Source organism: Saccostrea cucullata, unplaced genomic scaffold (genome assembly GCF_032062105.1).
Source record: "Saccostrea cucullata isolate Sc308-1 unplaced genomic scaffold, CSIRO_AGI_Scuc_v1 ctg595, whole genome shotgun sequence".
Lineage (NCBI taxonomy): Eukaryota > Metazoa > Mollusca > Bivalvia > Ostreida > Ostreidae > Saccostrea > Saccostrea cuccullata.
This window is the reverse complement of record NW_026931109.1, coordinates 181,159-323,374: the sequence shown is the minus strand read 5'-3', so window position 1 is coordinate 323,374 and position 142,216 is coordinate 181,159. Positions and strand designations below refer to the sequence as shown.

The following is a 142,216-nucleotide window of genomic DNA, read 5'->3' as shown; positions in this document are numbered from 1 at the left end:
CCGCATTTGCAAAAATTGATCATTGTAAATTGAATTTAAACTGACAATTAAATTGTGAATAAAAAAATGACACGAATAATAGTTGATTTACTATTATTATTATTATTATTATGTTTATTCAGGCAAAGAGTCAAATTCATTACAAATCATAACACAAATTACATTCCAAAATTAATTAGGGATCGCTTAAAAGTTCTAGCACATACATGTAGCTATCACATTAAAACAATATCACTCCAGGTATTATCACAGTTATCATTATCACAGGATTATACAGATCTCAGAACCAGATCTTATCACATACAACACAAATAAACATATTTTTAATCAATCTTTGCCTAGGATAATCCATGAAAGCAATATATAAAACCTGCTTATTTCCAATGGGGTCCTAAGATGGTACAAGTTGATTATAATTTAATTGACTAAGACAGCATAGACAAAAAATTAAAAATAAATTGAGGATTTAATAATTTTCCTAGCCTGAATAAAATAATTTGACATATATATACATAATCACAGTTTCAGGTTAATACAAATTATTTTAAAAAGTTTCATTCCCTTGTAAAAATATTATATATAAATACTTTCTTCCATCCTTCGAGCTTCTTGTGTAAGATGCAACTTGACAGCAGATTTAAAACTAGCTCTATTGGCTATAGTTTTTACTTCCAATGGAAGAGAATTCCAGTTTAAAATGGCTTGATAATAAAAATTTGAATCACTGTATGCTCCAACCCTGGGTACATGATAATTAAAATTGGACGCTCCCCTAGTAGCATTATTATTCCTATTAAAATTCTCATTTAGATAATTTGGTGCTAGGCTATGATTGATGTTAAAAACATGATTTAGTCTTAACTGTTTTACACGATCAGATACACGTAGTGTATTTATTGAATCTAAAATATCGCAATTGATCCTGGCTCTAGGATTCAGATTTAAAATAAATCTTACTGTTTTGTTTTGATGAACTTGTAACTTATTTTTCAAAGATTTGGACAGACTTTCGTACCATGCTGATGAACAGTAATCAAAATAGCACTGAATTAGTGCAGATGCTAATGTTAATCTGGATCTTTTATTTAACCATTTTCCATTCCTGTATAAGAACTTCAGTCTAGAATTGACCTTGGCCGCGATCTCATCTACTATTAAGTTACATTTTAGAAATTTATCAATTGTGATTCCTAGATACTTAACAGAGTCACTGGATTTGATAATATGATCGTGACATTTAACCTCAAATTGACCTTCATTTTTTAATTTGCGACTTGGGCCAAAAAGGATAGACTCTGTTTTTCCAAGATGGAGAGATAACTTATTATCTATTAGCCACTTGGAACACTTCTCTAGCACCTTCCCAAGTTTGTTAGAGATAACATTAGGGTCTCTATGTGAGTATAAAATAGCGCTATCATCAGCATAAAGAATGAGTTTACAATCTGTATCTATACTGATGGACATATCATTAACATAGCATAAAAACAATAAAGGGCCTAAAATGCTCCCTTGGGGAACCCCACAAGTAATTTTCTTTGATTTAGATACAACACCTCTACAACCCACCACCTGAGACCTGTCAGTTAGATATGACTTAAACCATTGATTATCAAATCCCATAATGTCTAATTTGTTACATAATATTTCATGGTCCACTGTATCAAACGCTTTTTGTAGGTCTAACATTATCATTCCTGTAAATAATCCCTTAGAGTTATTGTCCCTAATATGGTCCAACAAATGTATAAGGCATGTATCAGTAGAATATTTACTCCGAAACCTAGATTGAAACTCATACAACATGTTATTGTTATGTAAAAATTCCTTAAGTTGACAATAGACACTTTTCTCTAAAATCTTTGATACTACACTTAAAATACTCACTGGCCTGTAATTCCCTACTTGGAGTGGGCTACCCTTTTTAAATAAAGGCTTGACCCTAGCCTGTTTCATACTCTCTGGTACACATCCAGAACTTATTGATTGATTAATGATTGAAGTTATAGGTGATTTAAGAACCCTTGCTCCTATTTTTAAAAATTTTGCTGATACCTCATCAAGACCAGTACTTTTTGTTGTACTAAGACCACATAGTTCTTCATACACAAAAGTCTCCGACACAGGACTTAAAATAAGAGAATTGTTGTACAAATTTCTGTTTGAATAAAAACCTCTAAAATGATTTGACAAAACATTGTAATTGTGCCCTTTGCAGTGGGTAGAGCTTCCACCAATTTTGATGCAACTGTAGTAAAAAAGTTATTAAAATGATTAGCAATATCCATGTCATCATGACTAATATCATCATTAATATTTAAAACAATTTTTTTCTCTTCTTTCTTTTGATTTCTATAACCTAAATCTTTCAAATGTTCCCAAAGTTTTTTAGGATTATCCTTATTTTCTTCAAGTTTTTCTGTTACATACTCTGACCTAGCCTTTTTAATCTTTCTTTGAACCAAATTTCTAACCCTTGAAAAATTTTTCTGATCTTCATCTTTTTTGCTTTTTCTAGAAATGTTCAAAAGCCTATCTCTCTCATTTATAAGTTCTAAGATTTCATGATTCATCCAAGGTTCTGTTCTCTGTTTTAATCTCACTTGTTTTACAGGTGCAAATCTATTAACAATATTCAAAAATACTTCCTTGAATGCATTCCAGTTTGAATCAACACAATCAGATGATATACAAGATGTCCAGTCTACCTTTTCTAGTTCTTCAACAAACATAGCAGAATCAAAATGTTTCATTGATCTAATCTTCACCGTGTTATGTTCTTTAATTTGACCTTTAGAAATTTTTCTTGTGCAAAAAATTAGATCATGATCACTGAGACCTATTGTGATAGTGCCTGCCTGAACATATTTTTCATCATTGTTTACCAAAATATGATCTATTAGTGAAGAGCCCATTTCAGTGATTCTAGTTGGAATTGTAATCAATTGGCTAAGCCCAAACAAATTTAGAACATGCTTATATCCTTCATATAATGGATTTTTCTTATTTTGCATACAAATATTAAAATCGCCAAGAATAATATTATCTAAGTCAGATCTTAGACACCCTAGGCACTCCTCAAAATGTCCAAGAAACTATTGATCCTGGAGTGGTCTGTAAACTGTACCCACTATAAAAGGTTTTGTTTTTGGTAGGTAGATTTCCGCCCAGACAGATTCTGTGTCATCTGAATTGATTTGTTGTTGAGAAAAAGCAAACTTATTGTTGATGAACATACACACACCTCCACCATTTCTATTTCTATCTTTGCGAATTACAGAGAAGCCCTCAATATGAATTTCTGAGTCGTTAACTGAAGAGTCTAGCCATGTTTCACATATCCCAATTACTGCTGCTTTCGTTTTTTGTGCTATGATTCTGATTTCAGACATCTTTGGTAGTAATGATCTTATATTTAAGTGTATAAAGTGCATGCCTCTACGCTTAAAGCATTGGAATTTTTCATCATCCATATCTTCAATGCCGTTTGCTAAATCGTTCCTAATAGGTGTATTACTTAAGTGATCATTTTCGGATGGAGAAGGTGATGGAATTTCGAAAGATTGATTTCTCTCTGTCGTAAGCTTCATGCTACCCGTACAATTATCACAATTAAAAAGATATTGCCTTTTTTCACAGATGTTTAAACTCTGACGAATTTCTGTTTTTAAACATTTGACGTGAGTTTTTTGATGACAACTGGTACACTCGGCAGCTTTGCTGTTAGCTATAACACCTCGAGAACAGATAGGGCACGGATGTTTTGGTGTGCGTGTCTTTGGGCCTGGATTTATATGGACATCCCCACTTCTCAAAAGTGTAAGGCAAGCAAAACATGTTAACGATGGTTTTAGTACAATTGGGATATTTGATACAGAGTGTTCGATTAGGTAGTCTTTCCCAAATTTCCTCTGACTGTTTTTGTTTTTAGTTAATGGTTGACATAAAATTGATGATATAAGTTCATGTTACAGTATCTGATTGAAAACTTTTTCTATTGATTTCTAATTTTTCTGTCAATTTCATCTTTAATACATGATTTTGTTCCAACTTTGTCATTTCAGACCAAAATTCATGTAAGTGTTCGAATCACAATGTCATATTTTGAAGGAAAAAGTTTATCTAAGAAAATTATTTATTTATTACATGTAATTTATGGATATACATGTATTATGTATTGAATATATAGAAATGTATTGGATTGAAGAGTTTATGCAAAATCTATCCTTTCTTTCCACACCTTTCAAGAATATCTGTTGAAAACTGAGCTTCGCGATCAGGGCAGTATTCACACCTTATAGAATTTGTTTTCTCATTGTGACCCTGATTATGAATTCTAGTACTCGATCAGCTTCACACTCTATGACACGTGCCATTTTCTGTATTTTATTCTCCTATATATGGATACATCAATGTACATGTAGCCAGTTTTTACTTAATATGGTAAATAATTTTTAAATAAGTGAGATAAAATTCAATAATAAGAATGTGCTGAAAAAGACCAAACGTATTGCACAACTAAGATATAAGCAACAGACATACATGTATATGAATGTGAATTAATCTTTCATGTAAAATTTTTTTAAATCCTAATTTGTGGCTTAGTTAACATGGTTAAGGCCACATTACTCATTAGAGGAGTCTGAATTACACATTTTTATGTAAGCAGTGCAGCCTGTATATATGTGCCTCAAGAAGATCTTCAAGTTTTCTTTTTTTATTACCATTTTAGGCAATTATATTTTTCTTTTTTATTTTCAAAATGAGCTTTTCACTTTTTTTTATCTCTTGGGAAAACAAAAACTTCAAGCAATGATGTCCTTGGTGACTTCTATTCCAGTTTCAGATCACAGCTAAATGGCTTCTTCTAATTGGTTTTTCCTCCGAGTCATATAAAACAAGAAAAAGATTGTGTGAACATATCAAAATTGTCACCTTCTTCAACACTGACATTCCGAGCATAAAAGAGACAAAATTCATAAAACAGATACCTTGCCTTTGTTGATGAAAAAAAAAAAAGAATGCTTCAGGCAAAATTCAGATTTTGGGTTCATTTTTTTGTAAATGAAAAATTAAAAGAGTCATCAATAGATTGATAGATCCTTTTTTGGTCGCCATGACGGTTTAGATATCTAACGTTTAACAGTGACTGATCTGGCTTATGTGGGGTAATACGATATCGAAGGCTAGAGGATGAAATACAATCACATGTTGATATTTATGAGTGTCAGTAATATTTCTGATGTACCAGTATATTAGAAAGAGTACTCTAGTGTTTTTTTTATTTTTCAGATTGCTTTTGGTGAGTCGCATTGAATATCTTAACAGAGGAACATAAAGGATTGACTTTGTACAAATGTTGGAAGGGGTTTCACAGATGTAAAGGAACATTTTTAAACAGTGAAAGCTTCAAATGGGTGCTGAAAGAACACAACCTTGATGTTAGAGGGAAGAAACAGTGAAATTATAGAAATATCATAGACTGCAAAAAAAAAAAAAAAAACTGAATGGAATCGGCAAAATATTGACCATGTTGACTGGGGAATACATGATGAAATGAGGTAAAAAATTGTTAAGTAACAAAGCAAACAATTAAATATTGACATTATAAAAATAATTTTCATTAAAGAAACTGATTGACATTTAAGACAATTTCTTCCTTGCAAAGATCATTGACTATATATAAAACTACTTCGTAGAGAATACGTGTGTATTAGAACTAAAAGATATACTGTATTAAGCTGAAATTAATTGTTTACTTAAAACAAAATCTAAGTAAGATGTTATAAAGTTGTTATTGTAATGTGGAAAGGTTAAATTGAATGTCTATCCTTATTTTCTTACCCCCACTTAATAGACTTGTGTCAGTCTTCTATACATTACATTGTACCTGATACGTAAGGAAGATATTGCTGTCAAAGCCATAAAATTTAGGGGCATCTCATGTTTTTTAACAAGGAAATTTCTGGAGAGCTATCGAGGAAGCTACCTTAATCACAAAACACAATTTTTCCACAATTTCAGATTTATACAAAGTTGTGTATGAAGAGCAGAAATCTTTCCCCAATGTCTAGTGGTGCCTTCGGAGGGCGATATTTCATCCACAATGTCACAGAACAGGAATCAGATGATGCGTATTTTAGTTGTACATCCGGCGATGATTGCAATCGATTGAACAGTTGCGACGGAACTTCTCATCGTCAAAGTAGTGAAATGACAAAAGAAACTTGTTCCACACAAGAGGACGGTGGATGCTCCGTAGAACAAGTGACATGCATGAACGGTGCTTCGCCTGATCGAGTGAAAAGAAGGTCGTGCACGCGACAAAATTCGTCAATTCCGGGTGAAAAATATTTGTGTCAGAAGGACTCTAAAGGACTGGTATCCAGGTATGATGTTCGGAATCTGGAGTTCATGTCGGCGGATTGTTACCGTAACGATGTTCCCTACAGACAAGAGGAAATGGACGACGAAGGAAGTAGAGACTCGAGAAAAAATCACAAGTGCTCAAATTTAGAAACCGAGACCCCTTACCAGCCTTCGTGTGTTGTAAATTCTTGGGGACATTTTTCTCAGTGTGTCAAAAACCGGTACAAATATCGGCGTAGTGACTACTCCAGTGAGAGTGACGAAGAACAAAGTGTTCCCCAGTGGCCAAACAAATCGGAGATCATGCAGCCTCAAAAAAGCCACCTCCCGACCTGTGATCTCAGCACACTGACACCAGTGTTAAAGTCTAAGGATGCTGGGAAAAACGAAGTCATCAAAAGCATCACGTCCCGTACGAAAGATGGAATAAAACCTACAGTATTCAAAGAGAAATTGGCAGTAAGTGCACACAGTGGTGTCATGTGGGTGTGATTGTTTTTATCCCCTTTTGTATGTTTCAATACTCTTTTCAGTTTACTTTAGACATGTTCGTTAAGTCCCGTTGACATGGTTGAGTTGCTCATGTTGTTTGACCATATTGCCTCACATTTAAACAGGACGTAAAACAACATACAGTCTTACATCCTTTAGTTGTCATAACTTTTAGGTAAAAAGTAATTTCATCAAATGTTAGCTCTTATGAACCATGTGAGTTAATTGTGTGGTGTGCATCAACCTTTAGTAATAGGGGCCATATCTCAGGAACTCCATGGCCAATGTTGTAAGATATATTCACAGGGTATCCTTTGTCAATAAAACTTTTTAGTAAAATTTAAAACTGGGGGGTGAAACTTAAACAAGGGGAGATAATGAGGAATATATAAAATACAACTTTAGTGGGTAAAAAAAGCTTTTTTATAATCAACAAGGTCAAGGGTGCCTCTTCCAAAATTGTAGAGTCCATGACCCTTGGGTCAGTGATTCTAGTGTAAGGGTGGGTCTTCATTTATTATTTGGTGAAAATTTTGTATTTTATGAAAATCTTGTTCTTGGGTACATTATGTAATATTGATCCCTGGGGTATGAAGAGGCCAGTCAATTTGTGACCTCAGTGTATTGTACTAGGAAGCCTTAGTAAAAAATCTTTGAAAATCTTCTCCTGAATAGCAAAGCCATGAGTTGTCATATTTATATGGAAGCTTATGGTGAACAAATAGAAAAAAATAGGAAAGTAGAATGCTTCAGGGATTGTTCTTTGTCTATTTTTTCTCAAATTTAAGAATATATATATTTTTAAATTTATAGGGTCTTTAAAATGAGACAATTTGCTGATATTTTCAGTGCACGATAAGTTGAACAGGTGGAATAGCTTCAAATGATTCATAATGAATTTAAGAATATATCAAAGCAGGCTTTGAGATCAAAACTATTAAATAGATGTTACAAATAAGAATATAACTTTTATGGAGAAGCATTTGAATAACTATAAAGAAATAGGTACCATTTTACATTTGCAGCTACCATGATTATACCCCTAAAATTTGACTCCTATGATTTTTTCAATTTCTCATTTTGTTGTCATAAAGTGAACATGATGAATGCAAGTGCACTAAGTGTAAAGAATATGTATGATAAAGAAATCTACTTCATGTTCATTGTGTGAATATGATAAAATTTTTTTTTAAAAAATGTGTATTTCTTTGTAGACCATTCTTCGCTGGTTTAATGAGTTCAATGACATCCAGAAAAACACACTGATAAGTCGACTATTGGTGAGTATCATTAAGACTGTGCTTGTCTCCTGTGTTGTATGCCTGATTTGTTTAATTGACATAATTAATAAACTCAAATCTCTACATTTAGTTTGTATGTTTATCTTATTTTGTAAACATCTATCTTTACATTTTGCTTAATATTAAGTAAGCTTAAATCTTTATGTTTACAGATTGAAGGACTGTGATTTAGAAAAGTGTGATTTTTTGGTTACAGAAGGACTGTGATTTAGTTAATCTTTACATTTACAGAAGGACTATGATTTAGTTAATTTTATTCTTTAGGTTTACAGAAGGACTGCGATTTAGTTAACTTTATTCTTTACGTTTACAGAAGGGCTGTGATTTAGTTAACTGTATTCTGTATGTTTACAGAAGGACTGTGTCTTTAACACACTTTAATCTTTACATTTACAGAAGGACTGTGTCTTTAGCACACTTTAATCTTTACATTTACAGAAGGACTGCGATTTAGTTAACTTTAATCTTTATGTTTACAGAAGGACTCGTCTGTGATTTAGCTAACTTTAATCTTTATTTACAGAAGGACTGCAATTTAGTACACTTTAATCTTTACATTTACAGAAGGACTGTGATTTAGTTAACTTTAATCTTTATTTACAGAAGGACTGCGATCTACCCCAAAATCACCTCCTCTCTGTGAGGGTCTCCTCACAGCTACACAAAGGCTGCCCCCCAAACTGTCAAGACATCATCACCTGGCTACCAGCTACCATAGCAACCAAAATCATGTCTTACCTTGACCCTGGTGAGTAGCATGGCAACAGTTATTGCAGTATTTAAGAGAGTATTTCTCACATGTATGCAAATGGAGGAGGACATTTAATATATGGTTTTATTGTACAGCTGAAGTTGATCAGAGTTGAAATACTGTAAGCATATTACATTTGACTGTGTATTCTTTTTAGTACCTTTGGCAGAAAGAAACTTCTATTAAATCAAGTACAATGCTAAATGTCTTGCACATAAATATGCAAGTAAGAAATTAAAGAAACGGACTAAATGAAATCTATGCTAAACTTATTAAAAAATCTTTATCCGCCTAACTGCTACACTCTAAATATAATACATTAATGTCTCTATATTGCCATGTATTTGTTGACCTCAATTAATGCATCTGAATCATAGTACATGTACATTTGTTGGCTGATACAAGTAGTACTAAGAGTATATTTGCCATCATTCTCTGTAAATTGACTCCTCTTGCCTGCTTTATTTTCATGTTGTGATATAGCTGTCTAGTAGTGGGTAGATATTGTCACACATTGGAGACATTAATTTATTATGAAAATTGATACTGTTCATTTTGTTTGCAGTTTTCAAATATTACAGTTAATTAAATAGTTATACCCTTTGTACACTAATGAAAAATGTTTCTCGGGCATTGAGAAAGACATAATTTGAACATAGGGATACAGCTTTGTATAGCACCAGCCTTTTACCCTCAGAAAAAAATGTTAAAAAAACACAGCACCAATTATGTTCAGTGTAAAATGTACATGTATTTTGACTCACCCAGACATTAATGAAGAAGAAAAAAATGTTGCACAATGTGTAATATTACCATCAGCTGATTTCTGTATAAAAGAATTTATAGGAATTAACTTGATCCTATTTAATATTACAATTGGCACTGGAAGGATGCATTTATTGCTGATATACAAGTCTGAACCTATAGTCTCTAGAATTCACATTTATTATTATTTTAATTTTATAAGAAACACAAGATTTAACGATTTACTCCACTTGACGTTACTTTTAAAATTTAATCAATATGAAGCCTTATTCTGGGGGGAAAATTGTCTCATTGTCTGCACTGAAATTAAATTATAAGGAATGAAGCTTATTTCAACTTATATTATACGATATAACAAAACTTGGGGTAGTTTATGATTTTTTATAATCCGCTTTGCGGTCTATAAAGCGTTAACTGCCCCAAGTTATGTTATATCATATAATATAAGTTGAAGTAAGCTTCATTCCTTAAATATTTCATAAATTGAAAAAAAAAAATGACCTTGCAAGTAAATTCTCATATATTGTATATTTGCTACTAAAATATCAGAAATAAAGGCAAAAATTTACTTTGGTTAGTTTTGTGAACTTCAAGGTTAGATTCACTTTCAAATTGTTACAGTAAGCTTGTGTCGAGCTGCCCAGGTTTGTCGGGTGTGGCGATATATTACGGAGGACCCGTCGCTGTGGAGAAAATTCTGTTGTCAACAGACGTGGCGGCTCTCTAAGGCAGCAGAACACAAACAAGTCATCAGTCACATGACCGGAGGCAGCATCATGGTTAGTCAAATGTTTGAACGTTGCAACAGATTCACTGCCTCAAATAAAACATTTCTTTGATGTTTGTTTGAGGCTCTGATTTTCTCTTGTGCTTTCTATTTATATTTATAAAAAAAACTGTTTTATGAGTGTACATACTTTCTTCAATGGCTAATTAATGTTTGTATTGAATAGTTAATTTTACTGGTTTTTCACCATGTTGACAGGATATTATACACGGTATCACTTTCAGATTTTTTATTCAGAATATAAGTCCTTTGTTGTATTTTACTTTAATCCTCACTGATTGAAGTGAAAGAACTTTCATGAGTCAGATAGAATTACTCACATGTACGCTTGTCAGTGTCTGATCAGTTAATATACAGTGAAACTAGTTTAATCTAATTTATGTGTTCTGAAAATATTTACTAATACAAAGTCAACTTTAAGGGCTTTTATGTTAGAATTAACGTTGTTTAATCTGAAATTAAAGGTGCATCTCGTCCTGGCCAATTTCTTTGGAAACAGCGATGTCCAGATTTAAACTATTTTTTTTCTGTATAATTACATTTGAAATTTTTTTCAATATCAACTATTAATAAATTCTGTTCAATCCACATGTAGAAAAAAATTACACAGATATATCAATATATGGTTTTTTGGATTATGTATATGTTTGTCTTGAAAGCGCTTTGAGTAAGCTTCTGTGAGAGACAGTGTCTCTGAGACACAGAAAAAGTGTAAATAAAAAAGTGTAATAACTATAAATTAATCCCAAGCAGAGAACATGTACTTGTACAGAAAATTACTGTGCATTAATGGAGTCATTTTAATTTGGGAGGAGAGGGGGGGGGGGGAGTTACGTGTTGGTGGGCAAGCAAAATTTACTTGTCAGTGATCGTGGGGACCTAATTTTATGGGTTATTTGTTTTTACAATAGATTTAATGAATCAGTATGCTCACAAGATGAACACAAATGATCATAGGGGATTTAAGTTTATGGGCAAGGGTGACACATAAAATCCACATACATTGGTCCCTCACAAACAATGATGAATCAATTTATCCAATTTTTGCTCACTTTGTGTGTCTGTTGAATAAGTTGAGTGCATGAAACTCTTGTAGAAATGACCAAATGGTAGTTCTTTTCATCACAACTCAATATTTAACACGGGCACTAGAACTCAACAGAGGCAACACTAATACATGTATCATGTTAGGTCAAGGTCAGGAATCTAAAACCCTTTTTTTGTTTGTTATTTTAGTTTCAAATAACAGTTTACAATGAAGAAGTCTTCTATGAAAGTCATGATTCTATACTTTGAAAAGCTGTGTATTTAAGAATGGGTAAAAATGAGAATCATTTGAGAACACAAAACATGTATAGCCTTCACATTAAATTTCCCATTAGCTTTTAATTAACCACTTTGCCATTCTGCAAGTAGATTGTGATATAGAATTTATCAGCCTTAGGGTATTTACTATAAAATTCCTAGTACAGTAACAGTGATTGGTAATTATATAATCTGACAATATCAGAGAGTTTCTGGACAAAGTTTCTCTTTGTATTTCTTTTCAGTGGAAGAAGGTTTTTGCCGAGCGATTCAGACTTCGAAACAACTGGCTAAGTGGACGGTGTACTGTAAGGACATTTGAAGGTCATTCACAAGGTATGAAAAGATTGTTAGTAGGTTGTTTAGTTCTTGTTCATAATTGATGTGTTTTGTAGAATTTATGGTATTAGTCACAAAACTAGGAGTTGAAGTATTTGATAAAATTATTTCTGTGAACAAATCATGGCCTATTAACAATTTATATTGATGTCAATAAATTCATCATATGACATTTTCTCTTGCTTTGAAGCAGTCATGAGCTAGGTTTTATTCAATTATTATTTTTAACATGTTTATTAATTCTTAACAATGCTGGGAGACAAATTTGAAATATGTGATTTATTGTTAGAAAAGGTAGATAATAGGTATAATTAGCAGCTGAGAAGTGCGTAAAACCCAAGTTATCCTCAAACAGTATTATTCTGATCAATTTAAAAAGTGGGCAAAAAATATGTTCACTGGAAAAAATGAAGAAAGAAATAACAGATTTTGCTATGCACAGGGTCAAATACACCTCCATCTTCACAGAAAAATTTAAAATTATTACGGCCGGGGGAAATGCAAGTCAGGTTACTATAAATATACACAAAATACTCTCATAAAAAAATTGTAACGAGCAAGAAATTGCCAAACACCAAGAAAAATTTTAATATCTTTGTCTCATTTCCCCCAGAAGAACATTAATGGCCTCATTTTCCCAGCAGATATTTGATATTTTATGAGAATTAGTATTTGTGAAAATCAATTATCATGGCAGTTGCAAGGACTTTGAAATCAAGCCTACAGGTCAGATGTTGTAACATGGAGAGAACATTCCCTCCATGCTGTATTGATTTTTTTAATTTTGTTGACACCTTCTTGCCTTTGGGGATATTTGACGATTTTCTTTGAAGTTAGTATCAAGTAGACTAGGAGTCTGCAAATATTGGTTTACAAAGCAAAGACAAGAATGTTACATTCCTTTTTTCACCCCAAATTGACAAACTTTTTGGTAAAGTTAATTGTTTTAGCTCACCATGAGAACAAAAGACAAGATCATTCAGATTCATAAAAAGCATCCTCACATGTCATCTAGATTCAAGTTTATTCAAATCATGATCCCAAAGAATCGGGGGAGGCCACAACTGGTGATCAAGTTTTACAATGGGAATTTAAAATATCTAGAAAATAAATAATCTATTGATAAAGATCAAGAAGGGCCATAGTAATTCAGGTGAGCATTGTGGCATATGGGCCTCTTGTTTGGTTTGTACTCGGGTACTTGGTACTCTAGGTTGCTGTGTACTTGCTGGCTATTTACTGTAAGGGAAACAACCTTTAAATTAAAATGTTATCCTTTCTGGTTGATGAACTACAGATACCTGAATTACACAAGAAGTTAATTATTTTTTCCTGAGATAGAAGGATTCACATTATATATAATTACATAGGCAAAGGTGATTGCCTTCTTCTATTTCACACATCTGAACTGTAATCATGGTAATGATATTGCTAATATTTCAAATGCTGACATGTGATGAAAGAAGACCACATATTGTATGACTGTACATGACATTGTGTTGAATCTCTCATGCTGCATTATATTTCTGATATTTCAAATTCTGTCATGTGATGAAATAAGACCCATACTGTATTTATACAAGGGTTATCTGGTATAATGATGGACAATGCCTTTAGCTTGAGTAATAATGGGTGCACTAAAGTGAAATTTTCAACAAATGTTTATTTCTCATATCTTATTTTTTGGTTAAAATGTGGACAAAAATGAAGATTTTATTATGCTTGAATGTGCACAGGGTTCGGTCCAAGGGGGCACAATAAAAAAACCAAGATATATATTTATGGAGAAGGATGACTCTTGAAATCCACAAACATTTCATGGTACCCATATACTTTGATGACTAAAAGGTATACTCAAGTGTACAGTTATTATATTTTTATAGGTATTTCCTGTGTACAGTTATTATATTTTTTATAGACTGGTATTTCCTGTGTACAGTTATTTTATTTTTATAGGTATTTCCTGTGTACAGTTTGATGATACCAGAATTGTCAGTGGATCTTCAGATAAAACCATTAAGGTCAGTATAAAAATCACTAAGGATTAAATCGAGGTAAGCTGGGAAAATTTAATGCCCTAGATTAAAAATTGGTTGTTTTTATTAATTTTCATATATTTGCCAAGCTCTTTAGCTGAAATTTGATATTTATGAGATTGAAGCTTCTTATCCCTGTCACAAATATTGATGAAACTAGAGCCAAGCTCGTTGCAAAGCAACGAGTAGGTCTTCCGTTGGAGCTGTGGACAGGAAGTACAGACCTTAGGTCAAGGTCACAGCACTTTCTTATCAACAACCTTTCTTCCCAGCATGAGCCTCCAGTAAATTTTAATTATAAAGTTATGCTTGAACATTTTTTTCTTTGTCAGTGACCTTGATTTGCCAGAAAGACATTTGATCAAAGTCATGACAAAACCTCCAATCATAAGTAATGTATGTTTCAAGTAAGAGCCTCAAATGATTTTCATTTTCTAATTCATAGCGTAGTAAAGAAAATATTTCTTCTGTCAGTGACCTTGATCTTAACAGAATAACCTTGGCTCTGTGTCAAGACAAACAACTTTTAGTGATTAGAAGTTCATAACCCTGACAGGAATTTTACAACTTTTCTGTCATTGGCCGATGAAGTTGTTTCAAATTTGCATTATCTCGCACCATTTTGTCACAGGTCAGAAAAAAAAAACATTGAGGTATTTTAAAACATCACCGGATATTAATATTCAAACAACATGGAGTTTCTATTTATGAAAGATAGACAGGGTTGAAAGTCCTTTCCATAATACGTATTTTAGGGTAATAGCTTTACTTTCAATAAAATTAAACTCAGAAGTCCACAAATAAAATATCTTTCCTCATTTATTTCAATTTGAAGTTTGGGTAAAGAGGGTGAGGAGCATTGGGATGTCATGATGTATACGTAATACATTCGAGGTTATTATTCTGTTAGACAGGAAGACCCGAGGAGTTGTGATTTGCTGATCATGATCTAAAACACGTTGACAAACCAAAACCACGTGGTTTTATACACATTATTCAATCAATTCATTCATAATTATTCTCCTTGAAGGAGGAATGCATGGATAAAGGATTAAAGAAAATTCCCGATGTACAATAGCATCTGTGCATGGACTTCATTTTAGTACTACATAATGATATTGTGCTTGAAGTTGAATAAAATCATCAAATAAATTAAATTTAAATAGGAAAGGGAGATTATGTTTAATAGAATAAAAATTAGACAATACTTGATACAGGGACTCGCTGGTAAAAACTTGAATGTACTTGAATAAAATGCCTCTCACTCGTTTTCTCTCGTACGCGTATTTTTTAAACCAAGGAAAGTAATTTGCGCTAGATATAGGTTCATCATTTTAAAGAAAATACTGAGATATATACGGTAAACGATACAAATGGTTTGACTTTGGTGTCGGTTATGATTTTAACAGTTTAATTTAGGTTGTAAAAGCGTTTAATTACATGATAAGTCTGTAATATTCAGATAACATTGTTACCCCGGTATATAAGTTCTTAAATTTTCGATTCTGGACATATGCGGGTTTACTACCAGTTGAATGTACATTGTATAACCTGCTACTGATATTTAATCACGGAACAAATTACAATGTGAGCACAGTATACTAATCATTTATACGAGTTTTGAATAAATTATAAAACAAATTAAGTTCATTGCTTTAAAATCATTATTTCTTGATCTTTACTATAAAACCTGTAATAAATAAATAGATAGACAGTGTACAACACAGAAGTCACTTATGAAGTTTACACGTGCCGGTGTTACTTATCGATGTTTAGTCCATTTCATTGAGTATAATTCTATCCTTACGATTCGGAAGATTCTCTTTAAAAGTTTAAAATTGGTATAGCAATGGTTAATATCTGTGATAAAAAAATATGTTTCGGAAATCTTGTGTTGAAAACGGATTTATTTGTGTGTGAAAAGAGCAAAGCTTGTGCATTTTAATAAATATTGGTTGAAGTAAAGTAACTGCAGATCGCCAGTCCTTGCACTATGAATCGTCAAATTACACATGGATCTAACGAATATTTATGAATTGAAGACTGATTAATGTACATGTAAAATAAATGCCCCAGCGTTTACTAAAGTCCAACCTAAAACATTTTAAGATATTTTTGAAAGATATAATTTACTTAGAGAAAATAATATTTTCTTACTGTTGTAGAATGGTTTGTATATACCAATTATTTGCCTATGACTGCGGGGTCAATGGTTCACCGTGGTGTGTCGCTTTAGAATTTCTCGGCAGCGTCTAATCGAAAGATAGATTACGTAATGGTAAACACACTTTAAAAAAAGAATTCTGGTTCCAGGTGAATATGAGAATCGCACAGTAAATAATTGTGTATTATTTGACTCTTAAAAGTTTTTTTTAATGAAATCCGGGCGTATATTGTTTCCGTTCATATTGTTTATGTTCATATTCAAACGAATAAAAGATGCTCGTACTTTTTTTCTATAACTCTTTCTCTTGGAAAGATCTTTATTAATAAAAGGAAAAACATACCACCGAATACTCTGAACGGGAAACAAAGAACACGTTTAAAACCTAATTCAAAAAAGAGATATGATACAGCGTGGTAAAATATTTATTACTTACGGCAAGTTTATTTCAATTATAGGCATAAAGAGTTCTTCAATATCAAAATGAGAACAGAGCCTTGTTTACGGTGAATACGGATCTAGCTTTCTTTCCTACCATACGTAAGACTCGAACAAAATAATATTTTCATGGGACAGAGATAGTATAAGAATGAACAATTTTATCAAGAATTAATTTAACCATTCTGTGATGGTTTTTTGTGTATGACTGTGGGTCGCTGGATCACACGCCGATTGATTCCCGGTGACCGACTTTAATTGCCCCGCCGCTATCGAGGGAGGCGCGTTATATAATTGTAAACAAACAAGGTGAATGTTGAAGCCGTGCACTTAATGGCTGTGAATAGTATTTGTGCATTTAGTTATGTTTTATTTTCTCACTATATTGTTTGCTTTTATGTGATACGAAGAAAAGATGATATTTTATTTTCTTCCCTTTTTAGTAGACTTGGTTTATACAATTTTTAAAAAATGAAATAAAAGGGAAAGTTGTCAGTGAATAAAGATGATAATTTGTAGGAAAAAAAGCACAAACACTTCGAGAACTTTATTCTGAAGAATATTAGCATCCAATGTAGCCATGTGTATTATTTATAGTAACTTGCTTTGGTTATTAGCATGAGAAGCTCTCGTTTACGTGTTGAGTGAAAAGAATTACCTGTGCTTATATAAGTCATGTGCCAGCTCATTTAAAACAAGACTCGAACACAATTACAATTTCATGAGATCAGTAAGATGTTGAAGCACAACTTTATAATCGATAGTCATTTCGAAATATTTACCGTTTTTGAGTTATAAAGCAAAAACTTTCAAGGTCCCTTGATCCCTATTTATAGGGGCCAGCCCCTTTTGTATATTATTATATGAAAGCCCTTGCAATTATGCACAACTTTTGTTCATTATGTCTTAACAAAATATTTTTAGTTTTCAAGATAAAAAGGAAAATATGTGTAAATTTTCGCTCTTTTAGGCGTTCTAATTTTTGACCCCTATATAGCGCCATTGTAAATACAGAAATCGAAAAACAAAAACCGATGTGCACAACTTCAATCCTTCTGTTACCTAAAATCAGTAAAAATTCTGCTTCAGCTTTTGTGGTCTCTGAGCCTTTATCCGGAAACGAAAGCCTATAAATTTTCGTTTAAAGGGAAATAACTCAAAACCGGAAGTGACTTTTTGAAATTTTAGTCAGCATTCTGGTAGAGTTTATAAACGTCTATAACCTCTGAAATTTTGAGCGAAATCCGTTGAGAAATGAGTGAGATATGAGGCCTCAAAGTTGCGGTTTAGGAAGTAGAAGAAAAAAAAAGAATAATAATCTTTACCATCAGAATCAGTAGAAGGTCTTCCGTTGGAAACGGAAGACCTTAATGATTCAGTACTTTTAAATGCAGTTAGCAAGCTGCCATCCCAAGGGGATGGTATTTAACAAGATAATATAATATTTTCTAATTCATAATTGAAAAATTAAGAGTTTAATTTTGGATGGACAGATTCATTTAATATCGATTTGCAAAAATCTTGAAGTAAAAAAAAATGATTTGCAAAAAATAATTGGGGTAATTCAGACACATAATGAATTGTAAGTTGTATTAATTCACACATAAGAAAACAATGGGTGAGCTGTTGAACATATTTATTTTTCTCTGTTTTTCAGGACCTGGTGTGGAACATCCGAACTAATGCCCAGTATTTCTCTGTTTACAGGTGTGGAACATCCGAACTAATGCTCAGTGGTCAGTCCAGACATTGGTGGGACATAGTGGAACAGTACGCTGTCTCCATCTGGAAGGAAAACGATTGGTCAGCGGATCTACAGACAAATCCATCAAGGTACAAATCATACTTACCATTTGTCTTTTTTTAGCTCTACTGGTCAGAGACCAGAAGAGCTTATGCGATAGTAATGCGTCCGTTGTCCGTCCGTCTGTCTAGCTGTCTGTCCGTCTGTCTGTCTGTAAACAATTTTTCAAAATGCTACTCCTCCTACAGTTTTGGTCTGATTTCAGTATAACTTGGCACACAAGTAGACTACACTAAGATACATAATTCTATATATCGGTTTTTGATTTCGATGAACGATGTTGCCGTGGTTACTAAAAATAGAAATTTCTGTGAAATTCTTTCAAAATGCTACTCCTCCTACAGTTTTGGTCTAATTTCAATATAACTTGGCACACAAGTAGACTACACTAAGATACATAATTCTGTGTATCGGTTTTTGATTTCGATGAACGGTGTTGACATGGTTACTAAAAATAGAAATTTCTGTGAAATTCTTTCAAAAGTCTACTCCTCCTACAGTTTGTGTCTAATTTCAATATAATTTGGCACACAAGTAGAATACACTAAGATACATAATTCTGTGTATCGGTTTTTGATTTCAATGAACGGTGTTGACGTGGTTACTAAAAATAGAAATTTCTGTGAAATTCTTTCAAAATGCTACTCCTCCTACAGTTTTGGTCTAATTTGAATATAACTTGGCACACAAGTAGACTACACTAAGGTACATAATTCTTTATATCGGTTTTTGATTTCGATGAACGGTGTTGACATGGTTACTAAAAATAGAAATTTCTGTGAAATTCTTTCAAAATGCTACTTCTCCTACAGTTTTGGTCTGATTTGAATATAACTTGGCACACTAGTAGACTACACTAAAATACATAATTCTGTATATCGGTTTTTGATTTCGATGAATGGTGTTGCTGTTGGTACTAAAAATCATACATGTTAACCTCTTGTGATGAAAAATAGGGAGATTGAGACCTCAAAAGCGGTAGCATTGCGCGCGTTATTTTACGCTTGGATTTTCAATATTTTTCATGTAATATACATGTATGTAGCCTTAAAAGAAACCTACAGTAATTAATCTTTAATATCAACTGCAAAGAAGAAGACAGAAACACCTTAAGTTTGACATAAATTGTACAAATTCAAATATTTTTCATGCTCATCAGTTTGCTTGGATTGGCTGTTTAATTTAGCCTTTTGAAGTGTGATCTTTGCTGATATAGCCTAGAAGCAATAATTCTGAATGTTCATTCAATTGTTAAACAAAACAAATGATGACATGGTTTAAACTAGATCTAAAACAAGTTCCTGTCTTTCGTTATATAAATCAGATTTCCCGCGATGATCGAAAACGAAAGTAGAGATGTGCCACATGGCTTGGTCAATCAAGTGATTTCTATTGATTTTATTGATAAAATTATGAGCTCCTGTGCTTTTATAGACGATATCAAACGTTTTCATCCAATTCTTAAAAGCGTTATCTCCTTTTTCATGGCAGTGATGTTGACTAAATTTATCGTAACCAATGTAATCACTGGTAATCTTGTGCTGTTGTCGTTGTCAAATTCATGCTTGAAATCTATGTACACATCGATACTAAAAAAGCGTTTGTATGCTTCCGAGTCAAATCACGCGATATCTAACGAGATTTTATGAGATTGGCTTCTAAAATGGATACCCAAGCGAACCAAAAATACTTTAGACGCAACTTTTGTAGAAAAGCGGTAGATTTCTGAATTAAATCGGTAGGCGGGAGATTGAGTGAAAAAGCGGTAGACTCCCGCCTAAATTGGTAGAGTTAACATGTATGTAAAAATAGAAATTTCTGTGAAATTCTTTCAAAATGCTACTTCTCCTACAGTTTTGGTCTGATTTCAATATAACCTGGCACACAAGTAGACTACTACACTAAGGTACATAATTCCGTATATCGGTTTTTGATTTCGATGAACGGTGTTGCTGTTGTTACTAAAAATAGAAATTTCTGTGAAATTCTTTCAAAATGCTACACCTCCAACAGTTTTGGTCTCATATCAATATAACTTGGCACACAAGTAGACTACACTAAGGTACATAATTCTGTATATCAGTTTTCACTTCAATGAATGGTGTTGCCATGGTTACTAAAAATAGTAATTTCTGTTAAATAGTCTCAAAATGCTACCCCAAATACAGTTTTAGGCTAATTAAAATATGATGTGGCATGCAAGTAGACTACACTAAGAACATAAAGAGACTTAATCAAGATCATTATTCTATTTATTGCTGTTGAAAAGTTTCAATTTCCAATTGCTTAAGTGCTTTTCTCTTCCTTGGCTATAAGTACAAACCAGTAGAGCTTCAGTCTCGACAGAGACTTCTGGTTTTTATTTGACATTATTTTCAAGATTTTGTTACTCATGTGGAGACGTCACCATTTGCCAATGGAGAGCTGCAAATTCTGTACTATACTTGGGCATTTAAAGCCATTGAAAACCGAGGGATCTTTTTTGTGGCAACACCTACTGTGACAAGGGACCTCAATTTTTACAGTCTCATCCTAAGGATCGGTCCCCACGTCCCACAGTAGTACACACCTATTTGAACAAAAAAGTATAGATGAAAATTCCAGTGTATCACAACTTGACACTTCTACTATGCAATCGAAACCCTACAACAATAAATTTCTTCAAAACATGAAAAATTAACCTTCATGTAATTTTATGGGACATGGATATATGCTTAACATGTGCCTAATATTGATCTTTATCATGGACAGTGTATATGGCTCTTATTTCATAAATATGATATCTGTTTCTAATTTCATTAAAATTAATGTGTAAACAAGATATTTGATATAAGTTTTCCAATTAAAGAAGTATGAAGTATATTTTAATGATTTAACAAAATCACTATCACAAAAGTTTGTGCTGCTTAATTAGGGCTGTATCTATATATCAATACATATCGATATTCAAGTCTAGAATAATATCGTATCAAAAAATAACTTACAATACCTATCAAACAGACAGTTTTTCTTCTAATTCTGTTTAAAAGATGGGAATTTCAATCATCAAAGATTATATTTCATTTTTTTGAATTAAAACTGTTTAACAATTATATAATTTGTAAGGAAATAACACAGTTTTTATAATTGTTACAAAATACAAAGAGAATTTTATTTGAACATGTTGATTTTACTGTCATTAAAAGTTTTAATTTGAAGTGTTATTTGTAATGACAATGAGACAAGAACTTTAAAATGGGTAATAAAACACTTAACTGTTATGAAATTCGTGCATTAAAATAATTTAAAAGCCTTTTCTGATGGACTTGTTTCAGAATCCAATATATCACATATCGCTTTAAAAAATATTGTATCCTATTGTATCAAAATTTTTGGCTCAATACACAGCCTTATGCTTAATGCAAATTCCCATACCTACAAATGACTTATTTAAGTAAATGTTTTTGCTGAATACACTATGATGAAACAGAATTCCCTGGTATTGACCTCAAGAGATTTGATTAAAGGAATCAAAGTACTGTAAAAAATAAATTGATATATAGTATAAAAAGGGGGGGGGGGTTAGTTTAATATTTCTCTTTCTAAAGGTGAGTGCTTCTAGATGAAAAAAATTATTGGTTACTGTCACCATACTTAGATATAGACAAAGAAAGCTCAGTAGTCATAGCATCTAAGCAAAGTTCTATGGTGCTTGTGTTTAGACATAAAAACTGCTTAATCTTATTTAATGTGAGAAAATCTAAGTAAGCTTAGTATATAGGTGATGGTATTTAGACAAACAAGAAAAAAAGTTCCTTGATAACAAGTCTTGACAAAAAAAAATATATGGAGAATGAGTCTAGACAAAGAAATTCATTTGTCACTTAGTTTTTGAGAAAAAAAAATTAATCTGTGACACATACAGTGTCTAAATTAATTTTTAAGTTCCTTGAGCTTAAATTGTGTTTTGCTTTTGTACTTTTGTGCAATAGGAATTGCTGCCTAATTATTGGATACAGTAGTTGATGAGCATTTTGTCTACTTATTGATCTCTGTTGATTTTTGTTTTATTTATTTATTTTTTTGGGGGTGGGGGGGTGGTGGGGGGTGGAGAGGTACAGTATGTTAATAGATTCAGTTATAAATGTGTGTGTGTTATCCAGTTAACACATTGTCTGTACTCATTGTTCTTTATCCTCTGTAGGTGTGGGACTTGTCCACTCAGGAGAGCTGGTCCAGTATAGCCTGTAAGGTGACCATGATAGGACACACAGAGACAGTCAGGTGTCTACAGGTAAATACAGAGACAGACAGGTGTCTACAGGTAAATACAGAGACAGTCAGGTGTCTACAGGTAAATACAGTATATAAGACACACAGAGACAGTCAGATGTCTACAGGTAAATACAGAGACAGTCAGGTGTCCACCGGTAAATACAGAAACAGTCAGGTATCTAGTATCTACAGGTAATTACAGAAACAGTCAGGTGTCTACAGGTAAATACAGAGACAGACAGGTGTCTACAGGTAAATACAGAGACAGACAGGTGTCTACAGGTAAATACAGAGACAGTCAGGTATCTGCAGGTAAATACAGAGACAGTCAGGTGTCTACAAGTAAATACAGAGACAGTCAGGTGTCTACAGGTAAATACAGAGACAGTCAGGTGTCTACAGGTAAATACAGAGACAGACAGGTGTCTACAGGTAAATACAGAGACAGACAGGTGTCTACAGGTAAATACAGAGACAGTAAGGTATCTGCAGGTAAATACAGAGACAGTCAGGTGTCTACAAGTAAATACAGAGACAGTCAGGTGTCCACAGGTAAATACAGAGACAGTCAGGTGTCTACAGGTAAATACAGAGACAGACAGGTGTCTACAGGTAGATATAGAGATAGTCAGGTGTCTACAGATAAATACAGAGACAGTCAGGTATCTGCAGGTAAATACAGAGACAGTCGGGTGTCTACAGGTAAATACAGAGACAGTCAGGTGTCCACAGGTAAATACAGAGACAGTCAGGTATCTGCAGGTAAATAAAGAGACAGTCAGGTGTCTACAGGTAAATGCAGAGACAGTCAGGTGTCTACAGGTAAATACAGAGACAGTCAGGTGTCTGCAGGTAAATACAGAGACAGTCAGGTGTCTACAGGTAAATGCAGAGACAGTCAGGTGTCCACAGGTAAATACAGAGACAGTCAGGTATCTGCAGGTAAATACAGAGACAGTCAGGTGTCTACAGGTAAATACAGAGACAGTCAGGTGTCTACAGGTAAATACAGAGACAGTCAGGTGTCTTCAGGTACATCCTTCAATTTTATTGTTTTACTGTTAATTTTACTGTTGTTTAAGAGGCATTCCTCTGTATTCCTTTCTTATTCTGTTATTTCAGTTATTCTCCTGCATGTGGTCTTTAGTCTTCCTCATCTTGCTGCCATCCCAAGGCTACTTTACCTTTATAATCATCTTCACCTTCTAAGCTTAGTTTGAAACATTACTTGACATAATAATTCTTACTCAAAAGACTAAGCTTTTATGATCTGAAAACAGTTTTTTTTTGTTGACAGGTTGATGATGATAAAGTGGTCAGTGGATCATATGACAAAACACTCAAAGTGTGGGATATCAGGAGTGGAGAGTGTAGGATTACACTCAGGTGAGTTATAAGGTAGCTCAGACACTCAGGTGAGTTATAAAGTAGCTCAGACACTCAGAGTGTGGGACCTCAGTAGCTCAGACACTCAAAGTGTGGAAAATCAGGAGTGGGGAGTGTAGGATAACACTCAGGTGAGTTACAAGGTAGCTCAGACACTCAGCTGAGTTATAAGGTAGCTCAGACACTCAAAGTATGGGATATCAGGAGTGGGGAGTGTATGATAACATTCAGGTGAGTTATAAGGTAGCTCAGACACTCAGGTGAGTTATAAGGTAGCTCAGACACTCAGGTGAGTTATAAGGTAGCTCAGACACTCAGGTGAGTTATAAGGTAGCTCAGACACTCAGGTGAGTTATAAGGTAGCTCAGACACTCAAAGTGTTGGACATCAGGAGTGGGGAGTTTAGGATTACACTCAGGTGAGTTATAAGGTAGCTCAGACACTCAAGTGAGTTATAAGGTAGCTCAGACACTCAAGTGAGTTATAAGGTAGCTCAGACACTCAGGTGAGTTATAAGGTAGTTCAGACACTCAAAGTGTGGGACCTCGGTAGCTCAGACACTCAAAGTGTTGGATATCAGGAGTGGGGAGTGTAGGATTACACTCAGGTGAGTTATAAGGTAGCTCAGACACTCAAGTGAGTTATAAGGTAGCTCAGACACTCAGGTGAGTTATAAGGTAGTTCAGACACTCAAAGTGTGGGATATAAGCAGTGGGGAGTGTAAGAAAACAGGTAAATTATAAGGTAGCTTGGACTTGAGCTTGAAACTAAGCAGACTAGTTTTTCTTATGTTCAGGTGAATTGCAGGGTAGCTCATAAGTGAGCTCCAGGTTAGATGGGGGTCTAAAGCTATGGGGAGTGGAAAGGGAGCTCCCTACCTCACAGTAGCAAAACATGGACTTTGCCTATATGTGAGGGGAGTTTTCATTTTGTGAGCTCAGTGCTCTTAGTACGCCTAATCTCTGTATTATTTTATGGGTACTTGTGATGCCTTAACTAGTACTTTCTTCAGTATCATGATCATGTTTGTATTTTTGTGATTTTAGGGGCCATCAGGCAGCTGTATTGTGTGTTCATTTCAATGACACCAAATTAGTTTCTGGTTCTTGTGACAAGACCATCAAGGTAAATACATGTCTATTTATAATTATATAGGAATCTTGTCCATCTGCCCATCAAACGTGAATCTTTCTTATGAAGGGACATTAGAATTACTTACAAAGATTGCCCATGACCTAAGGGTGTGTCATGACCTTGACCCAAGGTCACTGGAAGAAAAAGTTCATAATTCGTGTCCGGTCCATATCTTTCTTATGGATAAACTTGGTAGGTTCTCATTTCACCAAAGATTGCCCATGACCCAAGGGTGTGTCATGACCTTGACCCAAGGTCATTTGGGGAATTTCAAGGTCACTGGACACCTTGTCATAATTTTTTGGATAAACATGGTAGGTTCTCATTTCACTCAAAGATTGCCCATGACCCAAGAGTGTGTCATGACCTTGACCCAAGGTCATTTGGGGAAGTTCAAGGTCAATGGAAGAAAAAGTTCATTGTTTATATATTTCACACAAAGATTGCCCATGACCCAGTGGTGTGTCAAAATATTCACGGCACAATATGATTCATGTGTGATACATATCTTTATTATGGAAAAACTTGCTTATGAAAAAACCCAGGGGTGGGTAGTTTGTCCCGTTTGGACAGTTCTAGTTATCTTTTTCTTTGTTATCTGTATTAAAAAGCATGAATGAAACTTTGCTGTTGAATTTTATATGGGGGGATGTTTGTCTAGGATTTTCAATGCAATAATAAAAGTGTAATAGGATTTCATTTAGAAAAATTCTCAAGAAAAGAAAAGATTTCAGAAATTAGATATTGGGGTTGAGATAGAACATTATTCATGGATATTAACCAGAGATGCTCTTTAATATTTTTGTCATTGCTACATGTATTACAGTAAACTAAAAATTTTAAAAGGAGGAAAAGCCTATTTAATATTGCCATAGCTTTGCTGAACCAAAAGCCCTATTTATAGAACATTTTTCCTTTTTCTGTGTTGTAAAGGTGTGGAATTATGAGGGTGAGTGTCTGAGGACACTGATGGGACACCAGGACGCGGTCACGTGTCTGCAGTTTGACTCGACTCGGATCGTGAGTGGCTCCCTGGACTGTACCCTGAAGTTCTGGGATATCCATAGCGGGACCTGTGTTAACACCATAGACTGGAAGGATGCAGAGGGGCACACAGGGGTTGTCAGGTAGAGATTTAAAAGGATGGTAGAGGATGTAGGGAGAAGTACATGGGGGTTGTTAGGTAGAGTTAAAAGTCAGGTACCTAATCTGGAGAAGAGCCCAGAGGGATTGTCAGGGGGAGATTTATAAGGAGGAAGGGGATTTTTATAAAGGAATTGTAAACTGAATTGTTAAATTTACTTGCCCAAAGGACAAGTGAATATAAAAGTTAATGTCCATCCCTGGAATTGTTAAAACTACTGGACAGTTAATTTGTAGGATGTCATGTTTTGTTCTACAGAAGATTCTTTTTAAGTGTATAGATCTTGAATTATCTTTCTTTGTCACATGAATATATACAGACACAATGTTTTTAATCTTCATTGGAGGTTGGTGAGTGCGGCAGATGATAAAACTATCAAGGTAATTATATCCTTAAAGATATTCATCTTACAGTTATTTAACAATTTGCTTTTAAAAATAAAAAAAATTACAGGACATACTAAAAATTTGCCAGACCAAAGGTAGAAACAAAATGTAAAAATTGAATTTGATATGTGATTGGTGGAACTCTTTCGCGGTGGAGGTAGAAAATGTCTGTTGGATGGGGACAATGTGCTAGTGATTACAGTGCAAAATGGATCATTTTGGAGTATATAAAGACAGTTAAAAAATAAATCCTGTTGAAATTCCTTGCTAAACATTCGCTGAATCACCGTAATAAATTTTGTAAATGAGCTAGTCCTCAGATGATACAATTTTAACAATTATTTTTCACGAAGCTCATTAATTTTTACTGAAAATCATTACTTTTGAAACCTAATTATTATTTGGCATCCTTAAAGATATTGTTTGAATCATTTGATTGTCCTACAATCATTATTTTGATTTACATATGAGTAACACTCTTACAGATTCAATTTCACAAAGTTTTGAAAAATAATGCATTATTTCATTAAATGCTTTAATTATATTTTACCATGTGTTTACTATTGATTATTTTGAAATATCTACTGGACACGGTGTCCGGCGTGGTTCTAGATACTATCGGACTCGGACGAAATTTACCGAGATAACTCTGTATTTACATATGGTAACACTCACTAAAAATAATTACACTTGTGAGGTACCGGTTTGATATTACTGATACAAATGAACTGTAAATAATTGATAATTTTTTATCATTCTTGTTCATTGTCTATATTGTTCTATCAAAAAAATTAATTTTTCAGATCATGCTACCACCGCTATAACTTTTTTGTAATGATACAATTTGATAAAAATGCCTGTCAGAAAGTAAAAATTAAATGTTTCATGATATTTAATGGTTTGACCTTGACCTTGTTAGGTGTGGAACCTGGAGACGGGGGAGAGGCTGGTTACCCTGAGGAACCACACAGACGGGGTGACATGTATGCAGTTTAACGACTTCATCATCGTGTCGGGATCCTACGACAAGACGGTCAAACTGTGGGATTTCAGCTGCTGCTAGCTACTGCTAGCTGTCAGGGATCTTATGACAAGGCGGTCAAACTGTGGGATTTCAGCTGCTGCTTGCTGTCAGGGATCTTATGACAAGATGGTCAAACTGTGGGATTTCAGCTGCTGCTAGCTGTCAGGGATCTTATGACAAGATGGTCAAACTGTGGGATTTCAGCTGCTGCTAGCAGTGGGATCAGATGAAAAAAATCTGCCAAATTGTGGGATTTCAACTGCTGCTACGTGTTGGGATCATACAGGCATTTAAAAACTGTGTCAGCCATAAAGAATTGGTAAAGGACAATTTATTTTAAGGTTCTACAGCTATTGTCATTAAACTTGGGAGGCAGCTGAAAGTAGAAGTGCTCTAATTGATAAATGTAAAGGGACTGTTGTGATTTGAAGATTCAATCTTTTAGTTAGAAGTGACAATGTGGATGAAAGTGTCCTGCGAAAAATTTTGATTTTGTCTTCAAAGGATACAAGAACAGAGAAGAAAATGGTTTGATTGAGAATTTTAAATTGTGAAAACAGTTTTATTATTATTATAAGAGAAGACTTTTTAATTTAAGAGAAGATGTGTTGAATTGAAGTTGGTTTGATTTTTATAAGTTTAGCATATGAGTTGTCTTTCCTTAGTAGATAGTTTTCATATATTTTGATGATTGGTTGTGAAGTACATGAATTTGCATAGAAATAGATCTGTATAAGAGAGAGAGAGAACAAATGACAACACAGAAACAGAAATCTCCATCATTTTTTGGAGAATTTTTTTTTGTTTAAGAACTAAAGCAGAAAATCCAAATCTGCAGGGATTGCTGTATTTGTATATTGGCAGATTTGTAATCTGATTTATTTTGATTGATCTCAAAGATTTCATGTGTTACCATTTTGTTTCTTTGTTAGATAGGTTATATTTTTCCCCTATTTTAGCTAGCATTGTCAATTGATATGTCCATGGATTTCAAGGATCTCCTAGAAATGTTTTGATTATTTTATGTACAAATTTGTGATGTTGAAAGTATTTAAAAATCTACTGCCTAAAAATGGTATATCAGATGCAGAACCGATTTTTCCCTCAAGTAATGCCAGGGATACAGTCATGTGTATCATGATGCAAAAAATAATTTAAAAAAAAAATTACAATGTCAACAAACCAGACAAAAATCAAACAAAACAAACAAAATAAGTTAAAAAACCATCTCTTTATCCAGAGTATAAGGTTATAAATGGCTTACAATTAGGGAAAATAAATATTTTTTTGTACATCACATAAAATAGAGTCATCCTTGACTTAATACAGACATCATCCTTGAACTTCAAATCTTCATCTTTGTGATTAGTTTTGATGGTTTTCGGGAAGGAAGAAAAATTGAAAAATGATAAATCTGTATGCTTGAAAATAACTAGGGTGTACTTTTTTTAAATATGTATTTTTTATATAACTTTAGGTTGTAGCTATTATGAAGGAAATGTTGTGAACCCCACGTGTTGTGTTTGTATTTTATTTTTTTGCTCATTAATATAGAACACAATTCTCAGTACATTTTCTGTGATAATGACATTATTTTACAGAATTCTGGTTGTGAACTTGTGCTGTACTGTAGTTCATAGAATATTTCCCATAGGTTGTTAATTGAAAATGGTTTAGTCATGTAGTCTAAGTACACACTTTATTGAAATTGTAAAAATAATTCCCCAATTTCTTTCTTTTTGAAGTGACGTCAATAGTGTGAACATTTAACTGTTCAGTTCTGTTATGAACAAAAACATAACATTGGTAAAATTCAAGTTTTTTTTTCTTAAGAAAGGCCATCTTTGCTTATGTTGCTAGATAAGTTTCTAACTCCCTCAAATCCCCTTGGCAGATTTAGTAGGTACATTACTGATATCTATTGAATTATTAAGTTTTCACTTTCAGCCAGTCAGATCAATGGATTGTATAACTCTTTTTTTCAAAATGATTGGATGCCTTGGAACATCAAATTAACCAATGAGGAGCTGAGGGGATACTCACTGGACAGTTGGCTAGCAAAAATGTAGAAGGCTTTAGATAAGATTTTATACTTATAACTTAAGTAATTCAGGTATTATTCTTTTGACTCTTTTTTTTCTTTTGAATTATATTGTATGTATTTGCATTTTCTTTATATTTTAGCATTTTAATGATTAAAATACAAGTAATCAGAAATATTATTGTAAATCACTTTTTATTCGCGAGAACTTTAATTTCGTGTAATTACGCGAGACAGGATGCTCGCAAAAATTTCATTCTCGCGTATAATAGAATTCCTTAAGATTATATAGAACAATGACCACAATTCATGAAAATTTTGTTTCACTAATAAAGAGTCAATGATTATATCGCGAAAATAAGGTGTCGCGAAAATTAAGTGATCTACAGTATAATGTTTGGTTTACATGCACTAGGACTGTTGATTTCCATAGAATACATTTAAATATAAAAGCTGCATTTAAAAGAAAAGCATTTCAGTAAATTATACTCATGCCTTATTGATTGGCATTAGAATGCATTGTCAAGTGTTTGTGAAAGTGCATTAGCCTCAAAATTTATGGATTTGTTCGCCAGTTGTACGATCTCAATTCTTGGAAAAATCAAATATTATACAGTTAATAAATGTACAATAGTATTAAAATTTAAATGAAAAAAAATAATTCATTCTTCAATCATATGATAAAAACATACAACATTGTGAAAAGTTCAGTATGAAAATACTGCTACTGCTTTTTAGTGCATAATACATGTATACATTTAATATATTATGTATAACTAAATACATGTTTCATTTGATTTTAATGCATCTAAAGGGAACAAAAATTCCTTGCATTTTATTGAGCATAATCAAAAGAGACACAATCTGTATATTATAGGTTTGATTATGTAATTAGAAGAGTGTAGGTAATTAATTACTAAATAGTGTCAGTGTCAATGGAAATGTCATTTCATGAATTTCGTTTACAATGTGAAACACTGATCAGTAGAAATTTCTAGCCTTGCCCGAATAAACACCATTTTGATGTCAGTTAAATATGGGAATGAAGTTTATGAACAACTATAATTGGTTTCAACATTACCTTAAAAGATGTGTTTAAAATAAGAGTTTCATTGAAAGGTATTTAGGTAATCAAGGGGAAATGCATTAATCTACATGTATAATTATGCATTTCTACTTCATGTACTTTATATGTGCACATGAATCATGATTTTTAAGGCAAGTATTTTTTTTTCTTTATCATTTTATGGTACAATCTGTAGAGCTGTAATTTATTCACATACATACATGTATGTACAATCATTTTTTATTTATTTTTTTTATGTACTACATTGATTGCATTTATTTCGATAACTTCTACATTGTATTTATTTTCTTTTTAAAAATTGATTTAAGTTAAAATATTTAACAAAGGGGAACCATTCTTCATTTTGGCATAAGTTAAATGAGAATTCTATCAGAATGTTCATGCACATGTAGTGTATGGGAATTCAGCGTCTTACATTTGTATCTCTTCTTTATTTTTAGATGATTGTAAAGACAGACATGCTCTTTTGTTGTTTTCTTATTATATAATGTCTCTCTGTCCTCACTATTATACATGTAATATTCTTGTTCTCCCACTTCTGTACTGATGTTCACCATACACATGAATGACTCAAATAAATTCAAGTCAACAGATTGGCTACATTATTTTCAATTCATTATTAGAGACAGGTACAGTACAAGTGTAAGAGACAAAGCACAGGTGATTGTACTGGAAAACTGCGGTGCAGCATCTTTCAGCACCAAATTTTATTAATGCAATACTAAATTACCCTTATTTGGCTTTACTGTAACAAAATAAACATTTAGTTATTTGTCGGAAACTCCACCCCTGACCCCCTGTTGCTACGTGCCTGCAGTTCAAAGACGGAGTCAATATTCAACAGGGTTAATTTTCAATGTGTCGATCACAGATTCGGAAAAAAAGAAACTATTGAAAAATGACCCTGGTTATAGATTTGACGACTTTTGATCGCAATTGTCAACGGAGAAAAAACACCCTCGGTTCAATATTCACGTTAAAAATGAACCCGGGTCAATTTTTAATCAACATTCTACATTACAACTGCAATGGACATGACTATATTTAAGGTCTTCCGTTTCCAACGGAAGACCTTCTACTGATTCTGATGATTAAGATTATTCTTATTATTCTTTTTTTTTCCTTTTCCTAGACGCCAACTTTGAGGCCTCATATTTCATTCATTTCTCAATGGATTTTGCTCAAATTTTAAGAGTTTATAGACGTTACTAAACTCTATCAGAATTTTGTCTAGCATTCCAAAAATTCACTTCCGGTTTTGAGTTATTTCCCTTTAAGCGAAAATTTATAGGATTTCATTTCCAGACAAAGGCTCGGAGATGGCAAAAGCTGGAGCAGAAATTTTACTGATTTTACACAATAGAAGGATTGAAGTTGTGCATAGCGGTTTTTGTTTTTCGATTCCTCTATTCAAAACGGTGCTATATAGGGGTCAAAAATTAGAACGCCTAAAAGAGCGAAAATTTACACATATTTAGCTTTTTATCTTCTAAACCAAAAATATTTTGTTAAAACATATAGAATAAAATTTGTGCAGAATTATAAGATCTTTCAAATGATATCTCGAAAAAAGGGCTGACCCCTAAATTAAGGGATCTAGAGGGGCCAAAAATTTTTTCCAGATATCTCAAAAAGTATTGAGAATTTGTAATACGTCCAAGAAGCAATGTTGTTCAAAATGTCAAGCTTAATCTATTACAGTCGTCAAAATGCGTCCGGTGACGTCACTTCCGGTCAAACAGGAAGTCGTCAGAAAATGCATATTTTTGCCATTCTTGACAAGTTTTTGGGTAACATATGTCACTGGAAGCATAAAACTTAATTTTCCGTCCGTCGACATCACTTCCGGTCAAACCGGAAATAGCCAAAAATAGCTTATTTTTTAAGGCTTTGATGCAAAATTGAAATTATAAAGTGACTGGAGACGACTTAGCTCATTGTTTTCTTTTGTTGACGTCACTTCCGGTCAAAACAGGACGGAAGACCTACTCGTTGCTTTGCAACGAGCTTTGCTCTAGTTTTATTTCAAATTTTGTAATGAAGTTTAACAAGCAAATTCAAAGAATTGTGGTCCCCAACTTTCGGTGTCTTTGTGAGTGATATGTCATTTTTTATGACATATTGTGTGAAATATAACCGCCCTATCATATATTATTTGGAAATTGGTCCCCCGCTTTCGGTGTCTTTGTGGGTGAGATGTCATTTTTTATGACATATTGTGTCAAATATGAAAGCCCTATCATATGTAATTTAGAAATAATCACCGAAGTTGAATTTTTTAAAGATAAGATTAATCGTGAAGGTCAAGGCCAAAAGTTATGTCCAAAGATAAGTTTTTGAAAGGCATATGTAGGTCAAACTCGAAGGTCAAAGGGTGAAAATTGTTGGTTTCTTGCATGTAAGAAAGGTCATGTCACAAGTATCACATAGGTGAAGTATGAAAGCTCTAGCCCTTACCGTTCAAAAGTTATAACCAAGGTTAAAGTTTTTAAAAAGTAGGTCAAACTCCAAGGTCAAAATCAGATGGTTAAAGTTTTTATATCCAATCAAAGGTCTTGTCACAAGGATTAAATATCTGAAGTATGAAAACCCTAGCCCTAACCTTTCAAAAGTTATGGTCAAGGTTTGTATTTTAAAAAGTAAGTCAAACTCCAAGGTCAAGGTCAGAAGGTCAAATTTCTTGGTATCAAATAAAAGGTCTTTTAACAAGAATAACATATGTGAAGTTTGAAATCCCCAGCCCTTACCGTTGAACATTAATGGCCAAATTTACAAAAATTATCATAAATACGGAAATCTCCAAGGTCAAAACGTCGAAGTTTTTGGTATCCAATGAAAGGTGTTCCCAAAGAATACGTATGTGAAATATCTAGTCCTAGTATCTAAGGTTCAAAAGTTATGGCCAAAGTAAAAGTTTTAAAAAATTGTGTAAAAGTGGGTCAACCTCCAAGGTCAAGGTCAAATTTGGTGGCACCCAAAGAAAGGCCTTGTCACAAGGAATACACATGTGAAATATGAAAGTCGTAGCTCCACTGAATCAAAAGTTATGGGTAAGGTTAAAGTTTTTTGACGGATGGACAGCTCGACAGACTGGCGGAGAGACGGACAGACGAATGAGATTTAATGTCCCCTCGCTTTCGCGAAAGCGGGGGACAAAAAAGCAGTATTTGTAGGGTAGGTTGAACTCATCTTAATTGACTGTAATATTAAAAGTATTACACGCTGAACTGTAATTTTAAATTTAATCATAAGAAAGAGAACTGAGAGTTTAAGTAAAGTGTGGGTTACATATAATAGATAATTTTATTTTCCAATTTTGGGCCCAGAAGGCATAAAGGTTTTCTTTACAATGACAAGATAGAAAGATCTGAAAGAAAGGTTAGTAAACATACACAAACATAAACACACACAGATGTATATATCTGATATAACCCACACTTTACTTAAACTCTCAATTCTCTTTCTTATGATTAAACAGATGTATATATCTGATAATAATATATACAAGTAACTGTACATGTAGATGCAGCAGTTGGGGTTATCAAATCGCTAATTAACATGCGATCAAAATCAATACTATCAATATACATACATACCATTATACAGATAAATATGTGTATATAACATCATTTATGAAGACTAATGGCATTATGCCTTATTTTGAAGGCTTTGACAAGATATTCACTTAGCTTTGTAATAATTAAATTGTCTTCATTAGACATTAACTAGAGAAATTTGTCTCCTTTTGATAATAATATGAAATTTTTGTTAAGTAATGTGATATCACGAAAAAAATTATCTCTCTCTTCAGTATATAATGGGCATAGTTACATGATCTATGAGTTTAAGTGAACTGTGAGTTTCAGTGAACTGTGAGTTAAAGTTAGGTTATAGGACGAAGCAGTACCGTGCTTGTTCTGCTCCTGATCTGTGTCGCCTGAATACTGTTTGTTATCTCCATATAATTCACTTTATTAGACAAAAAGCTCTGAATTTCATTACAGAGCAATTTTTTCATTTGTTTAGAAATCTACGATATTTGAAATGAAGTTTGTTCGTAGATTGTATCAAATAATGAAATCTGTGATTTGGTTTGTATGGCTCCGTGTAAAAATCATGCAGATAGCACAGAAAAGGCGCTACATCGATGATCTTCAAATTCATCAAAATTGAATTTATTGTATTCATTTGGGTCTAAAATGAATAATAACGTACGATTTTGTTCTTCTGTTTCATATAGCCAGGGATAAAGTACTCTAGGTGTAATTTTATGTATATAGTGTGCAAATAATGCCTAATTCAGAAAACAATATCTTTAAAACCTAAGAAGATGTTTTAAAATTATAATTAACTTACATTTGTTTAATTATTAATGATCAAGATCTTTTATAAAAAAATCATATACAGTATAAAACACTCATATTGAATCATGTGAATCTATATTACATCTTTTCTTTTGAACGGGAAATCACAGTGCTGGCTCAACTCTTTACAATATGACGGAAAATCGATTAAGACATCAGGTCACATCGATCTTGCACAAGTGATGTCGATTGGTATTCCTCTTACAAAGATTAGTATCAAACAGTTACAGTACAACATTTATTAAGATTCAGTACTCAATATGACGAAAACAGATTTTTAAACTATTTATGGAGTTTGTCATCACGATATGTTACAGTTATGCAATATAGAAAGTTAGAAGTGTATTTTTCAAGTGTTTATCGAGTATTTAAAATGTTTTTTTTTTTATCTTGCGACCAGAAAGCTTTAAATATTTTAGTCGACAAAATACTTGTAATGTTTTATCTTTTTTGACGAAAGAGCTTGTAGCTAAAAAGACGGAGATGAAAATGATAATAAATTCTATTTTCATTTATGAATTATATTGGAAACAAAATAAAAACAGAAGAGTTATCAAACGTATTGTTTTAACTTTATTTCACGTATGATTGGCAAACAGGTTTAAAGAAATCTCTCCGTATCTAAATTTACTTACACACAAGTTTATCAAAGTACAAATCATTCACGTACGATCAATCACACGGATGAACTTCTTGTATTTTTGGATAAAAGCAAAAAAGAATACATTTTTTAAAATAGATTACCTAGGGTAAAAAACAAATAAACAAACAAACAAAAATTATTACCAAGTCAAAAAAACAACAACAATGAAATGTGGGGATAACGCTTAGTATTCAAGCTCAAAAGTCTGTTCAACAATACAAAATATGAGTAGAGCAATCACGGATCTCAAAAACATCAGAGGTGGGATTAGGTGCTGTGGATGAGTAAATGTCCCCTGGGTGATCCTTGTGTCATGATCTTAATTTTGAAATAACTCGATTGGAATAAAGTTAAAATTTAGAACATGACAACTCAACAAGATAAATTCAAATTTTAGAGCATGACATTGGTCGTGATCAAGGGAAAGACGGAAAAATTCGTAGACAACTCAGTGTGTACACAATAACCTTACAATTACCGGGTAGTATGAAAGACATCCGTCAAATTTGCCAAATAGATTGTATTTGCTCTCAAGGTTATTGTATCGACCATAAAACTTGCGAAATGATTCCTGTTACATAGCTGTTCATATTTTTGTTGCATCAACTTGTTTATCAATAATTTACCTCGTTTAAGAAATTGTTCATACGTAGAGCATGCTGTTGCGTATCAAATCAACTGAGAGATATAAACACCATACATAGATGATAAGGGTATAGCTAAATAAGTAAGGGAATTTAAGTTGACAATAGAAAAATTAAACTCATCAAGTTTATCATAATGATTTTTTTGTTAGGTTGCCATTAACGCTTCCGAATGGTAAAATTTTAAACATGAAACACATCCCAGGATCCGTTGTATCCTTTTCCAATATACACTGGAATTAATGGAGTTCTCAGATGAATGGAAGTAGCTATTGTTAATTGATTATGCATGTCGTCGTTACATCTATGACCTATGTTTGTTGTCAGCTGACAACGATCTTTGTGTGAAATCTTCATTTCTGTACAATGTTTGTTATCTTGATGTTTGTGTTGAACTTTCAAAAAAATCTACAAAAGTTAAAAAAAAGCTAATCATAAATGAAAATAGTTTGAAGGGGAAAAAGCTTTCAAAAGTATTATTTACATTTACCGCCTCTTGAAGCAAAACGATGCTGGAAGTGTCGACAGCAAAACATGCATATACGAGGGGCATTTCAAAAATTCTGGCAACTGTTAAATAAAAAATTAACCGCTTTACGGAAATTATTGAGTTTGATATCATTGGAAAGATCAGAAAAATATACACAGATTGTGACGTCACTTTATAATTTTTATGACGTCATAACTCCGAAAATGACGTCAGAATATAGAATGTTTATCATACTGAAAAGTCGCGTTTTTCTCCACATGAGACGATCTTAAAAGTGCTGCCAAAGGCTTATTTGAAAAAAATTATTTCAAAGAAAATTTTAATTTGCAAAGAGGTAGATTTGGACTATGATACAGTTTATCAGCAATTCCATTATTCATTGTATAGTTTGTTTACGAGCACAGTTTATGTCCGGTTATGCTATCATCGACATTCTTTTAAGATTTTTATTTACGTGATACGGCTGGATTTTCAGTCTTTTCTTTAGCTCTCCATTGCATGAAATAAAACATGTCCTGTATTAAACTGAAGTGTATTAATGCAGTTTTCATCAAATATATTTTGAGTAACAGGAATCTTACCGTTTACGAACAAAATGTACGAAATCTTGTCCCTGGCTTGATTCTGTGCGTATTTTTTCATATTGATTCAACTTCGGCGCCCTAAAACTCATTACTGCTTTTGACTTTTGAATCAAAAAAATGAATATAAGTTACACAGACATGTAAAATCTAATTTATTTTCCATGCATTAAAATTTGCGAATATGTGGAGGTACGGTGGGGTTACAACTGCGCTGCCGCCATTTTGGATTTTATGAGAAAATATGGGACACACTAAACTTAACTTCTCTTGAGCCTTCATCGATCCCACAAATCTGGTTAAAACACCTGACGAATTTATGCCATCAAACTTTGTAACGCGATCGCCTATTTTTCTTTGATTGTCAACTTTGTCTTTTTTTCACAGTTAGGTCTCTTTTACGCTGTAGTTTGAGCGAGATTCGATAAAAACATGCTAAGTTTGACACCAGCTAAAACCATTTCAGAACAGGAAGATCTCCGAAATAGAACACCATATGATAGATTGTAGTCTATGTAAACATTCCACCAACTGGCATCTGCGTCCGTTAGCTTGCGTCCGAGTAATGAGCAAAAGTTGTCTTGAAAATTTTAACTTGATCAAATTGAGTCTTTTGTTACGTCATTTTTATGGTCAGTGTGCTAAACATTCTATATTCTGACGTCATTTTCGGAGTTATTCCGTCATAAAAATTATAATGTGACGTCACAATATTTATATAATTTTCTGATCTTTCCAATGATATCAAACTCAATAATTTCCGTGAAACAGTTAATTTTTTATCAAACAGTTGCCAGAACTTTTGAAATGCCCCTCGTACTCTAAATCATTTTAAGAACTTTAAATTGGCTTAAAAATGCGAGACCATCTGCTCTTAAATACTTTTATTCTCTAGTTTATATTTACTAGTATACGATTAAAGACTTAATAGCAGTTTTAGACATTCTTACAAATTTGGTGTCACTAATGAATAACAAATAATTATCTTGCGAAAACAGGTATCGAAAAATAATTGGTGATTTTAATCTACAGTAATTAATCTAAAGCCATTTGATCCTTTTGTTTAGCTTATTTTCATTAAAAAAATGTTTCGTTTGGTTTTCGAAATATCAATATTTGCTTCTAATTAAATTTTACAGAAAATATGTACATTACACGTGTTTTCTACATATAACATGTGTAAAGTTAATGGAAATATATTGCATTCAAAACACCATAACACGGACAGGGTGACAGAATGTTTAAGCATGCGTTTTAGTTTGACGTCACAATAATTGAACGCCGAGAAGTGCAACGTCGTAAGCGAAAATAAAAAAATCACACTCACATTAATTGACTAAAAGCCGTTACGTTGGCTCTTCCATTAACTGTAGCTTACACGAAGGATAATACATGGGTTTTTAAATATAAATCACATTAATTTTGCATTTAAGGTAGAGAGTTGAAAAATGTAAATACACATGTATAAGCAATGAATCATTATTTTTTGAAAGATATAGTCTCATAACTGCGCAACGATGTGTGCAAACAAATTTTCATAACGCGCTAACGCTCGTTACTCAATTTGAGGCTATATATTTAAAAAAATAATGATTCATTGCTTAATTGTCTACGTACCATATAAGTAACTATTGAAAGCAACTATACTTAAAACAGATTTGTTTAAAGTCAATATTTTACAAATCTAATGGTCTTTACAAAGACGGCATGTTTGCAATAACAGTGCAGTGTATCGTTAAGTCGAAATTTAACGGACGTCTTTTGTCCGAATAGTTAGACCTTTTTTTCACATCTAATTATGTTCAAATTGTTCGAATGAAAAGAAGCGCAGGACAGGTGTGACTGATCGAAAGGGATACTTACTCCTACATGTCACCTGATCCCACCATCTGCTCATATCTGTTATTGTTTGACTGGAGTTTTTAAGTTCTGTACACATTTTACTGTTAATAAATTTACTAGTATGTGATTTCTGTAATAAACAAAGTACCCAGAAGTACAGAGAGCCGGGCTCATTTTTACAGAGTAGAATGGATTTCTTACATGAATCATATGCATGTTTATATTCTGATGAAAAAATTATTTTAAAACTATCAATATAAATGATAAGACACTGACAGTTAGTTTTTCAATCCTAATACCACAGTCCGATTTTTTCAGAATCAGAATTAATTTGGTACCGCAGCTGAATGTAAACAAACAGGCCAGTCTGGTTCCCTCTCCTGCTTTACCTCGTATGTGTAGAGAACTAAACACTATTATCAAAAATCCTTACGCTAATGAACTATATATGAAGTTTTCAAAGTCATTACTACTAATGTTTATTTTATATAATAAAACTTCGTTTTATTTTTGTTGCTTTATTTAGCGTTTGTATTATCTCAAATGCGGTTGAATATAAACTATATGTTTGCACGTAACTTTAAAATGGCGACTATGGGGTCAACATCCTGCCTTGAACAGGATCACATAAACCGGCAATTGCTCTTTGAGCAATAAGCCCGGCTAAAAATTAATTCTTCTGTGGCATTTTTAGGTAAGATTGGGAGTAGGAACTGATTTGTTTTTGTCCAGAAATACCTGAAAGTTTTTGGTTAAAAAAAAAAACAAAAAAACAAAAAGCAAACAAACAAATCTGTACTTTAACGTGAACTTTTTTTCAAAGCAATTTTAGACGTATTCATATAGATGCTGTCTTGAAATTGTTTTTATAGTTATATAACTTCCAAAAATTATCTTTTATTTTTCAGGAACATTTACATGAAATTTAAATGAGGAGCAGTGAAAGCAAAGGAAATGGACTTGATAAGTAATGCGATAAGTAACGCGTTCATGATCACATGGCACAACCCAGTCACTTATAAAAAGACATTGGTTTTTTTTACAACACACATCTTTCCAAAACGACATGTTGCATAAGGTTTCATATTCGTATTTCCTTGTCTTTTTCATTATTATAACAATACCCAGCTCAGGAAATCAGCCTTTGTACAAGCTTCAAGAAGAAAACTGTGCTTTTGAGAAAAGTGAAATATTGAGATTACAAAGAGAAAGGGTTCGTCTAACCAATAAAAATAAATGTGAGTATTCTACACATAACACGAATTGTTATACCCTTATAAATATCATTCTATATATTTATTACTTATAAAAAGTCCAACAAAAGAACTGTTTATTACCTCGGTCTAACAATTTCACTATTGACCGGTCTTACATAAGAATTGTTAGACCGCAACGTCACTCTCTGTTACGTCACAAGTAATTAATCATCGTTCAATATCAGCGACGCGAAATATGAAGTTAAGAGCTACGAGAGTTGTTGCTAACAGCAAGGTGAGAAAGAAGGGAAGAGTATTATTTCTGATAAATAATTTTTGTGATACAATAGATATATAATTGATTTTGTTCTTTCTCAGCTTGATGTTTTATATTTACTGCAGAAGCCATAATTTTCCATATAAAATAATTGATAATATAGCGTGTATTAATTAAATTGATAAATCTTAAGTGAGCAGTGAAGGGTATAACAAAACAGTTATAGACTGAGATTCGTGCAACATATGATTTGTTGGACCTGACTGTGAAAATGTTGACCTTGGCCTGCGGCCTCGGGCAACATTTTCACCTTTAGGTCAGACAAATCATATGTTGCCCTCATACCCAGTCAATAACTGTATAATATTTCTTGAAATTGTATCATCTTTATTAACATAAAATACTAGAGTAAATAAAAAAATGCCAAGCCTAATGAAACACTAACTAAACAAGCCACAAGAGTACAGAGAGTAAAAGGAAATTGTTTTAAAAAAATTTAATTCTCGGGTATATAGATTTATACTGAATACCAAGAGAGAAAATTAGCCGCCCTACAGAAGCCCCACTGACAGCAACATTTTAATTTAGTCAAATGTCTACGCAAGAAAAGTGCGCAATGGAGACATATTAGTGTTTTGGAAACATCAAAGACGAATAAAGTGGAATCAGGAGCCACGTAGGGGTAGTGATCTCTTTCGATGTCCTCCTACATAGCGAACTCGCCGCGAGAACTCTGCATTGATCAGAATATTGAAACATTTCATATAGTCAATAAAGACCAACTCAAAATGTTCAAATTTCAAATTCTGGATTAAGTGTAACATATGGAGATAACGAACAGTATTCAAGATCAAAAGTCCATAAAACAATAAAATGGGAGTAGAGCAAACACGGACCTCCAAAACATCAGAGGTAGGATCAGGTGCCATGGAGGAGTGAGCATTCCCTGCCGACCTATCACACCCGCCCTGTGCTCCTTGTCATGATCGGGAAATAATGGAAAAATCAATTCAGTGTATAAATAATGGACTAACAATTAGTATGAAAAAACGCCAGTTAGTATTTCACTCATTGATAAATTGTATTAGCTCACAAGGTCATTGTATCGACTATAGAACTTACTAAATGATGACTTTCAACGAGACTGATGATATTCTTGTTTAATCAAATTGTGCTGATATTCTTGCTTAAGGTAGGATTCTTCTCTGGTTTCTGATTAGATGAAACATTCAAAGTATATTTGCTTATATGTCTTATATATTGAGGTGTAAGGAATTTAAAAGACCATATTTTTCTTTCCTCATCACAATTGTACAACTTTAAATAGAAATGGTAAACTACGTTTGAAAACTAGCAGGGACTATATTTCTGGCGGAATGGTGGCGTATGAAAATATCTTCTTTTCTGCCTCTCAAAATTATTATAGAACAATGAATTTAGTTAGAATTTTTACACAATCGAAGACTTGGAGAAATTTTCAAATGTAAGTTAAATTAATAATGAGGGACTAGACTTTCAAAATATATCAAATAAATATGATTTTTCAAACAAACTAGAACTTTGTTAGCTTTTAAACACTTCCTATCAAAGTGCAGATTTGAGCCAAAAATCCATAAAAAGTATTTTTTCTCTCGTAGTAAACGATCAAAACTTTTTGTTTTTGTATCATTTTGTACATTTATAAGACTACTTTATTATATGTGAAAAGAAGAAAAAGTTAAATATAGGAAGCATATGAAAATGACTAACATATCCTAAAAAATTAAGAAAAACAGAGAAAATTCGGATTAGCAAATATCCAGTTAAATTATTTATGTAAATTTATTAATATCATGCTATAGACCCGATATAGTAATATTTTTTTAAGCAAAAAGAACAATCTTTAAACTTTTGAAATAGAAGTAGGTATCACATGATTTTCATATTCTTAATGTCAAGGGAAAAGATAATGACCTTGACCTGATCTTGCCACTAATATAAAACGGTCAAATTTAATTTCACTGATACTATCACTTACTGATATTGTCTTCTTGATTCTGTAAAAATTTCATTTATTTTTAAATATTAGAAATATGAGAAGAATCCTACCTTAATCAAACTGTGTTTGTCATAATTTACCTCATTTTAGAAATTGTTTATTCGTATCGAATTAACTGTGATATATAAACTCCGTATGCAGGTGATGAAGGTATATTGCTGCATATATAGTAAGGGAAGTTGACGATTGAAATGTTAAAGTTATCACTTTTATCAAATAGCTTGGTTGTTAGATTACCATTAAAGCCTTTTTCAAGTAAAATATCCAAATATGAAACAAATGTGTCAGGCTGTGAGGTTTCTTTTATCTCAGGCTCACCAGGGTATATCGTATCGACATGTGAAAGGAAATAACCATAGACTGTTAATTGACAATACGTTGTCGATGTATCCAAATGTCGAGTTGAAGACCACAGCAAGTGTTTTCTTTTTTTCACGCATAAGATTTTGCACAAATTCTGCTTCATATGAATACAAAATAGGTCTGCTAATAACGGGACGCAATTGGTACCATTGGGAATTCCAAAAGATTGTTAGAAGACCTGGTCTTCAAAAACCACATAGATATTGTCAATCAGAAACTCAAAAATCTTTTTGATGTCAACTTCAGAGTACCTGTGTGTACAATCAGAATGTTTTTTAACAAAGTAATTTTGCAAATGACAAATAACAAGGTATTAGTAAATAAATTTACTAAGTCTGTTCTCATTTTATCCCCTCGAGGCCTGGATCCGCTTCTAGGGTCCATATCATATGCCTTTTTACATTTTGTATGCATCTGAAGTTTTTTGTTTAAATATATATGCAGATAACTGTTCGTAACAAGAATGTAAACCTTTTTCATTAAAGGGTTTTTATCACGCATCTAAATTTTTTAAAAATTAAAAACTTAAAAACTATTATACTTGTATTCTAGAAACACATAATTATCGTTTAATTATTGAATAATTGTTTAAAACTGCCGTATTTAGGCCACAAAACGTCCGTAATGTAGGGTCCTTGGATTGAAAATCTCCACTAGGGTTCACGTGGTACTGAAACGTCATAAGTCTCAATGAGCAGGTAAAACTCGTAAAGCGTATCGTTAGGACTTCACAACACCTAGTGCATGATGTGTGTGCGACTTTTAAAATGCATGTAGAATTTTTTTTTTAAAGTATTATTTCCATTTCATAGATATTTTATAGTACAGAAAAGTTAATCGTAATCGTACATAAACGCTTGCTCTGAATGGAGACAAATCCTCGCACCGACCTAGGACCTTTATGATAATAGTGTCAAGTCCCTGGCATGTAAAAAAAATTCCTATTTTTTTTCATCCAAACGCCACAAATTATATCTAACTATCTTCAATTTACCAATTATCATTTATTTAATTTTTAGCAGGGTATATAAACGAAGCTATTGAGCCGTTTTGTACAAACAATTAAGTACTTCGCTTGATCAGGATTGACACATATGACGTCAGAGCAAAGGCGCGCCTAATCGGCGATCAAAATATGCATATTGATAAATTCACTCTGAATCGCTGAAACACCCAAAATATTAATTTTCTAGCAAATTTTGGTGGGTTATTTTAAAAGCATATAAACTTCGTTATATCAAAAAATTATGATTCATGATAAAAACCCTTTAAGAATCATAGAATGACCTTTTATCGTTTAAAGTTGTATAATGTGTTTTACGTGCTTAATAAAAATTATTCAATGTTTTTTACAAAGCATCAAGCATCAACGATATTTTTTCAGGGAATCAAGAACGGATAGCTTTTTCTGCTTTTCGTCAAAAAGGAACAACACAAATAATCAAGAATGCAGTAGAGACCATTATATACAACGATGTCCAACTTAACATTGGAGGGGGCTACAACGAAAGCTCTGGAGTTTTTACAGTACCAGTGGGAGGGGTTTAAGCATTTTTCTTTGGTATACAAGTAGAACCCGGAAAACGTATGTCTGTTCATTTCACGTGGAATGGAATTCCGTACGTGGAAGCCACAGCGGGTATGATATCGGATTACAGCACTGGGAGTAATATGATGATGATAAATGCCAGAAAAGGTGATTCTATGTGGATTCAAACACACCCTGGCTGGTACAGCTATGAGCAAATACATATCAAATACGATCCCAACTATTTTTCTGGTTTCCTTTTGTATGAAACATAATTTTCTTTTCTAAGGACTCTTTTAGCCACATGCATCAGCTTACTGAATTGTATTTCTTTTTTATGCCCCGTAAACGAAGTATATATTTGCTCTGTCAGTCCGTCCGTCTGTCTGTCTACCTGTCTGTCTGTCTGTCTGTTTTTCCGCAAAAACTTTAAACTTGTCCATAACATTTGACTGAGTGGACATAAGGCTTTCATATTTCACAGCTAGGTGGATTCCTAACTTTTGAACTGTTGGTGCTAGGACATTCAAAATTCACATATGTTATCTTTTTTGACAAGACCATCCATTGGCTACCGACAACATTGACCTTTTGACCATGACCTTACTTTTAAAAACTTTTATCTTGGTCATAACTTTTGAACAGAAAGGGCTAGGGCTTTCATACTTCATATATGTAATCCATGTGACAAGAGATTAGATTACAATTAGATACAAACAACTTTGAACCTTTGACCTTGGAGATTGACCTACTTTTAAAAAACTTTAATCTTGGCCATGACTTTTGAACAGAAAGGGCTAGGGCTTCCATACTTGTGACAAGACTTGTGACAAGACTTGTGACAAGACCTTTCATTAGATACAAATAACCTTGACCCTTTGACCTTGACTTTGGAGTTTGACCTACTTTTTAAAAACTCTAACTCTGGCAATAACTTTTGAATGGCTAGGGTTAGGGCTTTCATATTTCCCATCTTTGTGATAAGGCCTTTCTTTAGAAAACAAGAACCTTTACTCTTTGACCATGATCCTGGAATTTGACCTACCCTTAAACATCCCTGACCATAACTTTTGACCAGGTGATGTTAGGGTTTTTACATTTGTATTTCTTGTGAGAAGGCGTTACTTTGGGTATCATAACCTTTGATCCGCATTTTAGAAAATTTAACCTTTGCTATGTTACCATACGGGGACATCAATGTTTCACAAACACATCTTATTACTATTTCAAACAATAACAATTTTCTCCACCCTTTCTTTTCCAAACTGGCCCCAGGATCATGAAGCAGATTTAGACTGAAGTCAAATTTTCAATTACGTGTAAAATGTTTCTTGATAATCAACCAAATCTCTACATATATGAAGATAACAACATATCAAATAATATTTTAATTCTGAACTGGACAAAATTTAAGCAACAGATAAGATTTTGACTTATGCTTCAGATCTTTCATGATCCCCGGACCAGTATAATTGAAAGAATAAAATTCCAAAGCTGATATTTACAATGCAGAAAAAGGCACATTTATTTCTTTTTAAAGGGATAGTTGTTTAAAAATCAAACAAATATAAGGAAAACGCGTTTCTTTTTAAAATTCGATTTGCCTTTAAAAGTTTTGGAGATATGATTTAACATTAATTGCAACTAAAATTTTCGAGGCTGTATAAATTTAACAATATATGGCTTTTTAATTTTATGAAGAAAAAAATATCTAAAATCATCTTCTACAATCATGTAACATTACAGAACTATTTATCATAAACAATACATCATACAATTCAATCACATAGTAATTACATTTGTAGTTGTATTTTCATTTGCGAACATTTGATAACTATTTTTAATTATAAATATATAATAGTAGCATCGTCCTTTAAGTTCTTCATATACATACTTATTTCTTTAAAAAGAGTGTAACAGCTGGATTTGTGCATGTACAACAAACACAATAAAAAAATTAGAAGGGTAACTCTTACTGATATAAACATTTTTTCAACATAGAACAATGTTAAAGTCAGACTAAAACAAACAACATCGCTTTAGCAGTTGTCTTAATATATTTCCATTTCCAATTGTTTTCCCTATGATAAACACTACAAAAGTGAATCTTGTTTATTTCTCCATGATTCCTAACCCTGGCATGTAAATTTTCTCTATTGAAATACTACTGAAAGGTCAAATGTCAAACTTGCATGTACATGTATATGAGTGACATATAAATACACTGAAGAAAAAAGATGTTTTGTTTAATTGTTTACCAAGTAATTATACATGATATATCTTTTTACAAACAAAATAAATAATGAATTATCTTCGGATCAAAAGCAAGTCACTAGTGCAACGCTGTCCATTATCACCGAGGCCTCGCGAGACCGAAATCTTCACTTCCGTAATCATGGTAAACAGCCCATCTGAACCACGTGGAGAAATCGGCCTTGCCTCATAGGTCAACCGATACAGACATCGTCCTTCAGTCATTACCATCCAACTTCTTACGCAATTCAACGTCCTCTGTTGTTTTAACACACATAATTCTGTTTCCTGACCATGCAGACCAACTCCCATTTCATCAACTGCACCATTGCAATCAATATGGACGCGGAGAAGTGACCTAGTGCCTATACACGTGTTCGTGCTTCCGACAACCTAAATCTAGGTCACATATATAATTAAAGTTAGCAATATTGCTTTGATCGTAATATGAAATTCTTTTTTTTTTGTTTATATTATAAATGTTGATATTTGACTGCAGTATAATTAAATAAACATTAAGTTTGTTTCTCGTTTGCATGGCACTATTTTTTTTATAGTAAAATTTGACGTCATGGGGCGGGGCAATAAAAAATAACATGGAATGCCTCGTGCATTTTAAATCTACTAAATTAGACGGTTTTTCGATTGATTTTAAGATTTTTATTTTAAGTAAAAATGGAAATATAAGGAATCACTGTCTAGTTAGGAGAGTATGCCAGGGACATCAACAATAGTGGGAAACAAGGGATAATTTTAGCATAACGGGCTTTGCCCATTATGCAAATTATCCCATGTTTCCAACCATTGTTGATGCCCTGGCATACTCTCCTAACTAGACAGTGATTCCTTAAATAAATTAATCACGTTCGATACTAAATAAACTGAGATGTAATATTATATAAATTTTTTCATTTATGTTTGATAACATATTATTTATCTTTTTTGCCTGTAACACATTTTCTTCATATCATGTCTGGACACACTGAAAATAAATTTCAGTGAAAGTTAACCTCGCTATATGTTATGAATTCTTCCCATTTGAATATTAAGCTTTTGTTGTTAATGAAAATAAATGTTATTGGGTTAATTTATGAAATATGAATTAGAGTGCAATAAGGCCGTTCAAGAACTAAGAAAGATGAAAAATTAAGATATCATAAAAAAATTTCTATGTAATAAAATCATGTTCACATTTCCTTATAACGATACCAATGCAAGGGATTGTGAATTATTATTATGATTAATGATATGAATATGATTATGAATTGTGAAATGTGAGTTTTTTCTATTGTGTATTTGAAAGAAGTAGTACTTTTGTATGAAGAATATTTAGAACAATACATATATATATATGGAAAGTAAATCAAATACGGACCTCTAAAACATCAGAGATGGAATCAGGTATACGTACCATAAAGGAGAAATCGTCCCTGTTCAACGGTCACATCCGACATTTGCTCGTTGTGATGTGAAAAAAGCGGTCAAATATCCATAACCAATTCAATATATAATGACCTAACAATTACCAGGTTGTATGAAAAACAGTAGTCGGCTTGCGACTAAATATAAGATTGTTCTTGCTGACACGGTCAATGTACTGACCATAAAACTTGGAAAATGTTGTCGATAAAAAGGCTGTTGATATATGTGTGTTAGGATGTGTTGTTCTGTCCTTGTTTTGTTTTATATTATGCTCTTTGCAAGTGGATGCCTCCGCTTTGGGGGCATCCTGGCTTAATCGACTTTTCTCAATAGTTTACCTCGTTAGAGAAACTGTTCGTACAAAGAGCATGCTCTTGCGTATCGAATCAGCTGGGGCATTTATAAATACGAAGACGAAGTTCGCCCGAGTGGTGCACCTGTTGGAGTGTCTGCTGTACAGTTGCAAAGTAAGGCGCCGGTCCTTATTTCTTGAGTTCGAAACTAATGCGGGACCAGTCCTTCGGATGATACCATTTCATTTGAGATCTCGTGTCACAGCAGGTGTTAGCAAGAAAAAGATCCCTCTTTACGAAATTTTCAATCTTCATTATCCAAGAGTTTCCAATCCGAAATCTTCTCTATAACACGCAGAGATTTTGGATCGGAAACCCTTGGCTAGCGAAGATTGATTGATTGTATGTTGTTTAACGTCCCTCTCGAGAATTTTCACTCACATGGAGACGCCACCACGTATCGGTATAGATCAACAAATTTTGCCTTATACGCAGCACTCAGGGCCATTGAGCCGAGAGGTATCTTTTTTGGTGCCAGCACCTACTACGACACGGGACCTCGGTTTATACGGTCTCATCCGAAGGACCGGTCGCCATGTCCCGCAGTGTGATTCGAACCCGCGACGGAAGGTTCAAGTCTTAACTTCGCGACTCTAGGGCAGACGCTCTAACCAATGCGCCGAGCGGGCGGCTATCGAAGATGTAAAAATGTTTGTAAGAGAATAAAAGTAGGAAAAGATTTATGGGTGTCTTCTAGTTATATTCCTTTACAACAGAGTTGGAGTGGAAATATATGTGTGTTAGGATGTGTTGTTCTGTCCTTGTTTTGTTTTATATTATGCTCTTTGCAAGTGGATGCTCCGCTTTGGAGTGGCCCTGTGATTAGTTTGTTATTCTGTCCACCCACATTTTTTCATGATTGTTTTATAAATGATTAGCTGCAATAAATGGTCACTTTGTCACATATAACATCTTCATTTCAGTTGCTTAAAATCATCATTTAGTTATTGATAAAAAAAATTCAAAAATAAAAAAAAGGCTGAACCAGGATTTGATCTGGGGGGTGGGGGGGGGGGGGCTCTCAAATGCTAAGCGAGAATCGTTTCCTTCGACCATCGACTAACCTGCCTTAAGGAGGAAGTAAATGCAAACAATAGATTAAAATATATCATATACATGTTTACATCGCGTTCTATATTATCAAAATTTTACAAAAGAACAAGTGTGTCTACTTTAGCCTCTCCAAAGCCTTTTGTCTTCAAAATCAATAAGCGCCTTTTGAAGGGCCTAGGGAGCTGTCATGTAGATTTTAATTGCAAATAATCAAAGGCCTCTCGAGATATTGCTTGGAAACTAAAGTGTTACAGACAGACAGAAATATAGCCTTACGAAAGGACAGACAGAAGTATATGAGGGAGTTATGATATAAAATGTAATTGCAAATACTCTTAAGCTTCTTGAGATATAGAGCTTGCTTGACCTCTGACCTCAAAATTAATAAGGGTCTTTTTTAAGCCATAGGGAGTTTTGGTATGAAATATTATTGCAAAAGCTCAAAGGTTTCTCAAAATAACGAAACAGAACTGTTAAAACAGAAAGAATTTTTGAATTGATGACCTTGACTTTTGATCTCGAAATCAATACGGATCTTCCTAAGGCCATAGAGCTATTATGTAAAACTAAAGCAGGAAAACCAAATCTGCAGGTATTGCTGTATTTGTTTATCGGCAGATTTGTATCCTGATTTATTTTGTTTGATCTCAAAGGTTTCATGTGTTTTCCCCCCTAGTTTAGCTAGCATTGTGAATTGATATGTTCATGGATTTCAAGGATCTCCTAGAAATGTTTTTATTATTTTATATACAAATTTGTGATGTTGAACATGTTGAAAGTATCTAAAAAATAGTATATCAGATGCAGAAGTTATTTTTCCCTCAAGCAATGCCAGGGATACAGTTATGTGTATCATGATGCAAAAAATAATTAAAAAAAAAATTACAATGTCAACAAACCAGAAAAAAATCAAACAAAACAAACAAAATAAGTAAAAAAAAGCATCTCTTTATCAAGAGTACAAGGTTATAAATGGCTTACAATTAGGGAAAATAAATATTTTTTTACATCACATTAAATAGAGTTATCTTTGACTTAATACAGACATCATCCTTAAACTCCAAATCTTCATCTTTGTGATTATTTTTGATGGTTTTCGGGAACAAATAAGTTATAACAAATAATTCATAACAGGTAAGTCAATATCCCTCGAGATCTTCCGTGCAAATCTTTCTGGTTGCAAGATAAAATAAAAAAAAATACATTTCCATAGATTTTAATATTTTAGGCGACAAAATACTTGTAATGTTATATTTTTTTTGACGAAAAGGTTTATAGCTTAAAGATGGAGATGAAAATGATACTAAATTCTATTTTGATGCATGATATTGGGAACAAACTTTTGTGGTATGAGCCCAGAATATATCCAGGATTTTTTTATTTTTCACAGTTCCGATTCCTACTCATTGCGTTCAGAATTGAATTATAATCTTCGATTACCAAAGCATCGAACAATCCTATTTACAAACTCTTTTCAATATTCAGGTGTACATTTATGGAATAATCTACCATTACATGTTAAATTATCATCATCTTTGCCTGTTTTTAGAAAGAATTTGGAAAAAGTTATAATCAGCCAACGTCTGTAATTTTCATTATTATAGATGTCCTTGTTATTGTTATTACTACGTCTTTTAAACTTTGTATATTGACTTATTTATTGTCCTATATTTCCATTAGTTTAATTTGTACATTACATCCGATTATGAAGATATAAAATGAGCTTATCATTGTTCATGTATTGTGTATATATGTTTGATTGTACAATTTTATGTATATCGTTTGAATTGTAGAAGGCCCCGGGGAAGAATAGTACTTTGTACTAATCGGGTTACCTTCTTTAAATAAAGCATTATTATTATTATTATTATTATTATTAAACAAAAAACAACAACAAAAACACCAAGAAAAGTTATCGAACGCATTGTTTTAACATTTCACGTATGATTTGCAAACAGGTTTAAAGAAATCTCTATGCATCCGAAATTTACTTATAGACAAACATTGTACCTCAATACAAGACATAAACGTAAGATCAAACACACAGATGAACTGGTTGTATTTGTGGATAAAAATAAACAAAGACTCCCCCCCCCCCCAAAAAAAAAAACAACAAACAACAAACAAACAAAAACAAAACTAAATAAAAATGATTACTACGTCAAAAATAAACCTATGAAATATGGATATAATGAACAGTATTCAAGCTCAAAAGTCTTTTCAACATGACAAATCAGCAGCAGAGTAAACAAGGATCTCTAAAACATCAGAGGTGGGATCAGGTGCTATGGATAAGTAAGCATTCCCTGGGTGATCCTTGTGTCATGATCATAATTTTGAATTAACCTGTTTGGAATAAAGTTATAATTTAGAACATGACAACTCAACACGATAATTCAAATTTTAGAATATGACATTTATAGTGATCGGGAGAATGACGGAAAAATTCGTAGACAATTCAGTGTGTACACAATGGCCTAACAATTGTATGAAAAACGTCCGACAAAATTTGACTTAATGATAGATTGTATTTGCTGTCAAGGTTATTGTATCGACCAAAAACTTGCTAAATGGTGCCTTTTACTAGGGGTTATCAAAAAATTCGTGGACTGAGGCTATAAAATTAATAATGCTATGTAGTCTCATCTTACAAAATTTTCAAGGAACATAAAATAATAAAAAATAAAGAAATGTTGAAAATTTTAGCTTGATACGATCATTATTTCCCAAATTATTATAAAATAAAAACGACATTATATCATCACCCGGCGCCGTCGCCGTTTAGTTTTATGCTGTCCGACAACGTCATTGTTTTTCAATGTCTGCTTTTTCCACCTCATACACTTATTTTGATGAGATTCCTTGGAGCTGCGTAAGGACTAACAATCCGTCTCGTTCATATGACTTTACAATGTCATGAACATCGGCTTTCAATACATATAATATTGCAAATGGATTTAAACAATAGGAGAGATGCTCGCTTGATTGTGCCAGCATATTTTGCTTTTTCGAGTTCAATATCTACAACACATGATCAACGTCATTTTTTCACGTGATTGATTTTTCACACCTTGACTACAAATCGACATTAACTGTGTATTCCTTTCTCTCTGACTCTATTCTGGCATTTAATAACAAGCACCATGATGCATATAATTTCTCCGTAGACAGTTTAAACATTTCCTAGATCTATACCAATTTTTTTCAGGGGCAAAACTTTATAGAAAGTTGGAAAAGGAAACCCCTCCCCCTTTTTGACGTCATTTTCAAGCAATATTTGTTTGGATACTACATGTAAAATTTCCGATAAAATTTCATGTAACTTCCAGAATGAGGTAAAATGTCCACATTTTATGGAACAATAGTGTCCCAACACAGACCTGAATTAACGGGATTTCTTGATGCCAAATGTTCATATCAAAATAGTTTTTCTCAGTTACACTTAGGTCGAAAAGACGTCGTTTTCGAGGTTGCACCGCCTGGACATACTATTGCTTACAAAAACATTACTAATTTATTGAAAAATAAAATTTATAATTTGCGGTTTAGTCTATAAATAGAATGGATGATGCTAAGTAGATATTTTATTGATGTACATAAAGCGGTTCAAATTTTATGGCGCTAGTCCACGAACTTTTTGATACCTCCTCGTACTTAGCTGTTCAGATTCTTGTTTCATCAACTTCTTTGTTAATGGCTTATCTCATTTTAAGAAGTGTTCTTACTAAGTACATGCCCTTGGGTATGAAATCTAGTGAGAAATAGTAACACCGTAGACAGATGATAAGTGTACAGCTAAATAAATAAGGGAAGTTGACGATATGAAAGTTTAACTCTTCACGTTTTTCTTAAGGTTTTGTTGTTAGGTTACCATTAGGGGTAAAAATGTAAATATGAAACATATGTGCCAGGGTCTCTTTTAGCTTTTTATACGCCTAGATCGATATATCCGGAGCGTATATTGTTTTTGTCCTGTCTGTCTGCTTTTTGTTTGTTCGTTTGTTTGTCTGCAAACTTTCACCTTCGCCATAACTTTTGAACCGTGAAAGATAGAGACTTCGTATTTGGTATGTATACTCCACAAATAAACCTCTTTCAAATGACACCAAGGTCAATGACCTTGTGACCTTGAGTGCAACCTATATAGCAAAAATAGCTTTTTTCTGCAAACTTTAACCTTCGCCGTAACTTCTGAACTATGAAAGGTAGAGATTTCATAAATTGTATGCATTCACTTCTAATTAAGCTCTTTCAAATGATACCAAGGTCAATGACCTTGCGACTTTGACTGTGACTTTTATGCTAAAAATATCTTATTTGATCTTTCACTATAACTTTTGAACCAAAGGAGATAGAGACTTCATAATTCACAATGACCTTGTGACCTTAACTGTGACTTTTATGCTAAAAATAGCTTTTTTGAACCTTAACCAGAACTTTTGAACCAAGAGAGATTGAAACATTATATTTGGTTATTATTTGATTATTATATTATACATACTCCACTAATCAAGTTCTTTCAAATTATACCAAGGTCAATGACCTTGTGACCTCCTTACATGCTAAAAAAAGTTTTTTCGGTAACTTCGTTGCCGCCGGGCGCATAGTGTTTCACAAACACATCTTGTTTCAATATAAACTTGGATTAATGGAGTTGTCATATGAATGGAATTGGCTATTGTTAATATTGATATGTCGTCGATATATCTATGACCTATGTTTGTTGTCGGGTGACAACGATTTTTCTATCTTTGTGAAATCTTCATTTTTGTGCAATGTTTGTTTTCTCGAGGTTTGTATCGAACTAAATAAATTATCTTACAAAATTGAAAAAAATTATCATTTATTATATACCTACTGTGTATCATTCAATTTTACTGTTGATTTTACGCTATCACGTGACGTCGCAGAAACATGACGTTATTTTTCTTGCGCGTAAAAAAGTCTTGTAATTACTCTTTGTTGTATCACCACATTTAGCTAGTTATGAGAGGGTATATAATAAATTTATCATTATAACAGAATCCATATCACCACTCTCTGAAACTGATGATCCGCGCCTGTACGCAGAAACTTGACGTTATTTTTAATACATACATATAAGCACGTAAAAAGTCCCCATATACTCCCTCTTGTAATTACGCTTTATTTTCATTTTAAGAACTTTAATTTTTATATTATACAATTGATCTCAATAACAGTCATATTAAAGCTTCACTTTTTCTTATTGAATCTTTAATGAATTGATAACAGAGGGTTTATAATAAATTTATCATTAAAAATAATGGTCAAGCATCAGTAAACTAGAGTAAAATTGAACGCGTCATTAAAGCTGCTGTAAAACTTGTTAATTTCCCACTGAAATATGTGAAATTTACAGCAACTTATGTCTGTTTCAAAAACACATGAACAGGTGGATTTCAAGTAACAAAAATTATATAATGGGCATCAAAAATGGGTACCGTCCTTGTCAACAAGGATAGACAACAACCAATGTATATTAGCGAAAATACAACAAATTATAACTGATTCTTTTTTATTGAGTTTAAGACACATAGCACATTTAATGGACATCATTTTGGGGGTAGTTCACACTGTTTTAAAGAAACATTTTATAGTTAAAAAGTTTAATACTCAAAGGTCACCCTATTTTTTTAAAAATGAGTGAAAACGACAGCATGTAGAAAATCTGAACAATTATGTTTAAAAAATCAAAAATTGTAGTTATCCATAATTTACAAACATGAAACTAATCCATTTTGCTTTAAACCCTAAAACAAATTTTCAATAAGTGCACTTGACAAAACTGCAAAGGCCTAAGAAGAGAAAAGATTTGCAAGAACACAAAAACATTTTTATACCCTATTTTCTTAAATATTAGCGGTCTTGTTGTTCAAATTCATATTTAGGAAGGCAGTTCAATTTCTGGAATTTCAAAATATTTGCAAAAAAAATGAAAGGTTTATGAGAGAAAGGAAACAGAATCACCTTTAAATTTCTTCATGACAGCAAAAACAGGCCATGAAGAGTTTTGGAAGTGTTTTGTCACATCAACAATATTCGCCAGATCTTTCAACCCTTGACTTGTTTTAATTCCCAAACTTAGGAAATCACCTTTCAGAAAGAAAAAAACTAGTACAGCAATTCATAGGATATGCCATATTCCAGTATACAAAGGGTCATACTCAAAAATGTGTTCTGAAAACAATTTGAAATTGAATAAAAATGTTACGGACATGTATCTTAATTAAAAGTGAATGTTTTAGTTAAATCATTAAGACAAAATCATTGAAAAGTGTTTTTGTTTCTTTCCGAGCCCCGATGACATTATTTATTGAACGTCCCTCGTATTATACTAGTTAAAATTATTAGTAGCAGTTTAGAAAATCTTAGAATGTTAGTGTCACTAATGAATAAGAAAAAACTATCTTTCGAAAAAGATATCGCAAAAATAAATGGTGATCTACAGTAATTAATCAGAAGCCATTCGATCCTTTTGTTGAAGTTTTTTCCATTGTTTTAATTAGTTTTGTTTGGTTTTCGAAATACACGTACCGGTTTTAATATCTGCTTCTGATAACATTTTATAATAAAATGTTTACCATATTAGTAACTATTGAAAGCAATTACAAATGCATACTTAAAACAGTTTCATTTAAAGTCAACATTTTGAAAATTTAATGGACTTTATAACGACCGTATTTGCAATTACAATGTACTTTGGTGTATCGTTAAATCAAAGATTGACTTGGAGTCTTTCATCCAAATAGGTAGGCCTTTACTTTCACACTCAGGATTTCTGTATGAAATATAATTCTTTTGTGAAGGATATGGAGTTAACTAACATGATTCAATATGACAGACCGTAAAACAATACAAAATAGGAGTATAAACACGGACCTCAAAAATATTAGAGGTGGGATCATGTGTGACGGAGGAATGAACATCTCCTGCTGACCGGTCATACCTGTCATTTGCTCCTTAAATGATCGGGAAATAACGGAAATATCCGTCGTCAATTCAGTGTATGAATAATGGACTAACAATAAGTATGAAAACGTCAGTCAGCATTTGACTCAATGATAAATTCAATTTGCTGACAAGGTCATTGTATCGACCATAGAACCTACGAAATAATAGCTTTAAACGGGACAGCCGATAATCTTTTTTCTTCAATTTGTTTTTCAATAATTCACTTCGTTTTAGAAATTGTTCATACGTAGAGCATGCGCATGATCTTGCGTATTGAATCAACTGAGATATATAAACACCTTATTCAGGTGATGAAGGTATGTTACTGCATAAGTAAGGGAAATTGTCGATAGAAAAGTTAAAGTCATTACTTCTATCATAGAGCTTAGTTGTTAGATTTTCAAGTAAAATATCCAAGTATGAAACAGATGTGTCAGACTATGTACAATCTTTCATTTTAAGCTCATCAGGACATATCATATGGAATGGAAATTACAATTGTTAATTGACAATACGTCGTCGATATATTTAAATGTCGAGTTGAAGGCCACAGCAAATGTTTTCTTCTTTCCAAGCATAAGGTTTTGCACAAATTTTGCTTCATATGAATACAAAAATATGTATGACATTTTCAGGTAAGGTTAGGAAGAGAAACTCATCATGATCATAAAAAATGTCTGAATTTCTTTTAAACCCTCTTGGTTCTTAAATGCAGTGTCTTGTCTTATGAATATAAATGCACTATTATGGCCCTGCTTATAACAAACAAATGCAAATCTGTATTTTAAAAACTGTTTTAATACACAGAAAGCAATTTTAGAAGACTAGTACTCTGTATTCAGAGGCTGTGTTAAAATTGTTTTATTAGTTTAATAACTATTAAGAATCATCTTTTTTTAGAATCATTTACATGAAATTTTAAAGAGGAACAGTATAGAATTAAAGAAAAGTAATGCGATAAGTAATACTTTATGACCACATGACACAAGATACTTATAAAAAGAGGTTCATTTCTGACACCACACATCTTTCAAATAAACAGATATGTTGCATAAAGTTTTGTATTTGAGTTTCCTTGTCTACTTCGATATTATGGCTATTCCTAATACAAAAAGTCAGATTTTGTACAAGTTTGAAGAGGAAAATAGGGGTTTTGTGAGAAAGATGAAGAACCTAGAAAGAGAAATATTGAGACTACAAGAGGAAATGGTTCTTCTCACCAAAGAGAATCAAAGTGAGTACTCTACATATAACATGAAATATTTCTTCATTTTTTTCAACTTAATTTACATAGAAAAAATAGAACAAATTGCTAAGCTAATTGAAAGGCAAAAACCAGGGAGTAAATTAGCCGACTCAAAAGTCGCACTGACGGCCACTGTATAATTAATTCAAACCACTATACACAAGAAAAGTGCATAATGACCAAGGGCGATTGAAAATAGTTCAAAACCTAAAACAGGGACAAATTGGAAACACCAAAAGCGAATAAGGTGGGATCAGGTGCAAAGTAGGTGTAGACATCTCTTTTGACATTTCCTACTCGTTACCAGCCATCTGTATTGATCAGACTATAGAAATATTTTATATAGTCAATAAAGACCAGGTTTTATCATGCACGTGTCCTTATATTTTGAAATGTAAGAAAAATAAGAATTAATGACAGATGATACAAACAAAAAATGGATGCCTAGATTGATATACATTTTTTGGCCTAATTTCATTGCAAATGATGCACATAATAAATTTCTAGAATATAAAGAAATTGTAAACCTTCTGTGATGTCAAAAGTCTGCCCTTCTGAAACCATCCTTATAAATCTATACAAATATAGCTTTTGAGTTGATTACATTAAAAACATAGATTTAATATGTTTTTCAAGCATTTTCAAACATACCATCCAGCCCACCCCACCCCCGAAATTTCAAATTTGTGTACGAAAATGCATTTTATTTCTGTTGGATAATATGATCTATATTATCCAGAACTACCAAAGTAAGCAATTAATAATGAAATTAGGTACTTCAGATTCACAAATACAAGTTGCAAATAAAAGATGTTTTTTTATTTAACAAAAACAAAAAAAAGACAAAGTAGCTGTGTAATTCCGTAGAATTCATAGAAAAAATAAGATAAAAATTAATTTATAATAATAATAATTAAATATAAATAGTCTTTTCTTCGTTGAAAAATACTGATCAGTAAAATATACATAGAGTAGCTTCCTCTCTGTTTCTATTTTATGAATTTTGTTTGCTGGTAACTCCATTGCTTCTATAACAAAATTAAAAATTGGTCTAAATAAGATATTTTTAGAACAATAATGATACTTTATATTCTAGAAATGATGAAGGTGAAACTTAAAACTCCACCTTAAGAAAATTAAAAAATAACAAACTTTTTTTCTAGAGCCAATAACATTAAAATGTACTTTTTTATACTTTATACAGCACTAAAAATCTAGGCATTTAATATCACAGAAACTACAATTTAATTATAAATGGCAATTAATGGGGATTTTCATATCTTGGTATTTATTTTTGTCTAGTGAATGGGAAAGCTGTGACCTTTTCAGCAACTGCTGCAGACGGCAAGGTTACTCAAAGAATCACAAAAGGAGGGGAGATCATTATTTTAAAGAGGGTATTAAATAACGTAGGAGGCGGATACGATTCTGAAACAGGAATATTCACGGCACCAGTGGCTGGAAATTATGCCTTTTACTTCTCTGTCGAAGTACCACGTCAAAAAATACTGAATATATTTCTATATGTGAATGATAACTATGTAGCTGAAGCTGTAGCGGTAGGGAATGTAGAATTCGTCGACATCGGAAGCAATATGGCGATTCTCTTATTGCAGAAAAATGACCGAGTATGCATTAAGTCCAATCCCGGTAATGCACAGATACTTGATATTCAGTATTACGGAAACAGCTTTTCTGGGTTTTTACTTTCTCCGAAGTAAATTTATGTATTAACTAGGAATAACTTTGTTTCTTTGGAATCGAAATATTATGTCAATATGTGTTATTCTTTTTCTTCTTCGGTGTTGCAAAATATCGTGTAATTAAGATATGTCTTGCTTGAATAAATTGTGTACGTTTAAAAAAGTGCATCTCGTTTTTACTGTAGATAACATCTTACTCATTATTACTATAAAAGCACAAATATTCGTGGGGGATTAAATTTCGTTTATTTCGTTGTTTACAATTATGAGCGAAATTAAATCCCACACGAAATTTTATATGACTATTAATTGAATAGAGTAACTTTCAAAACAATGAAATAAAATGACCACGAAACATTTTTAATGGCAAATCAATGAAATTTTATCCCCACAAAAATTTGTTCTTTTACGTATTTGTAAGTAGTAACTGAAATATAAAATTTAATCTCTTACTAGTATTTTGTAAAGAAAAAGATTTTTTAGAAAACCACTTAACATTATCTTTTGAATGAAATCGACTGCCATTTTTGGGTATTGAAAAAAAATACCTGAGTAGGCGGAGGTATATCACTCTCTGCATCAGGTATCCATATTGGAGTTCTTTGTCAATATATGATACAATAAAAACTCTCTCATCCGACATGCACTGGGAGACAAATTTTGTGTTGGAATAGACAGGGCGTTTGATTGCTAATATGTTGAAAACAAGGAAAATACTAAAATGGGAAAGAAAATTAACGTCGTAAATCACCGTGTGTTGGATTAATCAGTTGTCGGATTAGACAGTTTTCACTGTATATTTATTTAACATTTGTTTGGACAGGAACATTTTCCTTCCGAAGTATTTCTTTACAAAACCGTAAACAAAACAATTGATTCAGGTAAAAGTGAAATACATGCATTACTCTAGACTACTATATAGATAAGTGAAGCTAATGATGGAGAGTAATTAAGTAGATAATCACATCGGTCTTATATAGTTTTTAGTTTGGAACTAATGTTTGATAGGTAGCATTTTATCTAAAATAGAAATGGAAGACTATGGGAATCTCTAGATCTATTTTAGGTGCCGAAAGGCTGTCGAAACGGGATATTTGGGGTGCAATTGCAACTTTGACAAGAGGCTCAGGAGCCCATTGCTCACCCGAGTAACTGGCTAGGTAATTAAAAAGCAGAAATCAGTTCAGCATTGAAATATTAAATAGGGAAGGGGGTTGAACAAACGTATATCTATACTATCTACAGATGACTTTAAAAATATGATATATAATGACTTTGCTGCTTATCAGATGCATTTTTTTTATTGATATAGCCTTTATAGTCTTTTGTATAACTATGATCACTTTAAATGCTCCTCTATCTCATGGATCTACATTGCCTTTTTGATGCTTTTATATTGATGATCAATCGTGGCTGTGTTGTTCTTGAAAAGAATTTAAACGGTTTTAACTATGTATTCCTACGTAAAACCTTGATCACCCATTGTGGCCCCACTCTACCCCAAGGATTATGATTTGAACAAACTTGAATCTACACTATACTAGGATGCTTTCATATAAACATGAACAATGCTCACTTCTTCGCTTTTCTCGGGAAGAATGTTAAAGATTTTTTCTATGTAATCCTTCTTAAAACTTTGATCACCCATTATGTCCCACTCCTACCCCCCAGGAGTAATGAATTGAACATACTTGAATCTATATTATGTCAAAAACCTTTCATATGAATTTTATGTTTCCTATCTCAGTGATTTCAGAGAAGATTTTTAAATATACTACCCATTTTCACTATTTCATAGTTACCTCTATTAAAGAGAGTGTGGCCCTTTATTTTTACGAACTTGAATTTTCTTTACCCAGTACAGCAGTTAATGGGAAGAAGATGCAATGTAAAACGTTTATGACAGCGCCAACGACGACAGACAACAGACAAAGAGCTAAAGCCACGAACCATCGAAATGTGCCTTAACTAAAAAAACAAATTATGATGATTTCAATTTTGATAGTGTAGGCTTTAAGATTTTCATAACAGTTACTGTTTTTTTTTCCTTAGATATCTTTAACACTTTTTCAAGAAGAGATTTACAATATACCGGAAAATCGATTAAGGTATGAGGTCCCATCCATCTTGCACAAGTGATGTCGAATGGTATTCCTCTTACAAAGATTAGTATCAAACATTTACAGTACAAACATTTTATATAGATTCAGTACTCAAAATGACGCAAACAGATTTTTGAACTATTTGTGGATTTTGTAATCAAAATTTCGATCTTTCAATATGTTACAGTTATGCAGTAAAAAAAAGTTGGAAGTGTATTTTTAAGTGTTTATCGAGTATGAATATTTCCTTTCGGGGACGAAAAATGTATTTTTTATCTTGCAACTAGAAAGTTTTGAATATTTTAGGCGACAAAATACTTGTAATGTTTTATCTTTTTGACAAGGCTTTTATATCTAAACATGGAGATGAAAATGATAATAAGTTCTATTTTGATGCATGATATTGGAAACAGAATAGTTATCGAACGTATTGTTTTTACTTTATTTCACGTTTATAATTTGCAAACAGGATAAACGAAATCTCTCCGCATCCTAAATTTACTTTTACACAAGTTACATAAACGTAAGATCAATCACACGAATGAACTGGTTGTATTTTTGGATAAAAACAAAAAGAATACAATTTTTGAAATAGATATATTAAAAACATAAACAAAGACAGAAAAAATAATTACAAAGTCAAAAATAAACTTATGAACGATAGGGATAACGAACTGTATTCAAGCTCAATAGTTCAATAGTCTATTCAACAACAAAAACCAGCAGCAGAGCAAACATGGACCTCCAAAAAATCAGAGTGGGATCAGGTGCTGTGGATGAGTTAGTATCTCTTTATTGATCCTTGTGTAGTGTTCCTAATTTTCAATTTACCCGACTGAAGGAAATTTAAAACATGACAATCCAGACCGTAAAGGATCACTTCATTATAAATAGGGATCTGACCTATGGGCCGGGCTTGGTTTTTTTTCTCTACAAAAAGCTTGTCGATTACGGTTCCGATTAATGACATTAGGCTGATATACATATATATACATATATTAATTTGCTTTTCCTAAATCTTTATTTCGGTGAGTAGAGGTAGGAGGAACTCTTTCGTTGATTTTCCGAGTTCGTTAACTCCAAATGTAATAACTGATCTTTGTCTTTACTTCTTATTGTGCATAATGGTAATATTAGTATCTACTGTCTCTGAAATTATACTCTTTAGATCTACGCTACAGTATTTATCCATGTATATAATAAAATATGTCATTTACTGTATACGAGGATTGTCGAAAAAGTTCGTGGACAATGCCGATTTTGTGATCTCTTAAGACCCCGACCTCTACAAAAACATTAAGTTTCATCAATAAAAAATAAATCATTCGGACTTGTTTTTTCAAAAGAAATATTTTGATATACAATAGATGCATATAGAACCATTTATTTTAACAAAAACGTCATTGTCCACGAACTTTTTGGACAACCCTCGTATGTGCGAATTTTATAGGCCTAAATGAAATCCAAGGGAGTATTGTTACTGATATATGTCGCCAAAATCAATGCGATTAAATTCTACGGAATATATTCATTTGAAATTCATTGCAGCTCAGTGCTGCCAAGAATATCTGTGTTGTGTAGCACAGAATTAGTTATTCTTGTCCTCGGAGAAAGTGTGCTTATACTGAGGTTTGTTCCGCCTGACTGACAACTGTACATTGGATTGTAACGATTTGATATCTCTTTAGTGTTTCTAATATCAAGAATGAGCATGCATAAAGGAAAGATAATTGATGAAAAATACACAAGTCTATCAAAAAATTATAATAGTCCTTGAAAAGGCGAAATTTTCAAACTTTAAAAGTGTGGTACTAGGTGGTTTCGAACCCCTGACTTTAAAAAGAAAGCACCCATGGTGTAATATCAACTGAGCTAGTCTGACTGTGATCATTTGTTGTATAAATTTGAACCAAATTATTAAAATCAGATTTCCTTATTTTTTGTAGTTTTTTTCTGAAATTGACCCCAGGGCTGGGATGCTCCTAAAAATCCTATCTTAAATTATTCCTTAAAACCAAACCTATCAAAATAGCACAATTTCTTTAGGGGCAGGCCTGCCCTGAAGGACTTCCAAGCCAAAATACATGCAAAAATCAACGCTTTAACGGACAGAATGGTGTTTTGGCCAACTTTGGAGGTTTATTGTAAAGTTGTAAATAATAAATATTAGGTATAAAATATACATTTGAAAAATTTAGACAATATATACGGTAGAAAACAACAAATGAAGATTAATTTTTGAATGTCCCCTTTTCCGGAAAATTGTTCTCTCTTTTAGGTAAATTCTTTTGTCATAGTGAATACATCCTTTAAAATTTAGAACATGACATGTGTGGTGATCGGGGGAAAGACTTAAAAAATCGTTGACAATTCAGTGTGTACACAGTGGACTTACAATTAGTATGAAAAACGTCCATCAACATTTAACTTAATGATAAATTGTATATGGTGTCAAGGTTATTGTATTGACCATAAAATTTGCAAAATGATGCCTTTTACTTAGCTGTTCATATTCTTGTTTCATCAACTTGTTTGTCAATAGCTTGTCTCATTTTAGAAATTGTTCTTACTTAGAGCATGTTCTTGCGTATCAAATTAACTGAGAGATATAATATGAATATTAATGCTACAATATGTCCTTGTCTATGACAACCAAATGCAAACCTGTATTTTTGAAACATTGTTTTTAATACACTGAAAGCAATTTTTAGGAGGCTAGGGGGTCCACAGATTTTTATTTTTTTATTAACCCCCAGATATAACTAATTTTTAGATGATATCTTGAGCTGTCCACTATCATTTGGCAAAGAAAAATTTCAGAAACTTTAGTTTTAAAATTTGATCATTTTATTAGGAGATCAAAATAGTCTAAAATGGCCACGACCACTCAGCCTCTTTAAAAGTACTCTGTACCCAGAGGCTGTGTTGAAATTATTTTATTAGTTGTTTTATTTTTAGAATCATTCACATTAAATGTTAACGAGGAACACTAAAAGTAAGGAAATGTGCTTGCATGCATACATGTAAGTAATGCGATAAGTACATGTAATACTTTAATGATCACATGACACAAGTTACTATAAAAAGAGGCTGATTTCTGACAACTGAAAAAAGAGACATGTTGCATAAGGTTTTGTATTTGAGTTTCTACTTCATTATTATAGCAATTCCCAATACAAAAAATCAGATTTTGTACAAGTTTAAAGAAGAAAATAGTGGTTTTGAGAGAAAGATGAGGAAGCTAGAAAGAGATATATTGAGACTACAAGAGAAAATGGTTCTTCTCACCGAAGAGAGTCAATGTGAGTACTCTTCACATAACATGAGATATTTCTTCAATTTTTTTTTCAACTTAATTGACATACAAAAAATAGAATAATTGCTAAGCTTAATGAAAAACTTACAAAACAAGCCTCTAGAGTACAGTGAAATTGTTATGACCAAGGTAGATTGAAAAGAGTCAAAACCTAAAACACAGACAAATTGGAAACATCATAGACAAATTAGGTGGGATCTGGTGCAAAGTAGGTGTAGAAATCTCTTAAATGTAGAAATTTCCTACTCGTTACGAGCCATCTGTATTGATCAGACTATAGAAACATTTTATATATAGTCAATAAATGTTTTATCATGCACCCGTCCTACTGTCTTTAAATGTAAGAGAATTGGAAATAAGAATGTCAACATGTAGAACTAAATACTAATTAATTAACTACTTAAATAGATATTATATTGTTATATATGTGTTTGATTTTATTACTTTAAAAATATAGATTTAATATGTTTTTAAAGCATTCTGATAACATAAATACCACCCTCATCCATCCCCAACCCCCCGATATGTCAATTTAGTGTATGGAAATGTATTTTATTTCTGTTAGATAATACAATCTATATAATCCAGAACTTACTGATAAGTAAAATTTACGTAGAGTAGCTTCTTCTCTGTTTATATTTTTATTTATGAATTTCGTTTGTAAGTAACTCTATTGATTATATTACAAAATTAAAAAGTGGTCTAAATAAGATATTTTGGAACAACAATGCTACAATATATTTTAAAAATGATGATATTTATATGTGGATTCTGAAACTTAAAAAAAGACTCTGCTTTTAGAAAATTTAGAATCAACAAACTTTTTTCTAGAGACAATAACATTAAAATGTGCGACGTTTCTACACTTTATACAGCAATTAAAATATAGGATTTTGATATTACAGACGGCGTTTTAATTATAAATGGAACCTGGGGATTTTCATATTTCATATTTATCATTTTCTAGTGAATGAGAAAGCTGTGACCTTTTCAGCAACTGCAGACGATAATGTTAGTCAAACAATCACTAGAGGAGGGGAGGTAATTATCTTAAAAAGGGTACTGAATAACGTAGGAGGCGGATACGATTCTGAAACAGGAGTATTCACGGCGCCAGTGGCTGGAAATTACGCCTTTTTCTTCTCTGTCGAAGTGACACGTAAAAAAAGACTGAAGATATTTCTATATGTCAATAATAATCATGTGGCTGAAGCAATAGCGGGAGTAAATGAAGAATATTTCGATACGGGAAGCAATATGGTGACTCTCTCATTGCAGAAAAATGACCGAGTGTGCATTAAGTCACATCCAAATAATGCCGAGATGGTCGATATTCAGTACTGTGGAAACAGCTTTACTGGATTTTTACTTTCTCCGAAATAGAATTATGTATTAACTATGGATAGCTTGGTTTCTTAGGAATCAAGACTTTCAAAACGTTTTTTTCTTCAGTGTTACAATATATCGTGTAATTAAGAAATGTCTTTCATGAATAAATAGTGTACATTTAAAATTAGTGCATTTTGTTTCACTGCAGCTAAAATCTTATTCATTATGATAAGTATATTTGTAAGTAGTAATTGAAATACAAAATTTAATCACTCACGAATATCTTGTTAAGGAGAAGAATCTTTTAGAAAACCACTTAACATTGCATGTATCTTTTGATTGAAATCTTTAACCTGTTTTGGATATTGAAGAAAATACCTGAGCCTGAGGTATACCATTATCGTCATCAGGTATTGATACTGGAGTTCTTTGTCAATCAAAATATATTTATTTAACATTTGCTTGACAGGAAGTTTGTCAGTGTCTTTCTTAGGTATTTCTTCACAAAAACCATAAACAAAAAAAATTGATGCAGGTAAAGTGAAATGCATAGATAAGTGAAGTAATGATGGAGAGTAATTAAGGTCATCACATCGGTCTCACGTAGTATTTAGTTTGCAAATTAGGTTTGAACAAGCTTGAATCTACATTATGTCAAAAAGATTTCACATAAATTTCATCTTTTCTAGCTCAGTAGTTCTTTGGAAGATTTTTAAATATACCATCCATTTTACACTATTTCACAGTTATCTCTGTAAGAAGAGAATGTAGCACTTAATTTGAATAAACTTTTCCTTTACCTAAGAACACTGTGTTTAGTCGAATTTGGTACAGTGGTTTATGGGAAGAAGATGAAATGTGAAAAGTTTACGACAGCGCAAACGACGACAGACAACAGTCAAAGAGCTATACATGTAGCCATCGAAATGTGCCTATGCTTATATAACTGTTTTTCTTTTTTAGATTTCTATAATACTTTTTCGAGAAGAGATTTTACAGTATGGCCCTGTTTTGATTGAAATTAGTCTGAGAAACACCAGAGGAGAGTATTTGTAAATGTGAAGGTTCATAAATGCATTTTGACAATGAACAAAAACTTTCTAGCCCTAAATATGATTTTATTTTCTAGAGTACCGTTAATATTGTATTATAATTCACTATCGTCTCTCTCAAGAATTTTTCACTCAAATGGAGGGGCCATCACTTGATGGTTAGGGCTACAAATTCTGACCTATACTGCCGTTTAGCATTGAGGGGTCTTTTTCGTGCCAGCACTTACTGCGACACGGGACCTCGGTTTATACGGTCTCTTCCGAAGGATCGGACTCCATGTCCCACAGTCAGATTCGAACGGACGACGTTAGAATCAGCTTCTTATTCCGCAACACTAGAGCAGAAGCTCTAACCACTGCGCCAGTCGAAATTGAAGAACATTTCACCCACTGTATTTCTACAAGGAAATATTTGTATTGAAAACTTTGTTGAATTCTCTGCTGCAATAATGTGCAAAACATCATTTTGCATCAAGTGATTGAAAGAAGAAAAAAGATAGACAGAGGAGAGGTTCAAATTTAATGTATAAGGGAGTTCAAACCAAAATTATGTAACCATAGAAATCCAAGAATGTTGCGAAAGCACATCTGATCGACTAGACATACATGTATGATATATGACACGCAATATCTTTTATGCACCAATTCAAAAAAAGTCCTGATATACTGTATTTGTCACAATATGCCTAATTATAATATTGTCAAGGCAATCGTGTTCCTAAGCTAATGTGAGTACTCGTAACCCTGTCCAAAAAGAAAAAAAATAACGAATTTAATAAAGATCTTTCCTATTCTAACATTAAGCAGATAAATATATGGGTATTTTTAAATATGAAAATATGTATCCCAGTATCGTCATTACATTTGTTATGCTCCTAGATCGAAAGATCCGAGGCGTATATTGTTTTTGTCCTGTCTGTCTGTCTGTTTATCTGTTTGTCTGTTTGTCTGCAAAGTTTAACCTTCGTCATAACGTTTGAACCATGAATGAAAGAAACTTCGTGTTTGGTAAACATACTTTACTGATTAAGCTCTTTCAAATGACACCAAGGTCAGTGAACTTGTGACCTTGACTGTGACCTATATGCTAAAAATATTTTTTGTCGGCAAACTTTAACCTTCCCCATAACTTTTGAACCATAAAAGATAGAGACTTCATATTTTGTATGCATACACCACTTATTAAGCCCTTTTACGTGATACCAAGGTCAATGACCTTGTGATCTTGACTGTGACCTCTCAGCTAAATATAGCTTTTTGTCGGCTAACTTTAACCTTCGCCATAACTTTTGAACAAGGAAAGATAGAGACTTCATATTTTGCATACATACTCCACTAATTAAGCCCTTTCAAATGACACCAAGGTCAATGATCTTGTGATCTTGACTGTAACCTATATGCTAACAATAGCTTTTTTGAACCTTCACCATAACTTTTGAACCATGAGAGATAGAGACTTCATAATTGGTATGCATTCTTCACTAATCAGCTTCTTTCAAATGACACCAAGATCAATGACGTTGTGAGCTTGACTGTGACCTATATGCTTAAAATAATGTTTTTTAACTTTGTTGCCGCCGGGCGCATAGTCTTTCACAAACAACTCTTGTTTTTCTTGTAATGTAACTTATAAAAAAATACAATGTCTTAAATTCAGAATCACTTCAAGCGACATGCAGAATTACTCAGAAATTACTAAAGTTTACATTTTTCTCAACCTTGTACAGGAACTATGGAATAGATTTCAAGACAACACTTATACTTACTTTAACTTTTAGTGCCCCGGGGAACGCACAAGATTGATCAACAAAAGACGCCATTGTCGCAGTCAATAAAAAAACTGCGCTTCCCTACAAATGTCCCAACCCACTTCTCTTTTCCTCTCTACTGCACGTATGCCTTGCTCACTTTAAGTTTTCTGCAAGAGCATATTGTTCACACTGATGTCTGTTTTGAAAATAAGGCAATTCAATTTCAGTTTGTTTTCTTTTGTTTTGTTTAATATCAAATTGTTGATTTGATATCGTATCTGAGAAATATAGCTTCTTTATTTATTTTAAAACTCCAATAAATAATCTTGAACTGTTTTTTGAAGTATGGATTAGTCTAAACAGAAGTAATCTTTCTGAAATTTGACAATTCTTGATCTTATAACAAATATTAGATTGACAAATTTACAAAAATCAGTGTTGTTTTAGCTTAAACATCTCACATCATGGTGCACAACAAGTAAAACGCATTATTAAGGTTAATTTCCTTGTATATTCAGGTGTTTTAGTCTGTTTTTATATTCAAAATAATACTTTTGTCATTATTCTATATGCATGAGACCCTATGTATATTGAAATAAATAAATTTTGGTCAAATAAAATTGCACAACCGGAACTGTATAACCACCTTCACAGCAGGTAATGTTTAAATGAAAAGTATATACAGGAAGTATTTATGATAATGAATTTTTTTTGTTTCGTTTACTACGGATTGAGAGGCAGTATTTCCACGATTATATGGTGTGTTTAAAAGTAAGGTAAAGGCGTTTTATTTTTTGTTTTGTTTTCACATATGAGTTTCTGAAACTAAAATTTTAGAACTCGTGAAAGATCTTTCTATGGGAAATGAAGCAACTTGAACTATCTGTGATTTTAAATTAACTTTCATCATTTTACATTTTTGAATCGTTTTACGATTATAAGTGTGTTGTTCTCCGTTAATAACACAAATATTACAGTTAATACAGACAGGTTATCATCAGACTGGCATGTTTAAAATCAAATCCAGGAAGTGATAAATGTACGGATATGAAACTGATACATTTTGCACTTGCCTGTCAAGTATATATTCTTCTAATGGGCGAAGGTAAGTTTTATCTAAATCAATAAATTTAGAATACATAGACGTCATATTTTTGAAAGTAAAATACTAATACTAATTAAATTATTGATGATCACCATAATAAATTTTCAGTATTTATAAATAATTATAATGTTTTGGATAAAATATACACAAAAATATAGATTTTAGAATGCTTGAATGTGCACAGGGTAAGGCCTTACGGCGCAAGGTCAAAAAAACGAAGGTTTTGTAAGAGAATACAGGAATATTGCTTTGAAATTAAAGATTTAAATAGATAAGATTAGGGTAAGAATTATCTTTATTTAATTCCACAATTTATTTTGTTGTCTTCTTAAAATGTTCAATGCATTTGGTCAATTTTTGATCCTGTGAAGGCACAACACACGAAAAATGGCCTTCTCAGTTCGCTATGAGTTAGATAGAGTAATAACGCCGTATAAAACTTTAAATGAATACAGAAGAAAAAAAAATCCCCAAAAATTGCCAAATGTTTTGTATATAAATGAAATGGAAGTTTTCATACTTCAATGCCATGTAATAGAAAGACGCTCTTTGAAACTTGTTAATAATTACTTATCAGAAGATCGTACATTTGTGCCAGATTGATTTCTCAATTGTTTATGGAGACTTACATATACCAATTCCATGCATTACCCTTTTTTGCATACAATACTTCATTTCCTTCATATTACTTTACTTTAGTAAACAGTGTGGGGGCAACAGCCTTTCAATGAACATTTTCAATAGTATAAGTAGTGTTGGGAAAAAAAGTGGGGGGGGGGGGAGGTTCAGGCCCCCGCCCGTTATGCAAATGCCCGTTATCCCATGTTCCCACTATTGTTGATGCCCCGGCATACTATACTACCTGGACTACCTATACTACCTAGACAGTGATTCCTTAAATAATTCAAGTTTTACGTCACTCGCCCAGTTTATACTTGTTCCCAACATATTCTCTGTATGTCGCAGGTATTCGTATGAAGATTTTAAAATGCAGTTTTCTGTTTTTTATAATTTACACGAGGACTTCATGATTTTTAGTTTAGTTTTTAGTTTTATAAGTGGATATCGCCCCAATTCTGTATAAATCATATAAAGGCATGTATTGCGCCTAACACCAACGGTAATTTTACAACAGGATAAATGCAGTCTTTCAATAATGTTACGTATTGGACTATGACCTGTGAAAAACTTCATGCAGATATGAATATATTTACTCTCTGCGTGTTCATATAATAGAGATATACCACTAATGCATATATATAAAGATGTATGGTCTCGCTTATATAAGAAAAATAATACTCCAGTAAATATGGTAAACTACTGCATGGCTTGACATATTGAACGATAATTTTGTGTATGAGATACTTTATTATGTTGATAAACCAAGAAATTGGTACAAGTAAAAGTGGTACTTTGAAAAAAGTATTAAACTTTTTAAATACTTAAAACAAGTTTCTTAAAAAATCACTTCCTTGCAATTGTTATGATTCCGTTAACGTATTACATGTAGCTTTGTATTTTAGTGCCTTTAATAGAACGCAACGTCTGCATATTTAAGTCAATGGCTTAACGTTTCCGAAATATACATACATTATTTTTAAAAAGAACATGCTAAGATGCTGTAATGAAGCTACGCTTATATGTTCAAAAATCAATTTTTGCCACATACTAGTATAATGTATCATGCACCCTAAAACTAATATGTTTTTTTTATTTATTCAATTTATAATATAAGTTACATGTACACATCCTGCCTTCTTGAATCAATATTGACGATTGAAAACTAAAAAATGAAATCTAGAAACTGAAATTAATCCAATGATACAAAATAACATCATCAAAAAACTTAATTTATTTCCCAAATTAAAATAACAGTTTACAATAGATTGTTAAAACATAAACTATAATGGCTTATTTTATAGTATTTTTTTGTTTCTTTTTATTATTAATTTTTTTTTTTATAATTTTTCCCCAATGATTCTACATACTGGTTTTACTAGTCATCCTATGGTTTCTTTAATTCTTCCAAAAAATGTATTTATATCAAGATAATAATTTTACTATTAAACATCAATACAGGAATGCAAAATCCACGGAGTTGGTTTGACGCACAAGCAAAATGTATATCAGAAAATGGTAGCTTGCCAGAAGATTTTCCAAAGCAAGTCAATTACTCCGGACAAGTTGCCATTTGGAGGGGGGTTTATAGGCGAGTTTCAGCTTGGATCAAAATCCTTGGTGAGTTAAACTCTTTAAATAAAGAGCAAATCTGTAAGAGGTAACAGAAATCATTTCTCTTATTGACGTTTTTCTTTAAATTTCTGATGATGTTTACATGTTTCACACCATTTTACGTTACATTCGACATCAATAGTCTTTCTGCATTTCTAAACAAGTCATGTCCCCCGCTTGAAAAGTGGGAGATATTAATTTGGGTCTGTCCGTCCGTCATTCTGTCTGTCTGTAACGCTTTCGTTTCCACACGATATCTCGAGAACCCCTTGAGCTTTTGCAATGAAATTTTGCATAGCAACTCCCTATGGACTAAAGAAGAATCCTGTCGATTTTGAGGTCAAAAGGTCAAAGGTCAAGGTCATAAATTTGCAAATTCTGTCTGTTATAACACTTTCGTTTCCGCGCGATATCTCGAGAACCCTTTGAGCTTTTGCAATGAAATATTCCTTAACAACTCCCTGTGGCCTAAGGAAAAACCCTATTCATTTTGAGGTCAAAAGGTCAAAGGTCAAGGTCATAAATTTGCAAATTATGTCTGTTATAACACTTTCGTTTCCGCGCGATATCTCGAGAACCCTTTTAGCTTTTGCAATGAAATTTTCCGTAACAACTCCCTGTGGCCTAAGGAAGACCCCTTTTAATTTTGAGGTCAAAAGGTAAAAATTTCAAGGTTGTAAATTTATACATTCCGTCTGTGTGTAACACTATCCTTTCCGGGCGATATTTTTCAAGAAGATTTTAAGCTCTTGCAATGTAATTTTATACCAAAACTCCTTAGGACGTCTCTCACCCCTCTCAAAGTGTCCCGCTCCGTTTGTTTTATTGGTATTTATTGTATTAACAGTCGCTATTTTTAGCACAGGGACATGAGAAAAGTTATTACGTATAAAACAGGTTCTCGGCGGACTTTATATTCTTATTACATGTATTAGAACTGTTTAATAAAGGTTAAATAAGACATCATGCATTTAAGGTACTTGGACACAGATTTGAAGTAATGGTTTTCTCTATAATATTACGACCTATATATTTTAATAGCATTTCACACAAAAATTAATTAAAAATGTTATTTCAGAAAAAAGTTATTAAAATTTCAAATTTTTTTGGCGGGTTTGATTAACACATCCTTGCACATTCACAAATTAATTTTATTCTTAATCCTTAGGAAAAGTGGCCATCTCGTTGTGTATATATGAAAAATATTAAATTATTAATACTATAATCTAGAAAATTCAGAGTAGACATGTTCGAAAGCAAAACAAACACACGATATATTGTCAGTCCGTGCAGTTGTGGTAAGCAGACTGTGACGATTGAACGCACCCGGTGAATTCTAAATATAAACAATAACAGAACTCGAGCCCTGTTTACAAAAACTGTTTACATACCACGAGTGTGCTCGATTTGCTAAACTCTGTAAGCAACCCTTAGTTAGGAATGTGAGAGAGTTTTGCTTTCTAACATTTGTACTCGGAATAAAACTATTTCTCTGGATAGAAGTTTTAATATTTCTCATTAATACACCACAAGATTGCCACTTTTCCTAAGGATTAAGAATAAGGTTAAAATTTGTATAAGTGCAAGGATGTGTCAATCAAGCCCTCCAAAAAATTTCAAGTTTTAATAACTTTCAAATGAAATAAGATTTTTAATTAATTTTTGTGTGAAATGCTATTAAAATATATATGTCGTAATATTATAGAAAAAATATTGACTTCAAATCTGTGTCCAAGTACCTTTAAGTAAAAATTGACAATATCGAACGTGAATATACAGTGTATACATGTATGTGACTTCATTTTTGCATATAGTTTTTAGCAATGAACAGAAGTTCCGTGGTGTAGTGGTATGTCTCTCGCTTCGCATGTGAGAGGTCCCGGCTTGGATTCCCGGACGATCCATTTTCTTTTTTTTCCGAAATACATTTTTTTACTAAATGATAGTATTCAGCATGTAAAATGAAAAAAAAAATTATGAGGTCTAGCTTGTTCAAACTCATAAAATCATCATTACATTGTGATAAATATTCCATTTAAAAAGAACCTTCTATACACATAATTAAGAATGAGCAATCAAATCTTTATATCCATATAGACATATTTTATTTGCTTCAGTATACATGAATACATTTAATAATTCTACAAATTCAGTCAGGGGGATCCGACTCCCCCCCCCTCCCCCGAACTGCGCATGGTTTACTTTTTCCCTAAGCGAGAGACACAAATTCTCTGAATTAGCTTGTTTTTAAATGGCATACATAATTTTATTAATCTTTGAAATGTTCCATTAGTTTTTCATAACTTTGGATTGGTTATAAACAAATATACTTTGCTGAAGTACTTTGACTCTACACACAAACGTAGGAGAATACTGGAGTTTGTCATTGACAACCCATACTAAGTGTGTAAAGATTGGAGACCAGCTCTGCAACCAAACCGATGGAATTTCGAGAGTGTTATTAGTATACTTCTTTACTAGCAAACCTGTTGATATATTTCTATGTAGGAAGTTTTTTTTGTGTCCTTCACAGGGTGTAATGGACGATAATTATGATGAAGCAGAAGTAATACAAGAACTAAAAACTTCTACATTAGATCGAAAAACACTTAAAATGGCTTTCAAATCAACATTCTGTTAAGTATACTGACGACGGTTAATCAATTAACAATAATTATTTCCATTAATATGCCGACTCGATATCATCCTGTTAACTCGAAGCGAAAGACATGACAGATTCTGTCACATTTGTTTATATTATACTGAGTATAGGCGATAAGGGCCGCCTAAAAACAAATTGTATGTTAAATGATATTCAGCTTTCTATTGACAAGTTACTTATTTATCAGTACGTACGAGGGACGTTCAACAAGTAATGTCATCGGTGCTCGGGAAGAAGCAAAAGATGTTTTTAAATGATTTAGTTTTACTTATTTAACTTAAACATTCTCTTTTATTTAAAAAAAAACATGTCCGTAACAATTTTATTCAATTCCGGATTGATTTTAGAACACATATTTGAGTATGACCCTTTGTATACTGGAATATGGCAGATCCTATGATTTCATGTACTTGTTTTATCTTTTTGAAAGGTGTTTTTTAAAGTTTGGGAAATGAAACAAGTCAAAGGTTGAAAGTGCTGGCCAATGTTGTTGGTGTGACCAAACATTAACTTAATTTTGATCCCCAGAACTTCTTTACGCTTCATGGCCTGTGGGTTTGGACGCTGTCATGAAGAAATTTAATGTAGTAAATTCCTCATTCTGGTTCCTTCCTCTCGTAAACCTATCATTTTTTGCAAAAGAATTTGTTTTCTTGACTCTTCTAGAAATTGAAATTACTCCCCATATAAGAATTTGAACAACAAGACCACTTATATTTAGGAAAATAGCATATAAAACTGTTTTTGTGCTCCTACAATTCTTTGCTCGTTTCAGACCTTGCTGATTTGTCAAGTGTATCTCATTGTTTTGAGGGTTCAAAGCAAAATGGATTCAAGTTTCATTATCTGTTTGAATTTAAGACAAACATGGATAAGTACATTTTTTTTAATTTTTTACAATAACTATTTAGACATTTCTACAAGTTGTCATTTTCACACATTTTTCAAAATATTGGTGACCCTTGAGTATTAAACTTTTTTTTACTATCAAATGTTTCCTAAAAACAGGGTGACTTCCCCCAAAAAGATGTTTCTTTGAGTCAATCAAACACACAGTGAATAATTTGTTGAATTTTTGCAAATATACATTGGTTGTTGTATGTCCTTGTCGACAAGGATGGTACCCATTTTGGAGGCCCATAATATCATTTTTGCTCAGCAAAATCCAGCTGCTCATGTGTGTATAAAACAGACATCGGTTGCTGTAAATTTCGCATATTTCAATTAATATATCTTTGGGATTCTTAAAAAGTTTTACAGCAGCTTTAATGGAGCATTCAATTTCACTCTAGTTTACTGATTCTTGACTATTCATTATAAATGCAGTGTCTCGAATAGCCCTTGTTTTCCAGCTTCTCGCCATGAAACTATGTGATAAAAAGTGGAAAAAATAAAATGTTATCAACTCATTAAAGATTCAATAATTAGAGAAAGTCAATCCTAATGGCATATGATTTCTATGTTGTATGTTATTGAGCTGAAGACATGATTTATTGAACGTCTATCCTAAATATTCCATGGAGGCATCAATAGGGACTACCGTCTCCTAACATATCCGATACTCAAGAGCATGCTAAAAGTATGATCGGTTTTATTTTTAGTCGTAGCAGGCAATTAATCAAAAAGTTGGCGACATATGTGTTTCAAAAGCGTCATTAAAATATATGAAATTTAATAAATCTAAACTATTTAATCGTATTAAACTACATAAAAAATGTCTTGTATTTTTGTTGCTATTCTAGTTGCACACAGCAAGCCTAAGATATAATTATATAAGTCAGTGATCGCAATACATTTGTCGATATGACGTCATAATGGTAACATGTTTGCATTTAATTTGTAGTGAGTGTTTAAGGTAGATCGCGGGTTTACTGTCTGTCTGAAAACATACTCTGAAAATTTTTCAACTGGATCCTCTCGTTTCAAATTTTACTCTCTGAAATTTTTGTGAAATTCGTCTGCGTGGTTATATTGTTATCGTATTTCAAAGGCTCTAATGTTGATGAGAACTAGTGACGCTTTTACAATGAAATATATAGAAAATGCGCCTTTCTCATCGGTAAACGCATTTCAAAACCATGCTTATGATATGAAAACGGTGCAGACGAATCTGATATTACTCAAAACAATGGATGTGAGATGTATTTAAAATCGATCTATTAAAAAAATTAATATGTGTTCTCGCTCATTTTCTTGCAAAAAAACTTTAAAGTTTTACAAATTTGTAACAAATGTATAAAATTTCATTAAAACGTTATATAACGTTAGGGCGACGTCATTATTTGTGTACGTCTCAGAATCACAATGTAATTAACAATTCAATGAAAATAAAACATGTTTTATCTGCATTTTCAATTTTGAATTGATTGACAATAAATAAACATTGTTATAATTTACCTAAATTGTCACACTTTTTTCAATGAAACACAGTCATGTTATTTGAATCAATTTTGACCTTCCATATTTTAACTTTATGTTATCTCTTAATCAAATTTAGTATTGATTAAGCATTGATTAATCCTTTATTTTTTATTATTTATAAATATTTTGACAGACAAAACATACTTTAATGTATGTTTTATTTAATGATGCATATACATTTTGTTTGTTAGTAGTTTGATACTGTAAACGTAGTAAGCTTTTTACGTCGAATCCTATTGTGACGTCAGCAAACCCGCGATCTATCTTAATGAAGTGAATTTTTACAATGAGAAATTCATATACATATTTTTTAAAGAGAACATCATTTTCAGATGTTAAATTCGATATTTAGTTTCCATGTGTAACATCATAAAATGCCTTTATTAAATTCTCCAGAAATGTGCCTAATTTATGTAAATGATGTTGATTCCTTAAAATAATTATTTACATTTACTACTAAAAGTAACAGTATGCTCTGTTTTCCTTCACTAGCTTGATTAATATAACATTTTGCTGTATTATACTCATATGCCATTTACATGGTTTTGAGTGGATAAGTTGAATGAATTGTAAATATGTAGTTTTATCATCCTATCGTGCATCACAGAAGCACCAAAATATTTTAATCTGTATGGGTTCTGTTTAGGTTGTTACACAGACAATGAGACTGAGGCAGTATCCTCTACCACTTACATAATGCAAAACTTGTCTAAATCAGCAGGGTTTTGTCAAGAAATATGCCTGTCTTCTAATAAGACCACTTTTGCAATCAAGGTAAGTATCTGAGTTTATTTGAAATATTTCAAGATTAAAAGATCATCTCGAAAGGAACGTGCTTTCATTTCAAGTGATTAAATTGTGTTGCCATTAATGGCGTTTTTCTTAATTTGTACATATGTAATTTAAATAATGCAAGTAGTTTAAAAAATAAGGATAAGATATGCAGATGCTTAAAAGACCGTCCTCGGGAAAATGAAACTTCTCCAACCTTGTGTAATGCATTTTGCTACAAGCCTGAAGATCGGGGTGAAAAACCTTATTTTGAGGAGTGCGGAGGCAAAGAATTTTACTCTGTTTACATATCAGGTACTTGAACCTTGAACCTTTTTTTTTTTACAACAGATTCATATATATATATAGTATATATGTGAGATTTTTGTTCAAGTAAACGCTTTTCTTATTACATGTACATTAATCAACGTTGTAGTTTACTAATTTTCAATTTACATGTATCTGTTTCTGAACAAAATTTATTCCTAGCAACAAAAGATGAAGGAAAACCAATGGTAGATGGTGTCTATTGTGTTGCTATTCAGTGTTCTGAAAAAACAAATACATTTCTATTCGATAGATACTGTTCTAGCAGTAAACATCCTGTGTGTAAATTGACGGACAGTAAGTTTTCTGAATAAATAATTAAAGTGAATATACATAAAAAATTATCTTATTTTATGTAAATATGTAAACATATCTAGACGTCTATTTCATTTCAAAAACTACACAACAAGGAATACATTTTATCAGGAATACTGAACGCATCTGACTGGTCCCAGTCAATGAACATTTGCAAATCAGAACCTCTTTCATCTTATTTGACTGGGGAAGTATTTCTGGATGACATAAACAAAACTTGCAAAATGATTGGTAAAGAACTACCCGAAGGATCTTGGGTTGGTGTTGCGAATGAAGTGTACACTGGAATCGATCGAGGCAAGTTAAAAATAATAAAGACAAGATACAAAAAGTATACTTATGTAGACGTATGTTAAAAATGCAAATCAAATACAAGACCTTAATACCTATGTTGAATTTTACACTGCATGTATTAAAGTGATTAGAATACATGTCATTTGAAACAAAATCTTTTTTTATGAATTAAGATTTATCAAGCTATATTAAGTATTACCTCTTTGAAATATTTTACAAGAAAATTATTAAACTTTACTTTGAAAGGTAAATGTCTACTAATATTCTTTTGTCTCCTGTATTTTTATTGTTATGGATGTTAAAATAATCACTACAATAAAAAGATCACAGTCTTAGTGTTTGTCTTAGCATTAGTTTACATATATAAAAGAGCATAAAAAGACGAGAAAGTATCAAACCGAAATGAATATAGAAACGGTGATAAAACGGAATTTGGTTTTTCTAAATCTAAATTGCTGAATATGATTTGCCGTGGAACAATTTTTGTGTCGTTTTATAGACGATACCTATAATGCTCCTGTGATTCCTTTGAACGTCCTCATGAACGAGCCTCGATGGTATTTGTTTTCTCAAAATCCCACAGTAAAAACTGTCTGAAAACCAGCTGATAAGATCATTGTATCGACCATAGAACTTACGAAATGATGACTTTAAACGAGACTCCTGATATTCTTCTTTCATCAACTTGTTTGGCGATAATTTACATGTCCCTCGTTTTAGAAATTGTTCACATGTAGAGCATGCTCCTGCGTATCAAAGGATGTATTCACTATGACAAAAGAATTGACCTATAGAAGAGAGCAATTTCCCTGAAAAAGTGACATTTAAATATTAATATTTATTTGTTGTTTTTTACTGTAAATATGTCTAAAAATTTTCAAATTTGTATTTTATACCTTTAATTTATTATTTATAACTTTAAAATAAACCTCTAAAGTTGGCCGAAACACCATTTTGTCCATTAAAGTGTTGATTTTTGCATGAATTTTGGCCTAGAAGTCCTTCAGGGCAGACCTAGCTGCCTCTCAATAAAATTGTAATATTTTGATAGGTTAGGGTTTAAGGTATGATTTAAGATAGGATGTTTTTAAGAGCACCCCTGCCCTCGGGCCGAAATTCACAAAAAAACTATAAAAACAAGATGTGTTTGTGAAACAATATGCGCCCGACGGCAACAAAATTCTAAAAGAGCTATTTTAGCATATAAGTCACAGTCAAGGTCCTTGACCTTGGTGTCATTTGAAAGAAATTGATTTAGTTAGTAAAGTACGAATACCAAGTATGAAGTTTCCATCTCTTGTGGTTCAAAAGTCATGGAAAAGGTACAAAAAACTATTTTTGGTATAAAGGTCACAGTCATGGTCACAAGGTCATTGATCCTGGTGTCATTTGAAAGAGCTTAATTAGTGGAGTATGCATACTCTAAATATGCAGTCTCTATCTTATAAGGTTCGAAAGTCATGGCAAAGGAACGAAAAAAACTCTTTTTAGCATACAGGTCACAGTCAAGGTCACAAGGTCATTGACCTTGGTGTCATTTGAAAGAGCTTAATTGGTGTAGTATGCATATCAAATATTAAGTCTCTATCTTTCATGGTTCAAAAGTTTTGGCGAAGATTAAAGTTTGGAGATAAAAAGCTATTTTTAGCATATAGACCACACTCAAGGTCACAAGGTCATTAAGCTTGGTGTCATTTGAAAGAACTTAATTAGTGGAGTATGCATACCAAATATGAAGTCTCTATATTTCATGATTCAAAAGTTATGACGAAGGTTAAAGTTTCCAGACAAACAGACAAACAAACAAACAGAGAGACAGACAGACAGGACAAAAACAATATACGCCCCGGATCTATCAATCCGGGCGCATAATAAGGAAACCTGATTCTGATAATTTGCTTCAGTTTCTACCTTTCATTATAGTCGGACTAGCTCAGTAGATATATGCGTTTATTTTTTTACACCGTCACCCGTACTAATGTGTTTGGAACCTTATATTTTTCGTTGTTCTGCAAAAACCCGATGAGTTCAGAGTAGCTCTGACAGTGGCTCTGCCGAGAGTTAGCAAGACTTCAGCGAGATAGGGTAAATTATTCACGGAAATGTGGCTAGGAAATGGCATGGTAAACAGAAAAGTTATGTTGCGTTTTAGTTTTCACCACCCTTTAATATATCATTTTGTAGAAATGTTCCTCAATAAATTTCTCTTGCATTCATTCAAGTTTAAATTATAAGTATTCTCTATAATACAATTTTCTGCTGTCATGAATTAAAATTTCCTTTTGGACGAATATTTTGCATGGGAACCGTGACTATATTTTTTGGCGTCAGATTAGCAAATGAGGCTCCAATGTGACTTTAACTGACAAATCAGCTGAATGAGAATTGCATTTTGGGTTACTACGAATACTACAGGAATTTTACGCTTGATAAATTCCTTTATTGTACTATCAGTAAATACAATTGTAAGGTAGATTCCCTGGCCAACACACATGATCACGAGTATAGTTATCTAAAAAAAATGTTTTGTCCATTTAAATGCATGCGAGAAGCTGCTTGTTTTCCTTACCCTTGAAGTGCTGGTGCTCTGAACTTAACACTAACTAAGTATGCATTTTACAAAACATGTTTTTCTCTAGTTAACAACAAATTAAAAACGCCCGTGAGCCCAGTAATATCTTTCGTAGTTTCTAATGTTTGCATTTTGTTTATGAGAACATTTTTTTTATTTTGCACTCCAATGACATGATCAAGGAAACATGTATTTGGCGTAAATGTATTCAACCAACAATTGGTCAGTTGCACATGGTAAAATCCTCTGTGCGCATTAATAGCAATGGCCATATAAGGCAAACAAAGGTTTGTCCGTGTAGATGATATTACACATTTTTTTTACCAGCGTATTGGTCGCTATTGAGCTGTAATTTTTGCGGTAAACTATGATAATATGTATTAATTTTTATTCCCCCCTTTTTGTAGCCACCATTTCTGTTGAAAATCATGAAAGTCTTTCAGAAAGGTCTGGAAACACATTTTTCACAGGACATGTTTTCAGAAGAAACAGACTATAGCAATTTCCTGTTTAATGCCAATTCTATTGATGAAACTGGTTCTACCCTATAACCTTTGAATGTCACAACCTAAACCACGTGTCTTGAATTTAAATCACAATAACATTAGTAGGGGTGACCCTCGAACTTTCTTTTTAAAGTCGGGGGTTCGAATCCACCTGGTACCACACTTTTAAAGTTCTAAATTTCGCCTTTTGAAAGAATTTTAGAGTTTTTTATAGACTTGTATATTTTCCTCCAATTATCTATACTTAATGTATGCCCATTCTTGATATTTGAAACACTAAAGAGATATAAAATCGTAACAATCCAATGAACAATTGTTAGTCAGGCGGAACAAACCTCAGTATTAGCACACTTTCTCCGAGGACAATAATAACCCACTCTGTGCTACTCAATACAGGTATTCTTGGCAACATTGAGCTGCGATGAATTTGAGTCGCATATATTCCTTAGAATTTAATCACATTGAATTTGCTACATATATCAATAACTGTACTCCCTGGAATTTCATTTAGGCCAATATAATTTGCACACATTAATCACATGTTGTATTATATGTATGTAGGATAAATAGCTTAGACATAAAGAATAGAATTTCAGAGACCGTAGATAGTACCATTATGCACGGTGAGAAGTAAGGACAAATATCAATTATTATATTTGGAGATAACAAACTCAGAAAATCAATGAAAGGGTTACTCATACCACCACTCACTGAAATAAAGAAATATGAAAATCAAATTATTATATATATTCAGCCTAATGTCATAAATCTGAATGGAAATCGACAGGCCTTTTGAAAAAAAACCAAGGCCCGGTCCTATAGGTCAGATCCCTTTTTATAACTAAGTGACCCTTAACTGATGGAAGAATCCTATTTGAGATACATATTGTGCATACTAATGATTCCATTCTTTTTATCATGCAATAGAAATATAAACTAAATCATGACAATTTTTTTCTGTGTTATCGAAGTAATGGATTGCGACTGAAAATTGCGTCGACCTTTAGCTTCGGTATACGTTTTTCTATATACGTAAACGGTAATTATTGTCCCCTGAAATTGTTTTTTTGGGGGGATTCAGCAATAATTCGGATTTCTCGTTTTCACAGCTTACTTTCTTTAGAATACAAATTAGAAATAGAAATTAACATTTTTCTATTTATTTAAAATTGAAACTTCATTTTATTCTTACTTTTTAAACAAATTGACGAACTAAAACTGATAAGTCATTTTGCTAAGATTACAACATGATGGTTTTATTTTAAAAGATAATTGTCTTCAACAGATTTGTATTGTAGCACAATATTAAATACACGCTAGATTTTTTTCTGCTAACGAAGATAAAATTAAACTCTCACAGAGAAAGCTTCATTTGAGAAACCTTGATAAACACATGTGTTACGACATGTATTGACACAGTTTTAAATTTTGGTTATCAATTTGTAATTACAGATATAGAGCCTTATTTTCCCAATCAACCTTATTATGCAAATATTAGAACATGTACATGTGACGGTTATTTTACTATGATAGTTACACTATTAAAATTCAGTTTTGTATTTAAGTTGGACAGTAAAAATAACACTGTATATTTTGTTTGTCATAAGGTTGCAAAATATTTCAGCGAAACAATTTTGTAACCCAGATTAAAAGTAGAAAAACGTATATAACATTCCACCCAATTTTTATATTGTCTTTAAGAAAGACTTCGACCTTTAGGTATCAAAATCGGAAAAGAAGAATTGGATATGTTCACTGGATGTCAAGTATGCTTTTACAAGAATACAAGGTTAAACAATTGTTCCTACGTACCCTGTAAAGAAAAACAGAATGTCAAATTACTCTGTATACAGGTACATTCCTTTTCATTTCATAAGTTTAACATGTACAGATTAAGAATTTTTAGAATAATTAGACACGTTAACAATTTCAATATGTAAGAAATATAGATATAATTTATGAATACACCTGTATATGTAATATGCTAAACTTGTGTTTTTCATGTTACAAAACATCTTGTGCATATGACTAGAGAGACCAAGAAAACGAACTAGATCCATCGTCCCAAACGATAGGTACTCTGCACACATCAACACATATTACGGATTTCGGGAGCCATGAAAAAACACCACCAACAACAGTATCGTCTACAAATAATACAACAGAAAATTTTATGATGTTATCATCAACAGAAAGTACAACTGCAGAAACAATCAATTTAAACGGTAACTTTGTTATGGATTACTAGAACTAAAGGCAGTATTGTCTAGTGGCATATATCGTATATTAATTTTTCTCGTAAAAATTAAAATATGACTAGATAATTTTTTTTATTTAAGAAAAAAGTGAGGACGCATTACACATGATCCTTCCAGTAGCAATTGCTGTGAGTGCCCTTGCTGTTATTTTTGCGCTGATTTCCAAATATGTGTGGTCAGTATAATTGGATTTGTATCTTAAAAAAATGTTATGAATTTTTTCAAATATTGGCGCAAAATTTCAATGTTCCTGTACACTCTTTTCATGCAATGCATGGTAGAGAACACAAAAAACACAAATTTAATCTAGACTTTAATTATACAAGTTGAAGTCTTTACAAGAATTCCATAAATTACTTCTAAAAGTCTTACATTATCTTCATTATTCGTATGCCTTCTGTTTTTAGTCATCGTCATTTAAAAAAACAAACCAGCTTACAAAAACCAAAATCAAGAAAAGAACATAGTGAATGTAGCACCAGAAGTTCTAATGTTACAAGAATTACCAATCACTCTTATAATACCATAGAACTTCAAGAACAGGGAAATCGATCGTCTATTCCGGAAGACAAATTAGAAAGTCCCTTCATGGAAGCTAAAGAGGAAATATACAATCACCTCAGAGACAAACAACTCAGTAATGATGAAGATGATAATAAATGTAATTATGATACAACAAAGAATGTTATTGCACAACGAGAACAATGCCATGAAAGTAGTAAAGGGATATATGATCGACTTTGGGATGCAAGACGTGGTACAAATTCAGATGAAACGTATCACCATGCATTTTCAATAATAAGTAAGAGTTCTGTAAATGAAGATACAGAAAAAAGAAAACATGTTTTCGACAGTCCTAATACTAGTAACCATATCTTGAAAAGTGTTCCTGACGTTAGTTATGATGAACAGGACAGGAGTAACCTTTGTGAGAAACACCCGGAAGATCATACTTACTTTATTCTTGAACAGATCTAGAACTAAAAGAAATTTCAAGCTATTATACATGTGATTACTGTAAAAACCACCTGTTTAATCCGTCACTCTGTGAATTCCGACGTTAATAATACATTTAATTGTATCTCAAATGAAACTGAAATCAAACACATTCAAATTCAGTATAAACAAAATTAAAGGCCATATGAAACAAGTCACACAAAATATGACCAAATGGTAGGTTATTTCTCTTAACAAATTCATTATCAAGACCAAAGACTTACGAAATTTCTACTTTAAAAGTAGTTTTTGACATGACTGGATTATTTGTAATCATAGCCCCTCTACCCTCCCTTCAAATAGGAATTATTGGTAACTGGGAATGCATACAATTTTATAAAAGCAAGCTACACCACAATTCACTTGCCTCTCGAAATCTTTATTTTTGTATACTAACTCGAGTCGCTCTCCTAGAAAATTTTCATTTTCAAGAATATGGGTTTGCTTGAAAAAAAAATAACAATAAACAAAAATTTGTTCAAATAAAAATCTCTCAAAGTAAGGGAAAACGCAAGTGAGTAAAGACTACGTATGGAGGTTTTTATGCTAAAGATCCCAGTAAAACCCATAATGGCTATACCTACCACGCAGAAAAAGCCTTGTTTTCTAAAACATTCTAGGTACCCACGATATGCGATAGCCAGTTTACATTATGACGTCATTTTATGACGTCATCGATCCGTACTACATCCTTACTACATAAGTGAAAGAGAAACATCAACAAAATCGCTTCGGCGCAAGGACATACCTTACTTTGTTTGACAGAAACAATGTATAAATAGACGCAGGATATTCAAAGGATACAAGATATTGCTGCACAAATCGACATTGCAATTGTTTAGTTTTAAATTGTAGAATTTTAAGTTGAAACAGAATAAAATTCACCGTCCAGTGTAAGTTTCCTAAATTTTTTATCAATTGAGAAACTGCTTAGGATTTGTGTTGCAATTCTTTTAAAATCTTCTTAATATTCTTCTTAATATCATACATTATTAATTTAAAATTAAATAGGATATGCCCTTGCACCGACGTTGTTTAGTTGATGTGTTTTATTACCTCGAATGGGAAAGAACAATGGCGTCATCTCTTATATGCTGTGGGCACTAAGTTTTAATGAGGAAATCAATTTGAACTTTCTTGGTATATAAAATATATAACTTGTTCATTTTTATTAGCTCATTTGCATAGAAATTCTTACATATAGCCTTGACTCACTTGCGAAAATTAAGTGATTTACAGTAAAGATTACAAAACGATTTCAACTTTTATATCAGCACACCCCAACAGAGTCCTTAATAGAAGATTTTAGATTGTTGTTTTCAGGAATCCAGAACTCCAGCATCTTCTTTAGTACATTTAGATAAACCATGCACAAAATTAAAATGGGTTGGAATGTTTTAAAAGTGTTCAATCAATTTGTATGAATTTGTAACAATTTGTATTAATTATAACATTTTAGCGATGTATCATTTTTCCCATTTTTACATTCGGTGTATTGTGTATAACCTCATCAAACAGATTATGAAAAGGTCGATAAACATACGTTCAATCTGTTTAATTATCAGTCAAAAAATACCTTTGATAGTGGGACTGTAACTTACAATGTATGCAAGCATCCGTATATTCAAGACAAAATTTCCACGAAGTATCCAAAGAAATAGAGCAGACACGTGACACAGGAGAAAGGGGGCGAATTTTTTCTACATTTTTGTACAACATGAGAAGGTGTTCGACAATAAAATAAATTGAGAAGCTCAGAAGGTCTTTCTTCAAAATATTCATTTTTAAATCAATGTTCAGCTAAAACTAATTCCGGAAGAAGTGTCTAAATGAAATACTCTGTGTCGTATCTATAGAGAATACCTTTTTAACAACGAAACTTCAGTATTTATCAATAACAGTTCACGTTTTATTTATATAAAGGGCAGCGTTAACTGTTCCAACTCGGTTTATATCGTATAAATTGGGTAGCTTTTAAATTCATTCCATTAATTAAAGAGAAGTATTTAAAAAAATACCTTAGTTTAATACTCCTGTTAAATTTTTCTTGCATGTGCTTCACGATGAAACAGCTGGACATTAAATTAAAAAAAAGACTTGTTTGTTTGACCTTATAAAATGAACCGACTAAAATCTTTTTAAAACTTCCAAATTATTCATTCCGGAATTTTCTCATCCTATCGACAACTTTTTTTTTCCAGAAATGCCTTCAATCTTTTTCAACACTGAAAATTTCAGATAAAAAAAATTCGACCTACCTACCGATTCAATTTTTAACCCGAATAGGGAGAGGGCAAACAAACTTCATTTTAAAAACGACCTTACGGGAATTTTTCAGCCACCACTGGAAATCTTTAAAAAATATACAAGGAAAGATCACACAGACACTTGACGGAGACTAAGTTATGAATGAATAAACTACATCAAATTACACCCAATAATCTGTCTTAGCATATAAATAAAACAACATACCCTTGTTCTGCTTGGGAGTGTTTCTCTCGAGGAGGCGTTTTTACTTCGCATTTACCTTGTTGACTTTAGACGCGTCTTTTGACGTTACGTCATAATAGAGATAAGGGAGGTTTTTGCTTGGCGCGTCACATTTATATTCAAATAAGTAACCTGAACCCAGGTAAAGTGTGCGCGGGAGAACTTTGTAAGACTTTGTCGCAATGTTAAAGATATATTCAAGATTTTGAATAGAATTATAATTACATGTATAGAAAAAAAATTGCGTATTTTAGCATCAAACAGAACATGATTTCTTTATATTTTAGGAAGTATCTATTGATTACTTAACAATTCCACATGATGACATATATTCTATGCAGTATAGTGATAACGAACATATTCTAGCTCAAAAATGTATTGAAACAACAGAGCTAAAACTTAATACTTTAGAATGGGATCAGTTGTAATGAATTAGTTAAAATTACGTATCGAACGGTCACATTAATGTCATTTATTTCAAGATAAAAAAAATAAATGTAGGTTAGAGGGATTTCATAGATACCCATTTCACAAGCTTTCGGTATCTCTGGAAAAAGTTTAACAACTGTACATGTGTTAAGTTTAAGATATATTTTCAAAATCAATATTTTAAATGTATGCATGTTTTAAATAAAGTACTGATTTAAATAAATTATATCAATATATCACATAATGATACATTATGTATATAATAATTTATCATTAAGGAAATACTTCAGTCTTTCTCAATTTTAGTTCTCGTTGATTCAGATATAAAGTTAATAGTTTAAATACTTTTGAAAATGGTAAAATTGACATCTTTTTTTATCTTTTTTTTTCTGTATGGGAAAAAAATAACTATTTGATAATATTTGATGTTTATTTAAACAATAAAATGCTTTCTTTGTTTGTTATTACTGGAATTAACGGAAGCAGCTTTTGCAGAAAAAATACATAACCCGCGTAAGCGGGTTATGTAAATTTTTCTGCAATAGCTGCGACCATTAATTCCAGTAATAACAAAAAAAGAAAGACATTTTATTGTTTATATTTATATCTGTTTAAATAATCATTTAAAGTAGGATTAAAAGGATAAATTATTATATTAATGATGCGAATGTCTTTATACGTTTCATTGATGGAACAGCCACTGGTCAAGAAATCTGTACAGACGAAATGCCTACTGTAGATCATACAGTGATAAACACAATAGGTTTTCTTAAGAAATAAAGGAGAAAATATTCAGTGGATGTAAATATTTATTCTTTATATAGATTACAAATGAAGGTAGTGTAAAAATGTCAGTGACCAAATGTATTTGTCTTTTGTTGATTTCATTTCATCTTGAACTTGCATGTTCCAATATTCCTGAGTGCAATATTTCTGTATCTTTGAAAACAGATATTCAGGAACTAGTATCTGATAAAAATAATGCATTTTTTCAATTTAATTGAGATAACAACAGAACTTAACATCAATATGTCTGTGGATAACATAAAACAACAATTTAATGGAATATATGAATGGATTTTGAAAGAGGAAGAATTCAAACATTATCTTAGTTATCCAATCGATTTGAATGTTTTTACATTCAATATGATCACCATTGGTAAACATAATAATGTCAATCTGACTGTAACTGTTCAAGACAAAGACTTATGTTATAACAAAACTTTCACAGAGAGGATACTTTGTCGGCAAATATCGTTAACGGGACAAATAGGGGAAGGATTTGCCGTGGGCATTTTAAGGGACAGCTCTGGAAAAAAATGTTTTTAAAATATCACTAGTTTCAAAAAGATACGACTCTGAGTGTTTTCCCGATATTAGCCACCGTCAAAAACAGTACTATGGCAAAATTGTAAGGAAAACTGTCGTCATTAATATAAATTAAAATATGTTTTGGAAGTCCTTTTATACTTATGTTTTATCTTTCAATTTTGTCTTTGTCTTTTTCTACAGATGTTAAAGTATCCAAAGTTTATTTAAAAAATCTGATTATCCATGTAAACTAAAGCGAGCATTTAACTTTATTTTGCATTATCAATGTGATATGTGCAAAAGGATTAAAATAAATGAAAAGAACTCCAGTGAAATAAGATTATCTTTCCTTCCTCTGTTCTTCTTGTCTTTATGGTATGTTTTCAAACCTTTTCTTATAAACTATGCCACTGTATTTCTTCGGAGGCAAAAAGGTATCCTTTATTATTTTCCCCAAGTAACACTTACATGTCAATTGACAAAACAAACTTTATAATAAATAGTATCTGTTTCAGTTTATCGTTTCTCGTCTTGAACATTGGAATAATAAATTTGTCTCCGAAAGAAGACTTTTTCTACTGTTTGATATATTGAATGTTTTTTGTGGAATATCCTACAATGTGGTAAGATTCATTCTGGTAGTGAATTTTTTCCCTGCGAAGTATGACATGTCAACTGTTACAATCGTAATGAATAGAATGTTTCTTTAATTTTCTCTGTATTTTCTTGAGTAAAATTTTTTTACAACCAAAAGCACAATTTCCAAAACAGAACAGTGCGTTTGCGAAAGCTTTAGTTGTACTAGTTGCAGTATTGCAGTTAAATACAAAAACAACAAGAGTCCAATGGACCACATCGCTCACCTAAGTACTGTGCCTGAAAAAAAAAAGCAAAAATTAATCCATTATTGAAAAGCTTAAATGCTTAAGTAGTACCGACCTACCCCTTAAAGGGGGTATGATTTAAAATGATACCTCTAAGAATGCTTACATATTTGCTTGACTTACTGTGACTTTTTTCCCCAATAAGTATAAACTTTTATTTTGGACTCACCCTACCCCTCGGGGTCATGATTTAAAAGAACTTGAATCTACTCTACCTGAGGTTGCTTCCATATAAATATGATCAATTATGGCTATGTTGTTCTATGATTAGAACAAAATCGAATCTTCACTTCCTGATGATGCTTCTATATAAATATGACCAATCAAAGCTGTGTTGTTCTTGAGAAGTAGAATTTTAAACTAAAATTTCTATATATTCCTATGTAAAACTTATATCTCATCACATTTGCTCTGAATGTTATATGTTTAAATATCCTGTTCAACATTCCTTAAATTCTCATGACATTTTCAAAAAAACAATTTTTAAAAAAAATCTGGTAGTAAAAAAGAATTTTTTGAATCTTGTGAACTGTGTATTCATTTAATTGATTGAAACTTTATTCTATTCTATTAATTTTTGATCATTCATTCTTTATAATTTTTTTGTCAAAAGAGTTAAGTCATGAAATGCGATATGCGCTTTAATGTTGCGGAACTTGTAAAAGTAGAATAAGATCTTTAAAAAATTTAAAACATCGACAATCTAACTAAAACTAAGTAAAGTGTTGCAAGCAAACTACATGTGTGTGTCAATTGTTATGAAATAGGGAAGATACATGTACTACAAACCGTTTATGAGTTGAAAAAAGCAGAGTAATTTTGAGAAACTTTCTCGACGTTGTTGGTGAAGTAACAAAAGCGTTAACCATGCTTTGTGGAGACAAAACATGAGATTCATTTAAAAAAATGGAATGAATGAATGATATGGAGATAACGAACAGTATTCAATATCAAAGTTCATACAACAATACAAAATAGGAGCAGAGCAAACTCGGACCTTTAAAACATCAGAGGTTGGATAAGGTACCATGGAGGAGTAAGCATCCCCTGCCGACGGTCTCACCTGCCCTGTGCTCCTTGTCATGATCTGGAAATAACGGGAAATCCCATCGTCAATGACACTTCGACAAAATAAATGTTTTTTTAATCCAATAAAAGTAATATGATAACGAGGAACATTACTAGGTATTTTTTAATGACCCTCGTAAGGCAATATAGGTTTTTTTATTGCATAGTTTTATAAGGATGATTGCACAATAGTAGAAATATGATCATCAAAGAAGGTTAACAATTGCCAAATATTTTAGAAATCAAGTATTTGAATCATTAACAACCAAGGAAAGTAAAATGCTGTAAATATATAAAAAATGTTTATTGCAAAATCTTATGCGTAAAAAGAAGAAAACACTTGTTATGGCCTTCAACTCAACATTTAGATATATCGACCATGTATTGTCAATTAACAATTGTTGTTTCCATTCCTGTGTCGATGTCGATACTATATAACCTGGTGAGCTTGAGATTAAAGATACCAGAGTCTGAAGCATCTGTTTCATACTTGGATATCGCAGCGAACTATTTTTGTACAGAATATTTTGTCAGTAGCGAACACTATTGACTTCAAGCTACTGAAATTCGAATAAAAAATGACGCGTTTTATAAATGTTTCATAGTGTTCACTTTTTAAAAGTTTGTTTAAAATGATTCTGCAAAATGAACCAATAATTGAGTAGTCATATATTAAATAAAATTAACATCATTTTATCTTTTTTGTTAATATATTTTTTACTTTATTTTTGCATAAGTTAGAGTTCTCTTCCTTGATATCTTCATCTTAAGTAAAGCGCTTTCTAAAAACGCTGATGAGAAAAAAAGCGTAAAAATTATAACAATTGACGTTCTCTTCAACAATACGGATATTTTTTTCTCTCATGCTTTTAAACCTTTCAAAATATGTGTATCCCTTTCATTACAACTTGAGTGATTATCATATGAAGAGATTTTATTATGATATCACCAAAGTAATGTGCAATCCTTTACATACTGAGTAGGCAGATGCGGAAGATGTCTTTAATTGTTTGACTTGAAATGCGTTAATTGTTTATCATCATTACATTGAGGAAGTTAGGGAGATATGTCTGGCCCAGTTTGTTGTAGCTTTAGCTCTACCTTTGTTATTTTTAACATACTAATATATATGTTCTGTGTAAAGCATTCAGAAAATCAGCTGATCTATGAATCGGATAAAGAGGGATGTGATTTGCGGGAGAGAGTGATGAAAATCGAGGAGGAAAACATACGACTTCGACAGGAAATAACACGTAGGCTGTCTCTCTCTCTCTCTCTCTCTCTCTCTCTCTCTCTATTAATATTTTGTGCTATCTTCGCAGACCAGCTCTTCCAATAAACTATTTGAATGTTGATAGACACTTACATTTATTGTGCTTCTTCATAGGCTAACCTGATGTTTATTCCAAATAGAGCAGAATTTATTCAAAATTTACTCCATGAAAAAAAGAATATTTGCTCAGTGCATAAATTATGTGACTTTCAATAGACATTTTGAAATATCGATGGTGTTCTATCAATTAACAATAGTTGCTAACATACGTATATACGTCGATTCGATATATTCCCTTGATCAGTAAATAAAACATACCAAAGATATTTAGCGTTTTACTGACTACCGGCATGAATGATAAAGGGCAACTAACAACTAGATTGTACATGTATGAAAAGAAGAGATTACTTCAGCTTTTCCATCGCCGACTTTCCTTTTTTATAAAGTAATATCTAATTGGCATTTTCACATGGTGTTGACATTAATTATGACCTTAAAATATCGACAAAGAGGGCCTTGATTTGAACAATCTAGAATACACACGAGGGGAGTAGTCCATTACTTATACACTGAATTGACGACGGATTTTCCCGTTATTTCCTGATCATGACAATGAGCACATGGCGGATGTGACCGGTCAGCAAGGGATGCCTACTCCCCCTTGGCACTTGATCCCATCTCTGAAATTTACAGGGGGTCGTGTTTTATACTCTTTCTTTCTTTTACAATTTTCTATTGTTTATAATTATTTTTCTTAGATTGAACGCTGCCCATTATTGTTGCCATGAATTATTGTTTTTCGATAATTATATTTTGCATGAATTAATATGCAATAATTTATATTTACTTTTCAGGGAATAGAATAATTGTGACGTTCTCTGCAACAGCCAAGAATGATGAAAAACAAATAATTAGAGGACCGAATGAGGTCATTGTGTTCAAGAATGTTCTGAATAATGTTGGAAACGGATATGATCCCATAACAGGGATATTTACAGTGCCTGTGCCTGGAAATTACGTATTTTTCTTTGCTGTTGAAGTTCAAGAAAATAAACATTTAGGTATTTATTTGTCTGTCAATGATAATATTGTTGCAGAGGCACTGGCAGGAAAAATTACAGATTCCTTTAACACTGGCAGTAATATGATAAGCCTGTTTGTGCATAAAAATGATCGTGTATGTATCAAGTCACATCCAGGAAATTCCCTGACATTGGATATTCAATACACGGGAAATAGTTTCTCTGGACTCTTAAACTCTTTGGCTTAGAAAAAATTGACTACTTAAACAATTCGGTGGGAAAAACTTTACAGTGAAAGAGATAAGAGGTTGTGAATGTACAACTTCTCTGTCACTTTCTCTTTTCAGCTTTTTTCATTCATGTTGAGTAAATTCACGCAAGGAAATGTGATGTTCATTATATTATTTTTTTTTCTATTTCTTTTGAAAAAATGTTTTCAGAATTAAAAATTAGATGCTTATTCTGGGTTACTATTACTATTCATCTTCTCTTTAAATTTGGCATTGACTCTATCATTTGGGATATTGTTTTAATAAAAAAATTATATATCCTAATTGGCAACAAAAAAAATTGGTGTGTACCTTTGTACTCTAACTTTTTACAATCATTCATCTAACAATTTTAGCAACCTATTTGAATTTTTCACAAAAATAATATTGCCGTTAAAACATATATAATGCCCTTGTTCGAAAATATAGCTTATAATTTGAGTTTATTCTGCTGCACCTGACAATTTTGATACCATGATATTTTGTTAGTCATCGCTTTTATACTAAATTGTGAATAGTATAGATAAATACTCCTACTAGATTCTTATACTAAGGAGAACGACCAATGTGGCCGGACAACAGGGAATGCTTTTAGTTTTAAATTTTTTATTAAGGGTTCACGAAGTGAAGCATACGTGTTCTTAATTCACTAGTTTTTATTTGAATATAATAATGTAACTTAACTCGATACATACATCATAATATCTTCATATGATATCATATTACGAGGGTTGTTCGAAAAGTTCGTGGCCTACACTGTAGCACCATAAAATTAAAACCGCTTAAGATACATTCATGTATTTCAACGTTTAATTAGCATCATCTTTTTTATTTATATAATAAACTATACATTATTAAGTATCTTTTTTGCTATATTTTTATTGTGCAAATGTACTAAACTATTAATAAAAACAAAATGTAATTTTTTTTTGTAAATACACATCGTTGCCAATAGTAATACATTTTAAATGCTTGGCAAAAGCACTTTTTATACCCTAAGTCGGGGATTTAAAACCTACCATTACAGATCAAGTTTCCTCCATGGCTGAGGGAATGCAGAATGACAACCCCGTAATAAATTTTTGCATACGAGCATAAAAAAGTCTGCAACATTTTAAAACCTGTAATGGACGAGAGGATTGTGCACGGGATTGCAGGATTTTTATAGCATTTGTTTTTGCAGCAGTATATGTTCAAGAAATGAGACTGAATGATCTTGATAATGAAGTAACAAAATGTGACCGAGAACTGTTTTTAGTCAAGCAGAAATGGGAAAATTTAGAAACGAAAGTACAGAAAGATTGTAAGGAATCCACGGAATTGTCAACTAAACTGACCGACTATATACAAACTTTAGCCAACAGCACGCGTGGTGGTGAGTATTAACTTTAATAAATATATTATTACTGTTTATCAGAAGAAGAGATTGTAAAAGAATTATTGATTCCCCTTAATACCAAAAACAACGCAAAAGTGTTCTTATTTAAGGATAACATGAACCAGATTTACCAATTCACAGTGAGTAAGACACACAGCCGAACAGTGTTTACATATTAAAAAAACAAACACCAGTAAGCCCAGGGCCCTCAAAGAATAATACAAACCACCCCACCATGTTCTTATACAAAAGATAACAAATACCAGTTACCCAACAAAAGCACAGACAAACGACCCCACCATGTTCTAATATAAAGATAAGAAACACCAGTAAACCCACAATTTGTTAGACTAACAACCGCACCATGTTCTCATAGTAAGATAACAGACACAAGTAACCCCAGAAAATGTTAGACAGACATCCCACATTGTTCTCATATAAAGATAACAGACACCAGTAACCCCACAAATGTTAGACAGACATCCCACCATGTTCTCATATAAAGATAACAGACACCAGTAACCCCACAAATGTTAGACAGACATCCCCACCATGTTCTCATAGAATGATAACATACACCAGTAACCCCACAAAATGTTAGACAGACATCCCCACCATGTTTTCATATAAAGATAACAGACACCAATAACCCCTCCAAATGTTAGACAGACATCCCCACCATGTTCTTATATAAATATAACATACACCAGTAACCCCACAAATGTTAGACAGACATCCCCACCATGTTCTCATATAAAGATAACAGACACCAGTAACCCCTCAAAATGTTAGACAGACATCCCAAACATGTTCTTATATAAATATAACATACACCAGTAACCCCACAAATGTAAGGCAGACATCCCACCATGTTTTCATAGGAAGATAACAGACACTAGTTACCCAAGAAAATGTTAGACAGACATCCCCACCATGTTCTCATAGAATGATAACAGACACCAGTAACCCCACAAAATGTTAGACAAACAAGTCCACTGTGTTTTTATTTAAATATAATAGAGGACATTAACCACACAAAGTGTTGGGCAAACAACTCCACCGTATTCTCATACAGAGATAACAGACACCAGTAACCTCTTAAAAGTGTTTATCAATCCCAGTATGATCTAATTTCAGAATACTGCACCAGGAAGTGATAATAAAAGTACAAACAACCCAATTATGTTCCCATTCCTCTTTTGATGATATGCATACTCCAAAATTTGTTTTCATCATTTCTAAATTATTTTTTAATTATTGCTATTATGAAAAAATAATCTTTTAATCTAAACTGCTTATTTCTAAATGAAAATTATTCCATAGATTCTGCTGGTGCGCGAATTTCTTGTTTGCATTATGCACAAAAAGCATGTAAACTTTCATTGGCAAATGCAAATATTTAAAAAAAAACATGATCATGATTTATTTTTTATTCTAAAATTTTAAAGTTAAACACAAATAAGGAACATTTCAATAAATGTAGAACATAGAAATAACATAGAGCTGAGAAAATTTTCAAAGACTGATTGCCAGTGGAAGCTGTCAGCCCTGCCTTAAATGTGCTAACCCGAAAAAAATCAACTGTCTTTTAAAAGTTCATTTTAACAGTAATGTGAATGGGGTGTAACGTTTATTTTTGACCCGGGTTTAAAATTGACCCGGGGGTCATTTTTAAACGTTGAATAGTGAGACCAAAGGTGTTGAATTTAGACCCTAATCCATTGAAAATTGAGTCGGGTCGTGGAATTTTGATCATGAAACCGGTTCAAAATTCAACAGCATAAAAACACTTATTTATGACTCGTTTTTCACAACTGTAATTTAATCCATAGGCGTCGGGAACTGTGGGGGGGGGGGGGGGCTGGGCTAAGGATGCTTACCCTCTCCCCTCCTAGACATAGACATAATATAGGCATTGAACAATTTGAAATTGGTTTAGCCGCCCCCCCCCCCCCCCCCGCCACACTTTCAACATACACTTTACAGTGTAGTCAAAGAAGAGTAATTAAGTGGTAGTGCGCATGCTTTAAAAAAAGAAATTGGATCCTCACACCCCCCCCCACTCCCTCCACCCCCACCCGATAGTACATTTGTATATTTAAATCTTAAATTTATGAAAATATAGTTACACAATATAAACAATATACAATTTAATTCAGAAATTTGTTTATTCATATTTTTTGCTTACTATCAACACTTCATTTATTTTTTTTGCCCCACCATGAATATGGCCGGGGCATATAGTGTTTGTCATGTCCGTCTTCCGTACTCTGTCCTTCCGTCACACTTTGCATTTAGCTCTGTTCAAAGCTCAGTTTGAAAGAAACTATCAAGATATATTCTTCAAACTTCATAGGCTTATAGATATTGATGAGAGCTATTCAACTGCATCAACATTTTTTACCTTGACCTTTCCTTGGACCCCACTCTTCCTAAATTAGTGTCAAACGTTATATGCTGATACACAAGGCTTTTCAACTGCATCAACATCTTTTGACATTGGCCCTTCCTTTGACCTTGACCTCACTGTTCTTCAATTAGTGTTAAAACTTCATATACTGATACACACTGATGAAAGCAATCACTTTTCAAGATATTCTGAAATTTCATACACAAATTCAAATTTTCATTTTGCATTACTGATATACCCTCGGCGGGGCATTCATGTCCTATGGACATATTCCTGGTAATTTTAAAAATCGTAATACATGTATTAATATTTGGGACATGGTGAGAGTTTAACACCTTTCAACTTTTTGCTTGCTTGTTTCTTTGTTTCGTTTCGTTAATTTATTTGGTTTTTGGTTTTTTTACTCACAATTTTTCAGAGGGTTTTGACACCATACCCCCACCTTCGAGAAAAACTTTAGATCCCCCCTCTCTCTCTCTCTGTTTCTTTGAAGAAGAATGCACTTTTTAGTTGTTTATATCAAAAGAAATTGCAGGGACGGCGTTTTTTTAATTGTTGATATCAAAGATGGTGGTAAGTGTAGCTTTTAGTCCATCGCAGACTCTAATTCTAGTTCTCATTCTCAAAATTATGCTCAGAAAACGATTAACTATTTGGCCGGGGCAGGCTACTGACAGATAAGTTTGTTACAGGGATTTCTACAATCAATCAAGCCAGCATTACTTCTATGTTATGGTCACTATATTGATCTTTTCACAAAAAAACCTATCATTGGCTTCATTTTGACCGATGTGTTTCATTCTTATTTTTAGGCTTTTAATTCTGTTAATTTTTATACTGAGTTTGACTAAATGTAATGCTCTCCCCACCTGATCAATATAATATTATATAGGACTCACTTTCTATACACCAGATTTCCAGGATTTTTGTTTTATGCCGTATTCATAGTTTTGTAGTTATTTATGAATGTGGATTTTAGAAAGTATTGTCAAAAAATAAAGTTGTCATGCTTGAAGATAACTGAAATCGTGTACTGATCAAAATGTACACATATACACGGGATGATAGGGTTTTTCTATTATTCTTGTAAAGGGAAAAAAAAGACATACCGATAAATCCCTTAAAACAACTTCCCAGTTCAAACATTATTCAGACTCTGAGGTGGGGTCAATATTCAACAGGGTCATTTTTCAACTTCTTGGGTTAAGAAAAAAATATCAAGCTGTTGAAAAATGACCCCTGGTATAATTTCAACCACTTTTGGTCTCAATTTTCAACGGAGAAAAAAAAACCCTGGTTCAATATTCAACGTTGAAAAATGAACCCCGGGTCAATTTTCAACTGGGGTCAATATTCAACGTTACAGGGGTCAGTTAACTTTATATTTTATTACATGATATCTCAATTACTAAACAACTCTGTTAACGATATTTTTAACAAAGTGGGATATTCTCATTAAATATTTATTGAAAATCTTCACATTGTAAAGCTGATAAAATTTTCTAAACTTTCCTTATTTGAAAATCTCTTATTTCGAGTTCAATTCTTGGCAATACATTGGACTTTTGGCGTAAAATTGTTCGAATCATTTGATTGTCACTACTGTAAACAATACCATGTGCTGAAGTGATCTCACGAGATTTAGAGCTTTCTTGACTCACCCGCAAAAGAGGGGTAGTAAGTTAGATAACTGCAAGTACTCGCGATATTACGATATAACTGCTTGTAACTCTTTAAAACCAGTAATATTAGTTGATTTGAGATTTATCAAATATCTAAATTTTTTATGTATTGAAAAATTTTACTCGTCCAGTCGGGCGTCAATACATGCAAATCTGTTCGCCCGTGACCAAATTTGTGCGTCTCGGGCGGTCGGACGCATGGTTATTTCAAACACTGCTTCTTCTCATTAACCATCTGGCCAATTTTAACCACACTTGACACAAAGCATCCTTGGGCAAAGGGAAAACAAGTTTGATTAAATGAAGGACCGTGCCCTCATTCAAGGGGAGATAAATTAAAAAGGAATAACTGTGAGGTCTTTTGTTGAAGAAAAAAGACCCTAACAAGAAAAGTAAAAAAAAAATGTTCACGAAAACCTCATGTACGCTTTTGTATTTGCAGCACACAAAAAGCCTGTGGTTGCATTCACTGCAAAGCTCTCAAAGGATACAGGAATTAGTGGCCACGAGATTGTCGTGTATGATAACGTGTTAACAAATTGGGGTGGAGCTTATAATTCACAAACCGGAATATTCACCGCCCCCTATGACGGCCTCTACACCATATCGTGTACACTAATGAGTCATCCATCCAATTCTGTCAATTTGAATATTATCAAAAATGGGAAGAAGATATCTATGTTATACTCTGCTTCAAATACATATCCTCTGGCAGGACAAACCGTCCACCTGATACTTAATAAAAAGGACAGAGTCTGGATACAGAATCCTCACCCGCAGACGGCAATGCTCCACGACCACGACTCATATAACCTGTTCTCTGGACTTCTAGTCACAAACCTCTTAAATTGAATTTAAATAATATTTTTATTTAAAAAATGCAAGCTTGTACTAATTCTTTGTTCTCTAGAGATTCTTGATTTTTTTGGGGAGGTTTAAAATGTAAGTTTTCAAGGTTACTTTTTAAATATAGTTGAATAAATTATTTTTACATTCAAGTTATATGAAGACTGAATACTGTATATGTTTGAAATCTTCATAATGACATAAACATTCTCTGCACAAAAAACTAATAAACTTTATGATAAGAATTACCGTGCAATATTACAGCACAAAATGTAATAGCAACAGGCATTATTACAATTTAGGTTATTACCGGTACATTTTTAACGGAATTCAACAGAAAATGGATTATGACAAAGTGCAATAGCAGATTTTTATGATTATTATAGTTGAATTGTTACTTTTCTTTTAAGATTAACACAAAATGAATGAACAAAATGTGATGAAGTTACAGAATGTTTGTATTATTACATCGAGAAAAGTCAAATTGCACCAAGGTGTCATTTCCAGAATGAGCCGCTATGCATCCTTTAACACATCACACAAAGGCCCATTCTCCCATTGTTTGCTTACGCTCTAGGGTGTTGGGAAACGTTTTAAGTCAAATAAGCTTTTCTTATCAATTTTTTACGTTTTGTGTCGTCCTTGTCACCTCTGATGTTTTGAAGGTCCTTGTTTGCTCTTCTCCTATTTTGTATTGTTTTATGGACTTTTGACTGGTCATTGGTCATTTAAAAAATTATTTTGTTAAAATACATTCTGATTGCACACACAAGTACTCTGAAGTTGATATCAAAGAGATACCTGAATTTCTGATGGACAATATCTATTTGGTTTTTGGAGACCAGGTATTCCAACAATCTATTGGAATTCTCATGGGTACAAATTGCACTCCGTTATTAGCAGACGTAATTTTAAAGTCATATTAAGCAGAATTTGTCATCGAAACTGGGCAATTATATACAAACTTTAGCGAACAGCACACATGGTGGTGAGCATTACCTTTAATAAATTAAAGAGATTCTAGAGACAATTTTAATCATTAAGATCAAATTAATAAATCATTAAATTGTCCGTATTTTTGCATTTAATATTTGTTCATATCAATAACTTTCGACATGTCTATAGGAATTTGCTTAAAATGTTTGGGCTAAGAGATGATTTCCAATAAAAGTTGGGTGTGCATGATAAATCTTAGATTCACCTTTTTATCCTTTTTAGCTCACCTGAGCTGAAAGCCAAAATGAGATTTTCTGATCACATTTTCTCTATAATCTGTCTGTCCTTCGGTGTGTCTAGCTGTCCGTCTGTTTGTAATTAAACGTTTTACATTTTTGTCTTCTTCTCAAGAACCATCGGGGCAATTTCAACCAAACTTACCAAAACGCATCCTTGAGAGAAAGGGATTCAGATTTGTTCAAATGAAGGTCCACACCCTCATTCAAGGGGAAAATATTTTGAAAATAGGGAAAAATTGGTGGCATGTTTTAAAAATCTTCTTCTCAATAACCACTGTGCCTGGAAAAAATGAACTTATGTGGAAACATCTTCGGGTAGTGTAGATTCATGTGTGTGCAAATCATCACTCCCGGTTTTAGGGTGGGGCAACAAATGGGAATCCAATTTTTACTTTGAAAAAATATAGAAAAAAAATCTATAAAATCTTCCCAGAACTACTGGGCCAGAAAAACTGAAACTTTAGTGGAAGCATTCTTAAAAAGTGTATATTCTAAATTGTTAAAATCATGGCCCCCGGGGGAAGGACAAGGGGGGGGGGGGGTGTAGAAGGGATCACCATAATGTAAAAGCCACAGTTATTCATAAAAACATACAAACATCTTTACATATAGTAAGTGTAGATTCAGGTTTGATCAAATCATACCCCTTCTCCTTTAAGGGTAGGTTGGGACCACATATGAATTTAAACATGATTTGTGTGCCGAAGCAAAAGGAAGTCCCATTAACCACAGTGGTGATTTATTGGATTTTAATTTTTTATTTATAATAAAAAGAATCATTACAAAACTTTTGTGAGTATTTGCATGTTGATTTTAAATCCGGTATAATAACACTCTTGGGGTCAAGGGGATATTTTTATGTTTCATCTTCCAAAGCAATATCTTGCACTGATTGGTTTTTTTTAAAGTTATTTTTTGGGTTTTTTGGTTCAAATACTCAAGACGAGGCGAAGAGGCAACAATGCTCAAATGAGCAAATACATGTTTGGCTCTTCTGATTTTATCATTTCCCCCTTTTATATTCCTACGTATTTGTGAAATGGAGATAATATATGTTGGCCTCATCCTAACCCAAGAATTAAAGTTTGAACAAAAAGTAAAAGACTTCCATATAAACATGACCAATCATTACTTTGGTGTGCCCTAGAAGAAGATTTCTCCAATAGATTAAATCAATTATGTGAACATTCATTTTTTAAAGAAATTTGATTGTCCTTGAATCGAAAAGATTATTATTAAATATTAATACATGTGTATAATTATATAAATATATTTATTTTGTCTTCTTTCGTCTAATCTTTTCACCAAATAGTGTGGAAATTGTTTGAACATTGATAGAAAAGGAGAATCTTATTCTGAGAAAGAACAAGAGGGAAATATGGCTCTACTCTGAGATTTCCTTTACAGGGGAAATCTTACTGTAGAGTATAAATACTGACATCGGTATTGCTTTAAAGAAGACTTTGCTAATTACAATTCTCGATCTTTTTTCTTTATAAGGATGTTATTCTTTCGAATATTTTGACTATATGTTTGAGTTTAACCACCGTAAAACATATGATAACTATTAAGGTTCCCCAATACTGTTTAGAAATTATACTTTAGAAGCAGTATACTTTGCAGTCATAAACAGTCTTCTAATCAAATGTCCATATGTATTTAAGAATGTATACTACAATCAATGTTTATTAAGGGCTCGAAGAATGCAATTATAAATACATTTTTTGGAAATAGCATCTCACAATGAATCAAATGATCAATGCTATATTGTTATTTGTTAATTTTTAGCGATAAGAATAACAGTGACGTTCTCAGTGAGAGCAGAGAGCAATGAGAAGCGAACGATCACGGGACCAAACCAGGTCATTGTATTTAAGAATGTTCTGAATAATGTTGGAAAATGATAAAATCCTGCTACAGAGATATTTACAGTGCCTGTGTCTGGAAATTACGTCTTTTTCTTCTTTGTTGAAGTTCCAGGCAAAACGTATTTGAGTATTCTATTGTTGGTAAATGAGGCCCTGGCACCAGAAATTACAGACTATAAATAGGCAGCAATATGGTCAGCCTGTTTTTGCAAACAGACGATCGTTTATTTATCAAGTCACATCCACAAAATAATAAAAAAAAAAGTGGATATACGTTACACTGCCAACAGCTTTTCTGGATTTCTACTTTCAGAAACCTAGGCGAAAATAAAAGTGGTCAATAATTTATACTTTGAAAATTTATTTTACTTTCACGAGTTGTACAAAAAAAGAGTAAATACAATGTAAACGTTGTATTATTATCTTATTTTTTCTGTGATTTTCTCTTTACAACTTCATTAATTTCCATTTTATTTCAAATTAACTGTGATATGTCAAGTCGACATATGAATGGAAGTCATTATTGCTAACTAATTAAACGTCACACGGTATCTAGATCAATAATTAATTAGTTATTATTAATTTAAGGTAAGTCACTCGTCAGCTTTTTAGAAAAGTTCACGCAGAAGCTTTTACTTCAAAACTACTTATTAAAATTCAAATTTTATAACATATTTAAATTCAACAATGTAATTTTTTTAACATTCAATGAAAAAACTGCTCAAAAATTTACAAAGAAGCAAGATTTATGACGGACTATTTCTTTTGGTGGAAGGATATTTAGCAGAAAATTCTGCAAATCTACACATTTATAAAAAATTTAATGTAATGGAAATTTAGCCTCACATACTTTTACTAGGAGAATATTTTCCGTTTTGATATTGCTAAAAATATTTAATATAGGTCATAATTTATATTTTTAGACTAAGTTTTACACCTTCCCTCAACAAACGTTTCTAAAAAATGTAAATATATTAAAGAAGTCAACATCAAATTTACACCATTTTTCGCCTGAAAATCACATGTTTTGACAAATATTTCAAAATTAACATCACTGACCCCACCTTTTTCTTTCATTATTTTAAACTACTCGATACTTGTGATTAATCAGCACTTAAGTAGTAAAAAGTTTGATAAAAAAAAATATTACCTATAAAGTTTTTTAATACTCCAAATATATTATTTTTTTTTGTGCAAAAAGGTCACACAATAAGTTACACGCATTAATTTGTTTATTGATAAATATTATTCAAACTATTTTACATAAAATAAGATTATATTTATTGCCATGCTTACATCTGATCAAATATAATAAGGGTTAAAGTTATTAACCAGAGATGAAATTTAAGTGCAAAAAGGCCAACTTAAATGTACCGTAGATCAGTAGGATGCACACTGACCCCCTATTTTCTTTGCGATTTTGAGTTACACTTTATGAGCACTTATCCAAAATTTACTTCTCAAAAAATCCTCGATTTAACAAATTTTAGGAGTGACTTACCTTAAACCATTTTTTGTTTGAAAAGTTAATATTTGGAAGGTTTCTGAACATTGCACTCTCTGAAACGTTATCATGAGAAAAGCGAAATTAAATCAGGTTCATTAATTTATTTATCTTTTGGAAAATAAATAATGTGTTAATTGATTTGAGTAAATTATTTATTATTTAACATTGTTTAAAAATTTTCCATATGGATGTAATATTCACTGAATCACTGCGTTGTGCACGCAGTGTAGTGGTAAGAGCGTCTGCTCTCAAGTCGCAAAGCGATCCGTACGTCGCGGGTTCGAATCCCATTGTGAAACGTAGAAAATGGACCTTCGGATGAGACCGTAAAAGCCGAAGCCCCATGTCGCAGTAGGTGCTGGGACGAAAAAAGATCCCTTACTCCTCGATGGCACTGGATGACGAGTTAAGAACAAAATTTGTACCTATCCATCGCCAAGTGGTGGCCTCTCTATATGAGTTAAAACTTCTCGAGAAGGACGTTAAACAACACACAATAAATCTAAATACTGCGCCACGTGGACGACGGTCATGGTATAATGATGCCGTAATTATGTGTTTTATATGATCATATAATCATATAATTATAATTTAAAAATTAATACAAAACATATACAGGTGGGAACTGTGCGTGAGAAATTTTATTCGTGTAGTTATTATACTTTCTGAAAATACTTGTAAACAGCAGAAAAAAACTGTTCAAATACAAGAGTAACAACATGTGTTTGTGAAAACTGAAGCCCTTGTATGGCAGCTAATTGCAAGGCCATGTTTATGTTTCTCAAAATGCAAGTCACACTCTACACGTAAATGTCAAAATTGTTGGTTTCAAAAGAGAGGTATTGCCACAAGGAATACACTTCTGAAATATAAAAGCCCTTCAGATTATTCTTTTCAAAACGTTATGGCCAAGGTTAAAGGATTTTTTTTAATTGGATCAAACGTCAAGATCAAAAGGTCGAAATATTTATACCCATTTAAAGGTCTTTTCACAATGAAAGAACGTGTGAAGTTTTAAAGCACTAGTATCAACTATTGAAAATAAGTTTTTTTAAGTGTTTTTAAAATAATATTGCCCTCGTATGACAGTTGATGGCGAGTGTTTAGGTGTCTCAATTCAAAGTCAAACTCACAGGTCAAGGTCTAAATGTTTTGTATCAGAGCTTCAAAAGAAAGATATTGTCATAAGAAATGAACATGTAAAATATGAAATGTTCAAATGTTAAAATGTTTTAAAAGTTTAGGTAACTTTTAAGTGAGTGGGGCTACGCAGCACAGTTTAAGTTTACAAATGGAAATATCGGCGATTTTCTAAGATAAAAAACACATACTTTATTAGAATGGGCGATTCCTTTTAGGACTTCACTTATATCAAAAAGATGAAATGTGGTTTAAATCTACATGTTGGGGACATTTAGATTTTTTATTTAGACTAGTCACGTGATGTCGACGTCATATAATTTTAGCAATTAAACATGCAGCTAGTTTAAAGGTCATCTATAAATTCCAATATTGCAAGGGCATAACCAAGTTAGTTTAATTTATAATCCTTTTCAACACTATATGTAGTTTGTGAAAAGTGCTGCGAACCTATATAGATTCCCTTTTTTATTTGCTAAAATTTTATTTGTTGGACGGCATGTTGAATATTTTGCTGGTCAGATTCATTAAATGTAGCTATAATTAATTTATTTGCAAAATTTCATGAGGTTCGCAGCACTTTTCAAATATCTTAATGCTTCTTAAGTTTATGTGTAAAAACTTGACAAAATACATTGAAGGTATGCCCTTGCAATAAATCGATTTACTTGGACCCTTCTATTACTTTTTCAATGAATCTGCATACAAACACACGACAGTATCAGTTGTCTGGAGAATGCGCGGACAGTTTATATACTAAAAAAGACATCGCATCCACGTTAACGGCCTTTTATTTAATTGCAAATAATATTTTATTTGAGAATAAAAGACATTTTTCATTGTACAAAATGTGACTTGATCAGCCTCTAATTGTGTACAAACTGCGTCATTTTTGCGAGATGACGTCACATTGACGAGTAAATTGCGATCGATGCATCGTTTATATACTGTTGTGTGGATTTAACAAACGGCAAAACTGCATGTAATAGTAAGTTTGTATGTAGTATAGAGCTATCCAGCTGTTTGAACTAGCATTCAATTTCATTTTGTGGTATTTTGAAGACCTTATATTATGTGTGACGTCATAGTATACATTTCCCGTAAAATTAGGCCCCGCCTCCTTACTTAACCTTATCTGTGCTGCGTAGGTTTTAATATTTCACAGGTGTATTCCTTGTGACGAGACCTTTCTTAGGATACAAAAAATGTTGCCCGTTTAGCCTTGACCTTGTAGTTTGACACAATTTTAAAGAAAATTACGAAACTTTAACCGAGGTTATAAATTCTTCATTTTTTGAAAACCTATACACTGAAAATATATATTTCCTTTTGTCCTCAAACTAAGAGTTTGACCTACTTTTAAAACATAACATTGGCCATAGCATTAAAACAGAAACTCGTGAAGCTTATCTTACATATTTATTCCTTATGATAAGACTTACCCTTTGATACCATCAATTTTTGATTTTTTGACCTTGCCTTTGGAGTTTGACTTGCTCTACATGCATTTGAGAAACTTCAACCCTTGCTAAAACTAAGAAACGAGGGGATCAGTTGCTCACAAACACTAGTTATTTTACCATAAGAAATGTTTGTTTGTGAATCTAATTTTAGAACTAAATATTGTCAATTGTATGTGACTGTTGCCTATTTATTTAAGAGACTGGCTATAAATATTCTGCAATCCGTTTGACGCCATCCATTATGGTATGACTGAGCCTTTACAGGGACTTTGCAATCTAAAAAATATAAATCAGGGTCCAAAATGCTTTCATTATTATATACTATTAGGTTATATAGTTATATCAAAATCTGATAAAATTCAGTAGGGAAAAATAATGCCGGAGGATTGCATAATACTATCAAATTGACTTTAGTCCTTCTAGTTTTATTATTTTTTGTTCGTCCTTCCCCGCTTTTACCGAAATTGCATAATACTGCTAAATAGACCCTTGCAATTGTCGTTTTATTCCTTTTGTTCCTCGTTTCCTTGCTTTCACTGCAAATGATCAGTATTAATTTCTGTCTGTCTCTCCGCCATTTTGTCCGTTAGTCTGTCTCTTTGTCTGTCTGTAACAATATCTCGAGAATCTATATGGCCCGAAGAGATCTTCTGTTGATTTTAAGGTCAAGGGTTCAGGTCATGTATTGACAAATTCTCTTTTAACATTTCGGTTTTCGAACGAGATCCCCCAAAGCCTTCCAACTTTTGAAGTGAAATTTTACATCCTAGATTTATATGCTCTCAGAAAGACTACAAATTGTTTTGAAGTAAAAAGGTCAATGCTCAAGGTCGTAACTTGCCACATTCTTTCCGTAAATATGTAAATATTTTATTTCTAGGCAAGAGTTCAAAAGGATTTTGAATTTGTGCAATGAAATGTCATACCATTAACATTACTTCCTATGACTATGTCGGCTCCTCTGAAAGCCCACCATCACCACTTCTTGAACTTGACATTCTCTTTTTTTCTCCTTGAACAGGAGACGCAGATTCCCTGAACTATCAATGTGTCAATTATATAAAATTGTCGAGAACTCAACCATTTTTACATCTACAAGCCGTAGTCAATTTACTGACTTTACTTTTTCTGCAATGCATGCATGATATGCACTGTAGACAAATGCGTAATGCATAGATAGAAACTGAAAGAAAATGTGTTTTTGAAACAGTGTTGTTCCTGTATGGTAGTTATAGCGAAGGTCGAAGTTTCTCGAATGCAAGTCAAATTCCAAGGTCAAAATGTTCGAATTGTTGGAATCATATGGTAGGTCATTTTACAAGAAATAGACCGGTGAAATACAGGTATGAAAGCCGTAACACCGCCTAGTTAAAAAATATTGGCAAGAAAAAATTGGCAAACAAACAAATAAATATAAAAAAAAAAACGCAAATACGGACGGTCAAAAGAAAAACTATATACCTCCTAAATTGCATTTGCCAGTCGATAATCGCACTGAATAAAACGGGTTCAAATTTCTGCAATCCGTTTGACGCCATCCATTAAGGTATGACTGAGCCTTTACAGGGACTTTGCAATTTAAAAAAATAAATCAGGGTCCAAAATGCTTTCATTATATATACTATAAGGTTATATAGTTGTATCAAAATCTGATAAAATTCAGTAGGGAAAAATAGGTTGGCGGGATGGATATACAGTACCAACAAATACAACAACTAAGCCTTATTCTTGCAATACTTACAAACAAGTCTCTCAGAAAGTCAGATGATTTTTCCTCTATAGCTGCGGTTGCGACATACAAGTTTATCCTATGTCTGAATCATCACATTGTTGAAAGGGTGTAATTGTGTAAACTTAGGTTTTCTGAATATTTTAGTCTTCCGTGTGCACAAAATGAAAAATCAAATGAATGTTTTAAAAATATTTCATTTAGCGGTAAGCAATTGCTCCCGAAAAGTGTCGAGAGATTTCCGTTGTACTTGCGCCTTACACATATTTGACGCTTAAACGTATCTTTTAAAATTTTCCATTTCCAACATCAACTGAATATTTTTTTTAAGTCATGCATTGGATAAGCTCAATATTTGTTATTGTCTGGATACAGATATCCGTCATACAAGAAACAAAAACACAGTTATTGTATGATACACATAAAGAATACTATGACTTACAACTGCGAATGATGAAATGGAGGAAGAAATGTATCGATTACGTCAAATAAATCAAAGTAAGTAATTAAGTAATTGAATACAATTAGTCTCAATAATTTATAATCATTCTCAACATGAGAGGGCTGTCAGGCTATTCCATTATGATTCTTAATTAAGGTCATTAAACAGTTTGATAAAATAGATCTAAACATCACAAAAGCTACAAGAGTACAGGGAATATTGGGAACTTATAAAGTATTGAGTACTTGCAAAAGTAAACAAATTGATGCATTTTGCATATATGTATACATGTAAATATATAAAAAGTTGAACAAATTCATATACATGTATTAATATTGGTAGAGTAATTAACAAGGAAATCTACCAGAATGCTTAATAAATGTTTGAACAAAAGAAAAGAGACATTCATTCTCTGCACCATTCAGTGAATCAACCCCCATAATAAGACACGTGTATTATGTAAAAATTCATTTCTGGCGTTCGCATACTTTGGACATACGAAAAAATAATGATATGTGTCCTCAACTTTACCGCACGTGCACAATGGACTTGATACGAGGGCCGTTCAAAAATTACGCGGACTGTGCTATTATTTACTCTTACAGACGTCATACAGTTATGAAATTTCACAGAAATATGTTTCTTTAAGATTCCAATAAATTTTGTGCAAAATTTCTGTAATTTAAAATGTTCTACTGAAATAATCGGTATGTTGATATCGTTGATGGAGAGGTACGGCGCACGACAAAAAAATTGGAGCAAAAACATGCGGATTCAAAAATTGAACTCATTGATTTTCTAAAATTTGCAATATTTTTCAACAATTTTCTCAAATATACCTTTAAATTGTTCTATTATTATGTATTTAGATTTCGGACGTAATATTTGAAGTACTAACAGAAATATAATGATTTTCTCTGATGCAATTCCCATGAAAACGATGTCTCCTGAATTGACGGCGCACCACACTTTTGTTAAAATATGTGTAATGCTCGAGATATCGGCAACATAGGTCCAAATTATGCATAATAAAACATGTAGTGAACGATGCTACTCGTGACATTCGCCCACAAATAGCAAATTGAAATTTTAGACAGTAAGACCTCTGTAAAAAGGATATACGGGAGGACAGGCAGAAGATTATAAACGAAAAGTTAACTTTATCCGGACTGTAAAGAACGAGATTGAGAGTAACCAATATCACACTATATCTCATAAGTAGTTTTTGTTTTTAAAACAGAAAAAAAGAATATTCTTTACTTTTTTCATAGATTTTAAGCTTGACAAGAAATTGTGTTTTGATGTTGAGTAGATAAGGTAACTCAAACTATACAGGTACTCAAGGGAAAATGTTGAGAAAATGAAAGCTCAATCACATATTTTTTTATAATGCTTGTGACGTCGAAGTTTTTTCTGCGCCGTGATTTAATGGTATGTCCTGAAAAATCACTCAAAATTAATACCAATTTAGAACAATTTGATATGAAATTTTGATGACCATATAAGTAAAGATTCTTTTATATTATTTGTGAAATTTTACCCGATATGTCATCAAATATTTCTTCTGTGCAACAAGTCCGCGTAATTATTGAACGGCCCTCGTATTAAATTGCATCTATTAAGGTCGTTATTTAATACACAATTATGTAGTTGTCTGGTTTGAAAGTCTTCTGTTACCGTAACAAATAAAGTGAGAAGGTGGAGCAAATCTAGATTTTTTTATAACTAATTATAGATTTGAATTTCGACATTGACTGTAAATTTCGAGTTTCGAGTGGAATGGGAGAAAATTACCCACCATAGACGCACCACAGACTGCCACTATTTAATGAAGGCTTTCAGCCCCTCATAGCAACAGATTCAATAAAATAGAATATACATAACAGATATGTTGGTATTGAATACTGACTGTACGAGGGTTGTCGGTAAAGTTCGTGGACAAGCTAAAAATTTAATAAAAGTTGTGTCATTGATATTTATTATTGGCATATTTCTAATCCTTTACTAAATGAAATGTGAATTGAAAAATATAAAATTTTATTCAATTTCAAATGTTTAATTACAATTATGGCTTTTTGATTAGAAATATGATTGAAGACGCGGAGCACAGCAAGTTTTCAATTAAAAATAATCTATTACTTTATAATTTCATTGTTTTTTTTTTATCAAATTCTGGGTAAATCTGGAAGAATTTTACATTATGAGGTTGACAAGTCAAACCTGCAAAATTTGAACGTTTAAAGTTTCAAAATGGCTGAGCAATCAAAGTTAGAACATATTAAGACAGTATCGGAATTGTTGAAAAAGAAGAGACGTTTTTGAATAGGCGGAGCAGTGAACAGTGATAAAATTCTGCGTAGACGTAGGAAAAACACCTACAGAGACCGATCATTCTGTAAACAATCGGAAAAACATAGTAGAAGAAGTCGATCACTAGTATTCAAGTGGCATATAATATTTTCGGACGGAGTGTGAAGGAAAACCATCATTCCGAGATTGCAGTGCTGTAAAAAATGAATTTCGTAACGTGGTCATGACTTTGCCATATTTCCGTAAATAAAATTGTCTTTACACGGACAGGGGTGGATGATTGCAGGATATGAGACAAGCATTGTTCAATATGAATTTACGAAATCATTGAACCTGAACAATTTTGGAACATTTTTTTGACTGGTCAAAACGATATAAGAAATACATTGGGTTTAATGGTCACTATGTTGAGAAAAGTTACATTTGCTTGTATTTAGCTTTTGACGTCGGGTAACCTCAGGAATTTTCGTTTAAGTGCTCCGGGTATGATTGTGTGTGTTTTTTTGTATCTGATAGAAATATAACTTTTTATGCTTTGTTTTTGTTGAAAACTTGAATAATTATTAAATAAAACATGAATTTAATGAAATAATAGTTTTATATATTTTGTCAATGTTTGTCAGTAATTATCAATATTGTCCATGAGCTTTACCTATTTAGACACAATTCTAATTTTAAAATTACTCTTATATGTAGGATATAAGAATGGGATGTGTCCTAATCTTTGACCTTGAATTTTGTTTAGAGTTTTCTCCATGTATATTTCATTCATAAAAAAATCCATTTTAAAATATTTTATTGTTTTTTTTTCAATTTTCATTCTATTTCTTATTTTTAAATGCATCTTTTTACCACTGTACTTATTGAAATTCATATTATTTTAATTTTTATTTTGAAAAGAAAAGTTTTTCCCAAAGACTTAAATGAAATCTTAGTTAATTAAATACTGCTTAGATAATGCAATTTTTAACTTTTCTCGCGGGGAATTCTTCTCTTCTTAAATTAAGAAATTAAGCTTAATTCAACTTATGTTAACGCTATATAAAAATGGTAAACTGCGCCAAGTTATGTTATATCGTATGAAATAAGTTGCAATAAGCTTCATTCCTTATAATTTAAATTTAATGTAGACAAAAAACATTTTTTCCTTCAGAAAAAGGCTTCAAATTGAGCATGTTATAAAAGTAAAGTCAAGCGGAGTAATATGTTTTCGACGTAACTCATTGTGACGTAGGCAACTTGTGTTATAAAGAATGGATAAAATCTTTTACCCAATCAAAAGGCTTGTACAACTGAAATAAAATAACAATGATTTAATTTGATATCAGAGGATTTTGTACTTTATGAACATTTAATGGTAGAGAATATGGTCCTATTAGGGATGGAAATCTTTTAGTCAAATTACTACGCAAGTAAATAATTGGTAAGGGAGACACATTTTGGAAACATCAAATGAGGTGGAATCAGGAGTCAAGTAGGAGTACTTATCTCCTTTAATGTATTTCGACATATCCAACTCGTCGCGAGTACTCTGTATCAGACTATAGGAACACAATTTATAGTCAATTTTTAAAAAAAAAGTTTTTTGTTAAAATACATGTACATATGCAGATCACTGTTTTTTACTAGAATCTAAATCTTATTCATCTAGGATCATAGAATGACGTTTTTCTATTAAAGGTTGTTAAATGTGTCTTTTACGTACTTGATAAGAACTATTCAGTGATATTTACAAAGCAATAAGCATCAACCATTTTTTTCAGGAATTAAAGAACGGGTAGCCTTTTCTGCCTTTCGTCAAAAAGGAACAACACAAGTTATCAAGAATGCAGTAGAGACTATTATATACAACGGAGTCCAACTTAACATTGGAGGGGGTTACAACGAAAGCTCTGGAGTGTTTACAGTACCAGTGGGAGGGGTTTACGCATTTTTCTTTGGTATACAGGTAGAGCCTGGAAAACACATGGCTGTTCATTTTACGTGGAATGGAATTCCGTATAAGGAAGCTATGGCGGGTACTATGACGGGTCCCAGCACTGGAAGTAACATTATGATGATAAATGCCAAAAAAGGTGATTCTATGTGGATCCAAACACACCCTGATTGGTACATCTTTGAGCGAATAAATATCAAATACGACCCCAATTATTTCTCTGGTTTCCTTTTGTATGAAACCTAACTTTTTTCTAGTAAGGACATTATCAGCAGCATGCTTTAGCTTGCTTAATTGTTTTTTTCTATTATTTTTGCCAATAAAAATTGTCTCATCCTTTCTATTCCTGACTGCTCCCTGCATCATAAAGCAGGTTAAGACATGTCAAATTTTCAATTACGTGTAAAATATTTAATAATAGTCAACAAAATCATTACATATGAAGATAGCAGCAATTTGGTGGTGCTACAACATTAAATAATATTTTAATATTGAACTATTTGACTTCGACAAAATTTTAGCATCAAATAAGATTTTGAATAAGCTTAAGATCTTTCATGATCCCGGGACCTGGATTAAAATAAAATAAAATTGCAAACCTGTGCTGAGATTTATAATGCAGAAAAAAGACAAATTTATATATCTTTTTTAAATATGAAAGAAATACGTGTTGTTGTTAAAAAAACAAAATAAGGAAAACTGGCGATTAAAAAAAAGAAAAACTGATAATTTTGTAAAATATTCGTTTTTGCCTTTAAAATTTCTGGGATATGATTTAACAAATGTAATGACCCTCCGATAAAAGAAAATCCTGCAAAAGAAAAAAAATATCTAAAATTATCCTTTACAGATGAAACATAACCGAACTATTTATCATTAACAATACATCATACAATTCTATTAAATAGTAATTAAATTTTTAGTTGTATTTTTCATTTGTCATTATTTGATAACTATTTATTAATTAGCCTATAAGTGTAGCATCATCTGTTAAGTTTTTCATATACATAACTATTTCTTTAAAAAGAATGTAACAACTGGAGTTGTGCAGGTACATAGGCAATTTAGCCACATATGATCCACATATGCATTGCCTTTCATATGAGGATCATATGTGGCTCATATGAGAATCATATGTATATACAATCATATGAGAATCATATGTGGAAAATCATATGAGAATCATATGATTACACATGTGTATATCATATGATCTTATTTACATATGATTCTCATATGAAAGATCCTGCATATGAGAATCATATGAATATTCTGACAATAAACATATGAAAATCATATGAAACTGATCATATGAGAATCATATGAAACAATGTTCACTAATTTGTCCTTGTTATACTCAGGTAAAAATCATACGAATGTTTTGACTGTGATCATATGAGAATCATATGAAACGGTGATCATATGAGAATCATATGAAACAGTGTTCACTTATCTGTCCTTGTTATACTGAAAAAAAATTGCAATTTCAATAATATATAAGATAAATTTAAATGTACATTAATTCAAAAGAATTTGTTAGTAATTAATTATATGTAAAGTTCTACTGTGTTTACCCCCCCCCCCCCTTCCTTCAAAAAAAAAAAAACCTTTCACAATTTTTTTTCTCTTATAATGCATTTCCCAGACAAAATTGATAAAGAATAAATTAATTTGCTTTTCATTTTAAATCTTTTGGGTTTGGCTTACTTCTTTAAAAGTAAAATTAAAATAGTTCCGTATTTTTCTCCGGGCCGGTTTTGTGAAAATATACGTCATTTTTGACGTCACTGCTGCAGCAGACGTGTTGGGTGTTTGGAAAAGGCAAGTGATCTCCGAACAATATTATTTTAAAGACTTTTGATTCATATTGTTTAAATATCATTTCATTATGGTTACAGGTGCGTATGAACTCTATATACTCTTAATTATCACTTGCATCATGCATGTAATTGTTAAATCAATGCATTTCATAAACCTAACTTTCGTGATCTGTAAGTAAGTTTGAATAAAATTTGTTTCTGAATGAATGTAAACATTACATGTTGGGCTAAAGGCATTACTACTTTTTAAAAATTTGTTTTCGTTTTGTTACGTACTGATATGAAAGTGAAAGTAGAAACTTTGTATGTCAGTTGGCGTTATGTATGTTGAGATCGTTATCAAGTCCGGATTCCTTCTTCAACTTAATGACAAATGTTTGTTTTTATGGCCTATAGATGCATTCGGCAACTTGAGTTCAGTGTCACAGTGATGTTTTTTTTTTCAGTCCAAAGAGCCCGAAGCTGATAAGACTGGCGATTGATCCTGAAATTTGACAGACGATTGCATCATCACAATATTGAAGGTAAAAATAAATACTTGCAATAAAAAAATCAAAGTCTCTGTAAAGTCTCTTTATGACAAAATATTTCTTGATAATTTCTTTTTGTTCTTTTATAATTCTACATTGTTTGCATGGCTTCATAAAAAATAAATTCAACTCAACTCAATACTCTAGAAATTTTATTCTACATTATAATTTTAATCCAGTGCACTTAAAATATGCAAAGTATGAATAGATTTTGCTGGCTGTAAAAGCTATGAAACTATATAGTATACAATAACTTTGTGGGGAGAGGGGGGATAAATTGGATTTTTGAATTTCAACTAAAAATTAATAACATTGACATCCAACTTTAAAGGTATAAATACATGTGCATGTGTGTTGAAAGAACATCAGCTAGCTAATCCATTGAATATTTACATCTATGTATTCATTGAGTGACAATTATTCCCCCCTCCCAACACTAGTGAATGGTGCGCGTGCCTATAGTTTTGGGTTAAATGTTAGATATATTTAAGACTATAGAGAACCTACAAACCTGTACACTCTCTTTTTAATAGTTTTAGTTTTAATTAAATGTATTCTTAGAAAATATCTACTGTGTGAGACTGTGAGTATTTGTCTTACAGGTTCAATATACAGTCAGCCTCAGTCATAAGATAAAGAACAAATCCCAACATCCAAGGCTTGCTTCAAAGTTAAGGAACTACACACTGTAAAATAAACTTTGTTATAGTCTTCCCAAAAGTTTGGGATATCTTGAAATCACAATGTCTGTTTTTCTGCCTGTCTACTTGTCTGTAGTATTTGTTGTCCAAAAATAATATACATGTATTTGTATCAGAATCTTCTTAATTTTTTGACAATCTGTATAAAATATATACTGTTTGAACATTCCAAACTTAATTTTCAAAATAAAAAAAATTTGCTTTTTATGATTTTATTATGAAGCATATCTTTCAATAGTGTAATTGTCTTGCAAATTACATCATAGGATTCCTCAAAACACCTAGTATAACATATATAACGTTACTTATATCTTGTATCAATCTGTGTCCATGAATTGGGCATACATTTGTTTGCTGATTATACCTAAGTAACTTATAACTTGTAGAATTTAAGAATTATTTTATTTTTACTTTTGAAATTTTTGTAGAGATCATTCTGTGCCACAAAGAAATTGTTCAGGAAGAGGAGAAGTGGTGGATATTCATTTTTGGTACGGTACAGTTCAAAGAGATTTTCAAAGTGGTCATGGAAGATCAGAGGGAAGACAACTGAAAAAAATTGAAAGATACAGAAGGAAAAAGAACAAGGAAATATATGGAATAATAATGAAATGGGAAGGATGTACACAATCTTGTCTGAATTTGACCTGTGAAGATTTCCCATATTCTTATTGTTTGCTAGAATAATCAATAACTTGATTTTTCATAAATTTACAATAGAGAATACATGACAAATGTTATTGCTGAAATTTCAATTTTGCTTTGGACACTTTCATGTCATATGGTATTTTTATACATGACCTAATTATGTTATTCATTTGTACATGTACAGTATACAAGTTTAATTACTAAATCATTTTGCTGAAATCTTATAATTTGTACTCATTTTAGAATATGTTAAATACATGTATCGACAAATGCTACTGACTTGTTTGTATATTTTCTTGTTTAGAATGTACACTGTGAAAAATAAGTTATTTCTCTTGATGAAAATAATTTTGTCAAAAAAGTTGTGTAAGCATTTTAAGATATTTTAAAATATCTAACCAATGAAGATAGATCATTGTAATGTAATGAATTTTCATCTCAAGCAGAAATATCTGATTTTTAAACGTGTACAAGAATGTGAAAAATATTGAAAAAGAACACACAAGTGTTTCATATGATTTACATATGATGTCCTTTTCATATGATTCTCATATGTAAATGGCTTGAAACACACTTAAATCATTCATATGAAAATCATATGTAGTTATTTTCATATGATTCACATATGTGGATCATATGTAAATCATATGATTTGCTTCATATGATTCACATATGATGCCCTTTTTCTATGATTCTCATATGAAACCAATTATATGAGAATCATATGATACTCATATGAGAATCATATGTGGCTAAGTTGCCTGTGTATAATATAAAATTGTCTTTTAATTTCATATATAATAACTCGAAGAAAACAAGATTTTAGAAGTTAATCATATTATTTAAGGAAAATTGTCAAATTTTTTTTGCAGAAAAAGCGAATTGGAATATCAGCAATGCATTTCCTAATTGCAAATTGATCAACAAAAATATTTAGGTTAAAAACGATAGGTATCCAGCCATTTAGAGAAATTGTGATGAGTTTTATTCTAAGTCTTACTTGGTATTTTTTGTCATGTATTCTATGATACATATAGTGTAAAAGGCTTTTGCTATCATTGTAAGACACCACAAATCACTTCTAATTTCATATCATGCTAATAAGCATTGGTGTCTAAGGCTGGATTCAAGAAATTCTTATTTCTCTAAAACAGTATTGATTTTTTTCTTTTATAAGGTACAAATGTGAACTTTTATAATACCTTTTCTAAGATGTCAAAAAAAAGAACAACTTTGAATGAAGGATATGCAGATAACGAACAGTATTCAATCTCAACGTCCATTAAACAATATACAAAATAAGAGCAGAGCAAACACGGACCTCCGAAACATCAGAGGCGGGATCAGGTGCCATGGTGGAGTGAGCATCCCCTGCCGACCGGTCACACCCGCCGTGTGCTCCTTGTCATGATCAGGAAATAACGGAAAAAATCTGTCGTCAATTCAGTGTATAAATAATGGACTAACAATTGGTATGAAAAACGCCAGTCAGCATTTGACTCAATGATAAATTGTATTTGCTGACAAGGTCATTGTATCGACCATAGAATTTACGAAATGATGACTTTAAACCAGACTGTTGATATTCTTGTTTTACCAACTTGCTTGTCAATAATTTACCTCGTTTAAGAAATTGTTCATACGTAGAGCACGCTCTTGCGTATCGAATCAACTGAGATATATATACTTCGTATGCAGGTGATGAAGGTATATTGCTGAATCATATAAAGATGAATAAAATGAAGATTGTTGCTTGACAACAATTCATTTTCAAGCTTCATTTTGATGCATTTCAAATTAATTATAAATTTTTGGAGTGACTTCGTAACGGAGTTGGAGAGGAAATATATGTATGCTAGGATGTGTTTGTTCGTGTTTTTTTATGTCCTTGTTTTGATAAATTATGCTCTTCGCAAGGAGATATTTCTCCATATAGTGGCTTTGTGATCAGTTATTCTATCTACCCACTATTATTTTGTAGTTTTTCATGATAACTTAAAAAAAATGATTGGTATGTAATTACACGACAGCCATCTGCTTACTGCAAACTGCTCAATACCAACTGCCACTACTTATAAATGATATTGCCTGTTTTGTTATCTTTATCACACATGCTTAAAAACCCTATAATAGATTACAATAATGACACAAAATGTTAGATTCAGGAATTTTTAAACAGTGGAGTTCGAGGCAAGGAAGGAATAAATAGGAGGAAAGAGTAATACTTATTACATTATCTTATATATCTTAATTCCACATTTCACTACAGGGAAATAATTCAATAGATTGCTTCCGGGGGGGGGGGGGGGGGGGCTAAAGGCTTATACGTCAGGAAAATAGGCAGAGGGGCGTATGCATTTTTATCAAATATACTTAGTCTAGTAAAAAAATCATAAAGGACTTTTACTCTTTACTGTACATGTAATTCATGGCGCAGTACATGTACCACGAAAGACCCATTATGACGTCATTATTACCCAGTACTTTCAACTTTCGTTTTCCTGTACTTTACGACTTATGCAGAATTATATAGAAAATATGGTATTTTCATGGCATTCTATTTAAACAATATGATTAGTAATTCCGAAATAACTATATTAATTTGATATTATTTTAAAGAAAAGGACATGAACTTACAAATGACCGGTTTCTGAGAGACTGAAGGCAATCTGGATACATTCCCTTTGTCGAATATGAAAAAAAAACTTTTTTTAATTGTTCAAAACGATTAAAGTAGGGTTTGTCATTTTCTTTAGCTACAAATTATGACCCGAAACACCTTATTTGACCAAGCTTAAGTTATAATGCATCATTAAAAGAATTTATTTCTCAAGTTTTATGAATCTATAGGTATCTTCTATTTGCTAGAACTTTAATCTTATAAGTCAACTGAAACGATATAAATTTTGAGCCGAGAAAAATATTTTGAGTGATGGAGGTGTAAGCATTCCCTGTCTACCTCACATCGCTTTCCTTATAATGATCTTGAAAAAAAAAATATTACCGCATATTTGAGTTCATCTCAAAATATGCGCCGTTATCAAAGCTCTATCCTTTTATTTTATGTCATCATTCACCTCCTTTTTGTGGAAAAAAACTAATAGATGTGATAAGCCGGTGTAAAGACGAATAATGACCCCCATCGAATAATGACCGGGGGTCATTTTTCGACAGCGAAAAATGACTCCCGGTCATTATTCGACGTAGAAAAATGACCCTTTTGCCGGTAGAAAAAGTGTCACTTCCCTAAAAATTTGCAGAACCCACGTGAAGAAAAATGACCCCCGTAGAAAAATGACCTCCTGTAGATTAAAGGTAAAATTTTTAGGGGGCAAAAAAAAAAAAATTGGATAAAGAAGCATATTGGCCAAAATGCCCGGTAAACATGATATATTGATCTCATAACATTATACAATTATAGCTATACGAGGGTTGATCCAAAAGTTCGTGGAATTTCTTTCTAAAATTTTATCGTGATTTGATGAAATCAATCAACAGGCATTTTCATAATATAGAGTCATAATGCAACAGTATTGGAAAATTTCATCACTTTCCAATCACCAATAAGGTCACACAAGCTTTCTAAAAATGGATAGTTGGGAAACCCGGGGGAGACTTCCACGTCACGTTAAAAATTTCGCAAATGTCCAATTATAATACGTAATTCTACAAAATGCTGTCTTTTTCTCCATTTTTTTTCTCAAGAAAAGCCTGGGTAAAAATCTTACTTATCTTCATTTTTTACTCATATTTCAAAATACTACCCATCTTTTCATATGATGTTCCAATTTCAGTAGCAATGTCAAGATCAGATTAACCCCCTGCCACTGGAAAACCAGTATTGCAAAGCCTATGTCTATAATATACGTAAAATTTTTTCACAATACGCGTGACTTGACCAAATTTTGACGTTAACTAACAACTTAAAGATGAGCAAAAAAAAATAAACTAAATATCCAGTAAAATCAGATACACAAAGGTTTAAAAAATATCAAGCAATCGTAATAATGACATAATTTTCCTTTTATATACCACATAGGGCGGTTTAATTCTTATTTCACGAATTAAGAATTTAAATGATAATAAACGCGTCAATGTCTCCCCCGCCTTTCCGGTTTCTATGGCAACTGCCATAAAGTTACGATGTTTTTTAATTTAAAATATTCATCAAGTGTCTATATATTTGTAATTTTCAACCAATTTCACTGAAAAATAAATGAAATTATACAATTATAGCTATATTTTAAGGTAAATGCAATGATTCAGAATGATTCAGAATCTAAAGGAGTAAAAGATTTATCAAGCCTTAAGGGTTAGGTAAACATTGTTTTTTGATGGTGGAAATCATCGAACTGACAGAAAAAAATCAGCAGTATTATATATTATTATATCCTTCGCTTGAAAAGCGGGAGGGTATATAGTGATTGGGATGTCCGTCCGTCCGTCTGTTACGCTTTGAGGTATCCATCTCTTATCCGCAAATCTTCATATATAAAAAGATGTGTTTGTGAAACAGCTGTGCCCCTGTATGGCAACATAGCGAAGATTAAACTTTTCTTAAAATGCAATTTAAATATATTGTTACCCAAAGTAGGGTCTTCTCACAAGAAATACAACTGCAAAATAGGAAAGCCCTAGCACCACTTGTTCAAAAGTAATTGCTAAGGATAAGTTTTTGAAAGGTAGGTCAAACTCAAAGGTCAAAGTTGATGATTTCTTAAGAAAATGTTTAATGTAACAAGGATTACATATGTGAAGTATGAATACCCTAGCCCTTCCCCTTCAAAAGTTATGGCCAAGGTAAAAAAAATCATAAGTACGGAAAACTCCAAGGTCAAGGTCAAAAGGTCAGGGTTTTTAGTATCCAATGAAAGGTAATGCCAAAAAACTACATACATGTATTTGAAGTATGAGAGTATTAGTATCTACCGTTTAAAGTAAAAATTTGGCATTTTTGTGTAAAATGGGACAAACTCCAAGGTAAAGGTCAGAAGGTCAAATTTGGTGGTACCCAAAGTAAGGTCTTGTCACAAGGAATATACATACCGGTATTAAATTCTCTGAAAAATATACTCAGAACTGAGTAAAAGGGTGGAGTAAAACAAGAATTAAGGTAGAACCTATGTCGGAAAAGTCTTTGTCACAAGATTTTCAAACTTTTCAAAATGATAAATTAGGACTTGCTTATCAATCAGTTAAGATATCATGATATGTTTCCTTGTTTTTTTAATCTAGAACAGGATGTGAAACTTGGTATGATATTTACATACTGCGACTTCACATTTTCAAATAATTTTAGGGTTACTTGTCATGAAGGGAATATGAAAAATCACAAAAATACTTCTTCAAACATCGTCGTTTATGAACTTTTTTAACAGAATAATATTAAACAATATTTTATCAAGAAATATTTTTTTTTATTCAATTAACGTAAAAGATAAGTCCACCATTAAAAAAAAAAATAGTCAAATGAACTCTATTATTTTTAGTCAATTATTCACCCTATATTTGTAAATATTTTTTAGACGTCTTTGTCACAATGTTTTCAATCTTCAATATGATGAAGAACATAGCCAAATGATTACAAAAAATGATTAAAATATATACCTTTCCCCTGTAACTAATGAACGACTATTTAACGATACTCATATTTCTGACCTTTTTGCATGCGCACTTACACGGGATTTAATAATTAAATGACTGTTTGGGGTTACTTTCAGATTAAATATTTATCAGAAATTGTACTTTTTCTTTAAAAAAAAGAGCATATTTAATAGAAAAATTGTAATCAAACACCAAGAATATGAATAGGTAACAAATAATTGTTAAAAGAAATGCACACCATTTCATTATAGATATCACAGAAATGCACACACGATCAAACGATCTTCAACACATACATCTTTGACTTAGACACATTTCATCAAGATATTACACTATATAGCTGGCAACTAAAGATTTCTTTCGATTTATGCATTCCTTCAAAATGGTTACATACCATTCAAATTATTACGAAAGTTTGTAAACATTGTAATTTCATTACACTAGATAGTCTTGGGTTTGTCAATTTCGGGTATTTTAGGTCTTATACTTACCCCACCCCTTTCTTATTTAGGAGGAAGTCGATATTGAACAAAAGCAAAAAAAAAACATCTTACCTTTATTTTTCTATAAGAAGGAATTAAAAATAAGGTAAAAATAATCTACTATTCTACTAATATTTAACTGTTACTTTGCCACAATTTCAATATTTTATCTAGAGCCTCTTTCAGAATTATTGAAAGGTATAGAGTTTTATTTATATTTTTGCTTTTCATTTATTATTTTTTTTTTTTTTTGATTTAACGTAATGTTCTTTTTTTTTTTTTGGGGGGGGGGGGGGGGGGGGGGGATAAAAATTTCTTCCTCTTTCATTGTCAAATATGATTTGCCAAATTTAAACAAACTAAAAGTTGAAATGACGGAAAAATTTAATTTTTCCTATTAAAGAGTATTTAAACCTGATTTTTGCATGGTTTGATTTCTAAAAACAAGTGGAATATCATTCTTTAGACAAACATTATAAAGAGGAATATTAAAAAGAAATGTTATTTTCTTGAAAATTAAAGAATCTCTTTTCAAACACAATTTTAGCATTGAAAGACTACGTGAATCTCTTAATTATTTCATACTACTTTTTGTATTTTTCTGGTTACAGAAAATGTAAAAATTAGTTTCGCTGTAAAAAAGATATCAAAGAGTGTATATTTTGTATCACTTTAAAGGGGGTCATTTTTCAATGGGGGTCATTATTTTATAGGACTAACATATAAAATAATGACCCCCCTAGGACCTTTTTTCTACAAAAATGATTTTTTTCTACGGGTGGGGGTCATTTTTTGTCGTTGAAAAATGACCCCCCAGTCATTATTCGATGGGGGTCATTATTCGTCTTTACACCGGAATTTATTTATCATTCCTTACAGTATCGGTACTTATTCACTAGGTTTACGGGTTATCTCCCCTTTTCTATGTATCAATGAAAGTGAAAGGTGGGTGATGAAAGCATCCGATTTATTTTTTTTGTATTATGATCTTGAAAAAAAATATATCTATAGTCAAATCAATTTGAAAAGAAGAACCTAGCAATTCATAAGAAAACATCAAGTCATTATGCGACTTAGTCCGAAAAATCTGACGTTTTCTTGGTTTTTTTACGATTTTTATAGATAGTTTTCGATGGACCTAATTTTAGCAAGAGTTACTTCCCGTCGGCCGCCATACTGGAGGTCCGAATGCTTCTAGATTCCTTCATTGTTCAACCAATTTTAAATTTTTATATTTGCGATTTTTAATTAGGAATCATTATTTGTCTGAAGTATATAATTTTTTGGAAGCCTCCTTTATTTAAAAAAAAATTATAAAGATTTTCCACCAAATATTTCTGCTATATTTTCTTAAACTTGGTAAGACAAAGAGAAAAACTCACCGAGTCGACTTCCAATATGGCGGCCAACGGGAGGTTACTTTCGCTAAATTTAGGTCCATCGAAAACTATCTATTTTACATGCTAGGAAAATTCCTGGCATGTAAAATATCAAAATCGTAAAAAAACCAGGAAAACGTCAGATTCTTCGGACTATATGCTACTTAACGAGAGATTGTATTTTGTATTATTGTATCGACCACAGATTTTCAAATATTTTGACATGAAAAGAGACTTGATATTCTTTTATCATCAATATATTTGTCAATATATTGTTTTGTTTAGGAATTTAAATTATTAGTATGTAGGGAAGTTAATAATGGTATATAATGAAACATAAAGAAAATAGGCTAAAAATAAATTGAAGTCATCGCGTGCATTGGTAAGTCATATTGTTAAAAACTATTAACCTTTATTTAACAAAATATCCAACAATGAAACAAATATGTCAGACATTATGTTATATTTTATTTTAATTTCAAATTTATTTTTAGCTAAATGCAGCTATGTGGTCAAACTTTTTATCATATATGTACGTAAATATGAATAAAATACAGACCTGAGGAACCAAGAAAATTACATGAACTTTAGATATATCTGTAGGTAAGCTGTAACATGGTATAAAAACACATTTGAAAATATCTGTTTCACATGTTTGTTTTTCATAACAAAAAAATTATGTGCCATTGATCCAAAAATGTCTAAAATGATTTCAACATTTTGTATGTTATTTAGTAAAATCATCGTTTGGAAGGCTAAAACGTACATAAGAAAGATTAGATTTATACATCATTTAAACTTATTTAGTTTTGAATTTGATACTGATTTTACACCGAAACAAATTTGTAGGATGTAGAAAGTTGGATGTTTTTTTTCTCTCGATAGCTCGTTTATTATTTTCAGGGACTAAAAGATGTGTTTGTTAGGAAGGTGTTATTGTGTAATCTGAGGTTTCCTCAAAATAAAAAGCCTTCTGTGTATAGAAGATACGAACAAACAAACGTTTTAGAAATGTATCACTAACGTGAAGTAGATTTTTTTTTACTTGTCTTATTTATTATCTTTTACTTGACGTCTTAACATCTAATATATATCTCCAAGTGCCACCATAGCTCTTATTTAATACTTAACAAAGAGACATGCACTGGTTTAGCTCAACGTTTGTAATTGTTTTGATATTAATCATACGTCAACAGAAGACAAAATGCCAGCCGCTGTATGATACCGATACAGATTTTTGGAATTTAGAAAAGAGAATGTTTGAAATGGAGAAAGAAATATTTCGACTGCGTCTGGAAAATCAGAGTGAGTTCAATATATTTCTATACAAAAAGAATTAGACTCAGATCCTGTGTCTATTGCCTCTATTTTTTTCCCCTGGCTTTTAAGGAAGCTCTAACCACTAACAGAAACTGCTTTTTTGAAAAAAATATTATATAAAGGTGTGCAAATATTTTGATGCAATTTCGTTTATTTGTAACATAGGCTATCTACCTCATTTCGACAGGAATAATATCCACATACTATATGTGAGCAGAAATTACGGCAGCTTACTTACCATGGGAAAATTAATGAAAATAATGAATTCAAAAACTTATACTTGGTCTCATGTAATGATAAAAATATTTTGTAATTTACTGTATATAACATTTTTGAAAATCTTATATACTTCTAAGGGCAGATCACTCTAACTGCATAAAACAACACTTATCTATTAATAAAGCTCTAAGTGTACAGTGTTTAACGCTTCCTTATTCTGTAGAGTTTCCAAAGGTTCAAAATGAAAATTAACTGAATAGCATGTTGCCTAAGCCTGTAACAGGATCAAATTGAAAAGCAGAAAAAAAATTCAAAATTGGTCCCAGGCAGTTATAAATATGCTAAATATAGAGGTGAAAATCTTTTGATAAACACAACCTAATTAGTTAATTTTTACTCGTAAGTTGTTTAAATATGTGATCGATAATATCACTTGAATATATCAGTATCACTTGCATATGGGGTTTGTATATCTCCATTGATACAATAGGCAAGAGAATGCTCTACGTGTAAACAATTTCTAAAACGAAGTAAGTAAATATAAAAAAGTTTATGATACAAGAATATCAATAGTCTTGCTTAAAGTCAACATTTCTAAGACTTTGTCAGAAAATACAATCTATCATTAAGTCAAACGCGGACTGATGTTTTACAAACTAGTTGTTTGGTCATTATTTACACTCTGAATTGTCCTTATTTTTTGACTTTGACAAGGAGTGTGTGACTGGTCGCTGAGCCCACCTCTGCTGTTTTAGAGGTCCTTGATTGCTCTTCTCCTGATGTGTATTGTTTAATGGGCTTTTGAGCTTGAATATTGTTCGATATCTCTAAAGCATTTCATTCGATAAAATACCACATTACAGTCATGCAGGCGCGGATCCAAAATTTCGGTTTCTTATTTTATTTTCTATGCATCTATCATCATCAAAGGTAAATAAAAAATCAATCTGACTCTACGCAGAAGTACTCTGAAGTTGATATAACATGGATTTTTCCAAATCTAAATATTAAAAAAAAACCTTTCAATTAGTCGTACAGTACACTATGCCATAAGTATTTCATAAAATGACTAACGTAACGTAACATGAAAAACATAAACACAAAATTCAAAGAATAAAAAATTTCCAAAAATATTAAGAACTTACCATTTGGTCGCTAGTATTTGGTTGTATGACCCTCAGATTAATAACTTGTATTTCATAATGTTGTGGCATTAGAGGAGTGAACCGGTGCACGCGTCTTGTATCGCTCATGAAACTTAGTAACCTAGACTGGCTCACAAAAAGAATAGTAGCATGTCATGTAGGGGATATCCACTCTCAGATGTAATTTCTTAAAGCATTTTTCATAGGGGTAGACATTTCATTTTACTTTTAGTAGCCATCTTCTTAAGTATACTGTCATCTTGCTAACTATTTTATTTACAGTACAGATATTGCGTCACTTTAATAAAGTGACGTCATTAAATTATGGTATACATCCTATGAAAAAGAATGATAATTTGCCAACACAAAAGAAAAAAATGGCTTTTCTGAATTTTGATAATTTGGCAGCCATTTTGATGACTGTCTTATGGCCAGGTACTGTATATTAGCTGACGTTTTTCATACCAATTGTAAGACATTATAATGAAATTTAACCATGAAATACCATGTCTATAATCATTACATATAAAGCTCAGCGGGTATAACTGGTCAACAGTCAACTAGTTCTTCGTCACTAGAACATTTTTGTATTAAGGTCTTAGAACAAGTTTTTATCGTTTAAGGTTGAATTACGCGCTTTTAAGGTCAGATGATACAAACATTATTTTCTTTGTAGGAGACTTAATATCATGTCACAGGTTTAGAAAGTATTAAGTATTACTTCAAAGTATTAAGCATTAAACAATTTTTTCAGGGAATAAAAACCGGCCAGCCTTTTCTGCTTTTCGTCAAGAAGGTACAACACAAGTCATCAAGTACCCGGTACAGACCATCATCTACAACAAGGTCCAACTTAACATTGGAGGGGGTTACAACGAAAGCTCTGGAGTGTTTACAGTACCCGTGGGAGGGGTTTATGCATTTTTCTTTGGTATACAAGTCGAATCCGGCAAACGCATGTCTGTTCAATTCACGTGGAATGGAATTCCGTATAAGGAAGCCACAGCTGGTTTGATATCTGATTACAGCACCGGAAGTAACATGATGATTATAAATGCGGGAAAAGGTGACTGTATGTGGATCCAAACAAATCCTGACTGGTACAGCTATGGGCAGATAAATATCAGATACGATCCCAACTATTTCTCTGGATTCCTGATGTATGAAACCTAATTAGTTTTCTAAGGACTATGTTAGCAACATGCTATAGATTGCTGAACTGTATTTTTTTTTTTTATTTTTTTTTTGCCAATAACAATCTTCTGTAACACCTTTTTTTCCAGACTGGTCCCACGATCATAAAGCAGATTTAGAATAAAGTCATTTACGTGTAAAATGTTTAGTATAGTCAACCAAATCTCCACAATACGCAAGTGAGTTAAGGCTAAATATGGTTATTTTTATGCAAATGAGCTAATAAAAATTCATAAGTTGTATAGTTTATGTACTTAGAATGTTCAAATTGATTTTCTTATACATACTTAGTACCCACAGTTTATTAATGCAAGTGCACATTATGACGTCATATTGTGACGTCATTAATCTCTCCCATTCAAGGTAATAAATCACATCAACAAAATCACGTCGGCGCAAGGGCATATCCTATCTAATTTAAAATAAACAATGTATAATATTAAGCAGAATATTCTTAAAATTAATAAAATTGCTGCACAAATCCTATGCACTTTCTCAATCGATAAATATTTTAAGAAAATTACACTGGACTGTGAATTTTTACCCTGTTTAAACTTAAAACTGCACAAATAGTAACTAAACAATTGCAGTGCCGACATTTGTGCAGCAATATCTTATATCCTTGGTATATCCTGCGTATTTTTATACCTTGTTTCTGTAAAACAAAGTAAGGTATGCCCTTGCGCCGAAGCGATTTTGTTGATGTTTCTTATAAACTTGTGTAGTAGAGGTCGATGACGTCATAATATGACGTCATAATGTGTACTGGCTATCGCATGTCGTGGGTACCAAGAATGTATTAGAATACAAGCCTCAACATTTTCTGTGCGTTAGGTAGAGCAGTTATGGAATTTAATTAATATTTTGTATAGAAACCTCCATATGTAGCCTTAACTCACTTGCGTAATGAAGATAACAGCAATTTTGTGGTGCAATATCAAATAATGTTTTTATTTTTAACCATTTAATATCAACAAAATTTCAGCAACAGATATGATTTGACTTAAACTTAAGATCTTTTATGATCCTTGGACCTGTATTGAAAAAATAGAATTGCACAGGTGAGATTTCCAATGCAGTTACAGGCAAATTTATTCTTAAGAAAAAATAAAAGAAATAGTTTTTAAAATAGAAAAAGAAAACGGATAAGAAGAAGCTACAGTTTCAATAAAAATTAAGCCCTCTATTTTTCTAAAATATGAAAGTGATATAAGAAATCAAAATTGATTCTTTCTGAATCATAAGAATTCCCTGCAGTAAGAATACACAAATCGTTTTTCTTATATGACCTCCTAAATGCTAATAATTGTGATGTCAGTGACTTGTGATTTTTCCCGTATTTTCTTTAAAAGATGCAGAAGACATCACTTTTCAGTGAAATTTTCTTTCAGAAAACATACTCTGCCACCGTCGCCCAGAAAGATTTTGAGAAACATGTATTTGATTATTCATAGCAGTTTACATATTATATCCAAAATTTAAAGTGGTCGATGGTGGGAGACACTGTTTCCTGAAGGAAAATTAGCACAGAAATGAGTCATTTTAAGGTTTTCTGCATTAAACTTAGAAACGTATCATATTAATGACGTCATATTTCCAAAAACGTCCCTCTTCATCCCACATTCTTTAACGATTCATCATATTCATCTACTCTACTATTACTAAAGCCATTTTCATGATTTTTAAAGAACATTAAATATTTATAGCACAATAAAGCTCAAAATGTACCTTCTTCTTAAAAAAAAGAAGAAAATAAGGACAGAAAATGTTTGGAAAATTCGATATGCTTCAAAATTGTCTGGAGATATGATTGTACATTAATTGCAGCTAAAATTTTCAAAGTGGTATGGATTAGACAATTTGTTTTTAATTTTTATTTAGATGTAATGACCCTCTGATAGAAGAAATTCTTGTGAAAAAAACTTATCTAAAATCATCTTGTAGTCTACATATGAAACAGTACTGAATTAATTCATCATTTACTGTGCATCACACAAATCATTCACATAATTATTTACATATGTAGAATTTTGTATTTTCCTTTGCCAACATTTGATAACTATTTGCAATAATTAGCCTATAATAATAGCATCATCCTCTTAGTTCTTATTAGTATATATTTAATTCATTAAAAAGAATGTAACAACTGGAGTCGTGCATGTACAAAATAAAATTGTCTTTCTTACAGTATATATTTATAACACAAAGAAAAATTGTAGAAGGATAACTCGTACTAATATAATCATTTTTTTTTCAGCATAGAACTTATACAAACAACAGTGCTTTAGTAGTTTTCTTCATATAAATTTATAACCTTTAACACTAAAAATATATTATAGAGATATGTATGGTATGGTATTGTATATTTTATAAAAATCTCTTTTGCCTGTAACACATTTTCTTTATACTAGTATCACGTCTGGACACATCGAAAATAAATTCATTTTTCCCATTGCAATCTAAAACTTTTGTTGATGGTAAAAAAATGTTTTTGTTATTTTATGAATTATATACGAGAGGGCTAAAAGGCATTTGTTGAGTTTGACAAAACGCGTGCAAATTAATTATAAATCATGAAAGATTTCTAAAAAATGATTAATCTAAATTTCTTTCCGAGTTATACCAATGTCAGGAATATAAATTGTGAATTTTATTATTGAGTTTTTGAAGGAATCAGCATTTTTGGATGAAGAATTAAAGAATAATACATATACATATTCTGAGTAGATCAAATATGGGTATTTAAAATTCAGAGATTGGATCAGATACCATGAAGAAGAAATTGTAACTGTCAATTGGTCACGTCTGCCACGTGCTCGTTGTCTATAGACAATCAAATGTATATATAATCGTCTAACTAATAGTATGAAAAGACATGCATTAGTCGGCATGAGAGTTAAAAATATATTTTATTTTATGATTTAATAATTCCCATCTTTTTGATTGGCTGAGATCCAACAATGGAGAAAAATGCTACGTTATATTTGCTTGCATGTGACGTTCCAAGTATATATAAGGATTTATTTTCTCTAAATCGATCTAAAATAGAACAAAGATATTTTAAATTGATATAAATTGTTTATAGTAAATAGTGAAAAAACCCTTTTTTTGTTGAAAAGTTGAAAACAATCTGCACAACAACATGTTGTTGCCCTTTTATTCACTTACGCAATTTTAAATCCTGGGACCAGTGTATCTTCCGTCAGCCATACCATGATTGCACAAAATTTATACTGATTGCAAATGCGGAAAACGATGTCTTTAACTCTAATGTATCGATTAGCACTAAAAAATGTGATCATAAAATTGTCATCATCAACATGCACGTGCTTTTGGCTTTTTATCACTTTCCCTACGTGATGCCATACATTTCATGGTTGAGTAGTTTTGACCAGCAATTTAAATGCAAAGTAACAAAAATACATATATGGCTAATTTTCATAATTTTCAGCCACATAGTCAAAGATTTTTCGCATATAATGTTTTTATGCGTTTCTTTTTCCTTTCAGTATAAAAAGAGCGTCTAATCATTTGATCAAATTTGAAATTAAAACATAGATGCTTTTTACGACTTTGGCTTAAATTGGGTTCTAATAATTTTTTTCATTTGAATTCTCATGTTCGTGTCTCATGAAACGTTCTCTCAAATCATTTTAAAAATATATCAATGAAAAATGAGATTATGTATTACAAGAGGCCCAGGGGCCACAGCGCTCACCTGGGCACATCGGCTAAAAAAAGCACATATCAGATCGGAACTGAAAGATTACTAAGAGAGGGATGTGGGCTTGCATTTTAACCCTCAGGGGATCATGATTTGAACGAACTAGAATCTACACTACCTGAGGATGATTCCATATAAATATTACTAATCATGGTTTTGAAGTACTTGAAAAGAAGATTTTAAAAGATTTCCCTAAATATTCGTATGTAAAACTTTGATCGGTCATTTTGGCCCCACCCTACCCCCGGGGGTCAGCATTTGAACAAACTTAAATCTACACTACCTGAGAATGATTCCACATGAGTTTCATTTTTCCTGGTCCAGTGGTTCTTGAGAAGAACATTTTTAAAAAATGCCATTAATATTTCTCTTATTCACAATTATCTCCCCTTGGAAAAGGGTCCTTTTACCCAAGGATACTTTGTAGCAAGTTTGGTTGAAATTGGCCCAGTGGTTCTTGAGAAGAAGATGAAAATGTAAAAAGTTTACGACAACGACGACGACAGACGACGGACAAATTTGGATCAGAAAAGCTCACCTCAGGTGAGCTAAAAACGCATCTTTTAGCACATTCTATATTGATAGTATTTACTAATCATGCTATATCTGTAAGGAAATTAGACTGAATAGCGAGAACAGGTTATTACAGAACTGAGTTTCAGAAAAGGGAAGAGCATTCTATTGATGAGTCGCAATCATTTAAAATGCTTATAACTGAATGTCAAAGACTTTCGTAAATCGATTGATAATCTGCAGAATAATGAACATGCTTAGAGAAAAATGCAACATCTGGCTTCTTTTGTTTTTGTCAAAATCATTTGATCATGTGGAGACCTCCCTTCAGCAGCTTCTATACGTGCCTGAACAAGCGCTTCTTCTTTAGTCATGTTTCCATTTTTAGAACGAATTTGCTCTTCATCTAGCTAAATGTATTCTTCGGCTTGTTTATACAAAGGATGTTCAAAATGGGGCTTTTTTCTATTTTGGCCAACCAGACCATGTAGCATCGTATCAAATTTCTCGATACATTCACTTGGAATGTTTGTATCTCTCCCGAAGCAAATGTATCTGTTGTCGCACTTTTTACAAAGTTTTCTCATTTCTTTGGACTCATCCAAATTTTTTTTCACCTTTGTCTTGTCTAACTACGTGAATATAATTATACAATATTGGTATGCTTCTATTCCACGCATGTCGTCTAATTTTTCTAATAACTCAAATTCTTCTGGTGTAAGCAGTGCCTCTTCAGAGATTACTAACAGCAATGCATGAAACCCAGGCGATGTTACGGAGAGGCAACGCTGAAGAGATTTTTGAAATACTTCCTTATCCTTATTTGGTGCATATGCACCGGAAGTATCATAAACAATGTACCTGTATCCATCCCGAGTTCTTGCAGCAAATGTACATTCGTTTGTAACAGATTGCCGCCCTGGTCGGCTTTCAAAAGGATTTCCTTGCAATATAGCGTTTCCGGTGTTGCTTTTACCTGCTCCAACTTTCGCAAGCAATATTAATCGTCTTTCTGCCACTAAAAAAGTTAATTATTGGTATTAATAGTTTATCAGAAAGTAATAACACTTTTTAAGCTATTTTAACAATTTCCATTTCACTGCACAAAATTTCTATATTTACCGGCGGCATGTAAGAGTAAGGATCTAAACTTTACAATGCTGAATACTTCAAAAGAGAACAAAATGATCTTTTCCTTCGAAATAGCCTTCCGTCACAAAATATAGTTCCTCTCTAAACGTTCTGTTATGGAATTTAATCATTGGGAATTTAATTGAATGTAGTTTAATTAACATTATAGAATCCAAATTTATTGTTATAACTTAAACATAATGAAGACTTCGTTAAGTAGAGGTAAAGTGAGAAATTTGCCTAAAAACTCTGTAAGCTATGATATTGTATCAAGAAACTGAACATTAAAATAATATTGATGCCCCTTTAAGGAGGAATGCCACACCAAATTTTTATTTTATAGATCTGTGAGTCAACCTTTTTAAACAATGGTTTCAGCATTGAAAGGCCGACATTAGCTCTCAATTATTTTATATATTTTTTTTTTTTTGTATTTTTTCAAAGAAAATAAAAAAAAAATTATTTCCATCAAAATAAGCCGCTTTCTTTTAAAATGTTCGCTGTAAATTAATGCATCACATTAATATCTAATAAAATATGTGTAGAAAAGCCGTATAGATATTAATTTTTTAAAAATAAAAAAGTATTTATGAAAATAAAACACATAATTTGTGAATATTTTTTAAATTTGTGGTTAAAATTTTCTTAAAACCAGTCACAATTGGGGAGAACATGTTCGTTAATTATATTTTTAAAAGAAATTGAAACGAAATGGCCAAAATTTAGAGAAATTGATTAAAAAATTAAAAAAAAAAAATTAAACCGATCCCAACCATAATTGTATGTTTATTGGAAATAAATACATTTCCCAAGGACACTAGTCTGATTAAGTGTAATAAGGATTAAAACATTAATGAACTTGACAATAAAATAGATTTTTTGATTGTAAATACAGTAAATTAGCATTTTATTAATTTTGTATTAATTTTGATCGGGATCAGCTTAATTTTCATCGGGTTAGGTCCAAATATTAAAAAAAAAATAATTTCTCTAAGATATCTCAATTTCGATTCAATTTCTTTTAAAAATATGTTTGACAAACATGTTTTCCTCAGTTGTGACTAGTTTTATGGTGATTTTAACTATAGGTTTAACAAATATTCACAAATAATGTGTTTTATTTTCATAAATATTTTTTTTTATAAAAAATATTAAAAAGTCTAACAATCCTTTCTTTACATATTTTATTAAATATTAATATGATACATTCATTTACAGCAAACTTTTAACTCGAAAAAATCTTAGTTTAATTTATTTAATTTTTTTCATTTTCTTTGAAAAAATACAAAAAATTCATATAAAATAATTAAGAGCTAATATCGACCTTTCAATCCTAAAACCCTTGTTTTAAAAGGATGACTCAAAGATCTATAAAATAAAAAGTCGGTGTGGCATTCCACCTTAATTAAGTCTTACTATTTTGTAAAATAGTCTAAATATTTTCTCCAAACTTTATCTGAAAAAAAAATATTTGATACCTTTAGAATTTGTTAGGCAAAATTGGTTGTCCTGGGTCAAACATGTATCAACCTCGATAATATGCCATTAAATTATGAATTTATTTACTGAAAAATCACATATTTCCGAAAAGTCAAATTTTCGTGGTTTTATAAAAATATGTTGGTTTGTTTGAATTTGATTTCGTGGTTGACGAATTGTTCAGTAGAACTATATGTAGAAAACTCATTTCGATGTGGACACAAACTACGCCTATACTATTGAGTAGGTATAATAAGTTATAATAAAGGATCACTTCATTATAAATAGGGATCTGAACCTATAGGACCGGGCTTGGTTTTTTTTCTCTACAAAAAGCTTGTCGATTTCCGTTCTGATTAATGGCATTAGGCTGAATACATATAAAAATTTGTTTTTCCTAAATCTTTTTTTTTCAGCGAGTAGAGGTATGAGGAACCCTTTCATTGATTTTCTGAGTTTGTTATCTCAAAATGTAATAATTGATATTTGTCTTAACTTTTCAATGTGCAAAATTGTAATGTTTACTGCCTCTGAAATTCTATTCATTATGTCTAGGCAATGTTACCCGTGAATGAAGTAAAACACTCCATTAATGTGTGCAAATTATATAGGCCTAAATCAAATCCGAGGAGGACAGTTACTGATATGCATGTAGCCAAAATCAATGTTATTAAATTCTAAGGAATATATACAATTGACATTCATCACAGCTCAATACTGCTATGAGTACCTGTATTGGGTAACACAGTGAGTTATTCTTGTCCTCGGAGAAAGTGTGCTTACACTGAGGTTTGTTCCGCCTGACTGACAACTGTACATTGGATTTCTACGATTTTATATTTATTTAGTGTTCCTTATATCAAGAATGGGCATGCATAAAGGATATATAATTGAAGGAAAATCCACAAAGCTATAAAAAAAATATTAAAATAGTCTTTGAAAAGGCGAAAATTTAAAACTTTAAAAGTGTGGTACTAGGCGGATTCGAACCCCCGACTGTATTATGTTAGTTTGCACGGTATAATAGTCAACACGTATTTCAACTGAGCTAGTCTGACTTAAACATTTTTAGGTATAAATTTGAAGCAGATTATCAAAATCAGATTTCCTTATTTTTTGTAAGTTTTTTTTCTTGAATTTCGACCCTAGGGCAGGGGTGCCCCTAAAAAAATCCTATCTTAAATTCATCCTTACATCCAAACCTATCAGAATATAACTAAATTTTATTTAGGGGCAGTTCTGCCCTGAAGGACTTCTAGGCGAAAATGCATGCAAAAATCAACGCTTTATCGGACAAAATGGTGTTTAGTTCAACTTTGGAGGTTTATTGTAAAGTTGTAAATAATAAATTTTAGGTATAAAACACAAATTTTAAAAATACAGACATATATACGGTAGAAAACAACAAATAAAGATGAATTTTTCAATGTCACTTTTTCCGGAAAATTGGTCTCTCCTACAGGTCAATTCTTTTGTTAAAGCAAATACATCCTTTGACATATCTAGCCTAATAAAATACAGTGGATAGCGATGTCCGTGCGGTGAAGAAATTTTACGCTGTTTTATACTAAAGTTTACATTATTTTTCTCATAACTAAGTCGCTTTCTAATAATTCTAGTGATACAGTCATTGGTGTTAATGACGTGATACAATTATGAAACTGACGTTCGCTGCTCATATATAACCTTCTATAATGGTCACGTGATAAATACAATGAATAATAGTCCTTTCTGCAGCCCCTCAGATCTCCTTTACATAAAAAGAAAACAATGTCCCTAAAAATGTCCTTTCTACATATAAGGTAGGAGCTATAAAACAATATTATCACAGATAATTCAATTTATGCCGCTATGAGAAATATATTATATTTTACACCTCAGGATAATTCTGCATATCCCTGCGCAGTCTGCAGGATATGCGCCCTTATCGCAGCGCAATTATCATAGAACCTTTCATTGCGAAATCGCACCTTATTTTGCTTGACAGAGTTATCCAATCAAAATCCTTGGTTTTGTTGCGCCATTTTTGTTAGCCTGGCAGTGCATTGAAGAAAAAAACCCACCACCCACCCTTTTTCGGGTTTTTGGTTTTATATTTGCATTTTAGTCCAGATTTGTATTTTTCTAACTAACTTGTCATATGTTTTTTGATTGGCGCAATCGTTGAACGCCCCTAAAGATTTACTCATTTATGTTATATTTTATGCATATTTACATGTACTCTGATATGTTCACTGCATGTCAATTTCTAGTCAGTCTCGGCGCAATTGTTTGGACGCCTCCAAGGATTTACTCATTTATGTTATATTTTATGCATATTTACATGTACTCTGATATGTTCACTGCATGTCAATTTCTAGTCAGTCTCGGCGCAATTGTTTGGACGCCTCCAAGGATTTACTCATTTATGTTATATTTTATGCATATTTACATTTACTCTGATATGTTCACTGCATGTCAATTTCTAGTCAGTCTCAGGGGGATCACACTTGTACCTTTCACCTGTGTACATGTAACCTGTATTGTTTAATATTAGATGATCCCCCTTAATGATTTGTTATACATTTTACTATATGTCATTGAATAAAATGACATATTCGACAAAACTGCATATCTGTGTTTGGTTGTTTTTCACTGCACTTTCAGGCTGATATTTCTCATACATGTAGGAGGCATAAATTTTATTTAATATGCATAATGAAAGAATCAATGGCGTAGTTATACCGGACAATAATACGTACACACAAATCTTATGCTACATATTCAAATTCCAAAACATACCATCAAATAAAAAAAACATAAATAAATTACAATTCTGCAATAAAATAACATTTAAGTATCAATTATATAATTGCATCAATAATTTAAGTAAACGACAAGATAATAAAATAACGTGAACAATAGACCTTTTCTATTAAATTTACAAATGGATGTCACTTTACATTACTATAAAACACTCTGCAAGCCTATGTGCAATATGCAATATTCCCCCATGCATATTACATTATGTTGCCCTGCCGAGAAAGATGTTTTCTGTTTAAAACATGGAAAACAGGAAAAGATTTTTTTTTCTATTTACATAAAATATCTACTCCTTGTAATTGTTATTTCTAGTGGTTCGTGTTTTTACGCCATATTTAAAGAATTGCATCGATTGCAGTTTCTTTTTTATATCGATGCCAATACTTCCATGATTTTTTTAGAACTAAGGCAAATAGACGAAGAAAAATAAAACTGGGGAATATTATATTTTTTTCGTCTCTAAAATTATGTGTATACTTGCTGTTATGTCTTCTATGATGTAGAACATTCTGGAATATTAATCGCATCAATAATGCGAAAAATCCATTTGTAAGGTCTTTGAGACAAATGTTCAATCCAATTATGAATGGTTCCTTGCTTCATTTGCATCGAAGCATAATTTTTAAATACAAATTGGACTTATTTGTACTGTACCTAGTTCCTTATACTGTGATATTTAATTTAGAGTTATAATTTTAATAGTTTTTCATATATTTGCTTTTTTCCCATTTTTGGAAACGCTTAAAAACGTCATGGACGCTCACAATGCATTGACAGCACAGTGATAACAACGAAGTTTTAAAACTTCCTTTTAAAAAATAAGCCGGGATCGATAACATCCAACAGTTCCGAAGAGTGTTAGATGTCTTAGAATTTTATACAATAACAATCAAACCTACGAAAAGTATAAAATGATATATATGTGAATTTAATAACATTTCTAAAATAAACACCAAACAAGAAATTCAAATCATTGTTTCTCAATATATACTAAATTGTATTTGATTAAATTATGTACACTTACAGTGGAGATATTGTACGTTATTTGTTTTTTTCAATTGGTATGTGTTAATAATGTTATAATATTATATCATCATAACCATTTTGTTGTTTATATATATTATACATATATTTACATTGAATTTGTTCTCTGATCTGATCTGTTAACAATGTAAGAATATTGTACTTAATTTTTCGTGTGTTTGACATTCTTTCTAGAATTTGGCGTGTTTGTTCTTCCATCCTTTTTGCAAATTCTTCTAGTCATATTTGTATGTTTTCCTTATGTATATTGATATCCATATAAAGGATATATTCAAATATGGTCATATGTTACTTTTGTACATATTTGGTTAATTTGTTTGGCATTACAATAAATGCTCATTTACAACAAACATTTTGTTTTGATTTTTGCAAAAAAAAAAAAAAAAACAGAACAGAGTAGACTCATTCATGGAGAAAATTAATTATTTGCTATTCATGTCTGACAATATGGCAGTAGTACAAATCATTAACAAACAAACATCAAAAGACAAAACAATTATGAGATTAGTGCGCCGCTTAGTTTTAGCAACCTTAGAAAACAACATTCATTTCCGAGCAAAACACATTCCGGGAAAGCATAATATCACTGCTGATCGCCTCTCCCGTTTTCAATTTCAGGCAGCTTTCCAGTCTGCACCTCACTTAACCCGCCAGCCGACACAAATCCCTCAAGCCAGTTTGAACATTTGAACTCATCAGCTTGCAATCTTCTGTCAAAAGCTCTTACAAAGAGTTCAAGCGCAGCCTACAAAAGATCATGGGACATGCTAGTGAGCACGTTTCCCTCCATCAAATCCTTGCCTGTCTCACCATCTACATTATGTAACTTTATTTCTTACCTATTTGACAACGGATATGCTCCAAATAGCATTGCAACACATGTATCAGCAATTAGTTATGTACATAAATTGTTAGGGACAACAGACCCATCGGATACATTTCTGGTAAAAAAGGTCATGCAAGGCTGTCACCATTCAGCCCCGTGTAAAGATTCACGTTTACCAATCACAGGTCCCATTTTACACAAGTTAATTCAAGGGCTTCAGTGCTCTGTTTTGAATCAGCATCAAATAATTCTTTTAAAGTCAATTTTTCTGCTTGCTTTCAATGCATTTTTACGGCTAGGGGAAGTAGTAGTTAAGGCAAAAAGTCTAGCTAGCACAGTCATCCAACGAGAAGATATTTCATTTACCCTAAATGAGAACTCACCCATCGAAGTTGTAATTGTCTTAAAACACTTTAAAACAAATAAAACAAAGGACCTCTTCCAGATCCACTTGAAGGCCTTAAAAGACAACAACATCATGTGCCCCGTGAATGCCTTGTATGAATATGTGAATATGTTTGGTCATCACACCGGGCCTCTTTACCAGTTCATTGGGGGGAAACCAGTCCCATATTCTTTTGTAGCAAAACATCTTCAAAATACAATTCAATTCATTGGTCTCAATCCTGCTCTGTACAAAGGCCATAGTTTCAGGATAGGAGCAGCTACACATGCTGCAAAGTTAGGTTTTTCGGAAAACAGTATTCAAAAAATGGGCCGATGGAACTCAGATGCCATTCGTAAGTATGTACGCCTCGAAAGCTTTAAAATATAGAAACTTTATCAAAATGCAGAACTATCTTTCTTGGAATAAGAAGTAAGTACAGGTTAACTACTAATATGCAAGAACTTTAAATGGGGTGTTTTTTCAATCCACCAGGTCAGAAGTTAACTGCTAGGGGATTGAAAAAACCAATTATTACAAGTGCACAGGTCAGAAGTAAACTGCGGTGCAACTGGAACTATACACAGGTCAGAA

The 142,216-nt window shown here is 32.2% G+C and overlaps 7 protein-coding genes across 10 annotated transcripts; all 7 read left to right on the top strand.

Annotated features, from left to right (window-relative positions):
* Window positions 1-5,363: 5,363 nt before the first annotated feature.
* LOC134231426 (F-box/WD repeat-containing protein 7-like) lies at window positions 5,364-27,918 on the top strand. The gene is made up of 14 exons (XM_062713385.1): window positions 5,364-5,561; window positions 6,025-6,828; window positions 8,076-8,141; window positions 8,766-8,910; window positions 10,300-10,457; window positions 12,016-12,106; window positions 14,066-14,130; window positions 18,455-18,580; window positions 22,735-22,824; window positions 24,103-24,191; window positions 25,238-25,316; window positions 26,259-26,452; window positions 26,789-26,849; window positions 27,775-27,918. Exons 2-14 carry the CDS (start codon window positions 6,043-6,045, stop codon window positions 27,916-27,918), a joined length of 2,094 nt encoding a protein of 697 aa, XP_062569369.1. The 5' UTR covers window positions 5,364-5,561; window positions 6,025-6,042.
* Window positions 27,919-58,071: 30,153 nt separating this feature from the next.
* LOC134231438 (cerebellin-3-like) lies at window positions 58,072-66,892 on the top strand. Of its 3 annotated transcripts, none has more exons than XM_062713401.1 (2): window positions 58,072-58,260; window positions 66,361-66,892. In XM_062713401.1, the coding sequence occupies exons 1-2, from the start codon at window positions 58,119-58,121 to the stop codon at window positions 66,774-66,776; spliced, it is 558 nt and encodes a 185-aa protein (XP_062569385.1). In that variant the 5' UTR covers window positions 58,072-58,118; the 3' UTR covers window positions 66,777-66,892. The 3 variants fall into 3 exon arrangements, with proteins under 3 accessions (XP_062569385.1, XP_062569384.1, XP_062569383.1); XM_062713400.1 differs by lacking the exon at window positions 66,361-66,892 and adding an exon at window positions 59,575-60,105; XM_062713399.1 differs by lacking the exon at window positions 58,072-58,260 and adding an exon at window positions 65,182-65,379.
* A 5,828-nt stretch (window positions 66,893-72,720) lies between these two features.
* On the top strand, window positions 72,721-79,759 carry LOC134231437 (uncharacterized). Its single transcript, XM_062713398.1, has 5 exons — window positions 72,721-72,868; window positions 78,592-78,719; window positions 78,878-79,031; window positions 79,206-79,340; window positions 79,470-79,759. Exons 2-5 carry the CDS (start codon window positions 78,642-78,644, stop codon window positions 79,712-79,714), a joined length of 612 nt encoding a protein of 203 aa, XP_062569382.1. The 5' UTR covers window positions 72,721-72,868; window positions 78,592-78,641; the 3' UTR covers window positions 79,715-79,759.
* A 4,655-nt stretch (window positions 79,760-84,414) lies between these two features.
* LOC134231436 (uncharacterized) lies at window positions 84,415-86,087 on the top strand. 2 transcript variants are annotated; one of them, XM_062713397.1, is made up of 4 exons: window positions 84,415-84,583; window positions 84,763-84,805; window positions 85,070-85,163; window positions 85,396-86,087. In XM_062713397.1, the coding sequence occupies exons 1-4, from the start codon at window positions 84,479-84,481 to the stop codon at window positions 85,964-85,966; spliced, it is 813 nt and encodes a 270-aa protein (XP_062569381.1). In that variant the 5' UTR covers window positions 84,415-84,478; the 3' UTR covers window positions 85,967-86,087. The 2 variants fall into 2 exon arrangements, with proteins under 2 accessions (XP_062569381.1, XP_062569379.1); XM_062713395.1 differs by having other exon boundaries at window positions 84,763-84,955.
* Window positions 86,088-93,225: 7,138 nt separating this feature from the next.
* Window positions 93,226-94,998, top strand: LOC134231421 (C1q-related factor-like). Its single transcript, XM_062713382.1, has 2 exons — window positions 93,226-93,419; window positions 94,294-94,998. The coding sequence occupies exons 1-2, from the start codon at window positions 93,233-93,235 to the stop codon at window positions 94,707-94,709; spliced, it is 603 nt and encodes a 200-aa protein (XP_062569366.1). The 5' UTR covers window positions 93,226-93,232; the 3' UTR covers window positions 94,710-94,998.
* A 572-nt stretch (window positions 94,999-95,570) lies between these two features.
* LOC134231414 (uncharacterized) lies at window positions 95,571-101,052 on the top strand. Its single transcript, XM_062713372.1, has 2 exons — window positions 95,571-96,105; window positions 100,643-101,052. Exons 1-2 carry the CDS (start codon window positions 95,931-95,933, stop codon window positions 101,050-101,052), a joined length of 585 nt encoding a protein of 194 aa, XP_062569356.1. The 5' UTR covers window positions 95,571-95,930.
* A 25,920-nt stretch (window positions 101,053-126,972) lies between these two features.
* Window positions 126,973-129,761, top strand: LOC134231422 (collagen alpha-2(VIII) chain-like). Its single transcript, XM_062713383.1, has 2 exons — window positions 126,973-127,145; window positions 129,279-129,761. Exons 1-2 carry the CDS (start codon window positions 126,980-126,982, stop codon window positions 129,695-129,697), a joined length of 585 nt encoding a protein of 194 aa, XP_062569367.1. The 5' UTR covers window positions 126,973-126,979; the 3' UTR covers window positions 129,698-129,761.
* The last annotated feature ends 12,455 nt before the right edge of the window (window positions 129,762-142,216 follow it).

Coding starts and splice junctions, on each gene's coding strand:
- LOC134231426 (XM_062713385.1), top strand. CDS start 6,043: ATGAAGAGCAGAAATCTTTCCCCAATGTCTAGTGGTGCCTTCGGAGGG. Junction 22,825..24,102: donor AGACAGTCAGGTGTCTACAG/GTAAATACAGAG, acceptor TTTTGTTGACAG/GTTGATGATGATAAAGTGGT. Junction 26,453..26,788: donor GGGCACACAGGGGTTGTCAG/GTAGAGATTTAA, acceptor GAATATATACAG/ACACAATGTTTTTAATCTTC.
- LOC134231438 (XM_062713399.1), top strand. CDS start 65,196: ATGTTGCATAAGGTTTTGTATTTGAGTTTCTACTTCATTATTATAGCA. Junction 65,380..66,360: donor TCTCACCGAAGAGAGTCAAT/GTGAGTACTCTT, acceptor ATCATTTTCTAG/TGAATGAGAAAGCTGTGACC.
- LOC134231437 (XM_062713398.1), top strand. CDS start 78,642: ATGCAAAACTTGTCTAAATCAGCAGGGTTTTGTCAAGAAATATGCCTG. Junction 78,720..78,877: donor AGACCACTTTTGCAATCAAG/GTAAGTATCTGA, acceptor TTAAAAAATAAG/GATAAGATATGCAGATGCTT. Junction 79,341..79,469: donor TGTGTGTAAATTGACGGACA/GTAAGTTTTCTG, acceptor ACATTTTATCAG/GAATACTGAACGCATCTGAC.
- LOC134231436 (XM_062713395.1), top strand. CDS start 84,479: ATGTTCACTGGATGTCAAGTATGCTTTTACAAGAATACAAGGTTAAAC. Junction 84,584..84,762: donor TCAAATTACTCTGTATACAG/GTACATTCCTTT, acceptor GCATATGACTAG/AGAGACCAAGAAAACGAACT. Junction 85,164..85,395: donor CTGATTTCCAAATATGTGTG/GTCAGTATAATT, acceptor TTCTGTTTTTAG/TCATCGTCATTTAAAAAAAC.
- LOC134231421 (XM_062713382.1), top strand. CDS start 93,233: ATGTCTGGCCCAGTTTGTTGTAGCTTTAGCTCTACCTTTGTTATTTTT. Junction 93,420..94,293: donor ACTTCGACAGGAAATAACAC/GTAGGCTGTCTC, acceptor TTTACTTTTCAG/GGAATAGAATAATTGTGACG.
- LOC134231414 (XM_062713372.1), top strand. CDS start 95,931: ATGAGACTGAATGATCTTGATAATGAAGTAACAAAATGTGACCGAGAA. Junction 96,106..100,642: donor AGCCAACAGCACGCGTGGTG/GTGAGTATTAAC, acceptor TTGTATTTGCAG/CACACAAAAAGCCTGTGGTT.
- LOC134231422 (XM_062713383.1), top strand. CDS start 126,980: ATGCACTGGTTTAGCTCAACGTTTGTAATTGTTTTGATATTAATCATA. Junction 127,146..129,278: donor ACTGCGTCTGGAAAATCAGA/GTGAGTTCAATA, acceptor CAATTTTTTCAG/GGAATAAAAACCGGCCAGCC.